At 44.1% G+C, this 143,624-nt stretch overlaps 6 protein-coding genes across 10 annotated transcripts in view; 5 read left to right on the top strand and 1 right to left on the bottom strand.

Moving 5' to 3' along the window:
- The window catches only part of ankfn1b (ankyrin repeat and fibronectin type III domain containing 1b), a 115,700-nt gene extending 85,125 nt beyond the window's left edge, over positions 1–30,575 (bottom strand). For both annotated transcript variants that reach the window (XM_069155750.1, XM_069155748.1), the window contains exons 1-3: positions 30,110–30,575; positions 21,394–21,575; positions 16,132–16,361 (exon numbers count right to left, since the gene is read on the bottom strand). In XM_069155750.1, coding sequence (XP_069011851.1) covers positions 16,132–16,361; positions 21,394–21,575; positions 30,110–30,228 — 531 coding nt within the window. In that variant the 5' untranslated portion in view covers positions 30,229–30,575. The remainder of the gene's footprint in view (positions 1–16,131; positions 16,362–21,393; positions 21,576–30,109) is intronic.
- A 17,236-nt stretch (positions 30,576–47,811) lies between these two features.
- On the top strand, positions 47,812–95,729 carry capn15 (calpain 15). Of its 3 annotated transcripts, none has more exons than XM_069155753.1 (12): positions 47,812–47,915; positions 71,033–72,695; positions 78,469–78,677; positions 80,792–80,975; positions 82,134–82,357; positions 82,842–82,967; positions 84,327–84,479; positions 87,233–87,394; positions 87,549–87,784; positions 87,964–88,133; positions 90,987–91,165; positions 92,379–95,729. In XM_069155753.1, the coding sequence occupies exons 1-12, from the start codon at positions 47,836–47,838 to the stop codon at positions 92,554–92,556; spliced, it is 3,564 nt and encodes a 1,187-aa protein (XP_069011854.1). In that variant the 5' UTR covers positions 47,812–47,835; the 3' UTR covers positions 92,557–95,729. The 3 variants fall into 3 exon arrangements, with proteins under 3 accessions (XP_069011854.1, XP_069011855.1, XP_069011853.1); XM_069155754.1 differs by lacking the exon at positions 47,812–47,915 and adding an exon at positions 52,781–53,022; XM_069155752.1 differs by lacking the exon at positions 47,812–47,915 and adding an exon at positions 57,254–58,100.
- Positions 95,730–96,248: 519 nt separating this feature from the next.
- On the top strand, positions 96,249–106,950 carry LOC138202055 (putative protein MSS51 homolog, mitochondrial). 2 transcript variants are annotated; one of them, XM_069155747.1, is made up of 7 exons: positions 96,249–96,425; positions 97,667–97,841; positions 98,090–98,239; positions 100,348–100,472; positions 100,737–101,300; positions 104,310–104,403; positions 105,439–106,950. In XM_069155747.1, exons 2-7 carry the CDS (start codon positions 97,684–97,686, stop codon positions 105,644–105,646), a joined length of 1,299 nt encoding a protein of 432 aa, XP_069011848.1. In that variant the 5' UTR covers positions 96,249–96,425; positions 97,667–97,683; the 3' UTR covers positions 105,647–106,950. The 2 variants fall into 2 exon arrangements, with proteins under 2 accessions (XP_069011848.1, XP_069011847.1); XM_069155746.1 differs by having other exon boundaries at positions 97,664–97,841.
- Positions 106,951–107,059: 109 nt separating this feature from the next.
- LOC138201824 (putative protein MSS51 homolog, mitochondrial) lies at positions 107,060–111,660 on the top strand. The gene is made up of 6 exons (XM_069155329.1): positions 107,060–107,348; positions 107,793–107,942; positions 108,060–108,184; positions 108,390–108,953; positions 109,120–109,213; positions 110,276–111,660. The coding sequence occupies exons 1-6, from the start codon at positions 107,332–107,334 to the stop codon at positions 110,478–110,480; spliced, it is 1,155 nt and encodes a 384-aa protein (XP_069011430.1). The 5' UTR covers positions 107,060–107,331; the 3' UTR covers positions 110,481–111,660.
- A 206-nt stretch (positions 111,661–111,866) lies between these two features.
- Positions 111,867–119,141, top strand: cog7 (component of oligomeric golgi complex 7). Its single transcript, XM_069155745.1, has 17 exons — positions 111,867–112,321; positions 113,211–113,359; positions 113,540–113,656; positions 113,963–114,131; positions 114,249–114,331; positions 114,439–114,561; positions 114,643–114,841; positions 114,933–115,060; positions 115,215–115,369; positions 116,370–116,486; positions 116,579–116,644; positions 116,790–116,976; positions 117,070–117,210; positions 117,363–117,446; positions 117,669–117,783; positions 118,099–118,242; positions 118,383–119,141. Exons 1-17 carry the CDS (start codon positions 112,156–112,158, stop codon positions 118,547–118,549), a joined length of 2,310 nt encoding a protein of 769 aa, XP_069011846.1. The 5' UTR covers positions 111,867–112,155; the 3' UTR covers positions 118,550–119,141.
- A 1,053-nt stretch (positions 119,142–120,194) lies between these two features.
- Positions 120,195–134,531, top strand: LOC138202053 (ubiquitin carboxyl-terminal hydrolase 31-like). Its single transcript, XM_069155744.1, has 16 exons — positions 120,195–121,747; positions 125,128–125,265; positions 125,516–125,604; positions 126,311–126,403; positions 126,669–126,804; positions 127,104–127,254; positions 127,477–127,657; positions 127,744–127,855; positions 127,954–128,048; positions 128,601–128,678; positions 128,831–128,960; positions 129,404–129,523; positions 129,612–129,837; positions 129,943–130,101; positions 130,207–130,359; positions 130,455–134,531. The coding sequence occupies exons 1-16, from the start codon at positions 121,196–121,198 to the stop codon at positions 131,996–131,998; spliced, it is 3,957 nt and encodes a 1,318-aa protein (XP_069011845.1). The 5' UTR covers positions 120,195–121,195; the 3' UTR covers positions 131,999–134,531.
- The last annotated feature ends 9,093 nt before the right edge of the window (positions 134,532–143,624 follow it).

Genomic DNA, 143,624 nt, shown 5'->3' with positions numbered 1-143,624 from the left:
ACTTCATAGACCCGGAGACTACGCCCATTTTTTTTTTTTATATACAGTCTTTTTGTCAAAGGCAAGAGATGTTTCAGGTTTATAAACCTTGTCACTGGAACCATCAGTACTTCTGCTGGCATGTGATAAAATCCACAGTCTCCACTTGTGCTGTCAACATAAATACTGTTCAAATACAGGCAAAAAAAACAAAACAAAACACCTGTGGTTTCTGTCCCTGACATATTTAAGAGAGAGATGGAGAGTAAAATTTGACGGGATAGGGAAAAGTCCTGAGGTTGAAACAGCCAACAACAAGGAGTTTTCCAACAAGTATGCCTCAGTGTATATGAGTGTGTGTGTGTGGGGGTAATGATGCGTGTGTCCCTGGTGACAGGCACTCATAGTGACTTACAGTATGCGTATGTGTGTGTGTTATGAGAGTGTATGGGAGATGGGAGGAGAAGGAGGGGTAGAGCCCTTCTAAATATGCATCTTAATGGCTGCTCTGTTCCCACCATTCACAGCGAGTGATGGAGAGAGTGAGGCAGAGAGAGGCAGGGGATGAGGAGAAGTGGTGCTGCATGTTTTCAAGTGGGCGGCCGAGACGGGGGACGCAGACAGAAAAGACAGAATGGTGTAAGCAAACGTCAACAAGAGACAAGCTATGCGAGGAGCCGCCATACCTGACTCCTTCAACCGTGGCCCCATTCCACAGTGACACACACACACACACACACACACACACACACACACACACACACACACACACATGCCTCAGCAGCAGTAGTATTGAGGAGCAGAGTGGAGGACTAGCCTCCTCAGGCAGTAGCTGTTTGTCGCTAAATGAAGGCCGGCATTCTTTGGTTTCCCAGGGAGCTGGGTGCCTGCCAGTCCCCCGGCCACTGAGTGCCATTTTATTAAGAACAAAATGGAGCCCCTATGAAAGGAGCCCAGCACTGAGCCTGCACAGGTCTCGCTGAGCTGAGCCTCGGCATAAACAAACACCACCTTAAAGAGACAGGCGTGCAGAAAATAAGAGACGGCAGGGCCCCTCAAGAGCCCCCGAAGAGATACAAACAACTCAGAGACCGGCAGAAGCTACTACTGATAATTGCTAATCACCTAACAGAGATATATTTTATCATTTTGTTAGGAGCACCTGTACACCTGCTTATTCATGCCAATCATATGGCAGTAGTGCAATGCAGATACAGGGCAGGAGCTTCAGTTCAGGCTCACGTCAACGTCAGAAAGGGCAAAAAAAAAAAAAAAAAAGTGACGCGATTGTTGGTGCAGGACGAGCTGGTTTGAGGATTTCTCCTCTCCCGGAATTTTTACACACATCAGACTCAAGAGTTTACTCAGAAAAACAAAAAAGTGAGCAGCAGTTCTGCAGACAGAAACAGATTGTAGATGAGAGAGGTCAGAGGAGAATGACCTCCAGAGCACAACGAGTGGTTGGAGCTGACAGAAAGGCAACAGTAACTGAGATAACCACGCTTTACAGCTGCGGTGAAGGGAAAATAATCTCCAAGAGCACTTTGAGGGCTTCAACAGCAGAAGACCATGTTGAGCTTTTACTCCTGTTAGCCACGGGACACATTTGTGGCTCACCAAAACTGGTGGGAGGGACAGAATTTCACGTGAACAGTATGAATCCATGGATCCAACCTATCCAACACGTATACTGTACATTCACTCCTATAGAGGTATACTGTATATCCATTACACCTGGACTGTTGACACGAGGCAGGTTAGCGCCACGGATTCATTCTGTTGATGCCAAAAAACAAAGATGCTGAAGAGGATGCTTTCAAAAAAAAAAATTGTATTTACTGTTTGTTTGTAGGATGGCCTGTCAGATGAAACACTTGGTCTTTTTTTTTTTTTTTTTTTTTTTTCAATCCCTCTTCTCTCCTCCTAACCTGCATCTTTTCATGATAGACATCATATTTCACTTATGGAGCATTTGCACTCTGGCATCTCATTAGAGGAGATATTTATTCGAGATTATTGCAGTTGTCAAGTTCGTCGTGTAACCAGGAGGGGTCAGTAACGCAAAGTTTCTGCAGAGGCTCAATGTCAGTGTGTGTGTGTGTGTGTGCGCGCGTATGTGTGTGTGTGTGTGTGTGTGTGTGTGTGTGTGTGTGTGTATGTGTGTGTTCTTAAGAGAGAGTGAGAGTGAGAGGGTGTTTCAGTGAGAGAAAGAGAAAACTTCTCTGGTTTGTGGATACAAGTACACAAGAGACTTTGGTTTTTCTAGAGTGAGTGTGTGTGTGTGTGTGTGTGTGTGTGTGTGTGTGTGTGTGTGAGAGAGAGAGTGCGTAAGTGCCTGACCGTCTGCATATAGGTGTGTCCGATACTCTGTCACTTCACTAGCTCTGCTCTTAACCCATACAATGATAAAAAATTAACATGACGGATAAACATTAAAATACTGAAAATAAATCAAATGTTTTGGCCACACAGAACCAAAGGTGAAGCTTTTTGTAACATTTTGTATTGCATTATGTGTTATTGTGCCTGTCAAAACTTGATTAAAATTATACTTTATGTTAAGCATAGCTCGAAGCACCTGATCAATGAACTGATCCTTTTAAGCTATTTGAAAAAAATGTATCTCAAGTGACGCTTAAAAAAGAAAGACACTTCAAAAACGACACTGTAATGATATATTGTCTTTACAAAATGAAAAAAAAAAAGACATCTATTTCCAAAAATCAACTGTTTCGATAACCATAACATTCTTTTTTATTTAATCAAAATATTTCAAGCTCTATTAAAAACAACTAGTTATCTCTATTTTCCACTCATTCTTTATGCTACAACTGAGAGACAATCTGCCCACATGTAACAATTTCCAAGGAACCATGTGTTCCCAGGGATCTGCATATCAGTGTTCGCCTTCTTTCTCTCAATCACAGACACACGATAAAAACACACACACACACAAAGTATGATGGGACCTGAGCCAACATCTGTCTTTGATATTATTTAACTAACCGCTTATTGTGGGAGCCCACCAGCACCACGGATGGCGTCTAGCGCTGTGTGTGTGTGTTAATCTACGAGTGCGCTCCGACGTCCGTTCAGACACTTTGGCAAGCCGCCGTTGTGTTGTTACATTGTTCAAGAGTTGAGCCGTATTGCGTGTGCGTGCGCGCGTGTGCGTGCGCGCGTGTGCGTGTGCGTTTGTTCAGTATGTGTGTCCGCATTTCTGAGAATGTGACTGCATACCAGTGCGCAATGTGTGTTTCCACAGACATGTGAGAACAGTGTGAGTGTGTGCGGTGGCTATCCCCCTCCACAGTGAAAGCCACAGCCTCAAACCACATCAGAGGTTGTGTGGGAGACAGAATGACAAGGCCAGGAACCAGCCAGCGTCTGCCTGCAGCCACACACAGACACACACACACACACACACACACACACACACACACACACACACACACATTCATACTTACACACGCATTTATCACGCTTACCCATCTACTTATTGACACATACTGTTCCTGACGCTCTCTCTCTCTCCCTCTGACACACACACTCACGTTTTAACACCACCCGTCATTACACCACAAGTCCTGTCCAGTGGTCACCATCTAGGCCAAGGATGCAGTGTGCAGTAGAGGCAGATGTTTGTGTTTGCATACTTTCTCACAGACAGACATTGACGGAGCAGAGAGCAAAATAGGCTTTTTCTGCTGTGGATTTGTTTTACCATTTTGACGTGGTGCAGCTGTCACTCATCGGTGTGTGGGATGAACCAAAATATTTGAATTATATCCACCTCACTGGGTACAGAAATAAAAGGCACACAAGCAATAAATAGGCTGACAAAAGCTCTGAAAACTGACACGTACGCAGGCCCAGATATCCGTATTCCTTCGTGCACGTATGCGTGTCGTACGCAGAACAAAATATGCGGCCGTACTTCTCAGAGAAAACTCAAACAAAGACGTTTCCGCAGATGAGCGATGCGGTATGATGAGTGCTCGCCTTCTTACGAACACAAACACGCTGCTATTGCCAGCCAGAGGCCATTCATGCAATTTCTCACGCTGACACAAGCGCACACACACAGACAAAGACACAGCGCAAGCGTAGGTCATCCATGGGTGAGTGAAAGCTAGAAGCGGTGTTTTTCCTTGCGGTGGACACACATCAATTTCAAGGAAATTGCTCGCCCCATTATTGGAAAGTGTTACCGGAATGTCAATTAAGGGGGAAGTTTTTAACCTCTCACCACACAAATAAACAGTGCACCCCGCTCCCCCCTTATTAAAGGCGGTGTCAGCGCAGACAGAGAGTCTGGACGGGGTAGAGGGGAGGGAAGGAGGGATGAAGGGAGGCAGGGATGGAGGAAGGGAGGCCCGGGGAAAGGGGGGGGGGGGAGAAGAGGAGACAAGAGATTTGGTGCTCTCAAAAGAAATGCTTTTGGCCCCGCTTTTGTGCCGGAGGGCCCTAGACCCTGAGAACCGTTTAAAACCTGGGTTCTGGCCCTGGCTCAGGCCCACTTAAGGTTAACCTCAACAGGCGGGGATCTGTTTGACAGCTGGTTGGATCCTGAAGGTGCAACTGCAGCAGACCGATTAAGGGCAGGTCAGAGGAGGGAGGAGTGAGGAGAGGGGGGGAGAGAGGGTGGTGGGGGGGAGGGGGCCACACAGCGATAGAGGTGGAAGGGAGAGCGGGAGGAGAGGAAGGATGGAAGGGTCGGTGGCGAAGAGAAGACGTGACGTAGAGTGGTGTGGGAGTACGTACGACGGGTGTAGCGGAGGGCGACGGAGGTGAGGAGTGTGATTTAAATTAGGGAGGTAGAACGTTTATCTGGGATGGAACATGCAACGCGGAGATGGAGACGGTGGGGAGCGGAGGTGAGGGGGTCGTTTGTTTTGTGCAGGATTACTTTGGAAATACAGTGGCTACAGTGCAAATAAACATTGTGGGGAAAGGAGGAAGACAAACAAACATGAACACAGAAAGAGCTGACCTTAAAAAAAAAAAACTTTCCAGCGAGTCAGATAATATGAAGACAGAAACAGGAATATCAGAGTATGAAGGTTACTTATAGTAACATGAGTTCTGTGAAAACAGACAAAGCTCTCTAATGAGCCGTTTGGCATCGACCATCCTCTTTTGAGGATCCTCTGTGAACAATTCAGTGTACAGCTGCGGAAGCACCGTGCATATATGTACTAGGTTCACAAGAACTTTGTGTTTTAGATCGTTAGAGGGACAAATAAGCGCGTAGCTTATTTACGTAACACAAACCCAGAATGGCTTTACGTCCCGTCCAGGTTACACTGCCACACCTGACCGTCAGGGAGCACCTAAACAGCCCCAAAAACAGCCCAGCGAAATATATCCTCAAGATCCACGGCGTGTGAATTGGGCACCGACCGAGATTTGAGAACGATCTAGAACTATTCAACGGATCAAAGGGCGAGGCAAAGACCCGAGGAACTTCAAACAGGTACAGTATCTATCCTCTGCTGATGCTTCACTGAACAGAGCCTCCAAAGCTGGGTGGAGTGTGCTCAGACGGCTCCAGGGGGTCTAAGTCTGCAAGCTCACAGGCATGTGAAATGCCTTCACATAGCCAGTGTGTGGGCCTCTGTTTGGAAAAGGGCTTGCCAAAGAGCCCCATCACCATAACAGACGAACAGCTGCTGAGAGGCTGCGTGTTCCATATAGCTCGCTGGAACACACGCTCGACACAAACGATGCGACTTCGCCTCTCGGTCCGGATAGAAAAGGCATTGAAGAAAAGGGCATTAGTGTAGCACCATTACAGCAATAAAACACATGGTAGCTTGTGTTCACTCCCTGTAGACACCGGCAGTGCTGGAATAAGGCTGCACGGTACGATGCTGTAATATGAGGACAACTTTCCCCAAAATTTTAAGAGGAACATTTCCAAATTCTGTCGCCTCACACTGAGCATGAAACACTTGAGGAAAGAACGATCTGACACCAGGAAGGTGAGATCGAGTGCTACTTTCCCTGCACCCACGTCTTTATCACCTGACAGCAACTGCAGAGTCAGCTGCCTGCCATAGAGGTAAAGCCTCAGGCGTAAAGTTGCGCATCATTGAGCGCGTCTCGGTCCCACTGCTCAGAGTAGACTGCAGGAAAAGCCCTGTAGTCATGGCAATTGGAGGATGAGGATCGAGGAAAGAAACAGGCACATCCAGGATGGCCAAGTGCGTACTTGCAAAATTCAGTGCCTGCCTCGGCAGCGGAGAGGGGTCAAGCCTGCACAGCCAGTAAAGGGGTGAAGCCAGGGTAAATAGAACAAGAGAATTCAGTAAGTACAGCGTGTAATTCTACTGCCCCAAATATGTCCTGTGGTGAAGACGTCTGATTTCTGAGGAGAAGCAGTCGACACGCAGAGTTTAAGTGGACACGTGGGACAAAGGAGGAGAAAACAGAAGAGGAAAGAGAAAGAAAAGAGAGGAGAAGAGATTATTATACATCATCATTAGTGAACTACTGAGTCCACATTAATCCTTTGCGAGAGCTCCCAAGCCCCGACTGCAAGGAGAGAAGACGTGAAGAGTAGAAGGAAGAGAGAGGGTGATGGAGAGAAGAGCAACAGTTAATGAAAACCATTTTCACTGGTTACCATCAGCAACCAAAGTGGCTGCAGGAAACATTCCCATGTCATTCTTAAGTCTGTTTTTGGTGTGTGTGTGTGTGTGTGTGTGTGTGTGTGTGTGCGCGCGTGCGCGCGCGTGTGTGTGTGTGTGTGTGTGTGTGTGCGCGCACGTGTGTCAAAGAGAGGCCTGACTAAACAAGCACATTCAAATGAGCGGCATTTCTGTTTTCTTCTGTTTAAATAACCCGATCGTGGTTTGGGCCAAACTCCTCCTATCCAGTAAAGTCTTCCAGAAACACAGAGACAGAAGAGGGAGCGAGTTGGAGAGTTGGATACGGTGGATAAATGATGATAAATGATGTGTGCTGATGGGTAGTCGAGCGAGTGCATGTGAGCGTGTACGAAAAAGCCAAATGTGACCAACCTAACCATAAATGCACCGTCTCTTGGAGTTTTACACTTCTCTGACTTTAAATCTGATCTCCAATCAGCATTCCCCACTGCCTTTGGTGTCTTAAATTAACTCGAGCCACGGATGCAGTTAATGAAAAATGATGTGTTGAAATCCGTTTACATCCAGAGACACTCCACAAAATCCCCTTTCAGCACGGTTGCCTTTGTTTGTTTACGCACATTCATCATTTTTACAGCATTATTAATCCATTTTACGTGTGCATTTACAGGGGAGGGTGACAGGAAAGATGGAGCTTGAGAGAGAGAGGCTGCCATGCAAACAAAAAGCTTCAGAGCCAAACGGTCACTTGAGCGCCGTGTGGGTCTCGGCCTGCTGAGCCACCAGCTCACAGCACTGACTGTCAAACCCGGGGTTCGGCGCAGGAATGCTGAGCAAACAAAAACACCACTGTTTTATTTTCACAAAGTCGCCGAGGGCCTGGCTACTGCCCGCTGCTTGTGCACTCTAATAAAAGTCTCCGCAGATAATGAACGTTCGTCGGCCGTCCGCTGCCAAACCTTGGCTCCGGTGGCAGTTATGACTGTCCGCTGTGGTGTCTGTGTGTTAGTCATCTCAGGATGAATGAGTCACGGCACAGAGAAACCTCAAGCACCACCCAGGTACCAGTTCAGTCTCACACACACACACACACACACACACACACACACACACCCACACGCACACACACGCACACAGGCACAGCGCAGCAGTGAGATGGGAGAGGTGAGGGGATTGAGAGGCAGGACTTGTATTGTGTGGCGTTATGCTGCCACCATGTGGTCAGTAGAGGAATGACAATAGATGGCGTAGAATAAACCAAACGGAGGAGAGGATCAAGGAGGTAGGTGTTAAATATGAATGAAACGTGTGGCAGAGTTGTATGGAGCCCACACAGAGCCACATGACAGATGATGGACTGCTTGATTAGTGAGCCTCTAGACTGATTATTTACGTACGCACATTCCCCTGGTGCACTCGTGCGGGTGCTTTCACATATTTCGACTGATTAGAGCTATTCCGTTGCCATGTGCGCCCTCCGATTTGTTTGTCTTGCGCCTGTTACAGCAGGACAACTCCTAGGTTTAGCATTTTTCTTCAAAAATGTATATTTCTACTTGGTGAAATAATATAGTTCCTAAGATAACGTCAAATCGAGCAGATGGTGTATCACCCCGAAAGATTATAAAACACCTCAGTAGGTTTTCGGTGACAGGCAGCTCTGTGCGTTCGTTGATACACAGTGAATAGGAGCACAGCAGGCAGCTGGAACGCAAATCTAATTCCCGGAATAATTCCTGGTCCTGAAAGATAAAATAGACTACACAAAGAGCACACAAGGGTGGAATATAAATGCAGGTGCTCACATAGAAGGTGAGGCTGCGTTTTCTGTCTGGCTCTTGCTTTTTCACCAAGCACTTCATCAGCGCTGACAAGAGCCCGTTGTTTTCAACCCTTCTTTCATTCCTGGTTGATTTTTCATCCAGAGATTATCTGTTGACCGGCGGGCCAGCTGAGTCTAGATTTGTGAACTAAATCAGCGCTCCACAATGTCAGAAATAAGAAAAGTACAGCTGCTGAATATGAGTAAAATTACTGTTTTGCGAGCAAACACGTGAATCTAATTTGTATACACAACAGGAGCTCAATCAATGGTGGAAATATGATAAATGTACTAATCAATAATTCAGATTCAAGCTTGTCAAATAGGATTGGTTGTAGCTACTATAGGTGACCAAGACGGCACAGTGGCAAGTCAACAGAGATACATATACTGTATACAGCGCTTTGTTAAGCACATTTAAGCACATTTACTGTGCAGTATGTTGAGTTCTTCAGCTAATTACAATTAATTAGCCAAGTGACCAAAGGACTATTTAATGCCAAAGCAGCTATTGTTCCATTTCCCATTATATTTATGGAGAATGAGAAAGATGCTGCAGTGACAGACCGACAGATGCAGGAGGTAAATAAAAACAATAGAGATGAGAGCACAATAAGAAAAGACAGCTTGGAGGAGCTCCCATCACCATTCCTTCCCCTGACCCCACACGGGCCAAGCTATCAAACTAATTACCTCAGTAATTACTGCGCTAATGCTGCGACGGCCTCGAGGCTGCACTCTTCCGTGCTGCTTCGACTGAGGCCACTGGAAGTCAGTCAGCCAGAGGGAATAGAGGAGCTCTCAGACTGCTGCCAGAGTGCTTTGCAACATCTGTCACCCCTGGCCTTTCAGCCGATGTGTCCAAGTGTGTGCTTGTTAATATGTTAGAGCTGTATACTGTACAAAAAAAATAAAAAATAGTGCTCAACTGGACCTCCAACCTGGAGGCTCTCAGCTGACATTATACAGGGTTGTCACTCTGAACAACCGATTCACCTTTTAATGATTGTAATCAGAGAATCAAGTCGCTGTGCACACCGAGGACCTCCGCTACAGCATCCAAAAGCATCCCTGAACCAACACAAGTACACACAACACCCCCCGCCCCCCTCTCTGCCCTGCTGGTTACGATCCTTCACTCATGAGCTGTGTCTCAAATCACATACTTCCTGCAGTACATTCACATATTAGTACTCTTACATGTTAGTACTCTTAATTGTGAAGAATGTGAATTTTTAACGTGTAGTGTTTCCTCAGATCGCACACTGCACACGCAGAGAATAACGGTAACAATAGAATGCATCACCCGTCAACATATCTGCCGGCTTTCAACATTTTACCTAGAAATGGATGTTTATTTCGTGCGGCCTGTTTAACACACAAAATAAACATACTTGATGGCTTCTGTCTAACAGCAGTATAGCGCTACTTAGTGAAAAATAAACACTTCTTTGTGGACGTGTACAACTTTCTTTGTATATTGATGTGTTCTGCAACTGCTGAAGTTTCCTCAGACGCCACAGTTCGACAATACTTCGGGTCCGTGGTCTCTTTCCTCTTCCGCCCTCTGGCCAGCGCAGCGGCAGTTTTTTGTGTTGCAACCAAATGATTTAGAGTTCTGTTATGTTGTTTCTGATGTTGGTTTAGGAATAGAGGGAAGACACCAGATCCTACGACACTTTGTGGCTTTCCTTCTTTTTGTTCATATTTCATTTTAAGTTTTTTGTTTGCTGTGGATGTTGGCGATGGGGCTTTGTTTTTCTTTAATTTCGTAAAAATTGAGAATGGTTTGCTGAAACTACTTGACTCTTTTGGTTATGCTTGACCTATTTGCTAGAGAGCCTTTTTGGGGTCCTAACACTCGTATACAAGCATGAAAGTGTCACAGTTCAGGACGTGGAAGGAACAAAATGCACAACCAAGGCTGATTGTGAAGTAACAGTGAACTTACAAAACAATTGGCGTAATTACAAAAAAAACGGGCAGGTTACCAGAATACCAGGGAGTCTAAAGTCCAAGCAGGATACAAGCTGACAAACTGCTTGATAATAACAAAATAATAACAAAGAAGTCCAGGGAAACGAAAGCTTAGCTCCGAGCTACTAAGAACTACAGTGAAGCCTTTATGATCCAGCAGACTAGTAGTGTCAGACTGGGAGTAGATATATTAAGGTAAGTGGGCGTGGAGAGAGATGAAGACTGGGGACCTCCGGTGGGTGGAGGGAGTGACACAGGGAATAACTGAGACAGAAAGAACAAAATAGTGACAAAAAAATTGTGTTCAAAGTGTTTCAGATCACAAACAATAATTTAGTAACTGAGTGCTTCAACGTCACTTATCACCTTTTGTTTGAGAGGCAGGCAGCCCTCCTGTTAAAGCCCCATTATCTAGTAGAATAAATGTTTTGATATTAATATTGAATGAAATGACCTCCTATAATCTGGAAATTGTTACTGAATAAATGAAAACCCCTGTCTGCAAGTTTGTCTGTGCTGGTCAGCTCCCATATAAAACTGTACACATCCATTTCCCCCCTGATAAGATCTTTAATGCTGTATATCTGTGCTGCATCCGAACAGAGCAAAACCAATTTAAATGGGTGGATGGTGAAGATAGTTCAATATCTAGCGGTTGCAGACACAGAACTGATTTTGCAGACCGGAATCAAAAGTAAATATTAAACCTACAGTCTGATTAAAAGCAGGGAAACGATTGCCAAACAGATGCCTAGTTTTACTGTGTCCGTTTTGCGTGAGTGAAGATTATATAAGGGTTGTTGCAATCCGTTTTGGCTTTTGTTGTTTCGTTTTTTTTGTCTAATTTCTGCCCCCTATTGGATGAAAGTCACATCTTAATTTTCTCTGTATTACACGTCATAGACTGTTTTAAAAAAAATCATATCATTTCCTTCACTTCAGGTTCGATCCCCAACTTCAATTTAGCACTAAAACGCACAAAATATTAATGTAATGCTTCATGCACCCTTTTTTTTAAACCTTATTTGTCTATCTACTTATGTTGTAGGTCATCTCAACACAGTTTGTTGCGTTAAAGCAAATCATCCAGTGTGATCCGCTTTGAGGTTTACATGCCAGCTGAGGATACGCATCAGATGGCGACTTAGCAAAGAAAACAAATGGAAAGCTTCACAATTCAGTGAAAAAAAAAAGCGCACTGCATCCAAAAAGAGGTTTTTGTCTGTAGCATACAAAACCGGTTGGAAGAGATGTGGAGTCAAACAACTTGACGGCTGTCAGGCACAAAGCCCTTTTCAAACTGTAAAGATGCTCCTCTTCTGCTTTCTAATTCTCAAAGATGACAAAGGACGGTCGTTCTTCACAAGCATACGATGTGTTCTGTACTCATAGATTTGAGACTCATTGGTATTTTGTGCGCTGATGGTCTGGCGCAGTAGATAGTAGCTGTTCACAGATGAGGCGGTAAGACGGACCTCAGAATTGACAGCGCTGTATCAATTCTAAGCTATTCATTAAAGCCTCGCCAGCGCCCTTTAAAAAAATCTGATATCCGTATTTATGCAAGATGTTCTCTGGCTATTTTTCATGTGTGGTTAGTGTGTGTTTATGAATGATTATGTGTGAGCACACTCTGTGCCTACGTAAATGGTTCCAAATGGAGACGGGGCCCAACCGCAGGGAACAGTGACATGTTTCTTAAACCAATCCAGACAACCCAGAGCATTTTGACCAAAGTAACACGCTGAATATAATTTGCCTTATTGAAAAATATAGGCACCACTGAGTTTCCTGCCAGTACTGCAGATGAGATCCTGGGCGTGTGTGAGTATATATCCACGTACATGATTTGTTTGAAATTTGTCTTGCTGTGTTTCCTGTCGGTTTCCCGCGAATCAAGAAATTGTGGAAAAACATGATTTGCATTCGCTGTTTGAAGAGCAAACTGACTCACCTTGTTTCATTTGATAACAAAACTATGAGTCATCAGAGGATGTGTCAAACTAAAGTGCTGCAAATGAGCACAAACAAAGCATGATGTAGTTACAGCCATTCAATCAACAGAAATGATACGGTCTGAACTTTGATGACTCAGCTTCGTAGCTGCTGCTGCTGCTGCTGCTGTCAGGCTTTGAGTGCATCAGACACATTTGTACAGAAATAAAACACACGCAGATGCACACGTACAAATTTCCATTGTATCTGCATCATGTTGACATTAAATTATATTTGATGAGTGTATTTTGACTGTTGAAGCAGACTGATAACGTCACCTAAAAGGCTCAGTTAGTGCATGGCTGCGGTCAAGACTTTTTCAAAACGGATTCTTCCTTCAAGTATAATTTGTCGTCATCCCACGATGCCTCCAGGAGCATCAAGGTGACTTCAGATCGGATGTCAACCCAATGCTGCAGACCAGTGTGAGGAATGAGATGCAACATGGATTTATGGCCAGAGATGTAATCGCGAGACCGTCTGAGGCGGTGTCTGCTGACAGCATTGTTTACAGTGTCACAACAGCAAACAGCACTGGCTAGATACGCCTAATATTACAGACATCCATCCATACCGCATACTGTATGTGCACACATGGCAGGTGCTGTAGACACAAAGACAAACACTATCCAGCAACTCTAACACAGCTGGGCAGACCACCGTCAGCTTGGAAAAGATTGAAGACAGCTTAATGAAGTAGTAGAATACAGGGCATTGATGCCATTTTAACCTAAGATGGAAGACTGAAACAACTTTATTGTGCAGCTGAAGTGGAGAGGTGTGACCTTGAAGGCAGGAGCCATGTGGCACTCGCAGAGTTTGTTAGTTAAAAGGGAAAATCGCTGCCGACGCGCTGATACTGTTTCAGTAGATAATTACCTTTCACCGTAATGCACCGTTTGGCAGCCGTACAGACACAGAGATAAGCTCTCCTCCTCCCGTCCTCTCCCTTTCTCTCTCTAGTTTAACACACACAGAATCCCCTTCACACTTTTTCACGAAATCTGCACTTTCTTTACTAAGATTATAATCTAAATAATACATAGTACTTGCCAACAAACAATGACATTTAAACTCATAAACTGGGACATATTTGCACTCTCTTTCAAACAGAACCTGGTCTCAGCAATGCAATATAATTCACTTTCAATCGTTGTGCTGGTTTGTGGTCAAAATAATCTGTATATCACACAGTCCTACAACTCAGAATGGGCTGCTCCAATCTGCTGCCCTGATATTAAGGCATTGTTGCTCCGCTGTATGTTGTTTGCGTGAGCCAGGAGGCTAAGCTGCATTTGTTTTTCCTCAATGTAATTTTAATGAAGCAAGCCGCATAAAAGATGTTGAGCAACAATGCATTCCTCTAAATGTATGCTCCTTACATTTTCTAGCAAACCGTGCCAACACTGCTGACTGGATTTTTGTACAGAGGAAAGAAAAGAGGTGGAAAAGGCCGAGAGCAAGAGACCCGGAGAAAACAGGCAGCATCATTTTGGAGGACATGAAAACCCCCCCTCCCCACCCCCCCCGCTGAGAAAAGAATACATTCCTTTTGACTTTCTCCCGAGACATTCTCTTATAGCTGGAGATAAATTGAGAGAAATACATAGGGTGCCGTTAAGGAGAAGAAAAGTGTTCAACACTGCTCCCTTACATAACATGTCTCTCTGATGGCCTGTTAATATGCTTTTTTTTTTTTCTGTCTGTTTTCCATCTCGCTGGCAGAATTGCAATCCCTGTGGAGCTGCACCAAAAAAATAAAAGCTTGAATAAAAGCATCCACCAAATGTATTATATTGCGTAAGCCAAACCATTGGATGGGATGCTATATTTTCACATTACAAGAGGCAGGATGCATAAATAAAAGTCTGCCTCTAATGTTTTGTGCCATTACAAGACAAGATTGAATGAGCTCTCACCCCAAAGCACATGCGGCAGGTCATCAGGTCCAGAGCTGTTGCCATTTCAACAGTGAAGTGAGGTAGAGTTTATATAATGAACTTCCGGCTGAGGTCTGACTTTAGTAAATGATTGTACCCACGAAACGCTCCAACTGCAACTATCAGGTCTGGTTCATGGGCCCGTGTTCAAGGGCATGATGAAGAAAAAGGTTAAAAAAAAATATATAAAAGTCCATTCTCTCCCTGACATATAAAGTCTTTCTCCTTTCTTCTCCAGAGGGTCAACTACTAGCATCTGTAGACTAGATTTAAAAAAAATATCAACAAAAAAAGTCACTCCCACTATTAGCAAGACAACTCATCAGTGTAGTATCTTCTTTCCAGCCACCTTTTGGACAGCAGCCGTCCACATCCAGCAGTATACGATAGAAAACACACACACACACACACACACACACACACACACACACACACACACACACACACAGCTTAAATTCTCCCACCGGTCTATCCCCTACCTGTACTAGTGTCCTGTTGCACCTGTGACTCTGAAGAGTCAATTACAAAGCTGGGGCTGGTAATGAGGTCTCCGATTACCTCATCGAATGACCAATGGACATTATGGAGGTCTTCAATCTTTAATGCGCTTTCAACAAACCTGCTGTCCACGTGTGGAAGCCCAACAAATCCAATGTAACAAACAGTTTGCCCACTGAAACAAACTACAGTTAGAAGATAGTTTTAATCGGCAAGTAAGATAATTATATTTTCCCAGTTAGATCAAATGAAAGAGTTCAGGACCCAACAGTTTTAGAAACTGGAAACTAGCCAGCAGCTTTGGATTTCCAAAGTTGACAGCTTGATTGATGGTATTTTGCCTCAACTATAAAACTGGAGTGAGAACAGTCCTGTATACTCTGTGTTTCAGTGAAATTAATTTAAGCATTTTTGTATGTACAGTTGCACAAATATCTTTATTTCTCTCTTTCTCTCTTGCACATGTACTCCCACACATAGCCCAAACTAAATTTTAAAGTCGCTAAGCTTAAGAAATTGGGCAAAATAACCTTCAAACAAAAACGATAACTCGACCAACTTTAACATACTAAATTTAAGCTCATAGGCTACATGAAATATATGGAGGAAAATATAGTAAAATGGGTAGAATGAAGGATCAAATATGAATCTGGATGACGAACTGTGGGCCAAAAATAAATATTTATGTTTAGTGAAATTACATTTACTTAACAGCACTATGCTCTACATTGCTGTATATAACTCACATAATGTACTTTCTAGCTGCAGATAATTTAAGGTTCGTAGTCATTACTGTTACGAATTTACAGAACTTAAGAATACGAAGAATAAGCACGTTGTGGGCCAAAACAAAGAAGGTTCCCCAAAATCGGGCAGCTCTGGTTTAAACGTTTCTTGAGTGCTGTATTTTAGTTTTAAATCCTGCTGTTCTTCCATGTGAATAGTCACCTTTTTAATTTCTCTCCATCCCTATTCCCCCGAGGAGGAGAGGGAGGATTTATCTGGTAATGTCGAAGGGTCATCGAGCGGCCACAGAGCTGCAAGTAGGGCAGACAAAGGCCAGTGCAAATTGCTTAAATGAATTAAAGATAAGAGGGAAAGAGAGTGTGAGTGAAGCTGTCTTCATTGAAGAGCTGCTGCGAATATTCGCGTGATGGCACAGTCACAGAAAGGGAGGGAACCTAATCCACGCGCTACCGGACAACCACATGTAGTGTAGCAGCCTCTTCAAAATCAATCCTCCAAAGAACACGGATTTTTCTTTCAGACAAAGTCGAACAAACAAGAAGTAAGCGGTCAAACTTACAAACTTCCTCTTCAGCTTTCCCTTGCTGCCTCGACCCGGCTTGCCCTCGGCGGCGGTCCCCGAGCCGTAGTCGGAGCCCATGTCCAGGTGGTCGTCGGCTGACACGCTCTTGCGGAGGTAGGCAGCTCGCGCCTGGAAGTGGGAGAAGGGCGACTGGGAGCGAAGGCGGGCCTCGGTGCAGCCGGTGTCACCGTCACCCTCCATGTCATCCTCCAAACGCCACAGCTCCCCTAAAAGAAGGAGAGATCGAGGGGGAGGGGGAGGGGGAGGGGAGGGGAGGGGACATCAAAGACAAATAATGACATCAGGGTGCCGTCAATAAGGAAACGAGAAGAAGAAATAAAAAGGGAAATAAACGGGAGTAGATATATGCGAGCAAGACAGATTGGACAGTGCAATTATTGGAAACTCACTCCACAAATTGTGGTCTGTCATCCGGTGATTGTTTCCGTGAAATATTTCCAGAATGTAATTAGGCTTCCTTTAAAGGTGAAATGCTTTACAACCACAACATTAATCTCAGCCTGCCTCCTTCACAACTTCATTATGATTTCGTCCGAAGGACAGAAACGGTCGGCCCCTGTAAAATGAAGAGGAAAGAGCCGATTTCCAGCGAGGGTGGTGTTTTTCTTCCGCTCCGACACGTTGCCCGAGCTTTCGCGTTCACACAGCAGAGATGAATGACAGCTGTCAAGAGTGTGGCTCAGCTGCGCTAATCGCAGTCGACTCCCACCGCTCTACATTTGATGTTCGTAAAGACGTCTTGTCAGTGTCCAACGCCTGACTAACAGCACTCACAAAACACTCACTGGCCTTTCAGGCACTTCCAGAACCGTCCGTCTGCTCGCTGAGCTACATCAATTATGTCCATCCAGACATTAACACACACAAAAAAAACAACCCAAGTTAAAGGCTCAATCAGTACTTTATTAGGCGTAAAAGATCGAAGCACGTTCACTCGGCGTTTCTCCTGATACTTCATCGTTAAAACCTGTAGTGCCTGACTTTTACATATGAGTGAATGTTCGTTACATTTAAGCCTTTACCGAATGAGTCGGACATGATGCATTTCACACTATTCAGAGTTTTAAAATCTGGTGTCTGGTGAGACATTGCAGCGATGGCCGGATGAATGCAAACTGAGCATGCTGTATGGGCAGATTGTACGCACCAGGGACTTGCGTCAGCAGAGCCAGCTGACTTCTTGTTTTGTCCTATGTTAACAAAGACTGAATGGGGATAAAAAATAATTCGACCATGCGGCTCTTCAAGACTTTCCAAACGTCACTGGACCAAATAGATGAAATTCTGACAGTAAAACGAGTCATTTCACTGGAATTGTGACGTTCCAAAGACTTTATCCACCGTTTTATAGCCACAACGGTAGTGGCCGAGACGGCCACAGCACAGCCTGTCACGTAAGCACGTGCCAACAGTGGTTTTGTAATTACTCTCACTGACAGAAAGGGGGAGACAAAAGTTCCTCAATGCAGATCGAAGTAGGTTTCTGGATGGCTTAGGTGCTGTGGGGGTGGCAGCAGTTGTTTGACTAAAAACTATTCATTTTTGTATAGTTTTGGACTATTTTCATTACAACATCATTTCAAAATGCATCGTGTGCCAGGAAAATAATAATCGCCAAACACTGGTAAAACAAAGCTTATGGTAAAGCTATAGTGCTGTTAACCCTTGTGTTATAATGGTAGGGAAAACCTCGACACTGACTTCAGAAAATATACTGTATGTACTTCGTTTACATTTAGCTTTCAGATTTGTATTTGCATTCAGCTTTTGATATCTTACATTGAGCAATTTCTTTAAAAAAAAAAAAAAAAATGCGAATGCTCTTTTAGGTTTACATTTCATCAAACCTCGTTTGACAGCCTCCCACAACCTTTGAGGCTGGACTGCAACAGCGGGGCCAACACTATAAAACGTCTGTCACTGACTGAATGATAGAGTTACACCGTTGCTTGGCCGCATGAAGCGGCTTCCTGTATCCATTTCAGATTAAAAGCTCTCTAGCGTTTATTACACGGTCCAGAGATACACCTGGCTTTGAACACAGTCTACGATGCTAAACTGTGCTATCACTACAAAGTATTAAAGACACATAGAGGCATAATAAACATAATAAAGAGTACGATATTATGGATTTAGACTTTGTTGTTGTGTAATGTGAGTACTTGTATTCCAAGACAATTATTTTGAGACTGACAACAGGCTATTTATTTATTTGCAGTTGGATTATATAACGGAGTAATCGTAGAGTAACAACTAAAAAGGATTGCTCATTTTAGACAAGCTGTCGAGCCAGCAAAACATTTTCTTGGCTTGACCGACAGGTTTCTGAAATTACTGTCCAGCATTGAAACAAATTCCTATTAAGCGTGACAATTACCGAACATTAACAGTCACGATTAAAAGATTTCAACAGCAGGTCATTTACTAGTGAAAGCTTTCGTGTGAGCTCATGAAGGATCTTCAGAGTGTGAAATATTGCATTATCAGTTCCACAGCAGACAAAACACAGCTGGCTTCGAAAGATGAGCCAAATTACACCGCAACAAAATGACGAGGGAGTTCCTCGCAAAGTGAGCTCTGAGGTTCGCTTGTCTGTAATACGGGATGTTGCTTAAAATCCGTGAATGAAGTGTCGCTGGTCGTCTCACCACCACTGGAGATAGAGAGAGAGAGAGAGAGAGGCCGAGGGAGTGAGGCACCATCATGGTCGATGACAGTGGTTGCTAGGCAACAAGGAGACACGTGAGACCGAGCTGTCTCTCAATTTGTTATTTGCAACAGATCAGCAGCCGGGTGAGGGAAAACAGGCGGAGAGACAGACATGCCATCAGACTCAGATAGTTAGTCACGATGTAAAAGGACATAAAATGAAATGGAAGCACTTGAGCTAAATCAAACAGACAATACCGTTAAGTCCAGGATCATTAGACGTACAGTAACGGGAGAGATTTATTGGATTCGAGCAGTGATGGCTGGGGCTGACTCGATGCTCCTCTGCCAAAGTGGCTATATTGATAAAATAACATTCCTATAGTTCAAACAAGAGGCATAATGGGACAGAAAGGTAGAGGGAGTCGGTGAGAGGAAAGGAGAAAGGAAGCTTTATTATTCTTTCGTGTTTCCTTTTTTTCCCACTTTAAATCATTAACTTTAGTCACTGAAAGCTGTTTTGGTGTTTGATGTTAATCAGGGAAGGGACCAAAGAAGTAGTACAAATTTAATCTAAACAGAAGGCAAATTTGCCCGAGTATTTTTGGCACATGGGCCTTAAGGCAAAACAATGCTGAAAACCGTCGGAGCTGTTTGCCCCTGAAGACAAACTAACTTCCACTTGCTCTCAGCTGTCTGGATGGTCGAGTTTTATCTGATTATATACAGTTTATTTATGGTTAAAATGTATTGTGGGGCTGCGTGTTTGCTCTTGGGTTTACACAAAAATTTAAGTTCCGAGCTTGCACCTGACCCGCGCGCCCCCCTTCTGTATTATACACATCTTATCTAACAAAAGGAAAAGCCAGGTTCGATTCAAATTTGTACCAGGACTGACAAAAAAACAGGACTCAGCAAAAAAAAAAGAGAAAAAAAAAAGAGAGGCTGCGGCCAGAGAGAGAAAGCCATCAAGAAACAGGGCAAAAATTAGCTCCTGCTACGTCAGCATCTTATCCCTATTTAGCCCTCTCGCCAACACTGTAAAAAATATGCAGCTCTGAAGTTGTCTGCACTATTGAATGAAAAAAGAACCCAAATATTTGAATATGACTTTTTTTTTTAGTCATTTTATTATATTGTGTTGAGTTTATTTCAAAGTTATTACCTCCTGCCCGTCTCTCTGTGAATCTAGCGGGACTTTTACCTCGTGAGGAAGACTTTTCTTTATTCCCGTGAGGTCTTTCTCTCTCTGATGTCGGCTCTCTCTGTGGATTCCACGCTGAGGACAGACTGCAGTCTCAGGAAGCGGGAGGGCTCCTGCGCACGTTTCTCTTGCATTAAACATCACGAATAGGGATGACGACGGCATTTTCTCCTCGTGCCGAGACTCGAATGGTACGAAATCGCATCTATTTGGTGGTGGATGGGGAGCTTTTGCGTTTGTCAATCGGTAGTGACAGACCGCCTCCCTGTTGACTGTGTGCGTCTGTCGGCGCCTGTGAACAAGGAGACGGGTGGAAGGATGTCTAACCTGAGGGCATGTCCTGCGCCGACGGGCTGTGAGCTCCGATGTGATGGCTTGTTGACGGTGGGAGGGAAGATTTCTTGACAAAATGACCCGCTGTGGAAAAGCGTCAGAGCTGCGAGAAGCCGAATCGACTGACGTTTAACTATCCACTTCGAAAATGATGAATGCTTGAGGAAATCGGTCCCTTTTGAAACTGTTTAAAGACGAGCGCGTGCAGAGGTTTCACGTCAGAAATATGCTTCAAATTTCAGTTTTGATCTTAATAAGTAGACATTAAATGTATGTGTTAAATTCCCTCATTCAGTTCAAGTTTACGTAAATTATTTCTCTTCAACCTTCTGTTTTGGATGTCTGGAGTCTCGAAAGAAGAGCTCCTTTTGATCAATATAAATCAAAGTCTCACTGCAGGGTTTCCTTTTACATGAAATCTCAGAAATGGTTTCATCCTTAAAAAGGCCTCATTTGTCCTTCAGATGAAAGTTACCTCTGACAGCGGGCTACAGCTTCAGGATTCTCCATGTCAGTTTTCCCAAAAAGAGAGAAGAAAGCGGGAGGATATATGATTCTTTAACATGCTGCTGTTGAGACAGCAGCTCGGTCAGATGACACTAATATCAAAGCAAATCAAAGCAGAAGTGGAAGTTTTAAAGGAACAAAAAACGGTTGACATATCTCAGAAGGGTTTTCTTTCAGCTCCTTTGCCCTTTACACTCTCTGTGTCACCGACACGAGACGCTTCCCTCATAACCGGCTGTTTGACTTGATAGTAAAGTTCAAGACGCCTGACACGATATGGGATTAGAGGTCAGTCGCTGCAATTTCAGGATAAAAGAGAATGTTTCTTTTAAGCCGCAACACTATCATTATATACTGAAGGGGATTTTGAAGGTTTTGAGAGATTTTTCACAAGCTCTGTCAGAACTGGATTTATGAACTGAATAAGCAAACGAAGGGGGTGAATGAATCACTCGGATACAATCAATTCTGCAAAGTCGCCTGATATTGTTTCCCCGTGCTGAGGAACGCTGCCGGTTTAAATGCAGCTTCGGTTTTGCCCCTACCTGCGGGTGGCAGAGTGCAGGCCTTGGACGGGCTGGTGGTAGTGGGAGGATTCTTCAGGCGTGGCGGACTCCCTCCAATCAGATCAGAGTGGTGGACCCTGGAGACCGTTGGAGACTGGGGGATGCTCGGGAGCGTACGGGACTTGGCCAGCAGGGGTCTCTGCAGCTTCCTTTCCAGTGACCTGGTTGGACAGCAGAAATAGTCGAGAACATGAAGCGTGATATTTTTGAACATCAGAATCCCCGTTTACGATTTTGTTATTCGGGTGAAGTGAGTCGTGGAGGGCAGTTGCATTTAAAGGTCCCAAATATTTACACTTTCCCCGTGTTTTATTAACAGTGACCATATCCACACAAAGATATTTTTGTGGTGATCAAAAACCATGTCGGTAAAGTTTTACATCTCCTCTCGTAAGCTTCACTGTGGAGCTGCTCTACCAACGACAGGCTGCAACGCTAGTTCTGAACATTAGACTTTAGTCTTTAGTTTTCATGCAATTTACTTTTGCGCAAACGTGCTTTAAAATGGAATTGTGTATGCACAGCCGAGGTGTACAAAATTGGCACCAGATGGCATTTTTCTGAACTAGAGAGTATTGAAGCAGTTCCATCGGCGCCACAAAAGCGTCACAAGTTTGGTACCCAGTCTTCGAATGACCGCTCTGTTTTTCATTCCACGTAAAATGTTGGATAGTGTGCCGCGCTAAAGGCGGCTATGTGACGCGAGCCTGAGTTTGCGACATCGCGCATTTTCAGAGAGTCTAAACGGCACAGTTGCTGATGCATGCTTTCCTGCATGGATTGAGCAATTTCACACTTTCAACGTAATCACGTAGCACAGACCTGCTTCATAATCAGAAAAGAAATGGAAAATGCGGGACATGTAAAAATGTCAGTGGGATTGAAAAAAAAAAAAAAAAAAAAATGTTTCTTACAAAACTGAACCCAGTGTTCATACAAATAGTTATGTTAGTGAGAAAACAATACCTGTTCAGCTACAATATCGCTGTCCGACGCAATGCCGGCACATATACACAAAAACGCACTTGGACACAAACTGATGCGCACATTCATCTTGCCGTTAATGAGAAACAAGAGCACCATTACTGATCGATAGCGAAATGACTTCCACCTCGGCATAATCAAGCTGAAGGTATTTTCGGAGCACTCGGGATTATAGATTAAGCAGCTGATACTGTACATTCTCCAGAGCGATGCGGATCGATAGCCTCAATCACAACATCAGCTGAACAATTGGTGACAAGCTCATCTCATCTCATGTTATTTGCAGAGATGATTGTTTTCGCATCATCTCAGACACACCGCTCCGTTATAGTGACGTATCCTGTCACTATGCCTTATTGTTTCTTTAAGCGAAAGAAAACGTACAACGCGAACCTTTTTAAACAAGTGACCGACACAACAGGCTTTTTCTCAATTCCTAGATTGCCAATATTACAGTACAACAGACTTGATTAATATTACATGACACCCGGCCTAAAATATTGTCTCGTGCATAATAGAGCAAAGATAAGACGTGGAAAAAAAAAAACACAAAACCCTGAAGTCGCTGCAGTAAATCTCTCCTGCTCGGATCAGCCTGACGCGATCGGATTCAACGAAGCGCTGCCAACGTTTCAGACATCAGACGTGCCCGGTAGAATCGGAAGCCGTCTGACCTGCCAGACTCTTGCGTGACAAGTTTTTGAGTGCAGGACCCGTGAACCCGCGGGTGCAAATCAGCTGAGGACATGCAAGCCGAGCTCCGCCGGGCCGATGCGTCGCCACATTTTCAAAGATTTAAATGGAGATTTATTCTAAGAGGTAAATGCAGAGGACCGATATAATGACATGTGATTTGTTGCCTGATTTGGGTTTTGGAAGGTGGAACAAAAACATCGCACGCAGATAAGGACGGTCTGGTCACAACAGAATTCATTTCATTTCATTTCATAGGAAGGACAGTATCATTACACGAGCGCATGAGCTCAACTGCGTGTGCGTGTCTGTGTGCTGTCTACGTTCATTTTCCAGTCTTCTCTCTCTTTGTGGGTTAATCAAGTTTTTATTTCGCACAACACGCGTTCCCCTCTCGCTCCTTCACGGTTCGTCACCCTGACGGCCACCTGCATTCTCTGAAACCTGGGATAGTTCGATATTTTAAAAAATCAAATACGCCGTATTAAGCTGGAGCCCGGGTTGGCTCCGTTTCAGCGTAAAGACTGGAAGCGGGGAGAACCTACGTAGCCCGTTTTTTTTTCTTAGAAGAATAACATATGCCTACTAACACCCGGGACGGGTCATGATTTTGAATAGTCATTTAAGAATTAAAAAAAAAAAAAAAAAAAAAAAAGTAATAGTTCATGCGACCATTGTCTTGACTTGTTTGCCTTATTTTTAACGGTGCCCGGTGGCGACGCATCGCTGCGGCAAGAAGATGGCGGTAAGGCGCCTGAAAGCTGTTTCGCCAACAGTTATGACAGTGAACAACACGAGGAGAGGAGGAGGAACGCGTCGCCGCCGGTCAATTGAGAGCGAAGCATTGACGGTTGATCCACAGCTCAACAATCAAAGGCTTTTTGGTCGTTGGATGAAATGTGTTTTTTGGGGGTTTTTTTGTTTGTTTTTAGATGTGATGGGCGAGTTTCCCATCAGCTTTGTCAAAGGCAAGCGTTTTTGGAAAGGAGTTCGATGGCATATGTTGAGTGAATGAGACTCTCTCTTTCTGTGTGCGTCTCCATGCGGCGGCGGCGTCGGAGTGCTTTCGGAAAGAATTCTAACAGTTCTTTGCGAATATCGAATAGTATTTTTGCTTAAGAAAGGAAAGAACCGCGTTTCCTTTCGATTTAACTTTTAGAATAAATGACGTCTGATTTGATCCTCAACTGCATTAGAAAGCCATGCTTGCCTCGCACATGCGTGTCATAAATGCCTTCTACGTGGCGCAAAAGTGGCCGGCGCACTGCTAACCGCGGCGATACAAACTCACGAATCAGCCAGTGAGAATATTTAATCAAACGTCTTCAATCGCCAGTCAATCACAGCCTTTCATCGATGCGCAGGATCATATATCTAATCCCTCAGGCGCTCGACTTTCCAGGAGAAGATTATTCATCATTAATTCATTCACGAGAAAATCCAAACGCTGCGGCATCATTCAGCTCTACATGCACTAAACAGTGAGGAAGCTTCTGAGTACCGGCGTGTTTTCACAAATTTTCTTTTTATCTTTGCATTTTGGGAGAGAAGTGCTCTTGAGTAAAAGTGTGCCGTGTTCGAGTGAAACACTTGAGCTCTCTTTTAACTCCCTTCGATGTCTGGCTCCGGATGTATTTGCAGGCCCGGGGCCATTTCACACCGGGGAGCGATCAGGTAATCCAACAGACGGGTCGAAGTCAGCACATCCGCAGGGCTGAGAAGTACAGCAAAGACATCTGCCCACTGTCAGCTGGTAAATTACGAGCTCGTAGAGAAGGTGGGGGAGGAGGGGGGGGGGAGAGAGAATTTGTGAATATCTGACCTAAGGTGAGAGGATCACTTAGAGTATGAATCAAAGCGGAGACGGAGACGACCGAGGATGGTCTGATGGTGAATAATGTTGACTACATAAGTGTAGGCGGAGCACACACACACACACACACACACACACACACACAGAAACACATACACAGAAACACACACACAGAAACACACAGAAACACACACACAGAAACACACACACAGAAACACACAGAAACACACACACAGAAACACACACACAGAAACACACACATAGAAACACACAGAAACACACTCTGATACTAATGGAATCTGGCAGGTCTCTCACTCTTCAGCAATCCACACTGACTTGCATGAAAAAGTATTATTTGCCTGAAGCGCGCACACACACACACACACACACACACACAGAAACTCTTTGCAGCCAACATACTGTAAGATGAAATAACTCAGGGTTTCCACCGGTAAACACAAGTGTACACATAAAACTACACAAACACAGTTGTTGGCCTCTCACCAGCACGTCATGATGATGGCACACCAACAGCCGGCCCAGGCCGCTCTGACAATTTGGGCAGCAGTCATCCAACAGACCCGTTGCTAAGCGACTCAAAATGAGGACAGGAGAGGAGAGGAGAGGAGAGGAGAGGAGAGGAGAGGAGAGGAGAGGAGAATAAGGATGCTTACAAAAACAATGTCTTGCCCTGAGTTGTTAGCACCGAGTGGACCGCGTGTTTTCTGTTTCCAAATGTGTTATCTGTTGTGCTGCAGTCAAGGGAAGCAGCCCACTGTCTTTGTCAGCGTGTTACTGACAGGCAGGAGGAAGACAAAGCAGACGGTTTGCAGGACGACGGTGCGACAGCCGTGTGTGGAAAAACGGCGTGTGAACACGAGATCACGTTTATTATTGAGATAGCCCGCATGCCAGCAAAAACCACAAACACTTTCTGCAGATGCTTTAAAACGTTGTTTTTTTTGTTGTTGTTTTTTTAAATGATTTATTTTTCTTTCTGTGTTTGACTGACATCGTAGAGAACTGTGAAGAGTTTGCCAAAGCTTCTGTTCTCTCGGTGTAGCTGCAGGCTAAAATACGCTTCGCTTCCGCAAGAACGCATTTTCGTGCAACACGTGCACGGCCACTTGTTGGTACAAGAGGTGGAAGATTGCACCCCTATGATTAAATCATATTAATGTTTAACAAAGGCTGAAACAATTCAGACTAGTAAGCTCTATATCTTTTTTTTTTTCTTTTCTGAATCAAATCTTAAAGGTTCTCCTACTGGTTCTGTGGCCAAACGAATGTCCCACTCATTAATGTAATTAACTAATAAATTCAGCTCCTCTGAAGCAGACGTGTCCAAAGTCCGGCCCCGTGGGCCAATCACGGCGCGGGATCAGATTTTATAAGGCCCGCAGCTTCCGTCTTAAAATGGATTATTTATGGCCCGCCAGCACTGTCAAACAAAAGATTACTTTCTGAGTGATCGTGTGTAAACGACCAGAGGAAGTTTCTCGTGTTTTGAACTTCAATGTTAACAGACATTTCATTACCCATAATAAGTCATGTCTGAAATGAACCTGAGGTAAAGATATTTATCAGCTTCATGGAAGTTTGAGATATTCCAGACAGCTTGTTTTTTTTTTATGTTATCTGACTCTCTAGATGTGAAAGAAAGGCAGAATTATTTTTGGGAGATTTGTCTCGCCTGGATGGTTTACATTTGGTTACATTTTCATTCGAAGAAATGACCATTACAAATAAAATTGTTACAGAACAGTGTATTTGTAGGCAACTTTTATGGTTCAAAAAGTGTCAGGAGGGGCCGTTGGCATTTTTCACATGATCAAATCTGGCCCTCTTTCAAAAACGTTTGGACACACCGGCTCTAAAGGCCGTTAAACAGCTCATGGTTATTCATTCATAAACCAAACTTGCTGCTACTGAGCCATTCATTCAAAATATTTTTCAGTAATAATGTGTTGTCGGTGTGTTTCAGTGCTTAGATGTGTGTTGTAGTTGTGAAGCGCTCCATCGCCATGCTTCTTTTTCTTGTTTTTACTGTTCTCCTCTCTCTCTCTCTCCCTTTCTCTCTCTTTCTCTCTCTCCGAGCTTCTATTCTCCAGATCATTTCAAATCCCTCCCTCACTATTCTCCCACTCTCTACCCTCTCTGAGACATCGCCTACTTCGCTCAGGGAATTACAAGAAATTGTAATCTCCAGATAAAACTGATATGTGATTGCAGCATTTCTGTATCTCAGTGCTGAGTATACAGGAGACTTTTCAGGGGGTGGGGAGGGGGTTGAGGGGGGGAGAGAAGTGGGATTGACTTTACCGGCCAATATGGATAGATTAATTTCTGCATTAACCTTTAAGTCATTCAGTATATTAGTCGAGGAGCCAATAAACTAAATAAATTGAGTGAAGCAGCTCTGAGCAGTTTAAGTAAAGGCCACTCGGTGCCGGCTTGCAGACTTCCCTTTGCATTAAAGCAGGGTGGATATTAACGTGTTCAATACTCACTGTTCCCCTACGTCACTCATCATTCATTCTGGACGGACCGTCCTGTCACCATTCATCACGGCTTTGTCCGATTAAGGTCAGAGCTAAAGACTGCTGGTAATTTGAAGGTGGTCTGCGTAAGCCAGGAATTTGAATGCCAAATTAGTACAAATAAAAGAAGAAATGCTGCTTTTAAACAGTGAAACAACCAAACCAGAGAGAATTGTGTTGTTTTATTGGAACCAATATAACGGGGAGCGTCACAGTAATATGGCCTCAAGTTAAAGGGATACATATCTACAGATCAGGTGGAGCTGTGGTGATTAGTTGATTGATCCATAAATATAAATATCTTCCGGCTCCTTTATTCCTCCCCTCACAGAAAAGTCACCTGAATTTCACAAGTGTAAAAGGTCATGTAATCACATGTGACCACACATCAGACAACAGTTTCCTATCTTTTCGCTGTAAAGGTCCATGATAATGGGGACAAATAAGACATGATTAGGCTGCACTTTGGGCTTCGGGAAACAGTGGTAAATATATTTCACCATTTTCTGACATTTTTAAAGACCAGACAGCGAATTGGTTAATCAATTAAAAAAAAAATGTAATGACCGATTAATTGATAATGAAAATAATCGTTATTCGTAAGCCCTAAAATCTGAAAAGGGGGGAGAGCTTTCGGGTAGTGGCGGTGGCGGGCATAACGCACAGGGTGAGCTGTAGATGATGCTGACATGTCGGACGCGGTTGGACATGAACTGACAACAGTCCTTACAGTCACTGTCTTTCCCCGCACCATCCACGCACACGCGCATCACGATAAAAAACAAAATCTGTAACACCGTAACTGGTGACTCTTTCTTTCCGCTCCTATTCAATAAAACAACGGAAGAGAACGGAGCTCGGCTCCGCCGGCCTCGCGTTAACAAACGTACGTGCAGCAACTCTGATAGCTTCAAACCCCTTCGGCTTCAGTCAGAGAACTGAACTGAGAGAACGGGGCATGAGAGAGGCGCGACGCCGAATGGAAACAGGAGGATGAAAGAAACCAATCAAGGGAGGCTGAAAGTTAGAGAGAGGAAAGTCGGAAGCGGAGGAGTGTGTGTGTGTGTGTGTGTGTGTGTGTGTGTGTGTGTGTGTGTGTGTGTGTGTGTGTGTGTGTGTGTGTGTGGTGGGCAGTGAGTGACTGGCGAGGACGAGACAGATGATGGATTTGTAATCGCGGGGAACCAGAGTATTTTTTTTTTTAATATGCATACATACCAGATGTCCGCCCACGTTAACACTTCTCCTGTGAGTAAACGATATGAGATTTGATGGGCACGATTTCAAAGTCTAGAGTAGTCGCAGCGGTGGGAGTTGTTGTTGTTTTTTTTCAGCAGCGATCTGATGTGCATTTTGATTTCCCGGTTACATAATTCGCCATCAACTCACCAGCAATTATTGGGAATCTTGTTAAGTCTGGGATTTTGAAGGTTCATTTTTTTTTTTTTTTTTTGAAGGACACTGAACTTAGCTTCAAAGTTGTTTTGTTTTGCTTTTCCTTGGGGTTTCACTTTCACCGCAAGCGAAGCAAATTACATTCTCTCTGAATTCAGGACGCTAATTGCCGTGCTGCGACGCAAAGCAAGAAGTTGTTAGATCTTGGGAAAGCCTTTCAAAGGAAGTTTGCAGGAGGGAGCGGAGCAGCTGAGCGGCACAAAAATGAACCGGGTAAAAACAGCGTGACAGAGCGGAAGGAAAATTTGGAAAATCCATCAGAGAATCCTTGCACAGTCCTGTTTGAGAGCGATTTAGAAATGTGGATTCAGGACGGCAGGAGATAGTACATTAAATATGTTGCTGCACATACTTTAAAACAAAAACAAACAAAAAAAAAACAGAGTAGGCCGTGGACTTGCGACTTTCAGGCGGCTTCTTCAAATTCTAACAACGTCTGGGGACATGTTTACAGTCATTTTGCCCTTGGGAAATGCACTTACACAAATCCCTACATCCCCTCCCGGAGCCACCGAGTAATAAACAGCAGAAAGTTGTGGTCGCTAACGGGAAGCTCCCGGTGTGAGTGTGTGGATCAGCGTGATGCATGTGAGGCAGGACGTTCAGCGGAGGAGAGAATGTGCATTAGGTAGACTTCTCGGCATCTCCTTCCCATGCAGCATATAGACTTACATGTCTCTATCTATAGATAAGCCTCCTTTTCAACTGCGCGTCAGTGGGAAGAATCTAAACAGCATGGCAGCAGACCTCCACGCTTATGTAACACAACGCTTGCTGACACATGTAGACACACACACACGCACACGCACACACGCACACATGCAAACAACCTGTAGGCTCGAACTCCCCGTCCGTGTGCAGACACGCGTCGCAATTTCAAATATTATCTGATATATGTCATATTCGCAACTCTATATATTTAGTGAATGATAATACTAAAGCAGGAAATTCTGACACACACACACAACACACACACACACACACACACACACACACAAGTGTGTGACAAGTGGTGTCTTCTCAGGATACACAATGTCCACAATGTCCACATGTTCATTCTGTTGCACTGATAAACACAGACTATAGAGAAGTGGCATTTTTTTTTTACAGAAATAAATTAAGTGTATAGTTACATAAAGTGTGTATTATGCTCGTGTAGCCAGGCGCCCACACACACACACACACACACACACACACACACACAAGTTACCTGGCCTCTGCCACAGTGCAGCAGTAGCTGCCACTGCGCCGCGAGCTTCTTCCCACCCGCAGCTCCTCTCGAGACTTACGCCGATTAAAGTAGTCTGTGAGTTTCCCAAAACTCGCCATCTTCCCTCTGTCCGCTCACCTCCACCTCCCTTCTCGTCTTGTGGTTTTTTTTGTTGTTGTTGGTGGTTTTTTTTTTGTGTGTGTGTGTGTGCCTCGTTTCCCTTTGATCCGTGAAAGCTGACGATTCTGGTTCTGTTCCGCAAAAGCTCCTCGTGCCGCGCGACCCTCCCTGACTTCAGGTGTCTGCCTCGCGCTGCTTCCACCCGGATTCAGCGGCGCCGAACGGTTCGTGCATCAGCTGCAGGTCCGAGGAGTCTCCCTTGCGCTCCCTTCATCCCGCTTTGCACGGCACTGAATGTGCAGAAGACCGAACCCAGAGCTGCCTTTTCTCTGCCTCTCTTCCCTCCTTCCCGCTGCGCACAGAGCGCGCGCGCGCGCGCGCACGCACACGCACACACACACACACACACACACTCACACACACACTGACTGACTCTTTCAAAATAGTACCGTTTGTAACTGCCTACTGATCGACACAGTAGCAGCGGTGCCAACGTCCCCCCCCCCCCCCTCCGCCACCCTCCCTCCCACTGGAGAGCAGACGGGGAGGAGAGGGGAGAGAGGAGAAATAAGAGAGAGAGGGGGGGGTGGGGGGGGAGTCAGCGTCGGTCTTGTGTGCGGAGCTCGGTGGGAGAATATGATGCTTGTATCTAAGCCCACACCCCTCTTTCTCCAGCTCTCTTTTTTTTTTAGTGCATATTGTCTGTGTTGCCTCTCACACTCTCTCTCTCTCTCTCTCTCTCTCTCTCTCTCTCTCCACACACTCTCACACTCTCTCTCTCTCTCTCTCTCCTCTCTCTCTCTCTCTCACACACACACACACTCTCTCTCTCTCTCTCTCCTGCACGAATGCTTTCACACAACCATTTAACTCGGTGATCACACACAACAGCCTTCGATCAAAGCTGGGTAGCAGGTGGTAATGGTTGACCATTGTGTGTGTGTGTGTGTGTGTGTGTGTGTGTGTGTGTGTGTGTGTGTGTGTGTGTGTGTGTGTGTGTGTGCGCTTGCGCGCGTGTGTCACAGTGCATCTCTTTTCTTTCCCTCCCTCCCTCACACACACTCACATTCAACCTGAGGTGCACCTGCGGCCACAGTCCTAACTTTCCCCACTTGTTTCTCTATGTTGTTGTTGTTGTTGTTGTTTTTTGCACCTGTGTGTACGTACACACTCGCTTCTCACTGTAACGTCATCGGAAGCTAAACGTGATCGGTAAGGTGGTCGGGCACAATCCGCCCTGCTTGTTATATTATAAACAAAAATAGGACGGGGGACGGCAAGGGAAGGACAAAAGGGCAGGATACGAGGAAGGAGGGGCAAGGAGGTACGGAGGGGAGGGCTCCTCGTGAAGTGCTCATTAGCGTGTGAGTGTGTGTGTGTGTGTGTGTGTGTGTGTGTGTGTGCGTGTGTGTGCGTGCGGCTCAGCGCGCGTCTCCTTCCCTCACATTCAGACAGCTACACACTGCACAGGCAGGTCCCTGTCCAGTCTCTGTCTCATCCTCAAAATAGGTGACCGTGTTTTCTTCCACTTCGTCTCTCTTTACTTCCACCATCAGAACCTCTCAGTCACCATCCTCCATTCACTTCCACATCCCTTCTAGCTGTCTGCTCTCCCAATCCTTTCACCCGTCTGCCACAGACACGCCTGTCTTTTTATAAACCGCTCGTCCTCCCTTTCACCTCCTCTGTCTGTCTCTCTCTCACTCCTCTTCTTTTGTGTGCGTGTGTGTGTGTATTTAAACAGCCGGAGGGAAGTGCAGTATTCATTTTAAGACGGATCTGGAACACGGCTGGACTGATGATGGTTTCCGAGCCGTCGGTCAGCTCCTCCGCCGACCGGGCAGATCGAGATGAGCGAAGCCGGGTTTATTCAGACCAACAGAAATGAAGACGGTGACATCGTGAATACATACGCTGCGTGTCAGGGATGAGCGGGACACAGACACACGAGTCTGTGATCACAAGACTTAAACGTTTTTCTTGTTCAAATTTTGGGATTTATTATAAGTTTGTGAGCGGCGCCCTCTGGGGCTGCAACTAACTGGTAGTTTTTATTAGATTAATATGCAGATTATTTCCTCAGTTAATTGTTTGATCCGTGAGATACACAAAGGCAAAACCTGCGCACAACTATTACTTTAAATCAAGCGGCCGTCTTGCTTCGGGTGGTTCTGGAGCCAAGTGACCGGATTTGGACGAGCTGGGGGGGGGGGGGGGGGGGGGGGGTGAGCAGTGGGTGTGATCGGATCAAATTAGAAACCAGACGACGCCATGATTTTTGAGGGATATTACCGAATTATTAACAGGATTATTTTCAGGTGAACCGCCGGAAAACTAATAAGAAGGAGGGACGTTAGCTGACAACTCCATTAAAAACTAGAAGAAAAACAAAAAGAGAAGTTTAACGGCAGTTTATGGAGCCAGAGTTTTTATTTGGAACCAACATCTGGTGGCCCTCGGTGGTATTTAACTTTAAGGCATTTGCGCATCTGTTTCATTTTTTTCAGACCCAGAAGCTAAGTCCACTTTTATATAAAGTTCTGTGGTTGAAATGTTTTGTTGAGTAAAGTAAAACCACGCCAGAAATCTATTTTATAGCAGCTGCCGCTATCACATGTTTCGATATCATTACTCAAATATCAAAATACCTGTCGATTGACTTTCTTCCAATTGGGCTAATCAACCCGTAAACTAATTGTTGCAGCTCTAATCGCCGCTATCAGTTTCAGAAAGAACAAATTGAAAAGCTGAATGGCAAGAAGAAGTGAGAATAACAATGACAGATGGCTCCATTTGCACTTTCAACAGAGGGTGGGAAGCAGCAAACTTAGACTTTATTTTACTGGGGAAATACTGTATACCCCTCCGGGCCCTGCAGTTTGTCTCTGACACTGATAGATACAGGCTGCCAAGTGTGCAAGGCAGAACAATCTCTGTGAAAGGAAAATAAGAATTTTTTTTTTTTTTTTTTTTTTTTAAATCATCAAGAAAGTGCCCCAAAACCCATTTTATCAACGGACCAAACCGGTGGAGAAACAGGACAAACGTCTCTGACGTCTCTCCGGTGAGTTTATGTCTTATTTTTTTTTTATTTTTTTTTTTGGGGGGGGGGAAGCTGCCTCTTCAGCTACACCGCAGAACAGCTCGGTGGTGATCAGATGCAGTGCGGAGAGATAAAGTGCTGCATTATTAAAAACCGCCGCTACCAATCAGGATGTAACACTGCCGAGACGAAGCACAATCTACCTCCCGCACGAAGGCGCATTCAAATCGGGATAATCGCGCAACAGGATTTGAATCGGCGCGAGTAAAGGAATCTGTCTCCGCAGCACCGGTGAAGATTTGAGATTTTGGCAATTTGGCGATTTATGCGTCTGTGTGCCAGTGTGTGTGCGTGTGTGCGTGTGCGTGTGCGTGTTTGCTGCGCTGTGATCCCAGGCTGCAGTTACTGACGTGGTGTGAAAGGTGCGGGCTGTGCCTGCGTTTTGCAGGTTCCCCGTGCTGACGAGTTCAGTTCACTGACGGAGCCTCTCCCGTCTCCCTCCCTCCTCCATCGCACTTCCCCTTAACGCCCCGCTTCTCTGTCAATTCTCCGTACCTGATCCCGAAGGAGGCGGAGATAAGACGAATTAGGCGAACACAAGACTCTTATTATGCAATGTTAATGACCTCTTAAAGCTTCCGCGTCGCTCGTCTTTGCTGACCGCTCCTCATCAAAATCCACAGCGGTACACGCTCGCAACAAAAAAAAAAAAAAGAAGCATTTCGTAAATATTATCTAGGTACGTCCTGAGCTGTCGCGCTCGAATGTTCGGCACAAATTCCTGCACAACAACAGCAGCTGCAGAATGAATTCATTCAAGAACAATTCTGAAACTGTACCCTATCAACAGAGGAGCACATTGTCATTTGGGAATGTTTCTGTATTTTTTTTTTTATATATATATAATTATTTTGTCTGAAACACTACTTACCCAAAATTACAACTGAGCCAGTGATAAGTCGTATTACGCAGATAGAAAAATATGTGCACGCCACTAATCTGTCGGCCTCTTTTCATTTGTCATAATCTGCCGAGAGACGCGCGCACGGCGACCTCCGGCGTCTTCGTCGTGACCAGCCGCGTCTGAGAAGGACATGTGACAAAGTCCTGACGGGGACGAGGTCGGGGGCCGGTCGGGGCGGAACAAAACGCAGGACTTAGACCCGAGGGTCATGTGTTTTAAGTCCGTGAGAAAAGCAAAAGTTAACGTGAATTTCTTTTTAAGTTGTAAAGGAGTTAATCGTGTGCATATTTAACGGACAGTACGGCTGCGTAAAATGACTTATTTGAACCCGAACTGTGATCTTTTCCTCAACCGAACCACGCGGGTTTTTGGTGCCCCCACCTCGACGTCACCCGCCGGTTTGGTTGGATCCGATTCGACCCGATTGGAAACCCGTCCCGCCCGCCGAGCAACCTGACTTGCGCCACAGGCCCGTCCATCGAAGAAGCACACCCCCCCCCCCCCCTTTTAGACTTTAGCTGACAGCACTTTAACAACTTGCAGAAACAATGTAGTGACTTTGTGATTCATAAGACAAGTTGAAAGGGAGTTTATGGAGCCGGAGGCTTGTTGGAGCCGACCCGCAGCGCAGTGGCCCTCGGTGGTATCGCAGCTTGAGGCGCCTCCGCGTCGGCCTCGTTTTTCAGGGCCCAGAAGCTCCGTCCACTTCACGGTACGTGGTGTCTCTCTGAGACGTCAGCGAGCCGCTGACAACGCGTCAGTATTTGATCTGCAGAGATCTCAGTGAACATGTCAAAAATATTCTGCAGTGCCCGTGGTTCGTCAACATGGACCGAATGTGTCTATGTTTATGCGTAATACTGAGATAAACTAGTACTTCAATATCGTTACGAATCTAATTCCAAGACTTTTTTTTTTTTTTTATTTTATTTTTTTTATAAATGTTGTAGTACTTTGTGCAAAACGTGTTTCACACCTTTTTAGGCAAAAGAAAATCTTCTGTGATAAAAGAGGATGCTTGCTTGAAATAGCTGTAGAGAGAAGAGGGAAGAGAAAGAGTTGAGTCGGGGAGACGGTGGGAGCAGGAGTTCAGAGGATCGAGGGAGACGCAGTGAAAGAAAGGGAATCTTGACAAAACAAAACAAAAAAAAAAAACGGATTCGGCAGCGATGGAGCGAACACCAAGTCTCTGAGGGGAATTTACCACCACAGCGAGGGAGAGCTGAGTTCAAAATATTGATGGCTTTAGTCTGCATTTGGCTCTAAAATGTTTTTGGGCCGATGAATAAATCATACGCTGCTCTTTTATTTTTTAGGGCTATTTCCACTCAAACCCAGAAACATGCTCACTTTGGAAACATCCATTTGAGAACACAATATTTGGCTCACAAAAAGTTGTTTCCACTGAACTATAATGGAGATGAGATCTTCTCGAAGTTTAATGCATAAAAATATTATTCATGACTTATTCATGAAACTAGCCATCAGTCCACAGTGTGATGTTTGACCAGCTGCACATTGACAGAGCAATTCGATTTTTATGGACAAACACAAAGTTCTCAGGTGAAAAACTAAACGAGTTGTTACGAAACTTTTACAATTATTTATTGTTTATTTCGCATTTGCACAAGAAATCATGACACAAGTCGTGAATCCCAAGCTTTGCCAGCTTTTGACACACAGACAGCGCCGAGGCGAGGATGCTGACCCCTGAAGTGGGTCCCTCCAGTGGTGTGCAATTTATGCCGAGCTTGCTGTAACTTGGTGAGGTTTTTTTTATTTTATTTTTTTTTTTTTTAAGAATAACATTCATAGTATCTTTATCATGGTTTGCGTTATACATGTGTCATGCCATACGCGCATAAAATACACTTTTTTTTTTAAAAAACCTTTTGAATCAAAACCCCCGTATTGCTTGGGCTGTAAAAAAAAACAACAACAACAAAAAAAAACGATATTAATGTACGACACACTGAAGAGTGACAATAAATATTTCGCGTTCGGAGTTAACGCGTCGCTCCACTCAGCTGATTTGACAAGAGACAAAACAGCCGTGGACGAAGTGAGAGAGCGTTAAAGAAAGCTTCTTGCTGCAGCCCCCCCCCGCTGGGAGCAGACCGGACCGTTCACACAGACAAGCTGAGTTATTCGCAGCGAAATGAACCCCATCGATTTCAGAGCGCACCAGAAGGATCTTTGATATCCCCATGGAATGATAAGCACCCTGTACAGAAAGACACACTCTCTCTCTCTCTCTCTCTCTCACACACACACACACACACACACACACACACACACACAACGCTGAGGATCAACACTGCCACCATGTTTATGAGTCACCGGTGAAGGGCCCTTGGAAGCAGCCCCAGGGTAACGTCAGCCTCTGTGCGTGCGAACGCGGTCCAGTTGTGACGTCGCCGCCTCTCCACTTTGATTTTGAAAAAGTCCTCCCCTCTTGTTATTTCTCCTTTCTTCGGGTCATTCCTCCCTATGAGATCTCTGCCGCCCCTCCTCCTCCTCCTCCTCCTCCTCCTCCTCCTCTCCACCGTTTCATCTGTTGCCTGTTCTGTCACGTCTTCTTTTTGATCAAAATCCCCTAAAAACCTGGAATCGCGTCCAGTTTGTACCGCGATTCAGAAAAGCTAAATGAATGCAACACAAGAGTCTTCATTTACCAGCTCATTCCCAACAACGCCTGCTGCTCTGGCAGCTCAACCCACGGGTCACACCTGTTCGGTGATATTCACGCCATGAAGAAGCGTGGTTTCCAAGCTTGAACACTGTGAAAAGAAAGCGTTAGAGAAACAAGACTGTATCCCAAAAAAAAAACAGTACGTGGCTGAAACGTGCGCGAATCACCGAATGGCTTTTACAGTTTTTCTACAATATGGAAGTCATATTTCATGGGAACCTCCCGTCCTTTTCTCAGAACTGGAAGCAGAAAACCCAATTTTCAAACTACGTTCGCAAAACTTGTGACGCTTCTTGCAAAACTGAACATTCGCCTCAAAACCAAACCATGTTGTCAGATCGTCAAGCTGCACTATCTGGATGTCGGGTTAGTTTTGAAACTACCGGAGTAGCCTTTAGCCAACTAACGTTGACCAACAGATGAGCCGAAACTTTACCGCTGCTGTATTTATATTTAGAGAAAAAAAAAAAAAAAAACACTTGAATTCAACGTAATCACACTTAACTGGTCACTGATTGGTCCTAAATTCAGGATGGCTGAGAAAAACCCTGACGTGAACTACATGTATATGTATAATCGCAACAAAGAAAGCCGGAGCTGCGAGCAACAGTCTGGTATTACCGGGCGTTGGATTGCTCGTATCAAGCCGAAATGTTTAGAATGCATCTGAAATGCATTTCTTCTCGCTTCTGTCTCTTTCCGCGAACTCTAAATTCGACCAAACGGTTCTGCCTGTTTTTGGGATGACGCTCAGCCACATCTCTCCTTTCTGAGAAAATGCCCTCAGGCGGATACAGTTTTGGTTCTAATGTGACGAGCTGCGAAGGCCATTCCCTGAAGCTATTCGCCACTTCAGTCGTAAATACCTGGCACGTCCCAACTACAGTTTTAACATTATTTATGTATTTCTGTAGATACTTTGTGGTTTTTTTTCCCCAAAAGTCTACTTATATTGAGAGTTGTGTGTTGTCCTGTCCTGTTGCGCTGCGATCTCACCAAAGCTAGTTCCTGCTATAAACTATGATAATGGCAAAGTTAACTTCACTCAGGTCCACATTTGCTAAAACGTGTAGTTTCGGTAGAAGCTGCTCTTTACAAAGGCTGAACAAGCTCCACAAATACATCCTCATACAGACGCAACCGCAAAGGGAAGCAGGGCCACATCCAATGTCATATTCCTCTAAATCAGAGGTCTTCAACAACGGGTCCGCGACCCCTAGGGGGTCCACGGAGGTACTGCAGGGGGTGTGTGAAATTTTTGGTTGATTAGACAATTTTTCTTTATTCTTTTTTCTCTTTTTTTTTTCAAATTTTTTTTTCTCCACGAATGTAAATGTCTTTAAATCGACATTAACATGAATCCCACATATTGTAGCGGATGGATAAATGGAGGCAGAAGATGTTATCTTTCAGTCAGAAATGCACCCATTCAGCGACACACAGGAGCTCTCTCAAGCTGGGCACCGGTTCACTCACAGAGTGGAAAACACAATTTTATACAATATATATATTAGGGGGTCCCTGCTCCATCTCTCTATCAGTTTGGGGGGGGGGTCCTTGGCCTGGAAAACGTCGAAGACCCCTGGTCTAAATGAACCATGTTTGGAGGAGAGAAATGGAAATGCCCTGCCTGGATGACTTGAAAGTAGACACACTCGTTCTGTCTTTCTGTCTCTTCTTTCCCCGTCTGCATAACGCCAGTCAGACATTCTGTAATTTGGAGAGTTTCTGGTCCTGAGGGCTGGTCTGAATAAAAGATGAAGTCGTGTAAGTGTTGGCTGCTGACTTTGAACTTCTCTTTCTCTTGACCTGCAAAACTACTGATGAAACATCACTTCCAAGATGCCAGTAAAAAAAAGTGCTTCTTGATGTTAAAACCATATAATTAAAAGCCGTTCAGAGGAACGAGAGGGTAAGCGAGGTCTGTGGGGTGAAATTGTGCAGACGTATGAAAAGAATACATTTTGTTCCAATCTTCCTACTCCTCCTTTTGAAGGTTCCTGTTCTCAGTGGTGGTTTCTTTTACTTAATTCCCAGTGATTAGGGAGCTGATCAATTCTCCTCAGGGGGATTCAATGAGGTGTTAAAGATGCACCTAACACACACACACACACACACACACACACACACACACACACACACACACACACCGACGACTTTTCGGGTTCAAGCCATTGTGTCGGTGAGCGTTTGGTTCTCAGTCTCAGATTTTGACACTTTCCACGCTCACAAGTTTAGTCCACGTACGGTGAAGTCTGTGCAACTCTTAACGGTGAGACGTGCTGACTGTCACGACAACGCAGAGTCAGGACAGGCTGAGATATCCAATCTTTGTTTTGTTATTTTTGCAATGAGCATTTGATTGAAAGCTCAAACGGAAATAACAGACAGGAACCGATTCACATTGCTGGGGGCCTAACTTGCAAAATAGAGAAATAAAACTAAAAATTAAAACTTAAAAACAGACCGTTATTGTGACACTTCTTCCCAGAATAAATATAACACTCTATTTATCACACTGGTTTACTAATTTGACCTCCAAATTACAGACAGTCAATTGGTGAAAGGGCCCCACGATATAAGCAGCATCGTCTGGTACTCAAAATGAAAATATAATTTGCTCACTTTTTCTAAGACCAATAAAATAAACGAGAGTTTATTTGAATTGCGTTTATTATTTATGCATAATTTCACCTAGTGTAAGAAGTAATAGAAGTATAATTTTGAAGTCCCAGCTTAAAATTACAGACAAGACTTGTTGAGCTGCAGCTCTGACGTGCACCATGCTTTTCATCATAAATAAATCTCAATTTATTTTCCGAATTTGTACTCATTCCCCAAATACAGCGGCGCGCTCTGTTTTCCTTTTTTTTTTTTTTACTCTCCTTCTTGTTCAATCAAGTGACTCAGTAATTAAACATGTTCACTGCTGTCTTTGTTTTTATGTCACATTAGCATTTCATACTTCTTCACGCGTGCGCGCACGCACACACACACACACACACCCTTTTTGGATGTACGCTGACGGCTGTTTCCGTTTCTGCCGGTGCCTGATGCCCAGCTGTCCGTCCTCCGTGATTCATCATGCAGGGCGGGGGGGGTTCAGTGAGACCTGAACTGCGCTGAGTGTCGTTCCTCGTCGTCGTCATTGTCTGCAGGGTGATTAATGCGTGTGTGTACGTGGCAGCGGAGCGGTCGGTGCGAGACGAGCGCTCCTCCGGCGGCGGTCACAACAACGCAATCTCTCAGATGAGGGGGGACAGATGAGGGGGGACAGATGAGGGGGACTGTGTTTTTGTGACAAAAGCAGACACGCGAATCAGAAGACGCGATGACCAAAAAAAAAAAAAAAAGACGTAACAGAAAAACGGCCATGAGGGTGGATGGAGGGAGCGTTTAGTCTTTGTCAGCGCGCGCCTACGTGAGAGTTCGTCGGAGGGGCTTGACGGTGGGCTGAGATCACGTCTCTCCGAAGACGCGGGCAACGAGACCTCCCTGCTGCGCTTGTTCCGGCGCCGCCTCGGGGGAATCAGACGCAGGAGATGCGAGAGCGCCACAAAAACACGCAGCCGTTCCCCGCGAGGCGGCAGCGATCTGTCTCCTCCGCTACCGCAAGCAGACTTCCGCTCGGCACGAATGCGCGGCGATGAGCTCGACACAAACAGGCGCGCGACGCAGATCAAACGAGTGGACGCGGCCGGCTGCCGCAAACACGGGCTCAACTGACGTGACATCGGGCCGAACAGATCTGGAACCTGTAGCCCTGTCCATACGGCTCAAAGCACTCCCACGGGGCAGCAAGCCACGTTGTTCACCTCACCACGTGCCTTCCTCTCACAGAGTCTGTGTATTTTAGCAGTACCAGACTTGTGAGGTGGTGTGGAGAGCTGGAAGCTCCCATCAATTATATTTAAAAAAAATTTTAAAAAAAAAATGATCTAAAGGCCGCGAGTATCAATTCCAGCTTATTTGCTCACCTCAGCATTTTCTCTGCCTGACAGCTCGGGTCCCGAATGACCCAATTAAAGTCGGTGTAGTCGCCTTTATCACTGCGACAAACGGTGTGTCCTCAGCTCGTCAGGGCGGAGGATAAAGGAATGACCATCTTTAAGTCTCCTACTCAAGCGGTACACTTCTTATCTGCACGGCGCAAATGAAAGCAACACAACAGTGACAGGCATTATGGGACATTTCTTCTAACGTATCCCGCAGAAGTGCACAATCGACAGGCCGCAGTCATGCCGACATAAAGCGTCCCCTCCTCCTCTACGCGGCAGCATCTGCAATTGTTTGGGGGGGGGGGGGGGTTCAATTGTCCCCAGCCTGTATATCACTCTCGGGTTTTGAAGACTCCCAAGCGACGGCCTTCTAACAGCAGCCTCTTCCTGTGGTTTCCATGAAATACTGATGATGTCCCCCCCCCCCGGTAGACTAATGGCATTACGTCTTCACCTTTTTCACTGATTGATTTTCACTGCTGCCGGCTCACTCCCAGAGGACTGAATTCAATCCCTATCGAAAGGAGATCGTCAATTTACTGTTGTCAGTTTGTTCCTGACATGGGCAGAGACAAAGAGGGAAATGAATGAGCTATTAAAAGATTGCAAACACTGCAGATAGAGATTTCAAATTCTTTATCGTTCAAGATAAAAAAAAAAAAAAAAAAAAAAAAAAAAGCCACATTTAAAGCATTAGGCTTTCTCAAAAACGGACTTTGCACCAGTTTCTTGACAATTAATTCGAACTAAACCAAATTCAGTGAAGAATGACCCCAACCGGGACCGAACAACAGCTCCACCATTCCCTGACAACATGACGATGATGACAGTTAACTATAGCCGGGTATCTTTATAAAATGGTTGACACCGGTAGCGATGCCTTGAGTTAAGAAACCGCTTCCTGAACGCTGTGCTTTTTTTTTTTTTTTTTTTGATCCATATAAAAAATTTTTAAAAAAAAGAAGGAAATTCTGCGAGCTATCTATCCTAATATAAGACTCAAGTCACCCAAGTTGAACCTGCGATTTGATCTGTGTGGGCGGGGCCGCCCAAGTCTGGGATACGTAAACACCGGTTCGCTGATGTGATTTATTCCTACGTAAGGGCAGCAAAAGCGTTTTAAAACAAAGATGTGGATGAAGTCTCGGTGTCGTCGTTTTGTACTGATTGATGAGGCATTTCTCAAGTCAATCAGTGTATCAAAGTGTCAAAGTTCGGTACACAGCCCAACAATTAAATATATCAGTTTTCATCCGTATTAGAATCCAGCTGCAAAATGCATGCCGCTTGAAAACGATAAAACTAATCGCAAACTCTTAGTTTATTACAGCTTTACTGAAGTCGCTTTACGTTGTAAACCTGCACAACCTACTCCTTTATTTGGCTTCAATATGTATTAATAACAGATATTCTAACCCGCGTGACGTAAATGCATTAATGTTGAGGATAATTCTGGCCCACTGTCATAAAACCTGAATTTAAGTGTGAAACCATGACAGGCTGTGTCACGGGACATTAAACATTTCAATCTAATATTGAACCCCACTTCCCTCAGGAACATCTAACTCATCTCGTACAGTTCCATCTGTTTTGTTAGATCAAATATCCACACATCAGCAAACGAGCCTCTCAGGAGTTTAAAGCTGCACGGAGACAGAGGAAATGTTATGAGGCATTAAAATCAAACTGCCATTATCTCCCACTCTCAAAGACTCCAGATATTTGAAATACGGAGCACTTGAGTTCATTTATGAACCGGCAACATCAACCAATCAAGTAACAAACATCCGTCCGGCTCAACATCAAATTCACACAAAGAAGCTCCTGATGTCATTCCCTCTGTTGACTCAAATCTTCATGATGAATACCAGTGTTTGTGTCGCCCTCTATTGGCTGAGTACCTCCATCTAATTGGCCGCAACTATGACGTGACTCATTATTATGCTCCGCCTCATCTTATCTCGGCTGAGTCAACAGAACATTAATTGGAATCCACCAAGTGTCAAACAATTACTCATTCTGCTTTTTGGACTTTATCTGAAAAAGACAAACTCTATTACAAGTGTAAAGATGATTATAAATAATGGTGTGTCTGTGTGTGTGTGTGTGTGTGTGTGTGTGTGTGTGTGTGTGTGTGTGTGTGTGTGTGTGTGTGTGTGCGTGTGCAAAAAGTTAAGAAAGTTGTGTGTGTATGTCTCCGCACACCCACAGACGTCATATGTCACACAAACACACACACACACACAACTTTCTTAACTTTTTGTACATGCGTGCATACAAGTGCAAGCGCGAGTGTGTGTGTGTGTGTGTGTGTGTGTGTGTGTGTGTGTGTGTGTGTGTGTGTGTGCGTGCGCGTGTGTGCGCGCACATGCATGCGGGTGCATTTATAGCCCCCTTTGCCTGCTGCAATGACTCACCATTGAGTCACAGGCCGGAGAGGGGAGCGCGTTGCGCAACTCAGGAGCCCCTTCTTCTGTCAGTCTAAGAGTTCGGCACGGTGCGGCGGCAGGTCAGTGACGTCACCTCGTCATTAAGGGAACGCCAGTCAACGCTGGCAGAGGAGCCCGAGGTGACGGCGAAGGAGCGCGGTGACTCAACCATCAAATGATGTGTCACGGTCCGCGTGAGGCACAGGGGAGGCCGGCGCTGATATACTGTAAATGAATGCTTTCACTTGACAGGTTGGGGTTCAGTGGGAGTAGGAGGGAGAGCATGTAGGCACGCGTCCCTTTTCTAGGCATAGCCACAGGTATGAATTATACACGCTGCATCGACGCTGGTGAAGGATAGATATAATGAAATGCCAAGGAGTTCGTCGTGAGTCACACGCGCACACACGCACACACACACACACACACACTTCAATGCACAGTCTACATGCACACACACAGACAGAAAGAAACCCGGCGCTTTACAGTAGGTGCACAAACCCCCAACCCCCCCCCCCCCCCAAAAAAAAACAAAAAAACAATGCCAGTCCTGTTTCAGCTATCTGCAGAATGTGCTGAGGAGGAGAGAAGCGGCAATAGAGCCAAGAAGATACAACTCCCATGGCTCTTATCACACTGTGGCCAGCTACAGCAGCACTGGAGGTATGTCGGGTTAGATAAATCAGCCGCCCCTCCCCCAACAACATCATGTTGCCTTCATACACACAGTCGGGTTACTGCTCCTCCGGGCCATCGGTCCCTTTTTGTTTTTGTTTTTTTGACTTTCTGCCGACTCGCTGCTTACAGACGAGACGTGGGTCGGAGATGACGATCGTGTGCGACACAGTTTTGGGTGTAATTGTTTGCCTCCGTGGGTGCAACCGCTCCCAAGCGTATTTATGATCACGCAGCGTGAGGGTTTCTTTGTCTTCCCTGCCCTCCCTGCTTCACCGGGCCTGGAGGATTGTGCATCGAACCGCGGCGTCCCCGAAACTCCATTCATCAAATCCAAGAGCAACCTTTGACATGATGATGGTGATGAGGGCTCCTGTTTGGCTAAAAAAATAGAGGATAACAAGGTTTCAAAATGCCCAGACATGTTGGGCTGTAAACCTTGAAGCACCTCATCAACCTGTCCTACTAAAACACGCAAGGAGAAACATAAAGGATCTGTTTAGATACCACCAGTTACGAAGCAAAGTGTGTGTAACTGGGTCCGTCGTCAGTTCGTTAAGCTGTTGTTAAGTGTCAATGCAAGCTGAGGTGCCGACACATAAAAGGAAGCATGAAGGTCCCACTGACCGTTTACTACAAATCGTTAAATCCCGGTCTTTTATGTGTGAAATGGCCTTTTGGAAACTCAGATATGCAGATATTGTTGAAACCACTGGGCAGACTAAAGTGCAGCATTTCCGCAAGTCCTATCTTACGGCCACCGAAAGACTCAGTGAGCTGAAATAATCTCCGGTCTCCTCAGAATATACAGATAAAATGCATCTCCAGCCCCGGTGTCATGTACGCAGCTGAAGCGTGGACAAACACCACTTCCAGGAAGCCCCAAAATAGAGACAGGATGTCCATTTAGTAAACACAGTATAACATGTTCACAAACTTGTGTAAAAGAAGCTGTCAAATAAGACAAATAAAGATGTAATCTCTCTTACTCTATGAGCTGCTCCATTCCAGCACCTTGGGGCTCCCCAGGTTCAGGTTGGTGGTCCTCCTGTTACACCGCTTCCCCACTTCTTCTTCTTCTTCTTTTTTTATACCTGTGAACATACACACATATGTGTTATCCTCACAGTGCAGTGCAATACATCTCAAACTATGTAAAAGAGAAGGAATTGATAAATAAGAACATGTGGTGTTCCATCTTTCATTCATCAAAATCATCATTCAGTTTCATTGATGTTTCAGGATGTGCGAGGAGGCGTGCAATCTTTCAGACAACAGACTTGTCTTCCTGTCTGTCCTCTCTCTGTCTCTTTAAGGGCCTCTCAGGTCTTGAGGTGTTGAGTTTCAAAGTTGTCCTCGTGCTGCGTGATTTACGATGGAAACAGAATGAGGCTTGGTTTCTCTGCTTTATGGATTCACAATTGCTATCCGGCGTCCTATCCCCTCTACTTAAACTTCTGAGGAACCTGAAGACGCACTGACACCAAATAAAAGTGGTCAGGATGGTTATCAAGTCTCGCCATCTTTATTAGTTTTTCCTAACAAAGAATCCTGTTCAAACACCATTGCTTTATGTCTGATTTTTACATAAAAAGATGGCAGTGACACTGACAAAAAATATTTAATGTGCTTCAAGGCACGCAGTAGATAGTAGGCGTGCGACTAACAGGTTATTTTCATTGTTAATTCATCTGACAAGGATTTTCTTAAACAATCTGTTATATTTTGGGCTATAAATTGTCAGAAAACAATGGAATTCCTATTGTAGTTCTGCATACAACAAAAAGGAGAGCTTCAGACCGTTTTGTTTTGGATATTCATTTAATTGTGGTGGTGTGTGGCAAAGGAAAGCGTCAATTCAGATCATCTGAAAACCTTAAACCGGTAAATGTTTTTGGCAGTTTGCTTAAAAAAAAAAAAAAAATCAGAAAAAAAATATTATTCCGTTATCGAAATAGTTGCAGATTCATTTTCTGTCAATCAACTGATTTTTTTTTTTCACTTGTAAAGCATCTTTGAGTATCATGAAAAGCGCTAAACAACGTATTAATATCTCTGTTATTATCTATTGAGCAATTGCTACACTTCTACAGAGGGACGTTGTCGTTCCTTTTTTTTTCTTTTCCCCTCCACACACAGCTCAACCTGATTCAATAGAGCTTTAACACAAGATTTCCTCAGCCACTGCTCACACACCCATAACACTGACTTGTTTCTCACTCGAGGGAAACGCACCATGAATCTAGTTAATATCATTCATATTAATGCGATGTAATTATGCAGAGCTGCGGCACCTGGATAAACTGTATATAGGCCCCTCTCTCGCCCCCAAGCCTGCATGTTAATGAAGCAGAACATCTGGCGAGAGGGAAAACACACTGTTGAGTTGAGCCGACGGGGTGCTCTCTTGATCCAAAGAGCTGAAATGTTTTGGAAAGGGAGAAGCTTCAGGTAAATTTGAGATGCGCGTGTCTCCCGGTGCCAAATTCAGCCCAGTCAGACTTGATGAGCAGCCAGTCCACGCTTTCACTGATCAGACAGAAAGATCCAGACAGCGCACGTTGACTGAGGAGCTGCATTGTGCTGCAAAACCAAGAAACGTATTTTACACGCTCGCATTTAGATTACATTCCATTTACGCTGGCTGCTGTCACAGGGGGAGCCATCTGGAGATAAAAACTGTTTTTGTTTTTTTTTAATTCATAAAAGAAAGATTCATCTTTCATCACTGATTACTGTTCTATTTAAATCTTCTTAATTTTTTTACCTTGGTTTTCTCAATTTCATATACACGAATGTCCCTCGGATTTTCTGACGATTTCCCTGGAAATGTAATGAAATGAAGGGCATTAAAGGTCGCATTATATGAATACATTAATCTATAAACTAAGAAAAATAATTCTGGCTAATTTGACTCGAAGAAGTGTCTGTGTCTCATGTGACTGAAACCAGAAACTCAGACTGATATGACCTGAATGGGACTTCTAAGCCTATAATATACACAAACAAATGGAGACACCCTTTGAGCATAAATGCCCTTTGGTTGGGCTTAATCCTTGTCTGGGAAACCAACTGATACAGTTTTTCCAACTGCGTCGCAGAATGGAAAAGTTTAGGCAACAGACAGACAACCAGACAAAGAGACTTATACCAGCTGCTCACAGCTAAAAGGGACAACAATGCATCAAACAGCATAAACAAAAGACAACTGCTCAACAGAGGAACTTATTATTAACTCGCCGGTGTCTCATCTTTATTATTATTCTTTGCCTCAATCCATTTAGTTGTAGCGGTGGCTACATTCAGGTCATGACTAGAGCCACAGAAACAAACTTTTCCATTGTGGACACCAGTTTTTTTTTGTTTGTTTTTTTTGGTGTGTGTGTTCTTCTCAAGCCAAATGTTGATCTTTCAAAAGACTCATGAAATACAAACGGTTTCTCATGTTTTCGTTTCTCTTTTTAAGTATCCCTACTGCGTCTACCTTTCTTTTTCCTCACCAGTCATCCACCTAGTCATGCATACTATTCTGTGCTGTAACTTGGAGCAGTGGCCAGCCGCTGCCTGCCTGTCCCATCAAACATGCATAAGAAACAGATGTATCTTTGATGTAGGCTTGTTCATGTTGCCCCATGTGCATGTGTGGGTGAGTGAGTGAGTGAGTGAGTGAGTGTCTGTGTGCGTGTGCGTGCATGTGTGTGTGTGTGTGTGTGTGTGCGTGTGCGTGCGTGCGTATGTTTATGTGTTTTTGTCAGTGTGCTCCCAGGCCCTGCGGGTACAAGCCAGACTGGGGAGAAGCGGCTGCATGCCCCGACACACGAGGAAGAGATGGACGGCTGCCATAGATCCGAGGAAGGACGGGATGATCAATGCCGCAATGTGCAGGTATATATTATCTTTCGATGCATAATTCATATGATTGGAAGCAATTTTGTAACTCTAAGCAATTGCAATTGTGGATGTTTAGATGTTTTTATTACATTTTAATTTGTCTTTTCCTCTGACGGGAAAGATTACTATCATAATGTTTTTACCAAGAATTGTTGTGCTCTCCAACATTTCAGTCTCACACAGCTTGAGATTCGCACACAAATGTGATACTGTAATTGCATTTTTAAGAAAAAAAAAAAAAAAAAAAAAAGGGGTGCTAAGATTGCACGTACTTCCTATTTTTTATGTATCGAGTTTACAGCAATTTTTGTGAAACAGATACTGCAGATTATTAATTACTGTATAAAATGATATTCCCATCATGCTCTGTTGTGTTTGCAAGATAAATAGTATATTGCCTACTATGAGCAACACATAATATATTCCCGTATGAATCGATGTCAAATGTGTTACCTTTGTTTTCACCCTAAAAAGCAAAGTACAGCTAAAATAGTTCGTCAATTAATCTACAACATTTTTGATCATCAATAGGTCATTTCTGAGCAAAAATGTCAAACAATTTCCACTCCTAGCTTCTTCTCTTTTGAATGTGTTTAGCTCTCTGAAGACATCATCGTGGGCTTTGGAAAATTGTAATGGATCTTTTTTTTTTTTCCCCACAATTTTCTGACACTAAGCAGACCGAACCAGTAATCAGTATTCGTTAAATTTGATACATTTATTCAATTAAATAATTAAATAAGAAGCTTCCCGGCAAACTACACTTAGTTTGGTCTCCCGAGTGTTTTGTCTATTTGTCAGTATTTGTCAAAAGTAGTTTGACATTTGTTTGGGGGGGTTCTTTCGAGCTCTGTGCCGTGTGGTAGATTTAGCCTTGGTTTTGTGTTTGCGTGAGTGACGGCAGTGGATACGGATGTTTGGATAAACTGCCGGCGTTGTACTCAATGACAAGTATGGCACTGGTCCACAAGACTGTCATTTTTTTTTTTTTAGCACCTGGAGTTGTGAAAAAACTTCCCCTTGCACAAGACTGTAAACAATGAGTCATCGGAGGGGAGCACTTATCCCGCTTGTCATTGGCTTCATTCACGCTCCCGATTTGCTCTGACTCTACGTGTCTACTGTACGTCCATAGTTGCACACGCGCACCCCCGCCCCTCTTTGTCCCCTCCTGTCCTCACACACAGTCCGTGACCCTATAAAGTGACCCTGACCCCACCTTCCTATGGTCTACGCACACGTGCACCACAGGCTCTATTAAACAATCAGTGACATGCATTCATTTATTTTTTTGTCCCTCTTTCAACTGCCACCCACACACACACACACACACACACACACACACGCGCGCGCACACACACGCACACACATCTTTTTCCTTTTCCCCTAAGACAATTGTGTTGCTCACTCTCTATTGTGGAAACCAGTCATTTCCACATGTGTGCTGGCCATAAAACAGCAAAGAGCCGACTAAAAGCATCCCTTTCCTGACTAGCAGGGTCACAATTTGTCTCCTATAAACACAGGACACACCTTAGTCCAACAGTTTGCACACATATCCTTCTGACCCCCTTTACCTCCCAAAGTGCACTTCTTTCCACTGACACAGACCTCCCAGCAAAAAAAAAAAAAAAAAAAAAAAAAGTGGATGTATTTCTATCCTACTCTCGTGCAGACGAGCAGGAGGGGATTAAACGCGGCACTCGTCGTGGGTTTTTTTGTTGTTGTTGTTTCGAGACTTTCTGTAAACTTTTAAGTCGTCTTCAGAGAGGGTCTTAAGGCAACGCTGGACACTTGAAAGCTCGCGGCGTCTTTTGTGTGTGTGTGTCTCTCGACGTGCCTCGCGCTCAGTTTCCCCCTAGCATTGTCATGACAACAGTGTGTACGCACCGACACCGGCCTTTGAAAACAATCCACCCACCAAAAGTTAACTAAAGCGGAGTCTCGCTAACAAGTGTCTGAAAGGGTTTGTCCAGGAAACACGGCGGAGAGGGGACATGCGTTCACTGAAAAGTAGTTGCTCGTTGCGAGGAACAAGTGCACACACACACACACACACACACACACACACAAAAAGAAGTGTACAAATGCAGTCCTTTTTACCTTCTTGACGAAGAAGTCTTCTCTTTCTTTTCTTTTTTTCCCCCTTTACGAGTATTCCCCAGTCGTCCTGAGGTTCGCTTCCGTTTATCCAGCTGGTTAATTCAACTCGCTCGGTTGGGTGAGAATAAGTGAGTTACGCCGGTATTTTACTCGTCGTTTGTTGAGCCCGAGCACCGCACGGCGTGTGAGAAGCGACGTCCAGCCGGTGACTTCCTCCGCCCAGACTCACTCCCCGGCCGCCGGGTCTGTTTCTATCAGAGGATGCTTCGCTCCGCCTTGCTCAAACCCTTGCCGACAGATTTCTAGGTTTGCGTCTCTTAACTAATGACAGCCTGTCTCTTCCCCTGTGATTTTCAAACATATCACAGACGGTTTCCCTGTATTTATTTTTTGTGAACTGCCATTTAGGTTAACAGAAGTGTAAAGCCGCTTGGAATAACACAAACACTGCTTTACCGAAGTGTTCAATCCACTTATCGCAGCCTTTACTTAAGTAAAAGTACCAACACAACAATGTAAACATACTACATTACAAGTAAAAGTCCTGCAGATACTACTTATGTAAGAGTAGGCCTACACAAACTTATTAGCAGCAAAATGTAGGTTATTCAAATTAGGCTATTTAAGTAAAAGTACTAACTTAATCCCTTTGATTGATGTATTATTATATGTCTTATCATTAGATTATTAATACTGGGGCATCACCGTGTACGCAGCATGTTAAAGCTGCTGGAAGTGGAGCTAGTTTTAACTACTTTATATATATTTTTATGTACATCAGGGACAGCAGATGAATCTGAGAATTTGTGAGAATTCAGAGAGGAAAGAAGACAAAACAAAGCTCAGATACACAAATTTGTTTTCATCTTTTGGACTTTTTGTCTAATCTTGATTTTTGGATGACACATTTGATCATTTGAACATTTGCCGAAATGAAGCCGAGTGAAAGGTTTAGGAAAAATCACAGTTTGGAGGAACTGTGAACAAATCATAGACGTCTAAAATGGGACGCTGAACACACACCGATTTTTTTGTAAGACGTCAGAAAACAAAAAGGTTGGAAACCACTGGTTTAATCTTTAACAATATTGTATTTTAAAAGCTTGTTATATTATTCATTGCGTCAAGTGGTCATCTTAGAAGTAGTGGAGTAGAAAGTATAATATTTACCTCTGACAACCTTTCTTTACTTCATTTTCTAAGTCTAATAAAACCTAGTCAAAGTCAGTTGTGGTGATTGATTTCAGAGAAAAAAATTATCTCAATGAGACTTTAATGTGTTTTAGCCTTCGCCCTGCTATTTCATTGCCCAGCCAGCTGATATTGGCCTAATCCTTTGAACTTCCCCAGTTCAAACAACCCGGGTGACACCGGCATTAACAGAGGTAATCCAGACTCACTGAATGTTTCACATGCTACTCTTTATCCAAGAGAAATTTAAATTTCACTCGTGTTTTAAAGGAACAGCGGGCGACTCAGCTCGGTAAACACAACAACAAAGTCTGAAATCCAATTGTTGGTATATAGAATTATGTTGGTTTCCATGTTGTGTGCAAATTCTGAATGCAAAATAAAGTTAAGATAAGGAAGGTCCTTTGTTGTAGTGTTTTACGAGGGAATGGGATATAAGCTTCGCCGTGGCTTGTAGATTACTGAAAAGTAAGGATTCAATTATTTAGGTTGAGCAGAGCGATATTGCATCATCAATACCAAAATATTTATCAGCTTTATACTGTGTAACACTGTACTGAGTACAAGCTGCAATAAACTTTAAAAAAAAAAAAAAAAGTCCCCTAGGATATGAGGCAATGTGATATGAGGCAATAGCCAGTGTTAAATAAGCATTTTATATAATAATATGTATTCACAATAATAATATTCACCTGAAGGTAATATACAGTAGGAGTATTGACAGTGGTAGTGTCCCATGATTAATCAATATGATATGATATGATATGATATGATATGATACGATATGATATGATATGATATGATATGATACGATATGATATGATATGATATATGTCGAGCTGTGAAATGTCACAAAGCGAGTTATATCCGTTCTATTTGCACAAAAACAGGCACGATCGTGAACATTTTACAAAGAATAAAGATCGTCCCCTTGTTGGAAGCTTTTAAACACAGTCGTTTTAGCGACATATTTAATCAAGCTTTTTAGCCTAGATGACACGAACATTTGATTATCAAATGTATTATTGCAGTTGCACCTTTCCACTGTTACTGCTGATACCAAAGGTTCAAATCAGTGCAAACTCTCGTTAACATTTAATGCCACTAGATGGCGCCGGAGGGCCACTCCCTGACCCCGGCCTCTCGTTACGGAGGAAAACCTACTCTGAGATTCGAAGGTTAAAATTTCTACGCAACCCCAACAAGAGATTATTTACAATATAAGATCAGAAAAAAGGGGGAAGACTAAATGAAACCAAACAGTTCAACATAAATATATTTTAGTCAGCCGTGATATATGAATATATATACTGTTATTTATGTTTGTCAAAGGGTGACGACAATCGTACCCGGATATCCGTGTTGAAATATCCGCGAACGCGGGAAATGTAGTTTTACATGCTGGAATTCTCGAAACGGTTTTACGTCGGTTTACTGGCGGTCGCGCGCGGCAATCAACTCCCCCCACCCCCCTCCCCGCGCAGTTAACGTACGTCCGGTCTCGGTTTGCTCCTTAGAGATCCCCCCCCCCTCCCCCTTCCCCTTCCTGGGCTGTTTGAGGTAAACGTACGCGGTCGCATCTGTATGGTTTAATACCTGACGGAGTGAAAAGAAAACCCCGTTCACGTCCGTGTGTTTTGACACAAATGTCTGAAGAATGCGGCGGCAGCGGAGGGCGCGAAAGCTGAAAGCCTTGGGAGGGCGACCGAAGTACAACCCGGGGACAACTTATCGTTTCCATGGCTGTGAAAAGTTAACGCGCAAGACGACTGAAAAACAGGAATAATTCCCCTTCGCCCGACTCGAGGTAAGAATAACCGACCTGCGAGCGGACCGAGTACATGGCTGCCGGTTCAGCGTCGATAATGTCGACCAAACGACTGAATCGAGAGTGTCTTTGTTTACAAGGTTCCCGGCGTCCTCGTCTTCAATGGGATTGTTGAGAGTTTTCATCCGGCTGCCTTTATAGCTCGTGTTTACATGCTGTTAGTGACAGCTCGCGGGCTTACAGTTTTGCCCCATGACTATATTGATTATGGGACGCATAATTAAACAGTGATTTCACACAGCGAAGTGGAGTTCATTTTTTGTTGTTGTTTTTTGTTGTTGTTTTTATTCCCGCTGCCTCACTTGCACGGAGCAGGATAGATAACCCAGGAACAACATGGGGGGGGGGGGACCTCCTACAACCTGCCTGCTTGGGGGAGTTTGAGAGGGGGGGAGAGGGGAGAGGGGGTCACAGGGCAAAGTGTCAGGGAGGTGAACCCGAATCCATCCAGACCAGGTGGAGACAGACTGAACTGCTCATGGACACTTGATCATGGGGACTGAACGTGATCTTGAGGCCTGAGATTGAGCTTATCCAGTGGACTATTTGACCGTAGAGCCGGTGTGTTTACATGATGTGATTGAGGATTAATTTGTGAAGGGCAGTCTAATCATTTACTTCTGAGCATGTCCACTGGGGGAGACAAAAAAAAAAAAAAAAAAAACAGTCAGGACGACGTTTTGGGTTCTGGAGAGATGACAACTTACAATGTACCGTGAAATCAGCTCACATCCTCCCTTTTTCCCTTCTTCCTCCAGTATGTCCCTGGAGAATAGAAATGAAATCCAACCCCTTTCTCTCTCTGGCACTGACTGTGTCAGCTGCTGCGTCTCCGGGTGCAGAGGGACAGGTGGTTCTTGGACAGGTGGTTCTTGGACTGGTGCACCCTTAACAAAGGGTTGCAGTCCCTTGACTTGTCCCCCGTCCCCCCCTCTTTCTCTCTCTCTCTCACATTAGTGGATATTTTGCTATCACAGGGCTATAATCTGTGCAAGCTGCTTCGGTAATTCAGTCATTTTCCGCTTTTCTACTAGTTGTGAATGAGCTTTCTGAGTAAATTGTACATGACTAGGCTGAATTGAAACCACCCAAATGTTATTTGTGCTGCCTGCACTGAATTAGGGGATGTACAATGATACGAGCATGCCGTCGATATCGGCTTTACAATGAAATGTTTGCCCCAAGTGAACCTTTTGTCGACACGACAACCCAATAAAATTAGGCCTTGATGCTCAATGTTTGACTTAACACTGAAGCACATAGCAAAGTTTCTATTTGAAATTATTGTCGGGGGGGGGAGGCATCATCCATTCAGTAGATGTACAGTTTTAATTTAAAGAAAATCTTTTCCTAAAAATATATATGGGATGTTTTACATAACCTAAATTGAAATAGTCTTTTTACTTTGACCAGGGATTGTGTACATTTTGACAAGCATTTGCAAATATAGTGTGAGGGTGGGCCATCGCAGGCAATTCCAGTACAGGACAGGCTTTGCGTTATCTACATTTAGGTGGAAAACAACAAAAAAAAAGATTTGGAAAATATTATGACAAAAATCAATATCATGTGTCTCTTCCTGAAATGGAAGTTTATGACTAATGGTAAACTGTTTGTGTGAAGCTTTCGGTGTGACGCGGATAGTCTTGATGGCTCCAGCTATGCACCGTGTGGTATTTGGGTTGGACTTAAGTCTCCATGAGCAACCGTGTTTCGTGCTTTAGGCTGCTGTTCGCGGTAAGAGGAACTTTACCAGACAAACCAGTCTTCCCACATTCAACGAAATGATTCTTGCAGCTGAAGCTCACACTTCACGGGAAAGCCACCACAGAAGATGCGTAGAAAAACGTGTATTTTTTTTACTTTTCATGTCGCTTGTCAATACACTAGTACGTGTATTACACTCTTGTTTTCCATGTTTCCCTGAACACTGAATTCGGAGATGGAATAAGAGCTCAGGAATGAGGTCAGGAAAGTTATATGAAGTGGAAGAGAGCAGGGGGGGGGGGGGGGGTTTAAAGGCTTATCTCAGTAATGTGCAGGGACAGTTGAACAATGATGAGTGTTGGGAGTCACCACCGTCTTCCACTTAACTCTTCACTACCTCCTCCGGCTGTGACCAATGAACACTGGGTTTAACCTTCTTTCTCGAGGATAGAAATAGAAAAACAGGAAAATGAAGGCTATTAGGCAGTTTATGCAGTGGTTTTATTGCCTACATATGCTTTCCTAGAATGAATGTGCCCCGTCGTGCAAAGGCTGTTTTCTGACTCTCATTACCAGTCATTACCCCGGGATCTTATTCACATTAATGAGCGAGACCTCTGCAGCTCGGACTCAATTGAGGTTTATTTAAATCTCTTGAATGCAGCCTTCCAGCTTTTCTCTGCTCGCCGGGCCAGTGCGCCTGCGCTCTGCTGGCGCTCCAGTAATCCGCTGGAGGAGATTGCATCCCAGTCCACTGCGCTCAGGCTGCATCAGTGAGGGGAGAATTCAAAGATGGGGAAATAGCTTATAAGGGAGAGAGAGACTGGGAGACTTAAGAGCGTATAATGGGACCGCAGCAGACCCCGGGTGGACAGGCGTTACGGGACTGGAGCAGCTGAGCAATCTCCCATCTGAGGCGACAACAACGGGACCGGAGCGAGGATCTGTCCTGATATTAAACGAGGCTCAGCGTCCACATCATCCCGAAACGCTGGGAACATGAGATGAGCGCAGGCAGGAATGGAGCCGGCGGAAGATGGTGAAATATGCGACTGAATGCTTCCTGGATGAACCCTGTCAGGCTTCTTCTTCTTCTTCTTTTTTTTTTCTAAGCCTGTATCTCGCCTTCTGCACTACACTCTCCCTGGCCTCTGTACCCGCTGCGTGGAGACGGACACAGATCACCTTTTTTTTTTTTTTTTTTTTTTTTCTCTCCTTTTCTTTTCTCCAAATGATTTGCGGCGCTGTTAAAAGGCTCCATTTGAGAAAAAAAAAAAAAAGCCCCCCACATGCCCGTGCGTTATCGGCGATTTATTATCACGACAAAGACCCGCTGAACCTCGACAGCCGAAGTACGGAATCAAGTCCGTGTGATCGACGCGCTGCTCCCACAATCAGCTCACATTAAGATGCACGCGAAAGCAAACCGGGAAACATCGCCGCGTCTTTAAAGACTTTTTTTTTTTGTTTGTTTTTTTGCATCGGGCTTCTCCAAAAACTGCCGCTGGAAAAATGCACGCAAATGTCGTCGTCCCCCCCTCCTCCTCCTCCTCCTCCTTGACAGCTTCCTCCAGCTGCTGCGGCTGCGGAGAGACTCGCTACGACAGGCTGGCAAGTTCACATACATCCGAGAGCGAGATGATGTGGTAGACCGACCGACCGACCGACCGGCGGGCCTCGGCGGTGGGATCAGACGAGAAATCAAGCTGCGTCTCACGGACAGCGACAAACCGGGATCATCTCCCGTCCTCCTCGCGTTGTCGGCCGCTGCAGCCTGAAACGAAACATGCCTCTCTCCCCCCCCCCCTCTCCCCCCCCCCCCCCCCTCTCTCCCCCTCTCTCTCGGATGTTTTTGCTGGATATTTACCCAGAACTTTAAGCCCGAGTTGTAAACATGTTCATGCAACTGCGGAAGTTTAAAAGAACCTTTTTGAAACTCTAAACACGTCTCTGCGTCCGGGGTTTGTGGGGTTTTTTTTCCCCCTCCTCTTCGCGGGAGTTGCTCGTTTTCACGCGGAAAGCCGCACATTTCGTGGAAGTGATCTAATCGGGCGACAGCTCTCCCCGAGAGTTTCTGACGTGACGTTTTATCCGGCGGGACGAATGCAGCTGCGCTGTTTTTTTTTTTTTACTGGTGAAACCTCCACAGCAGCTGTTCGTCAGGACTGGATGTCTGAAAGAGGAGCCCTTTGGATATTAGCATACTTGTAGTTTTGCCAGCACCCCTCCCACGAAACGCAACGCATTGATTTCTTCCAGCCCCCCCCCCCTCCCCCCCTCCGTTGTAAATAACTCCCGTGGATATATTTTGTGTGACTTTTTATTCCAGCAAAGCTCCGTGCCGCTGTTAACGGGCCGTCTGTCTCTGTGGACCCTGATGATATTTTGATGTTGTTTTTTTTCTTGAATGTCACATTTTCTTTTTGGTGGGGGGTGGGAGGAGGAGGAGGAAGAGGAGGAGGAGGAGGAGAAGGAGGAGGGGGGGGGGGGGGTTTGGCTGCTGTGATGTGGAAAGACAGTGAGCACATTTACAACTTTGTCCTGCGTTCGCTGGTCTCCTGAGCATGTGCAAAAGAAAGAGGAACCGGGCGTGAGAGCCTGCAGGCTGGGGAGATGTGTCAGAAGGAACGCGCGAGGAATTATGAGCGGCGCTATGGAGGACATGGTGCAGAGTGTTGCAAGCTTCGAGTCGACAAGGGAGGAGATTACGAGCCTCGGCTTTAGGAGCGTTGCGTTTCCTCCTCTTTGAGACCAACTGCTCCGCGAGAATCAGCCCTCCACGCCTCAAATTGCTGTTTGACTTGAGAACTTCCTCCACACAGCGTCGGGATATCAACCCCCATCTGCATACATAGGCCACCTGCGAGTTACACTCTTCTGAGTATCGCTGCTGTGTTTTTTTTTTGCGTTTATTATTATTATTTTTTTTTTTTTTACCCGAGCCCCTCTCCGAGTTCTTTTGCTGTTTTCTGCCGGGGCGATTTCAGCAAACGGGAACGCAGGGCGACGGTTGTTGGTCCAAACAGCCCCATTTCTCTCAGGCGGTCCGGCTCAGTGTGTCTGGAGTACGACACTGGAATCCCTTGTCGACATTTGCGCTTTTGGGGGAAGAACAAAACCCACAGATCCCCCCCCCTCCGTCAGAGAGACTCACCTCCTATCTCCGTGGCGATGGGGAGCTCGGCCTCGTCTCTGGCCGCAGAGACCGAGTCAGACCATGGCTTCCGCAGCGCCCCCTACCCGTCGTCGCCCCCCGTGGGATGGCTCAGGAACAGCCACAGCAGCCCGGTGTGGGGCACCACCTTCATCACACGGCAGCAGCAGAACCCCCTGCCTCATCGGGAGCGCAGGTAAGAGCCAAGCCGCGGGTCCGACCCGCCCGGGCGCCAACGCATCTTTCCAGCCGAGTGCGCTCGGACCAGGAGCGGCCTGGCCCCGGGCCAGTTGTTGGCGAAGTCACAGGAGGGGTTGCATTACACGGGCCCGCTGCCATTCAAAGCTGCGAGTGCAAACACACAAGCGGGCATCACCGAGAGGCTCTTGTTCTGGCGTTTTCTTCAGCGTTTGACCGACGTGCACGTTTCGTTTTAAAGCGACGTCGTTCGCCCGCGTCGTTAATTTTCGGAAACTTTTCTCTTGCTCTTTTAGAAATGAGGATTCGATAACCTCGCGGCTGCGGATCAAATCCGCCGTTTCATCAAAGCTTATCTAATCAAAGCCTGCATTTTGATGTTTTTCTATGATGCGCCCGAAATCTGGCTAAGCCGGATTTGTAAAACAAAATCCCACCTCCTCCTGGTTTAGCTGTACAGTATGTGCTACAATTTGGGCAGTGCTGAGTGGATTGCCTGCACAGAGAGACTGACCTGACATCTGCGAGCTCAGTGACAACCAGCCCAGGGGTAATTAGAATGGTTTTTTGGTTTTTTTTGCTGTCACGTTTTAGGACCATTTTCTGATTCGGACTGTCAGTAAAAGTCAGTAAATTCTTTAAAACGGAGTGGGTACGTTTTCTTACGTCTTGATGACGATGTCCACGTGCACCTACATACAAGTTTGTAAACCTTTTAGAATATATTATATTTCTGCCTGAATATGACCTAAAGCCTCCTCCGATTTTCACACGAGCACTGAAGGTAGATAAAGAGAGTCCGATTAAACAAATGACACAAAAATATCAGACTCGCTCATTTATTTATTAAGGAAAAAGGATCCAATATTACATCTAATAACAAAGTCATGTGAACCTCTAGGATTAGCTGTTAATTTGATGGCGATAACACAGTAATGTGTTTTCAGTCAATGGGAAAACAATTAGGTGTGAGTGGGAACTCTGTTTTATTTAAAGAACAGGGATCTACTAAAGTCTGAGCTTTATAATACACGCTTGTGGAAGTGTATCGTGGCACAAACAAAAACGATTTCTGAGGAGCTCAGAAAATGAGCCGTTAATGCTCATCAGGCTGGAAAAGTTTACAAAACCATGGATTGACTGGATGGACTCTGTTGGACGGATTGTGTAGAAATGGAGGCTTGTTAACCGTCCCATGAGCAGTTTGACAAGCTGTTGCTCTCCTAAAAGAACATTTCTGCCCGCCTGCAGTTGCCAAAGATCACGAGGATAAAGCCAGAAGGCTGTTGGAATTTTTTTTTTTTTTTTTTAAATTAGACCACAATAGAAGTTTTTGGTTTCAATGAGAGACATTATGTTCGTAAATTGAAAACACTGCCTTCCAGCATAGGAACCTTCTGTGAAACATGGCGGTGGTAGTATCAAAGTTTTGGGGGACTGTTGTGCTGCATCAGGTCAGCACAGTTTATCCTTATTGACAGAACGATGAACCGTGAATTACACCGGCGAATTCTAAGAGGGGGGGGGGGGGGAAGTCAGGACACCAGTCTGTGATCAAATGTTAAGAGAATGCGGATCACGAGGTCACACGTCAACCCTAAGTCGTTCTGCCAAACGACGTTCGAAGCAGAATAAAGTCCATGTTTGGGGATCGCCAAGTCACAGTCCTGATCCAATCCAATAGAGCCGTTTGTGTGAGGAAGTCATCCACCATCCCTGACTGGAAGCTTTTCTTCGCAGAGGAAGGGGCTCAAATCGCTCTAAGCCGATGTGCAGGACTGATTGACACCGAACGGAGATGTTTCGTTACGCTTATTTCTGCTTGAGGGTGTCGAACCGGATACTGAAGGCAAAACTTTTGCCACACACAGATGTGTCATATTTTCCACAGTAAATAAATAACCGAGAATAATATTTTGTCTCATTTGTTCAAATGGGTTTTCATGATCTGCTTGTAGGACTTGCGGGGGAATCTTGACGATGCTCAGCTCATATTTTTGCAGAAATAAATGGGTTCGCACGCTTTCAAGCACCACTGTACAAGCGCAGTGTAAATAACCCCCTCTGTCGTTAGAGGCTACTTGGTTTAATTTGGTTTAATACAACACTGATTTATGAAAAGTTTTTTTTTCCCGAGAGCAAACTTTTTTTTTATTGACCCAGTAGCAGCGATGTAATTGAGTGAGGTTTATGTCTACCGGAACAAACCAGCCCATTTGTGGATGAGGCTTCTGCGATTCGTATTGACTGTATGAAAAATATGTTTCCTGTTACCGTATCTACAGTGCTGCGATAATCCATTGTTCCAGTATTTGCTTTCTGAATCTCTATGAACACAGTTGAAGAGCAGTATTTCGTAAGAAGCTTTGAATGTGCAGCTCATCCAGCAGTTTTGATTGACTTTCTTCCAAAAGGTGATCTTCTCGAGCGCTCTCACGGAAACTGGTTCAGAAGTGTTGTTCTGTTTTCCTGCAGCTTTTTGGTTCACGTCTCCCGGAACGAGAACAGGCAGGCAGTTCATATCGACTGCCTGCAGTGTATTGAAGTTGTTGCTGAGTCACTCAGGGCACCACGGTCTGGTTGTTAGTTATTGATTTTCAGAGAGCCCGATCACATTTCCCCACAATAGATGTCATTATTTATTCAGCATCAGTCTCCAGTTGGGCTTTCATCTTTCTTGATTCCTGCCCACTGCTGTCAGTGCTTTCCTTGCACTTGCTCTACATTTTACAGTTGAGGTGGTCGTGGCTTCCGTCGCTGATTCTTCGAAGAGCTGTGAAATATAGAGAGGGTTGGTTTCATCGCATGCTTAAACAGAGTACCATCAACTACTGCTCAATTCATGAATGAAACTCAGTGCAGCTCACGGTGGGTGTAGCTTTGCATCACACTCTCAACTTGTTTTTATTTTTATTTAGTAGATTCTTCCGTGGCGTTTGGGCATCTCCGTAGTAACAAGCCTTTGCCTGCATCACACCAATCAGAGTTCAGTCAGTCAGCTCAGCACATAAACACATATATACATTATAGTCCTTTTCTGTCTACTGCTGGAAGGCGTGGGCACACACACGCACACACACACACACACACACGCACGCACGCACACACACACACACACACACGCGCACACACACACGCACGCACACACACACACACAGGCACATTCTGACAATAGCTGTGTTAGAAAGACTGTGCAGTAGCACTTGGAGCATGCCCTCTCATCAACCCCCACTCGTTCTGTCACACACACACTCACTCTCAGACTTATGCACATGCACACACTGCTGCCTGAGCCTAACAACGTTAGGCAAGCTTTGCTGAGCTGTGACAGAGCATGAAATATAGAAACAACAGAACACTATGAGCCCAGCTTTACTGCAGCCGCTCTCATGCACTTTATTCTTTCATATATTGTCCTACAAAATAATTTCTTTCCCCTGATCTTTTTTTATTTTTATTTTTTTTTACCTTGGAGACCGCATGAACAATCTTGCTCTCGGGTGCTTTCAATTTCTTTTCATGTAGCAGTAACTTTGGGAAATGTTTGTGTGCTCTAAGAAGAGTCTGTGTGCCCTGAATCGGTACCTTAACGGCGAAGGCTCAGCCACGATAACAACCCATTCATCAGACAAAGATGCGCGGCAGAAGTGCAGCGGTGCCAGCTGCAATGTTTGCTCGTTTTGGAATCTCAGTCCATGTCGCTATTTTTATGGATAGCAGCAACAATGCACTTCTCTCGCAACGCTAATTTTGCTCAGTCAACTGTGCGACCGTGCTCCATTGTATTTCAGCTGCGTGCTGCTGGTGTGTTATGCCGCACATGGCCTTGGGAGTCCAGAGGCCTTAAAGTCGGTGTCCCCGCCGTCGATCCCAGTGTCTCCACTGTCCCAGCGTGATGGATGATGGCGTTTATCGCGGCTCCATTCCACTGGCTCTCCTCCCTTTAATTGGATTAAAGCGGGTCCACTTGGGCTCAATAAGCGCGGTAACTGGCCGTGCTTATGCCCGAGTTATTTCAGCGCGTTCCCCCTTGCCTACTGCCCGTCTGATGAAGACAAGGCCGCGTCAGGACGCCCTCGCGCGGGCTTCGTCTCGCAGTGTGTCTTTCTGTGGAAAACGGAGCATTGATACGGCACAACAACAACAACAACAACAACAATGTCCTGTTGGCACTGCAACTGACATGATTCCAGATTTCCCCCACTCTTGTTGCCATGGAAATCTGCAGCATATGTTCAGTAACCTAATTCAGTCGGGCCCCAGATAAGACCACACATGGTAACCTGGCACTCGTCGCGCATAGAGAGAGAACTGCGCTGGCAAGTTCCGCCTCTGGAGCAATACCGCACCAGCTTCTGATGTCTCACGTCAGGTAGAAGCCAGTGAGCTCCAGCATCCCCACGTGAAGTTGTTTTTAATGGTCTGCCTACGAGGGTTAAATTTGTCTCGCGGCAACGGGAAGTAAAACTCCACTTTGTGCTGTCTTGTTTGTGAAGTTCCCCTCCGGCTGAAGGCGACGCTGAGTCGGCAGTGCTCCTGCCCTCCAGGTTTGGGTGCCCGCAGGAACTTCAGATTCGCGCGGCGGCGCCGTGCCCCTGCCATCTCTTCCCCTCCTTCCTCCCTGATTCTGGAGCTTCCTGCCGGCTTCCTGCTTGCTCTTCGCTTTGCTCCACGCTACTGATGTCGGCTGAAACCCAGTCAGACAGTTTCCTCTGTTTAAAGATTCAAATGTCTGAAGCTGTCTCCACCGCTGACAGATTCACCCGTCAAAAATGAGCGCCGGTCGTGAAATATTCACCGAGGGCACGGCCAGAGGTCAGGAGCTGCTGTTATTGTTTCCGTTTCTTTTTCCCCTTCTTGACCAGCATTTTGCTTTCTTTGTATTCCAGTCTCTTATTCAGGAGAAATAGTTGGTAGTTAAGAACTTGTTCTGATAATCACAAGACGTGTGATCATCAGACCTGCGTTAAAAACAACGACGACAAGAATGAACTGTCTTCAACTTTTTATGTGATCAAAAGCACCACCCGAGTCAGATACTCTCCTGTGAGCATTACTTTGACAATGTTGTGAACCTCCACGCCACACATAACCCCTGGTTGTACAGCATCACACCCTTCCTGTAATGTTCCATTTTCATAACGGGGGGGGGGGGTATTTGTTCAGGTTTCTTTAAGTTGCTCTTGAGTGTACAGCCTCAGCAATACTTATTGGAGGAATGTCTCGGGCCTAAGGGAACTTTTTCAAAGGAGCTTTTGTCTTGTAGGAGCCTTTGTAGCACACTGACAACTCTATAACCTTTAGTCGTAATATTCTGTCTCCCAAAAGCCTCTCATTACAAAGTGTCGTGCTCACTTGTCACTTTATCAAAACTTTTCCCAATTATCTTTGTGTTATCCCTCGTGACGAAGGCGGCGCGTCTGTCATCAACCCCTCGAAACACATCAAGTTTCAGTTTGTCGGTGTAGAAACTCTTTAACTGCTTCCAAAGTCTGAGCTCGGCGGTGTTTGTTGTAAACGAATGAATTTGGAGCCTGTCAGGGTTGATTAACGAGTCATATTCGTGCCACAACATATCACCTGGCAGGTAGAAAACATCTCTTAGAGTTACTCTCCATGTCTCTGATCCCGAGTCATCGGCTCCTCCGGTAGACGGAGGAATGCTCGGTAGGATGACATTGCATTTTAAGGAAAAAGTTTGCTCTCATTTTGTAAACAAGAAAAATCCCTCATTGGAGTGAAACGTTCTCGCCGGTAAGACTGATGGAGACGGCATTCATTACTGTAGGCAGAAAATGAATCATCAGTCGGTTTTCTCCGGTTTGGTAAAGATGGGGGTGGAAGTGCTGATCTAATCCCGGTCGCTGGAGTTTTCTGGGCGTGTTCAGACGCAGCAGAATGTTTTAACATTCATTATGCTTTTTTTTTTTTTTTTTTTTTTTAATACGGCTTGTCTGATCTTGGGACGTATTGGCCACTGATAAGTCGTCTTCTTTTAAATAAGAAGCTCCGCGCTGTTAAACAAAAATTACCATTCAGTTGGCGTCACCCTTCTGTCTGCCAGTGACATTTACACGGAAGAAGTGAAAAGTACGACGAGGACAAGTTGTAACGCTGCACTCTGAAAACTGTGGCTTAATGCCTGCTGCTGGATTGGATGAAAATCTCCCCCCCTCCCCCCCCTCCCGTCACTTCTAGAGTTGCAGCTACTAAACAGGTTCATCGTTAAGTGCACAATAACCAAGACGTGTTTCTAACACAAACATTTTATAAGCTTTAAATGTCTCCACTTGTCTCCCTGCGTTCACACAAACAGTGGGGATGGATTTGGGCGTGGGGGCGTCGGGGGCTTTCCGTCTTGCAGCGCGAGTTCAACACAGTCAGGATTAGTCATCCAGCCTCGCACGGCCTAGTTCTGTTTAATGTCTACATTTACCGCGATTTTACGTCAATTTCATTGTCGTATAACATGAAATTAAACTGCTTGTTGCCGTGGGGGAAATATTGTTCCTGCCGGCGCAGTGGTTAGCGTTGTCGCCTCGCGGTGAAAAGGTCCCGGGTTCGAGTCCTGGGCCGGGGCCTTTCTGTGTGGAGTTTGCATGTTCTCCCTGTGCCTGCGTGGGTTTCTCGCATGCACCTCAGGTTAATTGGCGGTTGTACAAATTGCCCTTAGGTGTGAATGAGAGCGCGAATGGTCTTTGTTTCCGTCTGTCTCTACGTGTTGGATCCCCCCCCCCCCCCCACACCCCCGACCCCGCTCAGGATAAAGCAGCTATAGATAATGGACGATATGAGATTAAACTGCTTGTTGCTGTGGCGAAGTTTGTTTTGTAATATAGGTCTTAATGGCGAGGGCTCTGCCGTATCACACTGTTCCCAATAATGGTATAATTTTTTTTTAAATTTGATTTCAAATTAAATGCGTGAATTCACATCATGATAGTGGCAATGTTCCGGCTTGTTCACATAACGGCATCATATTGTTACTCAGCGTAGCTCCTTTGTGAGTAACTCGCACACACCAACAACAACAACAACAACAACAACACAGTTCATGCCAAAAAAGGAGAGCAACTTCAGTGCTGTAGAAATGATTTGGTCACAAAAGATCAGATGTCCAACATTTGACAGTAATTAGTTCATTCATTATCACTATCACAGAAATACCATGCAGTGCTGTGATATTTATTCAGGGGCATATCGCCCACCCCTCCTCAGTACCGTATATGAACACTGATCTTGTAAAGCATCTGGGTGCATTGAAAAAAAAAAAAACACTAAGCTAGCTGAGATTACCGAATGATGCCGCTTCAGCATGAAAACAACATAGTGGATTTAATTATTTGCAGTATTATTGATAATTAATTAGGCTTAATTGAGCCCACGTGATTGTCTCAAAACCTCATCTGGCTGCAGCCCAACAAACCTCAAATATTCAATTGCTAATGTAAATCTTTTTGTCGAAGTTTGAGGAGGCGGTGCCTTTCATAAAAAAAAAAATTAAAAAAAAGAGATTAATCAATTTGGTTGTGGCAGTTTTGCTATTGGGCATGTTTACATCTGTTAGAAAACATATTTTCTCACAGTATTTCTCTGCAGCCGGCGGGCAGTGTGCAAAAAGCCTGAGCAGCAGCTAAAATTCTCCCGGTCAGAAAGACACGTAAGGTGTACTGACAGCCTCGACCCCGGCACGGGATGGATCGGCTGCATTATTAAGTAGGAGCACCCCCACCGAGGCGAGTTCGCTCCACCACATCCACATACTGAGAAATCTAGGCCGAGCGGAATTTAATAGGAAAATGTTTTAATTTCACATTTGTTCATCTTTTGCTGTGTCATTCAGCTTGTAGCGTTTTTTGTTTTTGTCTTGATGTGGCTTTCGGTACGAGCCACGCACTCCAAATGTAATGTGTTCGAGCACTAGTCTTTTTTTTTTTCCCCTTTTGTCTCCCAAGTATGTTTTCGTACCAGACTGTTGACTCACTACGTTGCTCTCAGATACACGTAGCCTTGAAATGTAACTGAACCGTTATCAGTCGAAAGAGACGATTAAAATATGCTTGAGATCAAAGTATTCCTTGTAGTCGCTCGTGTTTATTGTCGAGCCTTTGAGATACCTTGTGTTTTGCACAATTTTTAAAGCACAACTCGTCACGAGGTGAACTGTCGCAGGGAGTCTGGGTGACACTTGCTGTGCAGTGACTGACTGGCCATCTGTCACATAATATCTGCTGTCAGTTTAACGTCAGTCATTCATTAGACCGCAATGTAAACGTCTGAGTTGTTGAAGGATTACGTGTGGATTTTGTCATGTGTTGAGATTAGAATGAAACCAGATGGCCACAGCGTACACATCTGCTCCAGTGTCATCTGATGGTAATATAACAACTAATGTAATGATAACATTATTACAAATAAAGCTCAACAATGTTGAAGGAGTTTATCCTGATGCCGCCTGATCATGAAAGAAATAAGATTATCAACAATCAGCCACGGCTTCTCTCCTGATAGCATCCAGATTTGTGGTGATGCTTGTTTTGGTGTGGGACGAGTTAAGCACAACTCTGCCCCCAGTGACCAAGGAAGGGTACCGCACTTTCCCCACAGGCCCTGGGCTCAAGGCCAACCTTGGAAAGGCAGTACTAATGACTGTCGCACGACGGCCAAATGTCTCACAGTGAGGCAGGGAGAAACTGGCCAGATTCGGCTCACTTGATCCATTAGCCGAGTTTAATTTGGAGGAGGAATCCAAGTAGCCGGCCGTAGGTGGCCGACACACTGCGACCGGTGCATTTCTTAACGCCTTACTGAGCCGTCTTATGTCCCGGGGGTTTGTACATTCTGTACCTCCTGACTCCGTCTGCTTCTCGCAGGTCCACTTTTCTCCGAAGCCCGAGGGCTCCCTTGTAGACATTTCGGTTGCAGCGGTTCAACTACCTTTTGCCCACGATATCGCTCGTGTTCACTGAGCGCTTTGTAACAGCCCGCGTCCAGAAACGCTACGATTGTCCTGCGCCCGGCGGAGCGGTGAAAAATTGACCAGGGTTCAGTGATGCTCTTACTCGAGTCAATTTAGACCGGGAACAGATCTTTTAGGAGCAGCGGGCTGCACTGAGGACCTCATTGCAAAAAGATAGAGTTTCTAGAGGTGAGTTCTCTGTTTCCCCCCCCCTCCCCCCACCCCCCTTCTCTCTCTCTCTCTCTGGCTGTCTCTTCACTGTAAGCCATTGGCTACCCGCCCAGGTCTGCGACACTGAGGAGCTGAAGTGGGCACTTTTAGCGCAGCTCCACTGAGCACAGGGCCAAGGACAAAAGGTGCGTGCGTGCGTCTCCGTGTACATGTGTGTTTGTGCGCGCTCCCGTCAGTGAGTGGAGCCTGCACAAGGAAAGCCTCCTTTTTTTAAGTAGAGTCCAGGGATCACAGGCTGTCGTGGTTCATCCTGTACTTTACACACACACACACACACACACACACACACACACAGGTGTGTTTGCGTTAGCGACGCATTCAACAGGCAGCCCGTTAAATGAGCGGCACGGTCGCGTCCGTAGCTCTTCGTCACGTGTCATTTAAATTTGATAAGTGTGCTTCTCTTGCAACAAATAATGATAAGATAATTAAGCTAGATATCGCCTCGAAAATTCCCCGAGGTCGAGTCACTTCAATAAAAAGCAACGTCTGCCGAAGACCAAAAAAACAAAAACAAAACAAGAATGGATTTGCGATCCCTGCGCTCCGGCGAGAATCAAATCAATTGCTTTGACAAAGTCTCCATGTGGCTGACACCATGACTTTGCTCTCTTGCCGGAGATGAAAGAGGCCTGACAGTTATGAAAATGTCCACGGGGTAGAACCTGTCATCGAACACGAGGTGTGGACACTTGTTGTTGTCGTCGTTGCTGTTTGCGGCCCTCGGATAGGCGGACCTTTGGAGAGCCGAGCGCGGTGTGAACATGTGCCGTCAGAGCTGGCGTGGGGCTGCCACTTAATTCAATCCCATTTAACTCAATGTGTCGCAGTCTCAGCGCACAACACGGGTTGTTTGGGGGCAGATGAAATGAAATAATTTAAAGTAAACCGTTTTCATTTTTTTTTTTTTTTTTTTTTACTCGGTGACAGATGTTGCATTGACATGCCGTTTGTGCTTGTGTTTAAGACCATAAACCTTTAATATCGCAGTGCCACCAGGGGGACATTCCAGACAGTCCTGTGGGACGAAAGATTGGGGAAAGCGAAGCGCTAAGTACTGAATTTTCAGTGTTTGTATGTCTTTATCAAATTTTTGTTTTCCTAGTTTTGCTTATTGTTATCATTGGAAGGCTGAGTTTCCTCTGCGCTGAGGGGAGGGGGGGGGGGGGGGGGGGCTGGTTTATGTTGGAGTGCTTGACTGCAGCTCAGGAGAATGAATGCCGTGCTGATGGCTCCCGACAAAGCACCGAGACTTCTACACTTCTGTGGTCCTGGGGGCTGAGGACACGCGTAGACTGCACAAATGCAGATAGACAATGAAACAAGCAACAGGCTATATCTTCAGATAAATATAGCTACATGCCCGCATATACACAAGCGCACAACCCCGTGGCAAGGACCCACGCACTCAAAGACGCCCATTCAAATCCTTCCCTGCTGTCATTTCCCTCTTCACCTCGGGGAGGAGAGCTGACGAGAGGACGGGACAGTGCGCCGGGAGCGAGAGATTGTAAGAGGTTCCCCCTGGGTTCGGAGAATTCGCCCGAGTTGAAAGGGTTTAATGGAGGTGAACTGAGGGCAGTTAGCTGGCCCGGGCACATGGCTCTGCAGTGGGGAAAAGCAGGACCCATGCTATCCAACTTGCAGTCATCACATACTTCGGTGGCATTAAAATGTCACATGGAGCGTGATATTGTTTTTTTTTTTTTTCCTCCATGCCCTAATGTGAAAATAACAAAGGATTATCAGGATATGTTTTTCAGAAGACAGAAAGAGTCTGTTTCCAGGGGGAGGGGGGGGAGTATGTGTGTTTTACAAACGGCCACTAACCAGTGCATCCCCCGTAAGGGCCTTTGTCCAAGCAGCCTTCGATGTGGACAACGCTCTCCGACCATTAAAAAAGGATATATGTGACCACATCCACGAGCTCGGGTCATCTTGTGAGCAAAACACCTTTCCTTCTGCGGTCGATGCGACAAGAACTGCAGTATCCTCGCTCTTAGCACCTCATCCGCCACTCGCCTAAAATTCCCGCATTACCCCTCTCTGCGTTGGTGTACACACATGAGCAGCCTAAGTGACAGTGACATTTAAGGGCTTGTTCAGACAGCCACCATGTCCGTCCCTCGCGGCTGTCCGTGTCCAAACCCCTCCCCCATCCCCCCCCTCCCCCCAACCCCTCTCCCTCGTAGCACAGTTGGAACTATCCAACTGTGCTGCTTTCCCGAGAAAGGCCCTAATATAGCCAACTATCAATAAGTCTGATTGACTGAACTGCAGGCACAGAGTGAATTGTACATACAAGTCAGTCCACAGTAACAGACCGCTTTAGGTTTTAGTTTGCAGGGGGTGGAAATCACAACATTTCTCCCTGCCTTGTTTCCACTGTTGAGTCCAGTTAAATGTGTTGATGGTAGCCGGCTTTAAATCGCTTCGACGCTGGCAGCATCAATGATTTGTCATTAAAATATGCCAAAATCAGAAATGTCAGAATGAATACACCCACCCATTCAAAATTCACTTGGAAATTCATTTGGGCAGGGGATTGACATGACCTTAAGTTGCCCCTCATCCACCCTGCATTAACATTCACAGAGAGAAGGTCTAATATGAGGTGGAAGAGATCCCTTGTGTTTTTTTTTTTTTTTCCCCCATCCTAATAAGTGTCAGCCAGGGGACTGGAGCAACACTGGCCTAGTATTCTGAGGCGATAGCAGCCTCCTCTCTTTTCCTCTCCTCTCTGTGCTGTCTCTCTGGCTCTAATCAGGTGGCCATTGCGTATGGATTTATTGCCCCCCCCTCCCATTCCCCCAGGAGGGAGATTTGATTTTTTTTTTCCCCCTGCACTGGCAAATCCTTTGCTCTCACTCAATTTTTCTTTTCTAATACAGTCTCCTTTCTTCTTGCGGTCTCAGAGATATTTTTGCTGTCATCTCATCCGGTAAATAATCACCTTTTGTTTACTGAAAGCGTATATTCATTCACACGATTCTTCAGAATTTATTATAGCATTTTCACCACCAACACTGTTTCGAATGTTCCTTCTTTTACAAATTCACGTTTCCTTTTTCTTTCTTTTTATTTATTATAAAGCAGGTCTAGTTGCTGTATACATACTATTTAAGTGTCAAAACATTCAGTCCGCAGAGAATTGCTCACAGCCTGTGTTTAGCAACCGTGTCGTTTGGACTTCCATAAGTTTGTGATGTCACAAATATGTGCTTATGTTGTGTGGCCGCCTTCAGCACGGCCCACTGTCCAACCTTTCACGTGGAAGAAAGGACAGTGCAGTTATTCCGTCCTCAAGTTAGAAAGCTACAGGACCAAAGAAAGCCTGTGATTGTTCTGGCATTCAATGAAAGAGTCAGCCAATCAGAAGGGACGGTCCACTGTCGGACCTTGAAGACATAAACTCAAAACAGCCTGTTCTTGGTGGAGCTCCAGAGAGAAGCTTCAGAAACAAGATGTAAAATTATAGATATTTTTTTTTTGGTCTTTTTTTTTTTTTTTTGTCCTTAAAACCCCACAAATATCTTCTTATTGATATCCAGGTTGGCAAATAAAGCACTGGAAAGGTGTAAAATCGTGAACATTACTCTGAATATTAATAGCTCAAGTGATTGCACAGTGGTGTACTTAATATGCATCTATTTCTTTTTCAAGCACTTACAGCCACACAGCAAAAGCTATTATTGACTGATTGTTGAATTTGGTCTGACTCACTGTTTACTGTTTTCCAGCCACTCTCACTCTCCTGGCTCCATGGCAGCAGCGGTGCGAGGCAGCGAGTGGTCATGTGGACGCTGCACCTTCTTAAATGCCGGTGCAGCACCTCGCTGTTCCATCTGCGAGGCACCGCGCCAGAAGCCGGACCTGAACCAGATCCTGCGGCTGAGCAGCTCTGAGGAGCATCGCTGGTCCTGTCCCCGCTGTACGCTCAACAACCCCCAGGGATCGGGGGCCTGCTCGGTCTGCGGCTTTGGTCCATCCCCCGCCACTCACACGCCCCCCACCACCACTATAGCTGCCACTGCCAATGGCCTCCCGCCCGCGTTAGCCGAACCCCCAACACCTACCGTCACCCCCGCCGTTCTCCTTGAGCTGCACGGACAGCATCCGGCGAAGGAGGAAGTGCTGCGACGGTCTGAGAGCAATGGAGAGGTGGTTGGTCTGGAGGGGCAGCACTCGGGCTGGGCTTGCCCTCGGTGCACACTCCACAACACCCCCGTGGCCCTCTCCTGCTCAGCATGTGGTGGGCCCAGAAAACTGTCGTTGCCTAAAATCCCTCCGGAGGCCCTGGTGGTGCCTGAGGTGCGCACGCCCGTGCTGGGGTTCCCTGTTCACACTGCTGGGTCATCCCCGCTGCTCATTGACCTAACGGACGACTCCCCTCCAGCGCCTCCCTGTGATCCTCAAGAACCTCCCCATGTGTCCTCACAGTCCCTCCCCTCCCCTTTTACTCCTTTCTCTTCCCTCCAGAACAATCCCGTTCCCCGCAGCAGGAGAGAGGTGCCCCCTCCTGGGCGCACACCAAACCCAGGCACTAACACTCCCAGCCCCACTTCCCCATCAACGGCCAGTGTGCCACCCCAGCCCGGCCCACAGCGGCCAGCCAAGCCCAAACACGCCCAGCCCCAGGAACCTTCATACCCCAATAAGCGCCTAAGTATCTTGGAGGAAGAAGACCACCATCCTCTGACCCCTCACCTCCCTGTTGTTTCCTCAGCAGCCCCCACCTGGAAGTGCCCTAGCTGCTCCTTGCCCAACCCAGGTAGCTCATCTAAGTGCGAGGCCTGCCGATCGTCACGGGCTGGAGCTGACCTCATTGACCTGGTAGGCTGTGAAACGGTACGATTTACCCCGGCCAGCCCCTCGAGCCCGGACTTTAGCACGTGGGCCTGCTCCAAGTGCACCCTGCGCAACCCTACCGGCGCGCCCAAGTGCTCAGCTTGTGGTTCTTCCAAACTGCATGGCTTTCAGGAGCAGCCGGTGCCCTTGCCCCGCTGCTGTACACACTGTGGCCTCCCAGTGGGGCCCGGCACTGCGTCGTGCTCCTGCACACCTTCCTCTTTTTCGTCCTCCTCAGGTCATAAAACAAGGAAACAGGCCCGCTGCTTTCCTTCCTCCTCTTCTGCTATTGCTTCTTCTGGTCCTTCTTTGTCCTCCATCTCATCTAGCCTTCAGGAGAAGGTAGGACAGTGGAGCTGCCCGGCATGCACGCTGCTCAACGACATCAAGACCAAGAACTGTGCAGCGTGCCACACGCCACAGCAGTATCTCACCCTTCGCAAGGTGGTTAAACCTCTGAAAAGGAGGGAGAGCATGCATGTAGAGGCCCGCCGACGAAATGATGAGGGCGAGGCCAAGGAGCTTTGGGAGAACATCGTCAGCTTCTGCAGAGAGGTAAGGGAAACATAAGTTGTAGCTAAACACACTGAAGGCACATGCATTGTGTATGTTATTAGTAAATTGTAAGGGGCTGCTTTCGGTGAAATCTTCCGGGCCGTGTGCATTCAATTTGCGTAATCTTTAAAGGTCGAACAACAACAAGGTTGGACAAGTAAAGTCTTGTCCAAGTAGCAAGATTTCATCCGCAAACAAGGGTTTGCGGATCATTTGTGGTGAAGCCGCTATGACTTCATCATGTGTCACCATTTTGTTCTTCTTATCTTCGCATGCTGGTGAGTTTCTCTTGACGTCTGTGAGAAGTCATAGTCTGCTCATTTCAGTGTGTAATGGGTCACATTGCCTTTCAGAAAACATTTCCTCTCATTGTTATTCCTCTTTTTGTTACGGCTCTGGCATTGTTCCCACTCCCTCAATCCTCTCTCATTTCAGAGAAATGCTAATAGGTTTTGTTATTGCCTCTGTTTGCGTTTGCTCTGTTAGCTGAGTTTTAAACCACTTGGCCACCTAAACGAGCTGCAGACAGAGAGCAGCTAATTTTTTACATCCTGCCCTCAGTCGCAGTAAAGCCACTTCACAAAATTTGGAAATTCTTTTTTCAGGACTGCAACTCGTTGACTGCGAGGCTCAAATGATTCGTTTTATTGTTTGATCTGATTAGACTCAGACTGATCTGCTGTGTTGATTTCAAATACTGACAGCGAATCAGACTCCTGTCCTTCGTTGACACCGACCTCAGCTTTATATTTAGGAAGATATGACACTACTTAATGAAATGCATTTGAAAGATAAAAACTTTTTTCATCATTCTTAATGTAAATTTCCTCTCAAGCAAACCTCATTGCTTCAACTTTGACTTGTTTTTAATAGATAAAAACAGACAGAAAACATTCCTCTAATGTCCGTAAAAACACGACATGAATTAAGTTGTATAAATGTGACATGGTAAAAAGTTCATCATTAAGGTTTTTTTTTTTCCTTAACGAAGAAAAAAAATATATAATTATGTTTTTTATAATTGCAGCCATGTGTGTTGTCATAACAACCTAAGATAATGAGGCATTGCTACCGGCTCAGGCGCCTCTGAGTTTGCATTTACAGTTCAAAGATCAAGAGTACAAAGGGCTTTATTTTACACCAAGGACAATTCGAGTTATGTTTTTGTCCCAGACTGACACAGCTGTCCTTCTCCTGCCGAGCGCCCACTTCGTTGAAACAACAAATGTTCTTGAACGGGTATTTTACTGTTAATTTAAGGATGCATTGTTAGTATGGCAATATGCACCCTACACAATACGCATGTAGCAGAGCGTAAACATGTAAAACATTTACAGTAAAAACATGACGGTGTAGAATATTATTATAGTGGACATAAATCTGCGCGCAAGCAGATCTGCTTCCCGGCAATCTGCCAAGGCGCAAGTGCATCTGGCTCTTCCAGGGAATGGAAAACAACTCTCTCATTGGTTTATTTCATGAAATGCTCAAAACACATCTATGTTTAACCAGGGAACAAAGTACCGCTCCTTTCAACCATGCGGCATAATTTCCACCGAGATTGTCTCCCGTTAAACTGGCAAAAGTGGACAAGCCCTAAATGCACTGCAGAGTGGGACACCTTATTGGTGTGATCCAGCTGTTCGAAGATGCAGAAATGTTGTCCCCAGCAAGGTGGTTAAACCTCTGAAAAGGAGGGAGAGCATGCTCTGTGACAACCTTTATGTTTGAATCACCCCTCACAAGCTCCCTTTGCATCTTCAGTGCTGAACCTTTGATAAGCATGTAAGATGCTGTCATGGATATTTGACTGTGAACTCTCAGGAGGCTTCATTTGAGACTGTTTGATAAGTCTCCTAACGCTCGTGCTAATGAGACAAATCTGATTGGATTAATTCAATACCGGAAGAATGTAGTCACTGCAAACTGCAGAAGCTCATACCGAAATGTTTTTCATTCCATGAAAATCATGCACACTTGCCACACCAACATGGCACCTATCGTGCCATGTTTACAATAGAAGGAAGTGAGCTTTGGAATGCATTATTAATGCCTTCTTTGAAAGTCACAGGGCTCACCACGGTGAGCGTGGGAGGGAAGTCGGCTCAGAAGGAAGGACGGATATCAGAGATCCCTCATCCCCACCTTCGCCTCCTCTTTTCCTAATCTAAGAACGTCATTTACTCTTTCTTTTGTCATCTTTCCTTTTCCCGCTCAAATATTTTAGGTCGGCCTCTCTCTAGCTCTTCCCATCTGCGCTCTTCAAAGTACTTTCCCCCTCTTCATCTCCTTTTCATCCCGTCTTCTTCCATCACATCTATCCCCACAAGCTCGTCCTATTTTTTTTTCTCCTCCTCTCTGCTAATACCTCAAAATATACTTTCCCCTTGCTACCCACCTCACCTCACCCGTCCCATCCCACCCTCTCCACACGACTGCACTCAATTCTCCAGTGTAGCAGTCAGTGTGTGTGTGTGTGTGTGTGTGTGTGTGTGTGTGTGTGTGTGTGTGTGTGTGTGTGTGTGTGTACGTACGTGCGTGCACGCTAAGGTGAACACAGGGCTGGCCTATTTTTAGCAGCAGAGCTGGAGAGGAGAGGAGCAGAAATGATCTGCTTCCCTACAGTGAATGTAATCACTAACAGCATCAACTGCTGCATCTGGATTTTATGGGCCGAAGAGATGAAGGGTGGATGGAGGGGGGTGGGGTAAATTGGTGAGCAAGCAAGAGGTGCTAGTCCTTCTAATCCATCTTCGTCAAGGCACTAACACTTGGCAGGCACCAAAACACCCGTTGGTGAAAATGTAATAATGATAAAAGCTTTTGGTTTACGCTGCGGCAAGATGTGTGCGCAGTCTGACCACAAGAAATATAGCGGCGGGTTCAGACTGCATGCGTTTCTTTCTGGACTTGCTGGACTTAATAAGCACACGGTGTTGCCGTTGAATATATTTTTTTAAGTTATTGTCGGGGCTAGAGTTGCGATGCAGGAAATGTTATTGGCTCTTCACCTGAGTGCAGTTTGTCTCTCCCTGCTCCCTCTTCGCCCGTCGACTCTCCTTGATTGGTTTTGATGGCGAGAGAGGTGCGTGCTTGATGCCAATGCCCCAGAGCGTGTCCGTTTACTCACCGTGCCAAACAAGTAGTAAATGCTACTAACAGCCATCAGCTCGACTTGTAAACTGTGAAAACACAGCACGGCTTGAACTGGTTTCTCTGTTCCTTTTCCATGTTACCCTCTGGGGGAGCAACAGAAATATGCTACACGGCAACAGATTGACTCCGACTTGTTTTATTTTCCTTCTTGTTTTTCTACTTGTTGCTTACATTTTTGTCCCACTTGGATTTGATCAGCGATTTAGATTCGCGTGTGGGATTGTTAAGTTCTCTCTGCCCGCAGTGACGGCTTTTCACTGCATATGACAGCATTGGACGTGCCAGGCTGTTCTTGAGCGGTTTTGTTTTGGGTTTAATCAGTGTGGCACTGTGAAATGCAGCTCAATAGTTCCTTGTCAGTACATTTTAGAAGATCAATAGCTTGTCTGTAGCGTGTAGATATCTCGCTACAAGCTTATACCGTCCTTAAAACAAAAGGCCTTGTCTGGCTGCCAGTTCTGTGTAGTCTGGGAGATGACGGGAAGGCAGCAGGTTTTCCTTGCTCAGTGCTGAATTGGCTGATTGCAGTCTTGGGCTTGAATGCTGGCAAGTGCCCAGGGAGAGACTCGGGAGACAGCACGACCAAGTTCACTCGGCGAGGACAGTGAGCAAGCCTTCCACTGAAAGATGTGGCATCACCCAGAACCTAAACAACTTGGCAAATGTGGTAGCTCTTCTTCATAATCCCACGGAAATGTTACAGTTTATTTTTTTTTTTTTTACTAACGCTATGTCTTATTTCATGAAGGGAATAAATGTTCATTCAAGGTACATCCCATTTTATATACACTGTTTTACATTTTAAACAAATCACATGTCAATACGTGTTCTGTGTACGAGTGGTTCGGTTTGAATTATCGCCCCATATGATTGCAGTTACCTGTCCCAGTGTGTCATTTGAATGTACAGTATGTTGTCCAAAGCTCTCAGGAAAACAACAAAGAAAAGAAACCGATTGTTTTGTCTGGAACATCCTGTGCACTCCAGATGAGACTCGGCTCATAGCACAGTCTTTATCTTGTGAGCAGCCCGCAGCAGACCAATCTGCTCATCACCATGTCTTGTCAATGGCTCAGAACAAACCCCTCAAATATTCTCATGATAGAGCAGGTGAGTGCAGCCGGATACTCGTAACAGCAGTACCTTCTGTGAAGTGAAAGAACGGGTTACGAATGTGTTGGAGAACACGGTAGAATTTCTCAGCATCAGCTATGATGTACTAACATCACTCTTGGTTTATTCATTCGTTGTAGTTCCACTCTGACCTGCAGATGAGAGTGTGTAAGCCAGTGTGTAAGATAAGAGGCTACCCGCCAAAACATTAAAGTAACTCTTAAAATATTAACAGTATATTCTTCTTGAAATACAGACTGCAAAACTCTGCATATGTTTAGTATTCCATTAATACTATGTGCGGACAAAAATGGGTGCCTGTCTTGGCTTGAAATTGGAGCATAATCAGGCATAATTTATGATATGTTTATGATTTGGAGTTAAATTATGTCCATGATTCTTTGATAGTAACTATCACTGGCTGGAGTAATGACATAAAGAGGTTTATTCTTTAACCCTTGGTCACCAATCACAGTCCTGTCTTTCTCATTTCTCTTTAGTCTTGTTAATGTAAAGACTCTGTGAGTTGCATCAGTTACAATTTCAGTCTCCGTATGTATCCAGAGCCAAAGCTTTGCTCTCCACCTCTGTGCTAAATTCACCTCGACCCCTAAGCCCACACAATAAAAAGGCAGCACAAGGGTCATCCCTAAGCCAGTGAACTACAGAATCGCTAAGCCACGTGGAGACCTTGGATGGCCGGGGGTTCGAAAGGAAGCATTCAAGTGATTCCGTCTGGTCACTAATGCTGTATCAAGGCTGTAGAATTGGATTGTGGGGGACGGTTAGTAATCAATTCGCCTCACTGTGAGCTGCCAGTGGGGTGCCCTCAACACATCCCCTGCCTGCCTCGCAGCGCGACTGGCTGAGCCCACTTCTGACACCACCAATAGGAAACCGGATAGGGTTTGGCGTGTGTGGCTGTTTGCCCTCTCAGGTTTGTACAGGAGAGTTTTAGATGGGCAGATAGTGTGTCAGATTGGGTGTCTTGATCTGTTAATGTATCCATGTAGTCCAGGTCCTCGGTACAGTAGACAGGCAGCTACATTTCAGAGTGTTAAAATCAAGTGTGTCATTTAAAATGCTTTGTGCTCTGCAGGGAACGTGTCAGAAAGTCGGCAGCTTCAAATTCGATTTGCATATTTGTCAAGTATCCTGGCTAGTAGCGTACATGATACCCCATGTGGTTCTCATACGTGCGCACAGCACATGTATGATGCCATGCTGACAGTGGAAGTAATTCCCTCTGCCACATCAGTAAAGATGAATGGCAGGCATTTGCCCTTGTTCATCCCAGAATCCAGGCCTCATGTGGTGCTTTGTAGTGTCCTGTTTTAATCATCAATCACTTGTAAAAAAAAAAAAAAAAAAAAATAATCATGAAGAACTGCAGAATAGTTGATCCTCAATGTTTATCTGAACAGGTTTACCATTCTCACTCCTTTGTCCCTCTGTCGCTTTTCCTCTTCGACCTCCACTGTGTCTCTCCCTCGTCCTTGTCCAGAACGCTGTGAACTTTGTGGATGACAGTTTCCCCCCGGGACCGCGCTCCGTGGGCTTCCCCGAGGGTGACAGCGTCCAGCAGCGAATCAAAAAATGGCTGCGCCCCCATGAGATCAACTGCAGTAACTTCAAAGACCGAGGCGTCAAGTGGTCCGTCTTCCGCACGCCAAGGCCGTCCGACATCCTGCAAGGACTCCTCGGAAACTGCTGGTGAGCTGTCGCAACGAAAAACAAGGATACACAGGACACTCATCACGTTAGATAACCTTGAACAATCTAGAAACAGACCATTTATTTACAAAAAAAACTTTGAACAAACAGTGAAAGTTGCCCTGATTAATGCTTTGACCCAAAGCCAAAGATCTCCAAAAGTAAAAGGAAATATTTCATTCTGTTGAGTCTGCGAGAGGTCAGCTAAATAAAGCAGACAACAGATAACACTTCTGTCTGTATTGTTTTTGTCTGAGTCTGCTGCAGAAGAACACTGCAGCCTGGAGCTAGTTGACAGAGATGGAGGCAGTAACACAGAGGCAGTGAAACAGCAAGTGAAGAGAGCGAAGGCAAGAGAGCTGAAAAATTGGGAGGCTGAAAAAAAAAAAAAAAGAAAGAAATACGGGGAGCATTAAATGAAAGAGAGCGTGGTGGAGTTGGACAGATGTACAGATACACCTGACAGGGAGATTATTCACAGGAATGTGAGTCTGGACACATGCTTTATCTCCCTGCCCTTGTTCTGTGTGCCCTTTGGGTGTGTGTGTGTGTGTGTGTGTGTGTGTGTGTGTGTAGGAAGATGGTGGATGGCAACACACACACACACACACACACACACACACACACACACACACACACACACACACACGCGCGCAAACAACAAAGAACTCTCACTCACAAAGTTGTCCCAGTACAACTTTTCAATTCATCACCCGCACACACAGCTTATCAAAAATAACCCTCCCTGGAGCCAAATCCTCAAACTCGCAACAGGATGTAACCCAAATTCTTCCACATTGGCTTCATATCTTTTTCTCTTACACGCACAAACACACACACACACACACACACACACACACACACACACACACACACACACACACACACACACACACACACACTTGTCCTAAAAACCCAGCAAACATCTCAGCGCCTGCCAGCCAGCCAATGACATCAGAAGAAAGTCGTGCCAGTCACCTTTGTCCTTGAGTGCGGGCTGCGATACAAGCTGGCATCAGAGCCACATTATGACACGGCTAATTGGATTTTCATCGGATTCTTTTTGCCGATTGGTATTTCATCAGCGACTGAATGGCTGATCGGCCTCGCTCGCTCAGCTGCCACTTGAACAGATGGAATACAGCTTTTATGATACACTTTTCTCACCCCACACACAAGAGGTTCAGCCTTTAAACTGCGCCTGCACTAACACACATGAATGGTGGCACAGAAGGGGATATTCCTTCCTTTTATCTGTGGATATTGCGAAAGTACTGCCAGTGGCAAACCCCTCAGTTTGGTTATGTTTTAGCCGTGTTGTTAATAAGGGGATCAAAATACTGTTGGTGCAAAATCAGCAGTGAGTCAGCAGCATACAAAGACAAATATTTTTAGCTCATTGTCCCAAAACCTCAACTTTTTTGAGCCGTTTCATTAGTATTGTATGATCACTGCGCTACATTTGCAGATGAACTAATGTGCACTTTAAAATATATTCCTTTTAAGTCGGATTCTTGTGTCCCCAGCTGTATTTCTTTTGTGTAAAGAATGAGCATTTTCAGATGTATCCGGGATTTTTGATGAGCTAATTTCTCTTGCAAGCTAATTAGGGGAAGCAAGTCAGTTTGTCTTTGCTGCAGGGTGAATTAACCGTGATGTAAAAGTAACCAGAAGGCAAAGAAGCTTGACTCATCAAATGTGACTGATTTCCAATGAAGGCAAATTATGTAAAAGAAAGAACAAATCTTTCATAGCTGCTCGAGGTACCATGTTTAAAATAATGTTTTATTTCCTCATTCTCAGTTTAATTGCTGCCTGTCAGTCTTTTTTTTTTTTTTTTTTTTTTTTTTTTTTTTTTTTTTTTTTTTTTTTTTTTTATTCCATTCTTCTCTGATTGAATCAGTTGACATTCCCTGAGCATGTCAGTTTTCCTGACTTAAAGTGGACGTACTTTCGGCCGTCCACCAGGGCGTCCCAGTCAGCTGATCACTTGTGTATTTTCCTCTCCAGTCGTTTCACTGCCAAATTCACATCTTCTTTGTGCTTTGTTTCAGTCCCATCCTCTTGCTCTCCTATCTGTCCATCCTGATTCATCGACTGTTTTCTCTCTCTAGGTTCCTGAGTGCGCTGGCGGTATTGGCTGAGCGTCCCGAGCTGGTGGAGAGGGTGATGATCACCAGGACCATTTGCCCAGAGGGGGCCTACCAGGTTCGCTTATGTAAAGACGGGACGTGGACGACGGTGCTGGTGGACGACATGTTGCCCTGCGACGATTACGGCTACCTCCTCTTTTCTCAGGTCAGAAGCGTGAGGGGAATCCTGGAGAGAGAGATCAACGCCTGCATGGACACAACTAAAAAGAGAGGGAATCGAGATAGAAAGATATCTTTTCCTACAACATGTAAACACTGTACATTGCAGACAGATTTTGAACATGTTACACTTGCCTGATTTACAGAGTTGCAGCTTTACATCAAAGTTAAATGTCTCATAGTATTGATTTAAATTTGTATTCTCAGATTTGCTTTGTTCCAGACCTCTGAACTTATTCAGAATATGTGGGCCTTAAATTCATTTCTTATTTTTTTCAATTGGATAACCCATAAGTCATCTATCTGTTTCTGCTGCTCATCCAGGTCACGATAAAAGATATTATTATGAATTACTGTCATAGCTGCTGGGACGAATTGACAAAAGTCTGAAAGGATTGCTTATAATTTCACTGTAAAGAACTGTAAGCCTTATGATCTCTGCTGGTTTTCATTGATATATTGAATACTTTGGCTGGTTAGACTGTGAAACAGGTATCCAAGTACATTCTATACAGCATTAAACATGTATCATAACATCTTACATTTAACTCAGTTACCCCCTGCAGAAACCCTGAATAATAACATATTAATGAGTTCAAGTTATTTCGTTATGTAGCTTTTTATCACAAGCACGTCTCAAAGGACCCGACAGAGGAGGCATTTCTAATTAATCAACAGTCAACAATTACAGGACAAATGAAGTATGGAATTATGCAACAAATAGAGCAGCAGAAAATAAAAGGAGGCAAACAAACATGCTGAAGAGACGTAACTGTAAAAGCACCGTACCTTGTCGTCACCTTATCTAGAGATTACGTCACACTAACAGCCTTAAATAAGACAAAGGAAAGAGTAGCCAGGTTAAAGGGAATTCCTTCTCCAAGATAACTGAACATGTAAAAATCCTGGAACAGTAACATGTATGAATTGTAAGATAAGAAAGAATAGAAGAGACAGTCCACTTTTGTTGAGATCCTGGTGTTCAGAAAACGTTAAAGTCACAGACAACAAGTTGAGAGAACCTTAAAAAAAAACCACCAGAGCAAAGACAACAACACCCTGTTACAAATGTACTTCTCCCAGTGAGTCACACTCAGACTCATCATGACTAACTGTTTCCTCGTTCTCGTTACCGTCACTCCAGGCCCAGAGGAAGCAGCTGTGGGTGGCGCTGATTGAGAAGGCCCTGGCCAAACTCCATGGTTCCTACTTTGCCCTGCAGGCAGGGCGTGCCATCGAAGGCCTGGCCACGCTGACCGGGGCTCCCTGTGACTCCCTCATGCTCCAAGTCAGCTCCACCAACCCCCGAGAGGAACCCATCGATACTGACCTCATCTGGGCCAAGATGCTCAGCTCCAAGGAGGCTGGGTAAGAGAGGGAATGCAGGGGAATACAGGTGGAGCTACTCTACAAGGGGCACATCAAATAATATCTCATCTGAACTTCTCATTCGAAAAACATTTTGAATCAATACTCTCTCATCACAACTACAAACAGGAAGGTGCTACAAAGGGGCTGAATGCTAATTTTTGTGTCTGTAGTAAAAGAGGTCCGGTAAACAGTACTTTGATATTTGAGCTTTAAAAGCAACATGAGACAACAAGCAGAACTCCAAAGAGGCCAAATCATCTGTGGCCAAACTGCACGTCCACTTGCCAGAATTATTATTTAAAGTTTGTTTAATATATCAAAGAAGAGGGACGGCCTGGAAAACCAGAGACAAAGTTCATCACCAAAGAGCAGCAATCACAAATTGAAACACATCAGTGGAACATATCAGACACATACACAAATAATCAAATATTATCTGTTATTTAATCTTTGTTTCCTAATGATTTGGTTTGTCTCCTAGGTTTCTGATGGGAGCATCTTGTGGAGGAGGCAACATGAAGGTAGACGATGTTGTTTATGAGTCGTTGGGTCTGAGGCCTCGACACGCGTATTCCATCTTGGACGTACGAGATGTCCAGGGCTACAGGTACGGCTGGTAGCATTCATCTTTTTTATTCTTTGAGTGTTTGTGTCTTTGGCTTTTGTTTTGTCCCAATGTTTCTAGCAGACAATACAGTAGACCTTGAAGGAAAACAACATGAAATGACCAGATAACGTTCTAAAATGATCCAATTCATTCACTAAAACAAAACATCGGGGTACCATTTCAGTACAGAGCTCCAAAATGGGAGCAGCTACTTCAGGCGTCCCTGTCTCTGAAGCAAAACTTCAATTCAGTTTTGCTCCTGGTCGAATCATCGGGGCAAAAGATTAATAACTCAAATTTCAATTTAACAGTCAACGGGTACAAGTCTGTATTCTCCAGAATGAGAGAAGTTAAAGGAAACGCCTAGTTAATATCTGGTGGAAATATAATATGATTCTATTGGGAAAACTGTCAGTACAGTCTGCAGCATAAACCCGTTCACTTTTTAATTCTTGGACAGTTTTTGATTAGTTCACCAAATGTGTCACCATTTTTTTTTTTTTTTTTTTTCACAGCTGCGACAACAAAGTGTTTGAATTTTCTCCATCTCTGATTCCAGGTTATTGTTCCTCATGCCATTGTACTATGTACAACACAAATTGTTTAAAAAATAAAAACGGGGGGACATGACATAAACCCTATGACGTTGGCCTGTGTTTCTGGGAAGCAAAATGCATACAAACAATTCCTTCTTTTCCTGCATCTGCATCTTCCTGACTGTTAAAGATTTCATACACATAACACATTAATCATACAGTGTGTTTCACTTTTATGGGCTTGAAAGTCTTTTTCATGCAAAGCATACTCTCATGAGCAAGTGTTGCACCATTTTGAAACGTTGTTTTCTGTACATGTAGCATTGCGAGTCCTCACAAAGGAGGCCTCTTCTGTCTTACCTGAGAGAGGAAGTTGAGAGTAGCCAAAAACCCCAGATGTAATTTGCTCAAGAGCCACACACACACGGCCACTTTAATTTACTGCCATAAAGCAATTGGAGTGGAGGATTGGGCCACAATGCTTGATCTTAAAATGAGTCCTCCTGCTGGGAGCCCGAGGAGATAAAAAGCTGGTTGGAAATGGTGATCCACTCGCACTTCTTTCTTTTCTTTTTTTTTTTGGAAAATAGGGAATCTCCAATATGGTTTTCCATTATGCCTCCTACGTTTTCCACTGTAGGAGAAGGCAATAAAATGAAATGGGCTGTTAAAAAGCAGGCAATCATCCATAAAAGGGGCAATATGAGTCTGCAGAGATGAGCATGCCGCGTTGACTGAGAGCTGTTGTCACTTTAACCGGTTCCTGTATTTGTCTCTCCCTGTCTGCTCATTATCCTCTTCCCTACCTGTCACTCTGCTCCAGGTTGCTGCGGCTGCGTAACCCGTGGGGTCGCTTCTCGTGGAACGGCAGCTGGTCAGACGAGTGGGCGGACTGGCCGCAGCACCTCCGTCATGAGCTGATGGCTCATGGCAGCAGTGAGGGGGTCTTCTGGATGGAGTACACTGACTTCATAAAGTAATAATCACATTTATGCACTGGGATTTAGCAAGAAGAAAAACACTGGCTGTCTCTCAATTTTTGTACTCCCGATAGACCACTTACATGTTGGTACAATTACTTTGTGTAGTGTGGCAATTTCAACAGGTGATTGTTGTGTGAAATTGCACACGGCTGTTCTGCACTTACTGGAAGTGACAGTGACGTATCCAAACATTTGGATACGTCACGTGCCTACAAATCGGCGAGCTTTGTTTGTTTATTGAAAAGTTCTAACGCCATTTCATTCCTCCTTTTTCACTCGCATAGTAAACCTACTGATGGCTACTTTCTGATGACAGTACACTGGTAATAATTTGTAAAAAAAAAAATAACCACTACAATGTGGACATTTGTGTATAGTCCGATGTTCGCAGACACAGATGCTGCCCCATCGGGCCACCGATTTCAGCAGTTTGAAAATAGGTTGGTGGCTCCTCCCCTCCTGCTACATAGCAAAGATAGCGACCGTTGTGGGTGAGAAGTGTCCATCATTTCTCACTTCATTTTTTGCCCGTTTTAAGTACACCATCACGATACTCATGTTGCCATACTTATCAGTGTGAACGCACTTATATACTTAATATAGCAAATGTAGTACACAAATTGAGACGGCCATTGTCTATCTGTCTTAAACCATTTTTGCTTTGTTTACAGGAAACTGTGGGCGTGTGTTCAGTAGGCCAGATGCATTAATGAGGGCATCAGAATATTAGCCTCATGAAATAACTCACCCTCTCACACTCAATCATTCCCAGTTAGCCTTTCTGCCCCCTAGTGGCCCTCATCAGTCACCGTCCACAGTTGAAGCTGAACATAAGTTATCATTGCTGTCATGTTTTTGCAGAGATGATTTCTCAGTTAAGAACTGTGTCTGTTGGTGTGATTTTTTTTTTTTAAACATTTTTTTCCAGCTTATTAAAACAGAGACTGTGTGGCTGCGACTGCTAAAGCTACACTTAACTCATGTTTTATTTCCAAACACCCTCCTGCTATAAATATAAAAGGCATACCTCCCTGTGAGGACGTGTCCCATCAAAGATGAACACACCACCAGCTGTTTAGAAGGACGAGTCTTTGTTATCTGGGCGCAGGTGGAATAACTCAAAATGCTCTTTTTTTTTTATTGTGCCATGATGGACACACGTAATGTGATGGATGGTTTAATAATCTCATGCCTCAGTAGATCTCACTGACCATCTGGTATTGACACCACATTGAGTGACAGTGTTTTTGTTGTCGTGCTTGCCGACAAGCGCGTCATACACCGGTTTCCGCTCTGTGGTTTTATCATGGAATTGTTTTTTGTTTTGTTTTGTTTTCCAGGGATTCGGCAGACAGAAGCTTAGACTTGTCATGGCTCTCCGTGTTTTGTCATATTAGACTAATCCTGTCAGTCAGTCACACACAGCATTAAGTATTGACCAGTGTTTCTCTAGCTGTTCCCTCGTGTTTTTTTTATGCATATCTTTCCCTTTCATGGCATGATCGTATCATTAGAAGCTGACCTTATAGAGGTCTGTTAACTCTGTTGCCTGTCGCAGTTTGATTGAAAACAAGATGGAAAGTAATCTGAAACAATAGAAAACTGTTGTTGTTCATGACTTGTCTGAAAACTTAACTGAAGCGACAATATTTTTTACAAATGGTTACTGGAACTGAAATACAGCCTTAAAATCAATGAAAAGCAAAAAAAAATGATTTATAAACTTTGATTATAAGTCATGCCGTTTGCGAAACCATTTCGCGTACGTGTAGAGCGAGAGTTTATATATTGTGTAAATAACCTAATGTAAAGTGACTTCACAAACAGAACCGCTCTTGCGTGGAAAAGGTTTTCCTTACTGATCAATGGAGCTTTTGACAAAGTCCACCGAGCCAGTGGCTTCATAAAACTAAATTATGTGCGTACAGCACATGTGTCTGCCTGTTATTAAATGAGAGTCCGAGGTGGCTGTCCTCCTGAACAACTCAGACGTGAAAAATGTGTTCAGCCTGGATGAGAATCCCATCTGTCCTCTGGCTGTTTATTGTTTTCTCTGACAGACAAATAATCTCTCAGCTTTGTGCTATATGACAAACAGCTTGTGTCTCCCTGGACTTGTTTTAGTGGGGGAAAAGAAAAAGTGGTCAGCCTGCCAGCCAAATAACGAGGCCCTTAAATCAACTGCCATGAAGCAAGTGGACAAATAAGGCTGATGTTGATGACATTTCAGAAAGACGACACTAAACAAAAGGACGGATAGAGCACAAACGCAAGGAAACGGGAGGTTTCTTAAGCAGACGTATTTGTCGGTAGTGATCAAAGCCAACTGTAAAACTTGAGATTTCCTTCCTTTTCTTCCTCTATCTTCTTCCCCATTGTCAGGAAGACAAAAGTAAAGATGTGAGACAGTTGTCAGAGTGAGGTTAGGAAGTGATGAAACAATGATAACGGACTGAAAGCGGAGAAGAGGTTGTCTCTCGGGGGCTTTGTCTTTGAAGGAAGAGGTCTGATATGTTAGCAAAGTAAATTGTGTTTGTACAGCAGCACCCTCAGAGGCTAATGTTAATGCTTGTGATGCATACAAATAGACTGAACTCATGACAGAGGGGAGAGTGGATCAGCCTGAAACACTGCTCGTGTCTCAGAAGAACAGGTTACTCAGCAGGTCTGGAAACATGTGAATAAAGAATTTACAGTGTCATATATAGACTAAAGAAGGCTCTCTGCTTTCTTTTTCCTCCCTCAGGTACTTTGACTCGGTGGACATCTGTAAGATCCACTCGGACTGGCAGGAGGTGAGGCTCCAAGGCTGCTTCCCCAGCAAAGCCAACGGGCCGGTGACGGTCACAGCCCTCACTGTGCTGGAGAGGACTGCACTGGAGTTTGCTCTCTTCCAGGAGGGAAGCAGGTGAGTCGAAAAGCAATCAGCATTTTCAAACCTCCCACATCCCTTCTTTTATCGCCTCTTCTCCCCGTGGTGTGTATTTTTTCTTCTTTCTTTTTTTTTTATTTTTTATGTCCCCTTCCCTCCTGATTACTTACTCCCTTCATCCCGCCTCCAGGCGCTCAGACACGGCCGACAGCCACCTGCTGGACCTGTGCATCATGGTGTTCCGCGCCTCCTTCGGTAGCGGCAACAAGCTCACCCTGGGCCGTCTTTTGGCCCACAGCAAGCGAGCGGTGAAGAAGTTTGTTGGCTGCGATGTCATGCTGGAGCCGGGAGAGTATGCGGTCGTCTGCTGCGCCTTCAACCACTGGCAGATGAACGTCAGCGGGACGGGAGGTCCACTCACGCCCGGTAGGTGTTCAGAGCTTTCAAGGCAACAGTAAACGTACCTTCCAGTCCTTTTAAAAATGCACCTCGACATCAAGCTGCGCTTTTGTGGTTTTGCTCATGAATATTTCCTCGGTAATAACAGTTGAGCTTAAATCTTTGGGTTTGAGTTATTCTGAAGCACGCTGCTGTCTTCCTCCCAGTCTCCAGCCCCACCAGCGGAGCAGCGCGGCGGCCAAGCCAGGACTTCCCTGGCTACATCCTGGCCATCTACAGCTCCCGACAGGTGATGGTGGAGCAGGTGGAAGCGACTGCCACCACGCTGGCCGACGCCATCATTCTGCTCACGGAAAACAAAGGCGAAAGACACGAGGTGAGACGCACTCATTTCGGAACAAGAGAACAAAGGAAACTTGCAATAAAACAAACACCCGCAGTTCTGTTAAATATCTACATCTGTTTACATTGTTAAATTTGACTTCCTCTGTCCCATCTCCCTACACACACACACACACACACACACACACTCACTCTCTCTCCATTTCATTGTCTTTGAATATGATATTGCAGTCCAGAGTCCAGGTTTTTAAACAGTTACACATGTTCTGTGCTTCAGGCTCTGTGCTTCAGCCTTTTCAGTTTGAAGTGAGATAATGGGTATTTCATTGTGTCAAGTCTCTGCTTTGGTTTAAATGGGTTTAAATCAATATAGAAAAAAAATGGTGCGGTCAATACTGCAGCTTTTAACACACAGTGTTCGGGGCTTCCAAAGTAACGGATCTGACACATTAAGTCAAACAAAATCATCATTATTCAGGATGTTGAAAATCCTTTCCAATGTGTGCCAGAAGTCTGAGACATGAGGAGACACTTTGCATGTTTCTTTTGCGATGCTCTCCCAGTTCTTCACCGCAGCATTTAGCTTGTGCTCGTCATGGGGACTCAGTCAGTCAAGGATGTTTTACCATATGTTTTCAATTGTTGGATGCTGGATAATGATAATGTCCATCCATTATCTATACCCACTTTATCCTGAACGTGGCCACAGGGGGGACTGGAGCCTATCCCACCAGGCAGTGTTCACCCTGGACAGGTCGCCAGTCCATCACAGTGCCAACACATGGAGACAGACGGAAACATTCACACTCTCATTCACACCTAAGGGCAATTTGTAGAACCACCAATTAACCCGTGATGCATGTTTTTGGATGGACCCAGAGAGAACCCACACAGGCACAGGGACAACATGCAAACTCCACAAAGAAATACCCAGGCCCGGATTCAAACCCGGAACCTTTGTGGTGGGAGGCACCAATGCTAACCACTGCACCGCCTGTAATGATAATGTCTTTGGCTGAATTTGAGCAAACTCCTTTATACTTCTGTTTGAATCCTATTGACTCCGTCAGAACTGAAATGTATTCCAGCGTGACAGTTCCAACGGCATCAATGCGATAGCCGAGCCTTTAACAGAAGCACCATCACACTTGACAGATGAGACGGTATGCTTTGGGTCAGGAGTTGTTCCTTTTTCTCTCCACACTCTCCTCTTTCCATCATTTCGATAGAGGTGGATTTTTGTTCCATCATCCATAAAACTTTGTCTCACAATTCTCCTGATTTGAAAACAAGTTTGCCCTCATCCAGGAGGAAAGTCTTGACTGGCTGCACAGTTATAGAAGCATTTTTTTTCTTCACGCATATGATTGGCTGCTTATCCACAACACTTCTATCAAATTGTCTGACATTTTCTTGAGTTTGATAAATCAACTGTCTTAAATACACTTGGGGGTATTTTAAGCCTCTTTAATATTACTTTCACCAGCATGGTCACCTCTTTGCACGTCATATTGATGAACAACTCCACCTGACTCTAAATGGCAACTTTTGTGCCTGAACTGGCGCTGAAAAGACCCGATAAACATTTAGTAGGAAAGTGTCCAATTACTCTGAACCCTTGCATTTTTTTTCAGAGTATGTTAAAAGGTGGGGCGGTGCAGTGGTTGGCACGGTCGCCTCACAGCAAGGAGGTTCTGGGTTCGAACCTCGGCCGGGGCCTTTCTGTGTGGAGTTTGCATGTTCTCTGTGTGTCTGCACGGGTTTTCTCCGCGTACTCTGGCTTCCTCCCACCATCCATAGACATGCAAGTCAGGTTAACTGGTGATTCTGAAAAATTGCCCTTAGGTGTGAATGAGAGCGTGGAAGGTCTTTGTTTCTCTCTAGACAACACTATGTGTTGGCCCTGCGGGTATAGATAATGGATGGATGGATGTTACAGTTCTTTCTATATAGATGTAAAGCTGAGACTTGACTCCATTATTAGATTTCAAAACTAATGTGCTGAACCGGAGTGGAAGAAGAAAATCCTGTTCTGACTTTACATATGCAAGTACGTGCACATCATCTCTTTCACAACAAATGAGTCTGGCTGTCCTGAACAACTCGTACCGAAAAGTGCTGTCACATTGGCTCGTACTTTACTTTAGTGGATGACCGCTTTTTAAACACTGGAGATCATCTTTGTTAAATCATTCAGCTCTTCAACTCCAGGAATTCTCTGGCACTCGGAAACAGCCACGGCACAAACAGTACTGTTTTAAAAAAATATGGTTAAATACAGATGTTTAGTTATTATTAAACAATTTTAGTTGTCCTGAGTCATGAAAAAAGAGCTTTGTATTATGAGAACGTACATGTGTTGTTGTCCAGGGCAGTTGGATGTGAAATGACGGCAGTTTAGCCGCTCTTGTATTTGTTTTATTACAATCACAGCCCATTAAAGAAAGATTAGCAGCCAATGAATAAGAGATGGAAGTCATCTTATCTTGAGAGACAGTTGTTATTCTTAATGTGGATTGTTGTTTGTAGAAACATTGTAATGCTATTAAAATAAATTTAAAAAAAAAACAACATTTTCATTGCAGCTACATAGCAGTTAACACATTATTTCAGTTGTCAATCTCTGGTGTTTGTCCATCAGATGTTTCCTTTGCTGTTTCTGTAAAAGCAATAGTCATACTGGTAGAAACCCACCAGTCTTTCTGCATATAGTCGTGTCAATACACCAGAAAAATCCAATACATGTTGGTGTAGGGACAGACTTTGAAGACATATCACTCTGTCGGCTTTGGACACACGGTGGGCATTTCGAGGTTTGAAAATAGAATAGCAACCTCTCTGTAAATTTCGCGCTTACGCTTCTTTGTGTTTCCATGTGCGCTCTCAGGGCCGCGAGGGGATGACATGCTACTACCTGACCCACGGCTGGGCAGGGCTCATCGTGGTGGTGGAAAACCGCCACCCCAAGTACTACCTCCACGTCTCCTGTGACTGCACTGACAGCTTCAATGTGGTGTCCACGCGCGGCAGCCTCAAGACCATCGACAGCGTACCGCCTCTACACAGGTACACAACTCTGAAAGGGTCTTTTCTTAATTTAACAAGCTTAATTTCACCTTGGTAGGAAGCTGAAAAGAGAACAAGTTAAGAGATGAAATGCTCTGGGAACATTTGATACAGGTGCAGAAAGCATCTACCACGCATGCAGACTTATATAAACTCTGCGTTCCCACAGGATTAGTGTTCTATATTTCTTAATAATCTACCCCGGGCTGGTCTCAGAACAGGTAATGGCTGCCTTTGTTTTCCGCTGGTCCCCGTTGTGCTCTTCACACTACTGGAGGCAGATGCACACTTGCGGAATCCGGCATCGTGTAGCTGTTCACACATCATTAGACTTCCCTGAATTTAGCTTATTTGAATGTTTCACTTGCACAGACACGTAACGGCTCACATTAATGTGAATTTAGGACCCTCACCCTAAAGTTATGGTCCACATAATAGGAAACTGTAAAAAGTCACCAGGCATGACCGTGAGCACATCTTTTATTGTCATTTTCTCCATCGAACAAGAACATTATGCCCCTTTGCTTGATAAAAACTTTCAGCACAGCAATATCACACTCTTATTTTCTAAAACGTTGCTCACTTGCTATTATACAGTCAGTTCATAGGTGAAAGCATAAAGCACGGATGTCATCATTTTCAGGAGAACATTACATCTTAACCGTATTCATAGAGTATTCACAGTCGAAGGCGGGAAGCCTTTATTTTTCACCAGGTATCGCCGTATTTCATTTTGTCTTCAAACTATAATGCTGATATATCAGCTTTCACTTCTCTGGGTGGTTCCCAGAGGGGAAAAAAAAAAAAAAAAATAGTTACATTTATTAAAAACTAATTCATATTCTTTTTAATGATTTGGCATCTGGAGGGAAAGACTGAGGTGCTCTCGCCCATCAGCAGCCATGGACCTTTCAGCCATAGACCACTTATTAGATAATTGTTGTTGCCATTTATTTCTATCTGAAATTAGAATATATGAATTAATATTAATAATGCTTAAGCGAGTTTAGTTTGTTACAAAATAAGATATCGAATTCAGCCCTATACTCACTCAGGTCATTTCCATACAGTCTATTATTTCACTGCTCCATACACAATACACAAGTGAAGCATTCCTTATTTGTATTCAGAGCGCAACATGTGCCTGATCCATCTTGACAGACGCTGGAAAGCTGCTCCATGTTTTCTTAATGCTCTGTGCCTCCCCCTGCAGGCAGGTGCTGGTGGTGCTTTCTCAGCTGGAGGGAAATGCCGGCTTCTCCATCACCCACCGCCTGGCTCACCGCAAGGCGGCCCAGGCCTCCCTGGGAGACTGGACCCCCACTAAGGCCACCCACAGCCCCCAGCTCACCCCGGACATCGACGGCCTGCACCGGCCCAGGCCGCTATGACCACCGCCCACTTTATCTCACACACACACAGACTGGAATCCAATGAACTGTCAGACCACTGGAAAATCAGGCGAGGGTAGGCAAGTGGTGTGTGGAGCCCTTAGGCATAGAGAAAGATGCTTTGTGTGTCTCTTTGGAATCTACACTTGAATGTAAAGCATGAACGGAGCAGCATTTATTTGCTCCCCTCGTAATGCTTTTTCATCCAGCCCGCACACACACTCTTGAACCTCGCCAAGTGGATGTGCCATGTCAGGATGAAATGAGGGAAGTGGGCCACGTGAAGGGACCAGGACAAACTCACAAAACAATACATCGCCCCGGCACCTACGATGATCCAGTTGAAACCACTTTGTATTCTGGATGTTTACGGTAGCTGGTAGTGAGCTGTATGCGAAACAGATGTCAGCCCTCAGTTTCTTATGCTTACAGACAACCCTGCTTTCATGAGCTTCAAAAAGAGCCAGGGTGGAGTGCTGAAACTACTGAGCCATCTGCCGGCACGCATCCCTATGAGCCAGTCACACCTCCCTGCCCTCCGTGTCGCCCACAAAGACAGCTAACAAAGCGGGACACTCGTGGGGGTGTTTACCGCCCCCATCCTTAGTACGGTACTTTATGAGCCAAACCCAACTAATTATACTCATAGTGATACATGTTTGTTTTTTTAATTGAGGAAATACACTCGTCAGTATGAGTCTTACTCGTTTTATACATAACACTTGTTGCCGGCTTGTCCATATTTGTGTGTTTGAGGTTGTAGAAAAAAAAGCCATCTTTCATACAGTCCTGTCCGTCTCCGCTGTCCGTCATCACCGCAGTGCTGTCGAGCACGCTCTCTAGCTCAGGACCAAACCCATAGTTTGTACAGTAAGTTAGTTAAACCTCAAGCTGATGTTGTGGCAGGTGTTATGGAGCCCAGGTAGCTGGAATAGCATCTTTCTGTGTTGTCTTTGTTCCGAGGTGCAAGAGGTGCCACGTCTGCCGGCCCTGTAGAGAGTAGCTTTGTGAAATACTGAGACATAATGGAATTCCCACTTTAGTGCTGCTTTCATAGACTAACATACAATTTTGGCTTTTTCCCTCCAGAGAAACAACCAAATACCTCCTTCCTCAATACTTGCTTTGATTCATTGTCACTCAGCCTCTGTTTGGGGTCTCAGCGCTGGAGGCGAGTCATTACACGACCAGCTTTATAGTTGACCCCTCAGGCACAGTTGTGTTTTCATCCACTTCAGAAATCAGTTTACGTATGAATTAACCCTCGGGGAGCAACTCCTCCTCTCGAGATGTTACATCTTACTGCATCTTGCACTCTAGGTTTGTAACAACCAGCAATTTGTGTTGGATCTTTTTGTGGTACTGAAGGTCGGTTAATATCCATTTATCACGCTCACACAGTTTACCAGTGTGTGTCGATTTACACTTTGGTGTACTTGGGGAGTATTCGAGGAACCAGTGGCTGTTTGAACAATCAGTTTGCCATAGGGGAGCTCTTAAGAAGAGCTGCCCGAGTTTACTTGGGGAGGTCAGGGACCACTTCTGTTTGCTTGGGTGCAGCACGAGCGTCTGGGCCGTCCTCCCATGAGAATACACTGACAGCACGTCAGCAACAACGCGGAGCCTTTGTGAAATAACAAATTAGCGTTTTGTCAGACTCGGTGCACGCACAACAAGAGAGGGAAGCGATGCTCCCCCCTCCCCCCGAGACCTGTCGTGACACAGAAAATAGTTTAGTTCTCCCAGTCTCATCTGGGTTGTTTCAAAGGATGGGTTGCTTCCAGCTGTTTTTTTTTTTTTTTTAATGTAGGTCCCTGTTTAGGGCCCCGCCCACTTGTTCTTTCCAGTTTCTCTAGTGTCAAAGCCATCGGTCCTGATTCACTACAGAGCTTTCAGTCCTCACCATGGTAACGTAGATGTTTCATCAGAGAGAGGGGGAAGCTTAATGGGGTGCTATAGTAACAATATGGAGTGGGAGACTTTTTCAAGTAAAAGTTAATGTCTTACTAATGAAATGAGGAAAAAACTTGAAAGCTGACAAGGAAAAACATTTATTTCATACAATTAATAATTGTTTAGGAGGGGGGAAAAACAAAATCATGTTTTTTTTGTCTCTAAACAATACAGTTTCCTCCATTGGAAGATTCCCTTCAGATGACCTTGAGTCAAACATTTGAGTCCCCTTTGATGGTGTTGTCAGCATTAATGGTAAAATGGCAGCACTGTGTCACCATGTCGCCCAGCGACGGTAGGCTGTACTTCATGACATCTTCAGGACAATTCAGCAGTGTAATGTTTCTGTAATGAAACCTTGACACTGACGTAACTGTAAATATGCTTTCCAAAGAAACATCCTGTCTAATGACCACTTTCAGATGTGTGTGTGAGAGAGTGTGTGAGTGCATGCTCACAGCCGAGTAGCTGTGAATGTCCGTGTCTAATTTATTTGTACAAGTGATTTGCAGGCCTGTTTTGTAATGGATCCTGTCTGAATACTGAGCTGATGAATGACAGATAAAGGAATGTGATAATTTGTGGCTTTAGTTTGAGCCCGGAGGGATTAGCTTGACAAGAACTGAACCTGCACTGAAACACCTGCAAAGACGAGGCACCTCGAAGCTGAGTGTCACTGCTGCATCACTTTACATTTACATGAGATTCATTTTTTGATTTATCGTATGGTTTTTTTTTTGGTCATATTTCTGGCTCTTGCTGGTGTCCTATGAACCCGCTCCTCTTCTGCTAAGTTGTGTTGGTGGCTCTTCTGTGCTTTAGGGGCGCCCCCTGCTGCTGAACAGCCAGAGAAGAGCTGGTCACTGACAGACTGGCCGACGCGACGCCTTTACTCTCTTCTCCTTTGTCCAGTTCCATCCTTGTAAATTGTACAGACCGCAAACTTAAGTCACACAAAAGTTGAAAAAACAAAAAAACAACAAAAATCAGCTGACCCTTTTAAACTTGTAAAAAAAAAAAAAAATTAAAAAAATTAAAGTATGATAATAGGAACAAAAAAGTAACCTAATGCTGAAAAAAAATTCAAACTCTCAAGAATGTGAGATATATTTTATTGATCTTTTTTGGGGGGTGGGGGGTATGAGTATATGTGTACAAAATATGTATGTTTAATTTTCAATCTCAGGTTCCATTGGACCAAATAAATTTTTTTAATTAAAGTTTGGTTTTGGAGTATTATTTCCATGTTCAGTAACAAAGAGGCTTTTTTTTTTTACTCCTAGAATGATAATAATAAACCAACAGAGAAGAAATTGTTTTCTGTTCAGGGTGTTGCAGTTTAAATCTCTTGACTTCCTCTTATTTTTCCAGCTGCAGATATATGGTAAAAACTTGGTACAAACAGATGCAAATTATGTGTATTTACATATCTAACATGTTTTTCACTCATACTTACACGAGTTTACTGCACTTTTAGATGTACTTTCTGATGTGTTTGTCATCACTGATTCCTCTTTGCTCTTCATTTCCTGGTCTGTGCTTCTTCTCATCTCAGGACTTCTTCCTCCCAGCTGAATTCACCATATTTTCCAGAACATGGTGTTTACAATTCTCTGTTATAGAAGACTCCCACCCTCGAGATCCTGATTTGAGCAAACCTCTCGCCACTTCTCCCTTAACCCCACCCCTCTCTGTACTTGTGCGTGCCCCCCGCCCCTAAACCTCATATGACAAGAGCACTCAATAGTCACCCCACCCCTCTCCATCTTTAGGGCTAAGTTTCACAGACCACAGCAGACGCACCAGGAAGGCACTGTGGGGTGGTGACATCCAGCCTAAGCAGCTGTCACTCACTTCCTTTTATCCTGAACCAACAAGAAAGACCTAGAAGTCACTCTACTCATCTGGAACCAAAGGTACGACCACTAAAATACCTCTCTCTCTCTGTTTTGGTGTTGGGACACATCCCGAGGCATCTTCCTCTTAGTCACTTGTGCATGTGTGCGTCGGGGTGAAAATGTGATAATGCTGCGACTAACTAGTCAGTGGAAGCACTCGGCATCCTGAAACGCCAACAGTGGTCGCGGTCGCGGTCAGATATGTGAGGAGAGAAAAGTGAAAACCTCTCCTGGGAAATCTGTTCATTTCCAACCCTGTGCTTCCCTGCTGCTCTGTAGATATGAAAGAACTAATTAGATATAAGCCTTTCAATTTTTGTCTGCAGACATGATAAGACTAGATCACTCCCCAGAAACACTTGGTATGAAATTGAAAAGATACAGAGTTCCTCAAAGTAAAGGAAAACTTTTTTTTTAAATTTTTTTTATGTAAAACTGGAACGAGGAGCGTTGTGAGTACAGAGTGCCTCAGTGTGATAAAGTGAAGCATTTTGCCTGCACTTTGCCGTTCTTAAGAGGAGAGTCTTAAAGAATAAAATTTGTAATGTTTTCAAGGCCAAGTTAAGTACTGCTCCACTTTAGAAACAGCTAGATGTTGAAAAATATACCAATAAATAAGAATTTAAAGGCACATACATGATTTTTAGCAACTTAGTCTTTATGGTTTGCTTCCAATAAAATAAAGAAGGAGATGTGTGTGTGTGTGTGTGTGTGTGTGTGTGTGTGTGTGTATGTGTGTGCGTGTGTGTGTGTGTGTGTGCGTGTGCTTGCGCGCGCCACCATCACATGATCACATTTCTCTCCCCTCTTATTTACCCTCATGTCAGGCCAAGGAAATAAATCTTGTGACATGCGAGTAAGAAGGGTGGCATTAGGTTTTGGCGACGGAGGATTTCTGTCAAGGGCAGAAAAACAATGACTCACCTCGAAGGACACATCAGAGCCTTTGCGTGTCTGAGATTTGCGTGATCCCTCGGCCATCCGGGCGAGAGAGTGTGTATTTTAAAACATGGTCTTGAGGCTACGTGTCTACTTCACACCATTATAGATATGTTGAGAAAAGGTGTTTGCCTTTAGATTAACACAGTGTATAATGGAAATGAATCCGGACAGTTAATGTGTAGCGGGTTTCACTGTTGCTTGGTGAAACTCTCACATCCTCAAGTGTGATCATCTGTTCTGCAATGACCTGGGAGTCAAGAGTAGAATTTCAGAAGTAAGGTTACCAAATATTGAATGCTTTATTTCTCTCCCAGTAGAAAGCTAAGGACACAGCATGGCATCCCAGATCCCAGCGCTCCCACAGTCCTTCTCTCCGGGGACAGACAGCGTATTTTCTGACCAATCTGGCTTTTATTCTCTGGACTCCCATGTTCCTGGAATCTCTAAGATGATTCTCAACAAGCTCAACATGAAGGACTACGGAGAATACAGGTACAAAAAAAACCTGTTGATGTTTTACCTGTTTCCTGTTACTTTCATTTTTCTAACTCCCACACTTCAATTAATTGATATGGCATATATATTTTGTTTGGCTAGAGTCTCACAGAGTTGCACTTTATAAATTCGTATGTCCTCTGCTTATAAAAAAAAAAATCCTCTTAATTTTACTTTAATGTCTCTAACCTACCAAGAACATGTGTCTTGCTCGGTCAGTGATTATCCTCATTTCTGTTAATAAGGGCTGCTATTGAGGGAAAGTCTACAGGAATCTCATTCAGAAACTACAAGGAGATGTTCCAAAAGATGGAGGAAACCTTCAAGTTCTGCACCGGCTGCAACAAACTCCCTGAACACCTCACCGAGGGACAGACCCTGAAACGCTGTGTGAAGTGAGTGCAAAGCCACGAGTGAAGAGCGATGCTTGAGGAGGACTGCAGAGATCACCCGTGTGTTCACTTGAGGAGGCGGTCCGTTGTGCTTGATGTACAGTACTCTAGCATTAACGCTGATTAACATTAATCATTGCAGACAATCTGAGTATTTTAGGGAACTGAAACAAACACCGTGCGGCGGTCAGCTCTGTCATCACGCCGGCAGGATATTGTTTTGTTGTTGTTGTTGTCCGATAGCGTTCACGTGTTAAGTGTTACCAGTTGCTGCTCTATAACACTGGAATGATAAGCCATCAAAGTCTGCACAGTGGACATGGACAATGACCAATTACAAATATAGCTAAGTCCCCTGACTGGGATTTATCACTCTGTAGTTTATTAGTAGCGGCTTAATGCAGTTCATAATATTGATTCAGTTCAATTCTGATTTATTTATAGTGTAAAATCACTATGGAACATGCAAACAAACACAAAGAACAGAGAAAAGTGACCAGCAAAGGGACTTCGTTAAAAATGTACATAATAATAAAATGCCGGTATTAGACAAAAATTTTAAACAACATGTGACCAATGTCTGGAGGGCAGGAGAGTACTAGGCATATCAAGGAGGTGGTTCTGGTCAATTTAGCTTCCCATAATTGTAAGCTTTGCTAAAACAGGAAAGTTTTTAAGTAGAGAGTCATCACAGGCTGCATTTCAAGGAGTGAGAACAAGGAGTGGAATACAGTGGGCCTCGGCTGCATTGTCATGATTGCCTCATTGTTTTTGTGCCTCATTTTTCTTCTGGCTCTCTGCTTCTCTTTCAGTCTCTTTCTGTTTTGTATTCACTCCTTTTCGTACACACTGTCTCTCGCTTGTGCATTCCCCTGAAATTGTCAGCTGCCACCACCTCTCTCAGTAAACTTACCAGGAGCAGCAGGCATTTAGGAAGACAAAAAGTAGAAATGCTGACAAATAAAAACCCCCAGACCTTTGACATCAGGTGTACCACCAACACTTCAACAGTGCCAGCGCTGCTGCTTTTCCAACACTTTCCTAATTCTCATTCTGTTTCACATTGCTCTATTTATTAAAGTGGACAACAGTGTTTAACTTTCAAGGGCACCCCTCTTTTCTCACCTTGTTTTGGCTCACTTTGTCCACTAAGCCTCTTTTGGAGGATTAGTACGCACAAAGTGTGCCATGACGGAACATGCATGGCTGACAAATGATTTTATGTAAATCTGAGTGCCTCCACGGCCGCAAATCATTGCAAGGTAAAATAACATAGTTTCCCAATGCACCAACTGCTGCTGGCTGACGGACCTCTAATCCAACACATTACCTCACCACCACATCCATTCACAGAGGTCATATAATCTGTACAAATTCCAGACTCTACCTACTGTGGTTATTTTTGCTGTTTGCGATCGTCTGAAACAGGACAATTTATCTTCGGTGTCTCGGGTTGGTCCCTGAATGAGAAGGTCATAAGACTGTTTTGATGAATGATGAAACTATTTACAATATGTCCTGGCACAAACAGGTGGGCTAATAATACAGATCTACATGCACCCCTAAAATATTTACTTTAGGCCACTGGCCTGAGCTCTTGAGGTAATTTAATAGCAGTGCTTTATTTAGCATCAAATACCTGAAGAAAGAAGTATTTAAATACACTACAATACTGCATACTTCCCCAATAATCTCAGCAGACATTTTGTCACTCCATTAGCGTAAAACAATATTCGGAGTCTACAGTAGTGCAAGCAGCTCTGTGAGGTTTTGCTTGGCTTAGCTCAATGCTCAAGATAGCGTTCTCACTGAAGTAATTTAGCCTATTGGGACCTTGACAAATTTCATTAATGGCTTTTAACAAAATTTCAGTCTTGAACAAAGTGGTTGACCCAACAGACAAGCCATCAGAGGGAAATTGCAACTTCAAAACTACAAAGCCATGCTGAGCATATGGTTATAAATTCAAATGTAAATCAGTGGTAGCTTGGGGGGTGTAAAGTGGAGAATAAAGAGCTTTAACAAATCATTGTTTTCATTTACATGCCTTCATACAAACGTTGTCCCATTTTTTTTTCATCGTTACTTTTCCCCCTGTTGTTTTCCGACAGGTGCTTGAATGTGTACTACTGCACGAAGGACTGTCAGAAAAAGGACTGGCCTCAGCATAAAAAGGTCTGCAAGACGTTGCGAATGGTGGCCATTGACAGACTGGTGGAGTGGCTGATGTTCACTGGTGAGAGCCGAATTTTAAATCTGCCTAAAGGCTTTTTTAGTTAAAAAAAAAAAAAAAAAAAAAAAAAAGAGAGAGAAATCACAGTAATAAAGTGGCATATTTTAAAGCTTTGCTGCAGAAATGAATTGCCCGAGACATATACGCTCAAGCTTTAATTAAATCTTCAGTCTAAAAACACTGTATACTTGGCAGGTAGAACCAAAACTACTCTGTTTCTTAGCTTTTGGTCACAAATCCATCATAAATGCTCTATTACACATACAGGAGATCTCCCATTCCCCACTGAGAAGTGGTCCAAGTCAGCTGCTGAGGTTAAGAACTGGGACGACTGGCTTCCCATGCAGGGGGACCTCACGTCACGTCTGGACACCATCTTGTCTGGTGCCAACATGACGACCCTTTGGAAAAACGCCAGCAGGCCACGCCCAGAAGACGATGATCTGCGACAGTCCTTGTGGCGAATTCAGAGCGAGTTCCTCTCTCGGGTTCTCACAGTTGGGATGGCCGTGCATCACTTTGGTCTGGACCCATACGCAAAACCGCTCACCATTCACCTAGTGGGGGCATCCCACAGTGAGACCATGGGAGCCAGACTGACTGACTATGATGAGCTGAACCGCATGTTCCCCGGACACCAGGGCATAGAGCTAGTGATGGTGGGACCAGAGTTGGTGGAAGGCCCCATCATGAGACCCCCTCTCACGGCGTTTGGCCCCAAGCAGAAGGTCTACATCAGTGCCTACAAGGCCCTTTACCACCAGTTCTGGGAGGATGTGGTGGAGAAAGAGGAAGCAGCCAAGCCAGACCTGGTGATTGGATTTCATCCTGGTATGTACTCAAAACTACCTGCCAAACATGAACACGCAAAAAGTGAGGGTGATCGTAACAGCACAAAAATCTTACAAGAGGCTTAAAATGCTTCAAAATCAAGCAGCAAAGACCGTAATGATGATCACTGCAGCTATGAATAGAAACAGCTTAAGTGGTCAGCTGTCTCTGACAGTCACCAGTGGCTTGTATTCCTTTACGTTCGTCTGACAATTACCTCCTTCAGAGGACAGAGAGAGTAGGAGACGTGTAGCTCACTAGAGCTGGCATATTCATTAGCGCCAGGACTTTATTGGGGATTTGGGTGATTAATGGGAGCAGCTTGGAAGAAGCTTGGCTCACGATTGCTGGACTCAGCATAATGTCAGTAAGCTGCCCTTTTAACGGGGTAGCCTGTGCCCAACACCATCCACCCCCAGTCGTGTGCAAAATCACTGATTTGAAGCAGTCTGAGGACGAACAATGTTCTGATCTGGTCAAATATTTTGTCTCTGAATATGAATTTAGTTAATACAAACACAGAGGGCAACTGCAGATAGCGTGTTAGCCTAGAGGTCCTGACACCGACCTGGCACATTATCCACTTTCACGGACAGCCACCTCATTAAAGTGGCACTGTAACCACACGTCTCCCTAAGCTCTTGCACCGAATCTCTTATTTGACCCTTTAACCTGCAAATCAGCAGTAAAGCCCCGACCCAAATGTACCCGTAACCCCTGACTCAGTTATCACCGCAGGCTCCACTGGAGCTAAATATACAGGGATCAGTCATCCTGCAAGTAAACTGCCTGAAAGCCTGGCTGCATTTCTTGCAGCAAAGCTGGCAGACCACTGCATTATGACACTGTTTAGGTGATAGGGAACCAGGCAGCATGACGGAGGGAATAAAGAAGAAGGTGTCTGCGTGTGAGAGTCAGAGAAGGGAAAGCTACTAGACAAAAAAAATATAGAAGGGAAACAGAAGCATTGACCTCTGAGAGTAAGAGTGATGTCAGCTGTCAGCTTTCACAAAGGAGATTGATGTGGGCTACGTAATGTCATCCTACAGAGATAAAACAGGTGCCTTATAAACATAAACACAACATCCAGATTGCTTTTTGTGCACCATGAAGTCAGCTGGATTTTCAGAGCTCTGAAGCATCATTTTTTTTTTTTTTTTTTTTACAAACCAAGAAACATTAACAGCACCTTCATCCACCATATGGCCCAAATTCACACTGGTGCTAGGCAATTATTACAGCATTACCAGTCAGACTATAGCCTCTCTTTGTCACCTTATCTCCTGAAGGTCTACAACTCTAAACACTTACTCCCTGTTAAATGTTTTATCATGATGAGAAGTGTAACCTCTGGGATGTTCGTATCGTGGCATACATTATTCAAATGAAAATCCCCTCTCTCTGCAGTTTGAGTTCCCTGGAAAGATGTGGCAGGCGCTGGATAACATGATACCATCTGTGTCCCACTATCACAGGCCGTACAATTCTCTGCCTCTGTAGCAGGCTGTGACCCCCCCCCCCCCCCCCCCCGATGCACACGTAACTTGCACGTACACCACAAAGTGCAGTAGTACAGTTCAGCTGAAGGTTTAATACACATATATTGTGCATTCACATGCACATTTTTTTTTTACTAATTATCGAGTACAATGTAATATTTTATGACATCCCTCTCTTGGATGAAATATATTTATCATCATAGGGAAATTCTGGTTTGTTTCCTGCCTGGTTTTTGTCTCACTCAAGGACACTTCAGCTGGATGGATTTGCGGTATTTGCTGCCATGGTGGATTGAACCTCGGTAATCTGGTTGAAGGGCAAACTTTTCACCACACTACGCCCTGCTGCTCAAAACCCCTACTACTGATATAAAACCGGAGTCAGGGGAAAGTGACATCTGTCAGTTAATATGCTGCAGGATTATGTATACACCTAAACCATCTTAAATATAGCCGGACTGCTGCAGTTTATCATCTGTGTGACTGAGCGACGGTGTCATGAATTTTCAGCTGGCCTGGTGCGAGTTTGGAGTCGGAACAAGCTTCGCCAAGACCAGCTGAAAATCTTAAATGTGGTCTGCTCATCTGGAGCAAGACTACCTTCGTCATATTGACTGATAATTGGGTAAGGGCCGAAGGAATTATATTCTAGATAACAAGAGAACCACCCGGCCAGCTGAAGACTAATCTGTTTGATCTTCACCTCATTGGAGAAAAAAAACTCCTGAGTTTTTCCCTGTCAGTCTGTAGAGACTGGGATGGTGAGAAACAGGCAGCTGAAAAGCTTTTCGGTGTCAGTGTCATTCAGCTGTCTCATTTTCAGGGTGGAGCGTTCAGCAGTTAAAGATCCATATATTTACCCCGGGGAAGGAGGGTGAATATCGGCCTCATCAGCTGTCCAGAAACACGACTCAAATTACTCCACATGCTGCTCGTATCTGCTGGATGTGTAAATGAACAAGTGTTTGCTAACAAGTGGCAACGTAAAAAGGTGATGACATGACAGTGTTTGTGCTTTCACTGCTACAAGAAGCCAAACAACAATTCAGACCCTGAATAGTGCAAACACACCGTAAGCAAATCTGACACCGGTTATTTTGTAATTCAAATTTTAGCTGCAGATGTTCCTGAATTGAAAATGAATGGCCTGGTTGGTGTTTTCTTACCAGAAACAGGTTGACAGCCATTTTTAATTTTCACAGAAAAGGAATACTTTCTCAGCTCATGCCTATTTGCTAACAAGTAAGTTAGTGCCACCAACATGCAATTCGGTGTCAAGAGGTCGTAGTCATTTTATGTCAGGTCAAAGGTCATATGATGAAGAGACCCTAGATGGTCATTATTTATACAAATGGATCGCTTAACTTTAAAACGTAACTGTGGTCTTATAAGCTGCTTGCAAAAAAAAAAAAAAAATCATTGGCTTGTTTTTTTGGATGCCAAGCCTTTGATTGAGAGTTGATGTGTATTTTACTGGCATGAAACATGTTTTTTATTGATTTTATTCCAGGGTTTCACGCTAACAAGGGTCTGCTAGAAGGTTGGCTGCCCACCCTTCTGCTTCTTAGAGACTACAACATCCCTTCCTTCTTTAGCGTGTACAGGTAAAGCGTATTATCAAACACTTGTTTCACAGTTTGTACAGATGATAACTCTTGCTCTCTGAGCAATAGTGAACATTGGAAATTCCCATTAACTGATTTTGTATAACTCTTCCACAAAGTAATATCAGAAATGATTAACATAGAGCAAATGGCAAATGGTCTGCACTAATATAACGCTTTATTACCTTAGCAAAGGTGAGTCACCCACTCAAACACATTCACGCACCAGTGGTGACAGAGCTGCCATTCAAGGTGCTCGCCTGCCGTCAGGAGCAACTGGAGGTTCATTGTCTTAACCCTCCTGTTGTCCTCGGGTCAAAATGACCCGCAGCTGTGTTCAACCAAGTTCTATTTTATTTCTATATTTTTATATTTTTTGGGATCATTGGTCATCATTCTTTAAAGAAACCCTCACAGCCTCCTTGTCACCAATGATCCCAAAAAATATGAAAATAAAATAGAACTTTGTTGAACACAGCTGCGGGTCATTTTGACCCAAGGACAACAGGAGGGTTAAGGACACTTTGGCATGTGGACAGCAGTTTCTAACCGTCAACCTTATGATTATTGGCCAACCCACTCTACCATCTGAGGCCCCAACAACCTCCTGCACCTCCTTTATGGCAGCGTCTTGTTCACCCACATGCTTTATAGAATTTGGTCTCTCCACTCCTTACCTAGCTGACCTCTTCACTTCAGTCCTTTGTCTCAGCATTGTTATTTGTTGCCCAACACCCAGATCACACCCAGAGCTTCTTTCTTCCCTCTTCACTCTGGTGACAAACACCAGTTTCCCGTTTGTATGAAAGCCGAGCTGAATAAAGGGTTTGTTTCTTCTGCTGCCCCCTGCAGAGTGTAACTCACAGCAAAGTTACAAATGTTGTTGTTGTTCTCTTCCGTTGATGCTGTTCCTCTAGAAAAAAAAAAAAATTATTCTAGGTGTCTGTGAAGAGGTGTTAAGCCTCTCATGAGTGTCACAAGAGGATAAAACTTACTTAATTGATTGATTTCTTCACCCTCTCCTTGTCCCTGCAGCGAGATGGAGCTCAAATCCTCACTGTCGATCTTGCTGCAGCTGGAGATGCACATCAGATATAATGGACTCAATCCGTTCACTTCACAGAAGCCAGAGTACAGCCAGGCCTGTCCGAACAAACCCCCAGTCTACTGCAACTCTCATTACGTCTGTTTCCAGGGACTGCAGCTTCAAGAAGACTTTGAAGGGCCTGGTGCAGAAAGTTAAGAGCCCCTAGAGGAAAATCAGAGCTTGCTTGGACTTTAAAGGTGTGGTTTTGGACTTCCCAAGGTCTTTGGGGTCACTTCCTGTGACCTTTGAGAGATGAACAATACTCTGCTGTGCTGCCACCCAAATATGAAAACTGAAGCTTACTTCTGTCATTTGAAGCAAAGATTGTTTTTTCATCATGAAAAATGCAACTTCACTGCTTCAAAAGTGTACTAAGCACCATCCTTCTACTTCTGTTATTGTTAATTAATCAGGCAGATTACAGAAATCCCTCAAAGCGTATTTTGTAGGATGACAGCACCAGGGGGGCCCAAAGATTTGTTCTCTGTCGGTGCCCCGAGGTGACATGGTTGTTTCATATGAGGGGTCATTGTTCTACATATATAATGAGTCCTAAATTGGTTCAGTCATCATTTGATGGCTTCCTGTGATTTGTTCTGGGGTGGGAGTAATTCCATATTTCTTACAATAGCTGCATAAAACCAGATGGATTAAGCAACAGTAACACTTTACCATACAATGTTCTTATTACATTTCATTTAGCTGATGCTTTTATCCAAAGTGAGTTACAACACACTGATGGTACACCATCAGGAGCAATTTTAGGGTTCGGTGTCTTGCTTAAATGCACTTGGGCATGTGGACAGGAGGAGCTGGGATTGAGCCACCAACCTTCTGATTAGTGTGCAACCCACTCTACCGACTGAGCTACAGCCTCCCTTAAGAAAGGCCATGAATAAGCCCACATATTGAAAATTACATCGAGATAAGTCACTGCTTGTCTGACACAATCTGCACAAAACTGAATCGTGTTTCACTTATTACTGAAGGCCTATTATATTGGACAGTATTATATTTCAAGGCATGGACAAATTGCATAATTTTTCTCTGCAACAGCTTTAAAAATTCACTGTAATGTTGACAAGACGACTCATAGACTTTCTGCAAATGATTCAAGTAATTGTTCATGTGCTGTCTTTCTTTGTTGTTGCATCAATCAAAAGTAAATATTGCCTAATCTTTCTATAATTTACCAGTATCCGATTGAAAAAGCTTAATGATAAATAACCATTAATAAACATGTAAAATGACTTAATCAAGGATCCAGTCTTATCTAAATGATCTCCACATATATGTACATTAAAGATGCTTATAGGGGCCTGTATTGGAGAATCTGTCTTTAAAAACTGTGAAAAAAAAAAACAAGGATTAACTGTGATACTGATAACACTGTGTTAGATGTACTACTGTGTCTGTTAACAGTACGACACTCACCTCTTGTGGATTAAAGTGGTAAAATCACACAGAAAGTTCAGTAACACTTGTGGTTGGGGTGGGGAGTCTGAGGGGGTAAGCAGGTGGGGGTGGGTGGGGTTTAGGTCGAGGCATTGTCACTGTGTCCTCATTAGAATGAATTAATTCTGGGTCTAATTTGATTTTACAATAGTCTATAGGTTTATGCCATAAAACCTGTTGGCGTACGTATTTCTTTCAACAAATATTTCCACAAGAGGCTCTGGGGAAGTCTGGATCTGTCAGACCTTTTTAGAAGGCCAAGCACAGTGCTAAATCTGGCACAGCAGCCCCCCAACAGGCTGCTCACATATCACTAAAGCGGAGAAACAGCAGCAGAGGAAGCATTTGAAATCCGTCTGAGTCAGACTCAGTCACATAAACTTCAAATGACGGAAGCTGAGAGGTAAGTGGAATTTGTTTTCCTCATTTTGTTGGCAGCTCATTTAATTTAGGATTATGTTCACCTTAAAAATGACCAGTGTGTGTGAAGTCAGCCATGCGTACAGGAACACGTTGACAGAGGCAGCATGACTTGTGAGTGACTGTTTGGGATACTTTCATGCCACCATAGACTGTTTTATAGCTTTTGTTCGTGCTCCGTTCACTTTCTGTCCCTTGTCTGCAACATTCAGACTCAGCATCCATCTGCCCATGCATTCCCTCCACTCAAATTTCCCATACTAAGAATAGACGAGTCAGCCCTCCGTAGTCCACTGCTGAACATACAGTTTGAACACACTTTCTAACAACACGGATATTTGTATTGTTTATAACTGATCATTATTTAAGTTACTAATCAACAATTTGTCAGTTTTACGCCATTAATCTGTAATGGTTCCCTTTGAAGAGCTGTTGCGGAGACCGGGGGTAAACCTATGGCCTTTCGCTCACAAAAAGAGATGTTCGAGAAGATGGAGGAATCTTTTAAAGTCTGTGCTGGTTGTGAGAAACTCCCAAATCAACTTTCAAACCCACAGGACCTGAAGCGTTGTGGCAGGTAAAATAATTATATAAAAACAATTCAGATTTCGTCCATTTGACCTGTGCTGCCAAGACAGTCCAACATCAAAGTTACAAATTTAAAGTCAACTCCTTTCGTCTTCTCTTTTCCCAGATGTCTCAACGTCTACTACTGCTGTAAAGATTGTCAGAAGGACGACTGGCGCAAACACAAGAAGTTCTGCTCACAACTGCGTCTAGCTGCCATTGACAGAGTTGTTGAATGGCTTGTGTTCAAAGGTAACGTGTGAAAGACAGTCCACACAAACAGTAAAAGTCAATGTGAAAAAAAAAAAGTAGATTCCTCTTCTTCCAAGAAAGGAATATGGTATTTTCATTAAGTTAAAGTATAAGGTTGTACAAGACTGGGCAATTTACCAAAGCTAAGTCTCTACTTCTGTCAAAGTACTGAGCCAATAGTCGTTCTTTTCCCTTCTATCATCAGGAGATCTTCCATTCCGTACAGAAAAATGGTCCAAGCCCCAGTCAGAGGTTAAAGGTTGGGACGACTGGCTTGCCATGCAGGGAGATCTCACAGTGGGCCTCGATCCAATTCTAAAAGGAGCAAACATGGAAGGGTTGTGGACTAACGCTGGCAGGCCTCGGCCTGACGATGACGACCTGAAGCAGTCTCTGTGGAGGGTTTGCAGCGAGTTCTTCTCCAGGCCGCTGACGATCGCCTGGGGAATGAGGCTGTTTGGTCTCAACCCTTATTCCAAACCTCTCACCGTTCACCTGGTGGGAGCAGACCACAGTGAGACACTGGCAGCCCGGGTGACCGACTATGACGAGCTAAACAACATGTTCCCCGGACACCAGGGCATAGAGGTAGTGATGGTGGGACCAGAGGTGGTGGACGGCCCCATTGTGAGGCCTCCTCTTAAAGCGTTTGGCCCCAAGCAGAGGGTCTACATCAGTGCCTACAAGGGACTCTACCATCAGTTCTGGGAGGATGCGGTGGAGAAAGAGGAAGCAGCCAAGCCAGACCTGGTAGTCGGATTTCATCCAAGTGAGAACAGCCTTTTCCATGACACAAAAATATGGCACCAAATGCCACTTTTACACATGTTTGTGCTGTGTGCTAATAAACAGCAAGCTAGACGAGCTTCTGAGGAAGAGGCTCTTCTTCATACTGAACACTTTCTGATTTTTGCTCCACTTCTGTTTGTGTCAAGGGTTTGATGCCAGTCAAGGCCTCGAAGACGGTTGGCTTCCAACAATTCTGCTCCTCAGGGATTATGAGATTCCTTCTGTGTTCACCGCTATTAAGTGAGTGTTATGGAGTAGTCGCCACACATGGGTGGACTACCTGGAAGAAATACAGTGGTGCAAATAACCACGAACATTTGATCATGTACTGTGCTTTGGCACAATTTTAGCAATATTTACTCTTACATTTTTGTTTCATGACACGTTACTACGTATTAACGCTGTTTAAAGAGGGACAGTGTACGCCAGGTTGGTCTCTGTAGCTACAATTTACAGATGTCGCCCTAAACACCTCAATTGCATAACATCGGTAGACACCACGATGTACCAATGTTCCCTAAACGCCTCATATGCAGGCTATAGATAGATAGATAGATAGATAGTTACTTTAGTAATCCCACAAGGGTAATTTTTTATGCTACAGCAGCACTATAGGTACAATGTAGATGTTAGATAAGTAGCTTCGCACAGAGAAGCCTCGAGTCCCACTTAGTAACTGCAACGTAAAAAAAATACGTTAGTTTGAAAAGAGTGAATTACGAGAAGTGTTTTATTTACCTATACGTTGAAAGAGAGTGTTTTAATCTACCTGGGCTGGTTTTAATCTACTTGTCACCCATATATAGCCTATATGGGAGTTCCTGAGCTCTAATTTTGTGCAAATACGTTGCGTGTGCATTTTTGAAACGAGAAATCGAATCGATATCACCTCTAAACTAAAGTCAGTAACCAGCAATAAGGTACAACTGTCTTTCCCTTTAACACATGTTTAATTCATCACTCAGCCCTCGTGCACACCACCTAATTTCACTGTGAATAATTCACAAAGTCGTTCGGTGACACTGATGTCACTGAACTTTCATTAGTGTACGATACAGTATGTTTCTGAAGAAGTGTGTGGCAGTAAATAATTACAAATATATATATATATATATATATATATATATATAAATAAATAAAAAAAAAATTAAAAAAAGTTTGATACCGCCACAGTTAACCAAGCCCACGCTCTATCCTCTTGTGGCTCTGTTATCACTGAAAGTTTATGTATATTGTTTATATATATTGCTGCATATGTGTAATGGCTACTGACAATGTCCTCTTTGTCCTCTCTGTCTGCAGTGAGACAGAGATGACCTACTCTCTGCAAATCCTGCTGGAGTTGGAAATGGACATGAAGGGAAGCGGAGCCAACCCATTCTCGTCACTGAAGCCAGAGGTGTTGGGCTCGTGTCCCAACAAGCTTCCTGTCTACTGCAACTCCCACTACTTCTGTTTTCAGGGTTTGTTGGAGACTGTGGAGTTTGAGGAACAAGAAGAGGCCTGAAGGAGCTAAGTGTGACAGTGCACACACACACACACACACACACACACACACACACACACACACACACACACACACACACACACAAAACTGCTGACTTTCATGACTGGAATTTAGATTTTTTTTTTTTTTGGACTAAAAGGTTTTCTTTTTATAAAATGTTTTGAATTGTTTTTTTTGTTTTTTTTTTAAATTGACTTTAAAATACTTGTGTATCTTTATGGATCTAATCAACCCTAAATACAAGTAAAGGTTTAAAGTCACAGATACTAAGCAGTGTAAAAATGAGGTCCAGTGTGAAAAGAATTAATTTCACATGTGGTTGACAAATACAACTATAAACTGGGTGGCCAGATAACAGAGGAGCCTTGAACACAGTGTCTTTGACATCATCAATTATTCCCATCTCTTAAAGTGAGCTGAATAACAGGTACAATACCTTTTTAATGTCCTCCCAGGTAGCTGCTGAAAACTGACCGAGGTATGTTTGATGTGTTTTCCTTTGCTTTACTGTCATCCAGCTCCCACTTTCCATGTAGCCTTTTACTGCCTTTATGGTTAGGATCATTTTCATGGACCAGACTGTAAAGTGATGAATGTCTACTGCTGCAGATAGGAAATAAATGAGATGCTTTAATCTGAAAGCCTGAGTGTGTGAAGCTCATGCAAACACCATTAAAGTATTGTTGTCACTCTTTAATAATTTGTGTAATATGGTATGAATGTGGAAGTATCAAACAAGGATGAATGAAGTTAGAGCGACATCACATTTTCTATGCCTCTGTAATCAACAAACACGATGTGTACCCTTGTTATTCAATTTATTTTCTTAATACTCTTTGTTATTTTTGTAAAATCTTATTTCACAAACACCCCGATTCTAAACACTACTGTGTATTTGGGTGAGAATGCCAATCACCCAATAACACAATGCAAAATTGCATTTTCGGTATCAACAGTCAGACCTATGTGTTGTATATTCAGTAATGTGTCCACTAACATTAATGCTCAAATGAAACATTTGTAATCTGAAGTATTTGATGCGCAGAATATGTTTAAGGGCATTACTCAACCTGGAAGTGTGGACGACCCGAGAGTCATGTTCAGGGCAAACAAGTGCCAGATGTTTGTAGGGCGTTTCTGCACGGACATATTATGTGTGACACTGCTCCAAACTAATAAAACATACATTCAAACTAATTACGTGGTCCCTCTTTTTTCGAGTTCAGACTCGATGTAACTTAATTAAAAACAACACCAATGTTCACATTCTGTGGACAAAATGTCTATTTTTTTTTTTTATTTTATCCTTCGGGTAAGATTATATCGAGCTGGTCAGTTGCGTTAGCACTTGTTTTGGGGGAAGGTAAATAGAAAGCACAACCGGAAGTTGTTGTCAGTTGCACTAACAGCTCTAGACGTACAGAAATGTCTGCGCTTTTCTCCTTTTAAAGCTGTAGACCTTTAAAAAATAACTCTGGAGGAGGCCGTCGCGTTGTTGGAACTGTATTTGGTTGTAATGATAATCTCGTTTTCCTGGGCTATCTATTTTATATTCGTGTCGAAACCATTGTTTGGGAAGAATTAGCGACGCCGACGTCGGCCATGGGCCGGTGACACCGACCGGGGACAGTCGGACTGAACACCAGCCAGCTGCTTCCACTGAAGAAGGAGTGAGATGGATTTCTCTAAATTCCTGGACGATGATTTCGACGTGAAAGACTGGGTGAACGGCGCCTTCAGGGTGGTGCAGAAGGACGCGCCGGGGAAGGCGGACACGCACGCCGCCACGCTGGTGATGAAGCTGCAGCTCTTCATCCAGGAAGTCAACAATGCTATCGAAGGTCAATGCGTCTTCTTGCACGTTTAATGGCAGCAGTGGAAGATGTTGTCAGATCCTTTACCTGAATGTGAATAGCACACCGTGAAAATATACTCGACTTCGAGTAAATTCTTGCATTCAAAGCCTCGCTTAAGTATGTGAGTATGAGCAAGGAGATGCGCTTCGGTATCAAGAGTAAAAGTACACAATCTGAATTCAATTTTCAGTCAGTATTAGTATTATGAGCGTATTTTTGCAGCATCACTGTATCGGATGTCCATCATTAATCTCAGTCAATTCTTCATGAACTCAGAAAAACCTCCTGTTTTCAGCTTTGCGTTGTTGCATTTTCCAGCAAGTCCAAGTAGGTTTTTAAATAGTTTGTTTACTTTAAAAGTAGAATTATTTCTAGATTCAATCCTCCATTTTATGAGAAACGTTCAAAACAATGACATCTTGGTTTCCCTCGGTTCCTGGAGAGTTTAGGTGCTGAAGCAGCAGCCTAGTTACGTGAAAACTATGCATTTTCACATACTTTTGTACTATTATCATTACAATATTTATATAAAAATGAACTGTCTGCCATAGACATGATAATTGCCAAACACATGAGTCACCCAGCTTTGGCTTGAAACATGATGACTATGCAGAGTCGTGAATGAAGAGAGGAAAGTGCTTTTCATCCACCCACAACTGAATTTGACTTTCCTGAGAGTTTGATGCCTTTAAGCCAAGACAAATATAATGTGATGCATAATCAGAAAAAAATACTCCAGTGTGTAGAAGGTAAATGAGCAAACCCGTACCCAAGATAACCAAAGTGGCACCAACAACGAGATGAAAACTATCAGTGTATTGTTATAGATTTGAATGTCTGTATGTCTGACATGTGTGACTGCATCTTTGTGCAGAGAGCAGTAATCAGGCCCTTCAAAATATGCCGCGAGTGCTGCGAGATGTGGAGGCTTTGAAACAGGAGGCTTCCTTCCTGAAGGAGCAGATGGTCCTGGTCAAAGAGGACATCAAGAAGTTCGAGCAGGACACGGTGCAGTCCATGCAGGTGCGCGAACAGTTCCGTAACTGTACTTCAAATATGATCTGCAAGTGAAACAATGATTCAAATCCACAATGACACACCTGATAGGACAGTAATCATTGGAAGAGCCAAAGCCTGACAGTGTTGTGAAATGTGCCGTGCGCTCGGGGGATATTTGATTATCGTGTTGGTCATGTTCACCAGGTCCTGGTGGAGATCGATCAAGTGAAGAGTCGCATGCAGCTGGCAGCTGAGGCTCTGCAGGAGGCAGACAAATGGAGCACACTGAGTGCTGACATCGAGGAGACCTTCAAAACGCAGGTACACGTGAAAGAGGCTGACACAGGACTTCACTGGCTGTGTGTTTATGAGCCTTTGTTACTCATCCAGGCCTCGCATTCGTATACACGTTTATCAAAATGAGAATATTACAATAAGAGTTTAACCTGACTTTAATCCTGAAAAAAAAATGATATTATTGTAATGCATGAGGACGAGTTCAGATTCATCAAAATTTGCAAGGCAACCATCCTGTAAATTGGATGCAGGACAGGTTTTGCTAGAATATAAATATATTTTGTGTGCACATTAAAAAATACTGCTAATAATGTTCTCTTTATTTTCCAGGACTTTGCAGTGATTTCCTCCAAGCTGACCAGCATGCAGAACAGCCTGGCCATGCTGGTGGACACACCCGACTACTCAGAAAAGTGTGTCCACCTGGAGGCTCTAAAGAACCGACTGGAGGCCATGGCCAGCCCGCAAATAGTAGCAACTTTTAATTCCATGTCTATAGGTACGAACCCTGGAGACAAGCCTTGTGTTGCTCAGATTCATTCCTTCTGCCATGTCTTTGTTTGTTGTAGTTCGCTCTCAGTGTACACATACTTGTATGTTTATTTCCTCTCTGCAGACCAAGCCAAGCTGTTTGTTAAAGTCTTCACAGAGATAGATAGGATGCCACAGCTTCTCGCGTACTACTACAAGTGTCACAAGGTAGCTGCTGCTGCTGGCCTCTCACTGATCTCAATGATTATTAAATAAGTAAGCCAATCGTAAAATCATATTTGCATGTGAATGACTGTTTGTTTTGGCGTCTGTAGGGCCAGTTGGTGAGCATGTGGCAGGATATCGCTCAGAGCGAGCTCAGCCTGCACCAGCAGCTGTCTGAGTTCTACGACACTTTGCTCTCCACGTGGCACACTCAGCTGCAGTGGACCAGTCAGGTAGGACACACTGAAACATCAACACTTGATTGGTTCAGTGAAAAGCTCCAACTCTAACCCAACTGTTTGCAACCACTGCAGGTGTTCAAGAACCCGTATGAGGTGGTGACGGTGTTGCTGATCCAGACTCTGGGGGCCACGGTGCCGTCCATCCCCGTGTGCCTGAGCACGGCCATGGAGCGGGCGGCCCAAGAGCAGCGGCTGGACACTCTGCTGGAGCTCCATCACACCACGTCCAATTTTGGACACAGCCTGGAGGCCGCCATGCTGCCACACCACGGTCCGTGAGGAGATGTGTCATGACTGTAGACCCTGAAGATGTGACGGAGTTACTGTGGGTCCTTATGTTCTGTACGCGTTTCTCTCCCCAGGTGAGAACAACCTGCTGAAGGTGAACGAGCTGGTCTGTGCGCTGTATGATTCCTACAAATCTTATCAACTGCAGTATGGAGAGCTGGAGGAAGCCCACCTGCTCATCCAGATCAGCGCTGTACCTTTGGTTAGACACCACATACAAAAACACAGACCCACAAGATGAGACATTTTTATTAAAACCTGTTATGTTTGTCTGATTCACATGTCATTTTCAGTTTTATTTCCTTTGTTTACGGCACTTCTTGTTTCAAACACTCGATATTCTTCCCTGTTTTCAGGAACACGGGGAGGTCATTGATTGTGTAGAAGAGTTGAGCCACTCTGTAGGCAAGTTGTTCAGCCTGGCCAGTGCTGCTGTGGACCGCTGTGTCAAACTGACTGACGGACTGGCAGTGTGTGGCCTCCTCAAAGCCCTCAAAGCCCTCTTCACCAAGTAAACATCCTTTACTCACGATCACTGTCATAAGCCAAACACTAGGAGGGTGGATCAATCTGTTTAGAGACCACACTCCTGTTGCGCGGGAACGGAGTGCAGCACTGTGACGTGCACGGAGCAGGAAGAAGGTACAACCCTAATGAGTAAGTGGTACGAATTTCCTTGCCTGATCATCATCGCTTCTCGAGTTACACACCTTTCTGTGAGCACTAGTCCGCGCGCCCCGCGATCACACCGTGGACACGACCACAGGATGCACGTCAAATTTCGTGTCAAACTCTTGAACTTCAAACGCTTCAGGAAGCCTTAGGCAATGAACCAATGAGCCCCCAGAGGTGTTTTGAGTGACGTTCACGTTTCCCTTTGGCAGACCTGCCCAAAACCAGAAAAGGCGCATCAGGTCGAGCAACCGGGTGGGTTTTCTCTGACGTGAATTCGTCTCCCGCTGATAAACTGCTCTGCTGTGATGTTCTGAGGCGCCTGAGGAAAAATATTCAATGCAATCGATCGGAACTGTGGTGCGATGGCACTTGGGTTCTACAACATGACAATGAGCCCATTTTGAAAGCACTTAAGTTTCTCGCCTACAACAACACAATTGTCGCTCCCCGCTGCTCCGACTCGCTAGTATCTGGCTTCCTGCTGCCTGCTTCTTTGATGTCTTTGTCACAAACAAGTTTCTGGACATAAAACATCACCAACGCGTCCGGACCACTGCTCACAAAAGCATGTGCAATTGTGATGCTGATTTAAATCAGAAATTTGTTCCACTCATTGGGTTACGCCTTCCTCGCGCTCCGCGCACGTCACGGTGCTGCTTATCGTTTGTGTTAAACAGAAGCAGTCTGGGAACTTATTGATGCACCCTCGTATTACATTCATCATATCAGCCATAATTAACCTTTTTACTTTATTCATACAAATAATTTGCCTGATTTTAATGTATGCGGACTTTATTTGATTTATGTTGCCAGCTTTAATTTTGTGCTCCTTCTAGATATGTATCAGACTTCTCCACAACACTCCAGTCAATCAGGAAGAAGTGTAAACTTGAGGATACTCCAAGTTCCTCCGTCTTCCAGGAGGACTGGACAGCCTTCCAGAACTCAGTCAGGTTAATGTTGTTTTTTTATTGGAAATAATTTGATTAGATTGCATACTTTTATTCTAAAAGTCCTCTTTTCATTTACCATTTTCACGTTGCAGGATCATCGCCACGTGTGGGGAGTTACTTCGACAATGCGGGGCCTTTGAGCAACAGCTGTCAAACAAGTGAGAGAAGTGTTTTTTTTTTACTGGATGTTCGAGTTGTTCCATTTTACGTGAAACCTTTCATCTCAGCGGACAGTGAACCGCACCGTTAGGTCTCTGATTTGAAGGAAACGCTCGCATTCTCTGTGATCGATCCTTCCCACAGGATCTTGGGCACGGCGGGAAAGTACTTGTCCGAGTCGTACAGCCCACGCAGCCTGGCTGGCATCCAGGAGGCCAGCTCCACAGAGAGGAGGAGCGCCACCAAGAACCCCTGGCAGGAGTACAACTACCTTCAGAGGGGAAACGTGGCTGAATACAACAACCTGATGGAAGTCCTGTACTCGTTAAAGGTATCATTTAAGTCTGTGTTCCGAAGGGAACTGTTGGTTTATTAAAGGCCCTCTGCAGCTCTTCTCATGCGTCTCTTGCTGCTCGTCTTGCAGGAGAAGGGCACCGGTAACTCCAGCTTGTTAGCTGAGCCCAGAACTGCTCTGACCAGACTCAATCAGCAGGCCCACCAGCTGGCCTTCGACTCCGTCTTCCTGCAGATCAAACACCAGCTCTGCCTCGTCTCCAAGATGGAGGTGATTACGTGTCAAGTTTCTGGGTTATTTGATTTCACATAATAATAGATGTGATTTGAGTGCTGAGAGCTTTCGGATTGACGTCGTGCCTTTGAGTGCTGGATGTATTCTGACCTCCTGCTGTTGGATTTGTGCTCCCTGTTTGTGTTAAGAGTCAAGAGGCGCCTGGTTTTGGAGACAGCTTCACAGAGGACCTGCCTACGTTCAGCCTGTCACCTCAAGAATACATTACAAATGTTAGTCATGTTCCACTTTATTCGAGGTCATGATGTTCTGTTAATGATAATAATAGATCTGATTAAATTGTGCAGCACAAATCAGGATTTATGTGATTAGATTGAGTGAAACTAGTGCTTTTTGTATATATTTAGAGCAAATGCAGGCACAGTGTATTTGATACTGTAGCTGTCAGAAACCAGCTGTATCAAACTACAGGAGTTTGTTCCCCCCCCACGTAGATAGGGCAGTACCTGATGTCTCTGCCCCTCCACTTGGAGCCTTTCGTGACGCAGGAAGACCCGGCACTGGAGATGGCCTTACACGCCGGGAAGCTGCCTTTCCCTCCAGAGCAAGGTGACCGACCATCAGCCCTGATTCCCTTCTCCATCTGTCTCTGAGATTTGTTCTCTTTTTTTTTTTTTTACTCCCGTGTCCTTTCTTTCTCTTACTTTTCTGGTTTATTTCCACCAACTGTTCCTCTACAAATCAACAATTTCCTGCCTTTTTTTTTGTTTTTATTCTTCATTTTTACTCAAAATTTAAAGAGAAAACGACTTGACACGTCTTCTATAAAGATGCCTCCTTATCAGTGTCCCGTTTCTATTCATTCTCGTTCCCTGGACACCCTGTGAACTGATGGTCTTCTGAAACACCTCCCCTCTGTCTCAGGCGATGACCTTCCCGAGCTGGACAACACGGCAGACTACTGGTTGGGCTCCATTGCTCGGGCAACCATGCAGACGTACTGCGATGCAATTTTGCTCATCCCCCAACTGAGCAGCCATTCCACTAAACAGCTGGCCACAGATATCGGTACAGTCACCAAAATGTTGGACGGCCAGATAGCGACATAAAATCATGTTGTCATTTAATAGTCACCGGTATCAGTTGAAAAGCTCGGTGGCCACCGGTTGAGTTAATGTGTGTCGAATCATCTCGTTTTCTCCCCACAGACTATCTGAGCAACGTGATGGACGCTCTGGGCCTGCAGCCTTCACGCGCCCTGCAGCACATCGTCACCTTGCTGAGGGCGAAACCAGAGGACTACAGACAGACGGCCAAACTGCTGCCTCGTCGGCTGGCCTCCACCATCGCTGCTCTCCGGTGCATCGACTACTAACAGAAAAGGAGAAGGACACTGTAGGTACAGTGTCTCCCGGAGCGGCACTGGGGACTCTCCTGGGTTGTAAACAAGATGAAGAATGTGATATTTGTGGTGGCTGGTTTACAGAGTCGCACTTTGAGTTGCAGCATTTTAGGACATTTCTGTCCAGATAGGTTTGAGATTCAAGGGACTGTGAGGAGACTGAAATCAGATGTTTGTCACTAATTCATGTTCGGTTTGACTTCAAACGAGGTCTCTCCTGTGATGATGCCTTCAAGTCAAGCCAAAAGCTGAATTTGCCTTGACTTCTCATTTGTAGTTTCTGCATTTATAACGTGGGAAGGGACTGAGTCAGAGCATTTAAAATCTATATGATCATTATAAATCACACATAATAATAGTATAATAAATCTGGGCCATCAAATTATATTGAGGTAATGTTTCTGATATGAGCTGTATTGATTTCTGTTAGCTGAGCTTCTCATTTAGTAGTTAACTTTAGAAGTAAAGGAGGAGGTGATGGAGTGGATTCTCCAAGTGGGCAATATTTAGTATTTTTAATGCAGAATTGCCAAAATCTGTACATAAAACATGAACATCAACACTATTATGTAGTCTGTTGTGTTATTTTTATTAGGCTATTTTTTTTTTTTATTTAGCAGTTGGAATGGTCCAAGTTTAATAAATGTACAACCTCTTTTGCTTCATAATCCCACCGTGGTGAACTGTCCGTATCAAAAACAGTGTTGTTTTACCATTTCATGTTGTTAACTGTGATGACTGTATTTCTTTAAGCTATGAACATTGTCATCTCTGTCACAAAGTGAAGACGGAGAAGAAAGACACAAGCGGTCTTTACAAGTTTGGAAAAGGAGGCTTAAAATGTTCAATTTTAAGTATTGAATTGGAAAAAAGTAGTATTTGCTGGAGAAGCAAATTATAGAATGATATAATGTTAGACTCTGGGGAATGGATAGGCATTTTTCACTATATTTTTGACTAATATATTAATTGAATTATCACTGAAATGATCAGTTGATTAATCATTTTAGTCATTTGTCCAACAAAAATGCCAAACATGAAGTAATTTCAGCTCTTCAGGAGTTAAAGATTTGCTGTTTGACTTTGTCTCAAGTCAAAATAAATTGAATATCTTTGGATTTTAGATTACTGCAGTCAGTCTAAAACAAATTGAAGAGTTGGCTGTGGGCTTTTTGGTTTTAGTGATGGACATTTTTCATCATTTCCTGACATGTCACAGACCTTTAACGAATAATCCTCCCATCTATAAAATAAGCAGCACATTAACTGATTGAAAATAATCCTTAGCTGCAGCCCTGAATACATTAAATGTAAAAATAATCAAGTGACCTGAATGTGGTGCAGCTTGTAGGCCTATTTGAAGTTTGTCACATGTTTTGCATAAATTACCAGGAACAAAGCAATTTACAATGACTGGCAAGACATCTACAGTGAAATAACTCGTATTATCAAGCGCTAAAAAATTGATTGGAGGTCAGGATCTTTCACTTCTCCAGATTCCCTCGTGACCCCCCCCCCTCCCCCTCCCCCTCCCCCACCCTAAAAATATATCCGAGAATTACTAGTTATATTTTCTGTAAATGATGTGATACAGTAATGTACCGCTGCTCCCCGATTGGCTGTTCCCAGTGTCCATGCTGTCCAGAGACGGGGATGGAGCATCATCCAGCATCACATGCCGCTGTACCTGCTCTCCTCCAACATGGACCAGTGTTTGGCACTGACGTCAGCCGTTACCGCCCTGCCTGCAGTGTCGGTGCCTACAGATGATGATGGAGACGGGAGCAGCGGCCTCGCCGTGAAACCCATCCGGAGGCGGCATTAGAAGGCGGCGCGAAGACCCGAGACAAGTATTGGCACAAACTTTCGGATGGGGACACGGATACCTTTCACATCTGGCACGGGAACAGAGATGCCCCACGGCGGCCAAGCGCGAGGGAGCGGCGGGCTGTGTCGCTCCGGTTGGGGGGTTCCTCAGTTTGGCAGAGCCCCTGCGAGCGCGCCCACCGCGGAGGCGATTTAGGGAAGACGTCCGCTGGGTGCATGTCTCCGCTCCGACCCGTCCGTTCGCACCACCACCCTGGATTTGATGACAGCAGAGGTGAAGAAATACCTTTGAAAGGGTGGAGCTGCGGTTTCTTGAATAAATAATGAGGAAATCCGCTCGTCACTCTCAGCCTAATTCTGAGAGGTGGATTTGATGTTTATGTCTCAGCGCCTTGTTTTCGTTTCGGAACAATGACACCGGTGATGTTATGTCACCGGACCGACTGCTAGAGATGATGATGGCTGCTGGCTGGCGCGGGACGACCCCAGGCATTCATGTAAAGCGCACTGATAGTGGCTCTCCACGGAGGCTGTTTATGCAATCCGACGCAGTGATGCAAGTGGGCTGATTTTGATGCTTCTCTGCTGTCTCCACATGATATGATCCCCAGAACTGCCAGGCCTTTATGTTTCTGTGAAATATGCCCAGGCCTCGTGTGAAACACCATAAAGTGAGGGAACTGCCAGCGCACGGATGAGACGATGCTCTAAAAAAAAAAGGGGCCCCCCTTTCTGGAATTAAGGCGTAAAAAAAATAAAAATAAAAATAAAAAAAAAGCAGGGAAAGCCATCATGTCGAAAGTTGTCAGTAACAAGGAGAAGAAATCCTTCAGCAAAAAGCTGTTCCGGAGGAGCTCGGTGCGCTCCGTGGGGAGCTTTATGAACAGAGTTCTCCGGACTCTGTCGACTCTCTCTCATTTCAGCACCGACGAGCAGGCCGCCGAGGACGAGAAGGACGACGCAACTTCGATCCCCAACACCACAGGAGGGTCAGTCCCGTCCGACGACAGCGACTGCGGGGGGTTTCCCTTCGGGGACAAGGTGCCGGGTGTCGCCGGACTTAAGAACCACGGAAACACCTGCTTCATGAACGCGATCCTGCAGTGCCTCAGCAACACGGAGCTCTTCGCCGAGTACCTGGCTCTGGAGCAGTTCAAAGGAGCAGAGACCGGGACCGGGACAGGGACCGGGAACAACGACAAGACCAAGTCCAACGGGATGCTGGTGCAGAAGAAGGGGAGCAGTCAGCAGCAGGACTCCGGGGAGGTGACCGAGCAGCTGTCCGGTCTGGTTCGGGCGCTGTGGACCTTCGAGTACACACCTCAGCACAGCAGAGACTTCAAGGTAGGCTGTGCATCATGTAGGGGCCTCGTGGGGCCGTCAGAAGTTTGAAAAAAAAAAGAAAAAAAGAAAGACAAACATACCACAAAATACAGTGAATATTGACATGGATGTAGGTGAACGTAGACAGAAATGAGGTTACAGTTTCTTTTCAAGTTTAGTTGCTGTCGCCCATCCAGGTTTTAGCAGTGATTTCATGTGAACTTTTAAACACACGTCAGAGGAGGTGTTCATTTCAACAGAACAGTAAACACTAATGGACCTAAGGGATAAACAGTTGCACTTTCAGCCCCAGTTTGCAGCTCCATGTGTACCTACAGGAGGGGAGTGTGAACTCGTGCACAATCCTGCTTTTTAAACTATGTTGTTGACAAATAAAAGGACATCCGCTGACATCTAATTCATGGTTTCTTAATGGCTAAATTATGAGTGTGAGCTCATTTGTTATAATCACGAAACTTCTTCATTCCTTCAGAATAATAGCTTACTGGGTCAGATGCACTGTGGATGAGTCTGTTTGTCAACAAGCCTTTGAACTTTATCATTCTGTATGTGGTGCTCATATTTATTCCCTGCTTCTCTAGTGCAAAACATGTATTCTGTTTAATTTTCTGGGAATTAAACATAGATTCTGGTTCTGATCAAGGATTAGTTTTCTTTGAAGGACCAGCACAGCTCACAGTTTATGTAATACTTACAAACAGGCTTTTTTTTTTTTTTTTTTTTTATAGTGGAATAAATCCTAATGAAACAGGCAAAGTCAGTGTTCCTCGACTTACACTCCTCTCTTTAGAAGCCTGCCTGAGCTGATCGGCTGAATCTCGAGTGATAAAATGTCTATTTTTTTAAAAAAGAAATGTGGTTGCTTGATTGTCTGTCCCGCACTTTGTCCCAGCCTCGTCCGCTCTTTCATCGTCCCGCCTCTCAAACCTGCATTCAGGTGCTGAAAAAGTTTGCGTGTCGCAGTGACGGAGGTTTGTTCTTTCAAAACAGGGCCACTTTTTGCGGATCTTTTTTTTTTTCCTGCCTGATAACCTATTTTTCAAAAGTTCAAAATACAAAAGGGAGAGAAATGAAACTGAACAGGGCCATAAAGCACATTCTTTATTCTTGACGGTGTTACTATTTCTGTCCTTTTTTTTTTTTTTTTTTCTTGCCTGGTTGCCAGCCACAGTACAAGCAGTCTGATTGGATATATATTATTTTCATCACAGAATTACTAAATATGTTTAACTGGACAGGGAAATAAAGATAAAGAATATTTATAAGATTTAGTTTCTAATTTGTACTGGTGTCTTGCTGCTGTACATTATTTGGGCTAATGATATGTCAAACCTTTGCCTCATTTCTTATATGTTTCACACAGTTCAAATCTTTTTGACTTCTAATGTTTGAAAAAACAGAATATTTAGATGGACCTACAGTACTTCCATACTCAAACTGTCCCTTCAAAGGCTTTTGCTTACCAGCCGTACGTCAGCTGATTGAACTTTAGCAAAACAAAGCTACTGTATAATGGTGGTTAGCTCAGCATGCTCACGTGACGGTTCTGTGCCTCTTGTCTCAGACCACAAATTTGAGCCTAAACTGAGAGCACTTAAAGATCATTAGAGAGACATCGGTAGTAATAACACAGGGGAATTAACCGCTGCGTCTCAGAGTCCATTTTCTCTCAGAAGCGCTCGGTTTGAGGATGATGTCGTTGTGCACCGTCCAAACTGGCCAAGAGCACGATAGACACAAAACTTTCATAGATTATTCTAACCGACATTCACAGTTTGTGAAAAGGGACAGTGGTGAGTGATGGTGAAACAAATCTGTCATGTCATGTCGGCCCGTCTGTTTTGTCAAAATGTTTAATGATCAACTTCAGGAAATATTCATTTTTTTAATTCTATACTGCTTTATGATAATGTCACCCGGATTAAGCGAAAATGTGGTTATAGTGGCAGAATGGGTGAAGCCGGGGCCTTGTGGTACCCATGTCAAACAAGTTAGAGTACGTGGTTACATAGGAAGGAATAATCACCTTCAAAATTCATGCCACACAAATCTAAATATATATATCTCTTGTTTCATTGGGATAGTTATGTCATACTTTACAGAAATTCGTCACATTTAACCGTTTAGGGCTCAACATGTGCCGTGTCTTCATTTTCATATCCTAACATTGCAAGTTCAGCCAAAATGCTTATAATTTGCGAGCGTACCTCAGGACCTGAAATGAGTGCTCCACCAATGTGACACGCAAATATCGGCCTGCTCGTCATGAAGAGTGCCACTCAGCCTGTCGGAGCAGTAGAGCGGTTGTATAATATCTTCTGTGGCTCTTGGGGGATTTTTTTTTTGCAGTGTGTGAGAAAATAACCTCGGTGATGTCACTGGGGTTATCTCTGACGTTAAATTCAGAAAGCCTGCTTTACAGATGAGAGGTGTTGGCACAGTGGGCATTTATTTGGCGGGAAAAAACGAACACCTAAAGCTGCTAGTTGCATTATGCAATTTTGCATTAGACTCATCGGACGCGTCGACTGTCTTTCAATTCAAGGGAAGTGCAGTACAACATTTGCTGGACTACCCCATTTAATAATAACGTTGGCTGATGGCAACCTCTAAAACTAAATCACCCTCATTATTAAGGTACTTGCCACACTCCTGTTTTGTGTGTGTCCATTTGGCATATTTGATCCACCTGAAAATCACTCATCAGGAAAAAAAATTCCATATCACAGACGTTTTCTTCACTTCACCAGAAATACACACAGCTTAACAGTACAAAGGACACACTATTTTTGTCAGAGTGCGCTGTTCAAAGAGATATTTTGAAAAATGTGTAATTAATATCCGCTCAGGCCTACTTTCACCAACAGACCTTTCCTTAAAGACAATCTCTGTGGTGGAGACACTTGAGGACGGCTCACTGTTTTATTTTGGTGCACATTTTGTACAGAACACTGAGGCTGCCTTTGTAATACCTCCAAAATGAGGAGGTTTGTCCCCCGGGAGAGGCTGAGAGTGCTGCGTCCACTCATGGTTGACCTTGTGTGACATTTGATAGCGGGTGAACAGAGGTGACCTCACAGTTGTCAGCTTGGGTGGCTCTGTAGAGTACACACTGTTGTCGTCTCTGATAGCTCACGGTTTAAGGTGAAGCTTCGGTGTGTGTGTGTCCTTGCTTTTAAAAGCGTCTTTCGTGCTGTGGCTCCGCTGACCTTTAGGATTGTGCTGATCATCGTCCCGGTCAAACGCGCTGAATATTTTATGATCAGGCGATGTTGAAAACAGAAGTGGCACTCACTGCGCTACAGATCCACCGCTTGCTTCTGGAGCGATCCACGTAAAACCCAGTTTGTTGGTTCTGTTGTTGTTGTTGTTGACTGCAGAACGTGGTGTCGAAGAGCGCCCTTCAGTTCAGAGGTAACTCGCAGCACGATGCCCAGGAGTTCCTCCTCTGGCTGCTGGATAGAGTTCATGAAGACCTCAACCAAATTGTCCACCCTGACATCAGGCCGCCCACGAAGGTAAACCGCCATTCGTTCTCACAGTTAGATGTTACAACTGCATCATAGATGAAACTGTATTCAGTTATAAAACTACATGATCAAATATTCTGAACATTTTTATGTTTGAAATGAATGGTGCTTCTTTTGTGTGGATCAATATTGTAATCACAAATATTATAAACTTCCCCTGTGGCGACTGCTGCTGCCATTTAACATCCATTTATTGTCCAAATTTGGTGTAATTTGGTTTCCATCTTGTTTTTTCCAGCCTCCAGTCGAAGAAGAAACCGTCCCTGAAGGATCTCCCCTACCAGCACCTGGCTCTTTTGTACAGGAACTGTTCCAGGCACAATACAGGTGAACATATCAACATATCTATTTAACATTGTGATGATATTATAACATTATCATTTATTGGTACTAAAAAAAAAAGCGACTGAACACATGTTGAACACACCACATACAACTTTGTATGACGTGATAATTAGACATGTACAAATGAAAACACTGATATACAATATAACAAGTTCATTTTGAGATTTGGAGGTGTTGGAAGGCACATTTTTTTTGTAGCCTTCCGACTTTGTCCATTTCCAGTGTGTATGGTTAGCTGAGCAGCAGCAGCTTCATAATGAGCGACACAAGAGTGATATCAGTTCTCACTCAAGCGATTGAGCTTGCTTTTCAAAACATAAAAATATTTCTTTAAAGTGACAGAATAAAAACATTTCAGCTGCGTTATATTGCAGCAGACTGGGTGACACGTGTTATAAATGTCAGTGTTCAGAACAGTAGTTTAGGTACAGAAAAAAACAGTCTATAGTATAAATTGCAGAGATTTATTTTGATTGGCAGAGAATTTGGGAGGGCGTTTTGTTGTTTTCCCTGCCGGCTGTAAAGTGGGGTGGGTCTGTAGTGAGAGAAGAAGACAAAGTAAAAGTGAGCAGTACTGTTGTGTTGTCCCACAGCAGCCTGTCTAATGTTCATCATTAAAGTTCCAGCTAACCGGATACAGTCTGGCAGCTTTCTAACGGGCGGTCCTTCTTCTCCCGTCTCTGTTCAGGTCCTCCCTGACTTGCCCTCACTGCCAGAAACAGAGCAACACCTTTGATCCTTTCCTCTGCATCTCACTGCCAATCCCTGTACCTCACACACGGTAAGGTGACTCTTCATTTAGTTTATTTGTAAGACAATAGCTATCGGACCAAAAAAAAAAAAAAAAAAATCGTCCTTGTATCTAAAAAAGCAATGAAACAAGATGCCGTCTGCATTAAAAAGAGTGTCAAACTCCGCCTCGACAAACACCATGAAAGATGTGACAGGAGAAATGCTAAAATTAGAAGATGCTGTCTATCTTTGATACATCAGTCCTGTTGTGGTTATGAAACAGCCATTTCATTTTCAGCCTCTCTGTTTTGCAGGCCCCTGTACGTGACAGTGGTGTACCAAGGAAAGTGCTCCCACTGCATGAGAGTCGGCGTGGCCGTGCCGCTCTCCGGCACCGTGTCCAGGTTGAGACAAGCTGTGGCCCAAGAGACCAAAATCCCTGCCGAACAGGTGCCGCCTCATTTCAAACTTCCCCTTTTTAAGGCCATTAAAGTATCAAAATTAAGAGGATTAAAGACAGGGTGTGCTACTTAAAGGAAGCTGGTTGATGAAGGAGTGTTGTATGTGAGTCAGCAGAGAATTTAGTGGTTTTAGTTGACATCTTGTGGTGTTCACTGGGTTTTCGACATATCTTTGATATTGACCGGCACCCTTCTAACTACCTCTCATACGTTGTACATCACTGATTTGTGATTAATGAGTTAGTTAATCAGTCCACACAATGTCTTTTGTTCCCCGTCTCGGCACAGATCGTCCTCACTGAAATGTACTATGACGGCTTCCATCGCTCCTTCTGTGACGATGAAGATGACCTCGAGCTCATTCAGGAGAGCGACTCCATCTTTGCCTTCGAGACGCCTGAGCTCTTCAGACCGGAGCAGATCCGCTCCAAGCGTGGCGGTACAACATCCTGTTCATTCCCTTAAAATTAGTTTAGCTCTTCTTTGTCTTGTTACGGCAGGATGAGCTGAGATTAGATTAGAAATGGACTGATATTGGGGAAATGTTTTTTTTTTTTTTATATCAGGAAGATGCTTCACACACTGACCAGCGTGTCGGATTGATTTTTTGATGTAGTTTGCATTACAGTGTGTGGTTTTCACTTCTGTCTGTGCATTTCAGGGAGCCCACATCCAAATCTCAACCAGAACAACTTGAAGTATGGCACAGATAATAACAGGATATCCACACAAATACAAGAGCCTACGACACCACCTCAGAGTCCCAATAAGAACAGTGATCAGGCTGAGAAGATTGTCCTGTTGGTGTGCAACAGAGCCTGCGCTGGACAGCAAGGACGCAGGTACTTTAATGCACAAAGATGTGTGCGAGTTTGCACCATGAATGCACAAATGTTCTAAAACCGTTCTGTTTTTATAATCTCTGCAGGTTTGGTAATCCATTTATTCTATACCTGGAGCGTACGGTGACATGGGACGTACTGCAGAAAGAGATCTTGGAGAAGATGAGGCATCTTTTGCGCCCTGGTGTTTTTGTGCAGGTACATCTTCTCAACATGCACGTCAGACGTCTCCACACAAACTGTGAATGGCGTTTATCTGTCAAGCTTTATGATGTCTTATCCTTGATGGTCTGTAGGTAGGGCCCTTCACGTTGCGTGTGGTAGGAGTGGTTGGAATCACATATCTCTTGCCTCAGGAGGAGCAGCCGCTCTGCCATCCCTCTGTGGAGAGGTAATGCCACTCATTCCCACTATGGGGCAGCGTTACCCTGCGTGAATTGTTATTATATAAATCCTGACCTGTGCTCAATACATGTGAAGGTGATTGCAGAGCTGCAGTACGTCTTCAGTGGTATTGATATCAAAATATCTCCTGAGATGTGTAATAGCTTGTCTGTTTTTTTAAAAATGATTTTCTTCTCAGAAGGTGTCGATTTCTGTGGTGGTTGAACGGATTTAAAAAAAAAAAAAAAAAAAAAAAAAAAAGAAAAAAGATATTTGTTCCATTACTACGACGTGAATAAACAAACAGAGAATTCCAGGCCCTCTTCTCGTCAAATTTTGACACAATACAGTGTTTTTCTAGTTTGCTGGAGCTCAGTTTAAATTTCTATTTATTATACAGTATGTTCGTAGATTTTATGGGTTGTAGTGGCAGTCTAAAATTGAAATTCCCTCCAGTGCAGCTTTGAATCACGCTGTGCTCTTGTAATTCTACATGTGAATGTCAACTAATATCGAAAATATAATTTGTGTTTTTGTATTTTTGTATTTTTGTTAACAGGGCATTCAAGTCCTGCGGTCCTGGAGGGCCACCTCACGTCAAAATTGTTGTCGAATGGGACAAGGAGACAAAAGACTAGTAAGTGCACACTTTCATTAAGCTCCGGGCAGATCTCTGACGCGTTATATGTCTCCTCTCAAAGCTATGTGTTTCATCACAAATGCACATCGTAGCGATCTTTTGAAATTCGGTGCGATCCCTCTGTGACTCGTGCCGTGTCACGCCCACAGTCTGTTCAAAAGGACGGAGGATGAATACATCCCAGATGCTGAAAGTGTGCGTCAAGTCAAGGAGCAGCATCTGCAGCCTCAAACCTGCTCACTCGCCCAGTGCTTTCAACTCTACACCAAAGAGGAGCAGGTAGGCAGCGGCCGGTTTCATGTACGACACAGAGGTGGTGAGAATATCACTGAGAGTCAACGACTATTTTGACATGAAGGTTATTGTGCGAGTGTTTTTATTCTTTGCTGCAGGCGAATATTTGTTTACAGTTTCAGCCTGAATCCCCAAAACAGACAGTTGAAAATGTTGGGGTTGAGTGAGGCAGCGAGGGGTAGATTGAGGAGAAGTATACCACTCTCTGTGGATGGGGTCACAAAGGAGCAGCCAAGTGAAAATGATAAGCAATGGCATTACAATGAATGTTTTAGCCTGTTATTCCTTTATACTGTTTCAAAAAAATACAGAGAAACAGCATCGAATGTAAATGTTTTATTGTACAAAAAAGTCTGAAATCTGAAAGTTGAGCCAGAGTTTAGTGTCTCTTTAATAATTCTTTTTTTTTTTTTTCACATGCATTTTAGCTTGCTCCTGACGATGCCTGGCGATGTCCACACTGTAAGCAGCTGCAACAGGGCAGCATCAAACTCAGTCTGTGGACCCTGCCAGACATCCTCATACTTCACCTAAAACGCTTCAGACAGGTACTCGCATCGATGAAATGAAATGATCAAAGAACTCGCTGTTAAGAAAAATCAAAAATGAAATACAAAAAATATACTGCAACTCCAGGACGGGGATCGACGAATGAAGATGCAGAACATGGTGAAGTTCCCGCTCACGGGCATGGACATGGCACCCCATATGGTCAAGAGGAGCCAGAGCAGCTGGAGTCTCCCTTCACACTGGTCACCGTGGAGACGGCCCTACGGGATGGGCCGTGATCCTGAGGACTACCTTTATGACCTGTACGCGGTGTGCAACCATCATGGGACCATGCAGGGAGGACATTACACAGGTAACGCTGCACCATACACGACCAGCGACAGATGTCTCTACGATGAATTAACTTTCTTTTTATAAAAGCTCTCGAAGATGCTTATAATGTTTTATTACCTTGTAGCTCACTGTAAGAACTCCATCGATGGGCAGTGGTATTGCTTTGACGACAGCGACGTTCATCCCATAGCTGAAGATGACGTCTGCAAGCAGACTGCTTACATCTTGTTTTATCAAAGACGAGCAACAATCCCGTCGTGGTCTGCCAACAGTTCTGTGGGAGGTAGTTTGTAATAATATTTGCTTGTGCAGTCTCTTATATAAGTCTTTAAATGTTCTGTGTGGAATATATTATACGTGTTCCACCACCATCGATTTGGTTCTTTAGGCTCTACCAGTTCTTCTCTGTGTGAGCACTGGATCAGTCGGCTGATAGGAAGCCGTCCGCCCAGCCAAGCCTCATCGGGTTCCTCCAGACGCACCTCACTGGCCTCCCTCTCCGAGTCCGCTGAGTTTGCTGGTGAACGGAGCGAGGACGATGGTGAAGAACGCTTTCTTTTCACTTCTTTGCCGTTTCTAAGGTGGCAAGCATGAACGTTTTCTTGACTGATCAGTGTGTTTGGTTCCGTCATGCAGGCTTTTCAACCCGACCAGCAGTGAGAGGCATGCAGAGGCAAACGTTCTCTTCGAGATCTTCCATCGCCAGCCCGCTAGTGCTGAGTGAAAATGGTACCAAACCATCCTGGACCCACTCTGCTAAGCTCCAACTCCGCTCCAACTCTCCCTCACGCTTCTCCCTGGAGTCCCACTCCTCCTCCCCGACTCTGGAGAGGATTGGAGAGGTGGTTGATAACACTCTGTCCACCTCGTGCTTCACTGGGTCACCTAAGGCGGACAGAGTGTCGGGGGGCAAATCGGCCCTCGAAGCTTTGGATAGTAATGTAGGCACCAAGAGGCTGGTCGAGCAGGTGCCCTCCAAGGCCGTGGCACAGGCGGAGCAGAAGAGCTCCATCCAGGCTGGGGATAACAAAAATGCAGTCACTGCTGCTGAACAGGTCAGTCCTCGACACGGCGGAGCCTCAAAGGAGACGAAACTGAGAAACGGAGCTTCTGATAGCGCTGCTATCAAAAGGACCTCAGCCAAGACCGGGTTAGAGAGTGAAAGGAGTCCCAAGAAGCGTCCCACTAACTCCTCGACGTCATCCAGCTCTCTCTCTCCTGCATCTCCAGCTGTTGACAAGTCACCGTCTCGAACACAGTCCAAGAGTGCGGCATCGGCCTCCAACCCCAAGGACAAAACCGATGGGCCGCCTAAAACTAGCAAGGGTGGTTCCTCCAGAACAGCAACCCCCTCCAAGAAAGGGTCATCCCAAACCCCGGAGGCGTTACATCCTGACTCTGCCCAGCAGAGGAAGAGTGGTTCTCCAGGGTCACAGAGTTCACGCCCTCAGAGGAGGACATCGCCCAGAGGGGGAGGCGAGAAAAGCTCCGCCTCAGGAAGGACTAGAGCAGCAGACAGGAGCGCTAGCCGCGACTCCTCACGGACCAACGCAGTGTCCGAGAGGAAAGTTAACCACGCAGGTCCTCCCTCCAGGTTGAGCGCTACGAGTAGAGCGGAGGGCAGGCCAGGCAGGGCTGTGGAGGACAGGCCACCAGGCCGGAGCTCCAGCAGTAGCTCCTCCATTACTAGTCTCCGATCCTCGAGCGTGGGCGTTTCCTCTTCGAGTGCAGCTCCACCGTCAAGGGGACCTCGAAGGAACAGTAAGACAGAGGACAAAGGTTTGTCCTTCTTTAAAACTGCCCTGAGGCCCAAAGAGGCCCGTAAACCGAGTGATAGTGGGAAAGCCGGGTCGGGAGAAGCTAAAGGAAGTCCAGAGGATGGTGGTGGGGATGCGGCTCGAGAAGGAACCCCACACGGAGCGAACAAAAAAGCCCAGAATGCAGCTTCAGAGGTCCAGGCTAACGCGACCACAGCCAAAGACAAGGAGTCCTCCAAAGCGTCGGCTGCAGCCAAACATTCACTGCTGCCCTCCACAAAATCAAAGCTCTCTGGGGCAGAAACAACCTCCCAGTCTCCTGCCAACGCAAAGGACCCTCCGAAGAAAGAGCCTGCTAAAAAGACCTTACAGTCCAGGAAGATCCCCATTAATTCTACACAAACTAGCCACAGATCCAAGTGACGTTACTCTGAGGGTCTGATAACAATCTCTGTAGTGCAGCTCTGAGGTGTTTTAACCATCAAACTCGACCAAGTGTCTGACCGACACCTTCAAAGCACCTGTAGCTTTTCAGTGGTCACTGAATACCAGCTGCCATATTGGACGCTTCCTGTCCACATTGTTAAATAGTTATTTAGGAATGGATTTTAAACGAAGCACTTTGTATGGATTGCAATGGTTTTGGGAAATATTATACTGTATTGTAAATAAGCATGGCCATGTACTGAAATTATTGCCTTGGTCTGTTTGTAGCATCGGTGGGAGCGGAACGTCTCAGTAGGAGGTGGAAATAAAAGTCACTTTGCACAAGATGGAAAGCAGATACAATGACGGAAAGAAACTTTCTACATACATCAAACATGGACTACTCAGTCACCAAAGGAAGTTTACTGGCAATTTTTAACATGCTGATGCAGTGAAATTATTTTCAAAAATCTTTATGTATTGCTCTCCTTCAATATTGGGAGCCATATGTCAACAACAAACATCAGTGCCTCAGATAATCATAGAGAAGTATTTAATCTAAATTGTGTAACTGCAGGTGTTGGTAAATTTGTAATTCAATTTTAATATTTATTAAGCACCGGAAATGTAATTTCAAGTACAACACAATTACGCCTATTTAACCTGAACTGCTGTTTACATATGCTCTTTGATGTAGTAATTCTGCAACAGCCTTTAAAGGGTATTTTTTTGTCAAGGCCAAAATCTGACTGCTGTCGAGAGGCTGAAGAGAAGCGCAATTAATGAAGCATGCGTCGTTGGTGTTAAACGTCTGGAGACCTTGGTGTTGCAATGGTTCTTAATGTTTTTGTTTTATTTACCACTAAACAACCCCCTCAGACAACCTCCCACCTGTCACCAACCTCTGCCCTCCAGCTGCTGATGCCAACACTTCCTCATGGGGGATCAGCCTCTTCAGACTGCCAGACATCTCCAAACATTCCTCTCAGATGAACACAGGGTCAATGTACAAAAAAAACAAAAACAAAAACAAACAAAAAAACGCCAGTACGCACACAACGCTGCAAGACAAACACATTCAGAGAAAGCTCGGATGCCTTCGTCGAACACCATACATAGAGCATTATGGTGCGCTTGAGTCAACCCATCCTCTGTCTTCACGCTTGTGCACATCGTTAGCTTGCATCACAGAGTAGATCAACACTGAACGCACAGAGATCACCATTCTTGAAGTATATGACAGTTGTTGCATGATAAATTGCTTATGCATGCACTTAACTATGCAAGCAGATTCTTGCTAATGCCCACACTGAGTATGTAGAAAAAGTGCTACTCTTGGATGTGTATTTATTTCTAACTGTATATTTTTCCAAATGCCAGCATCAGAGAGAGCATGTTAAAGGCATCCTTTATTAAAGCTTTGTTTGCACATTTCCTCAAAGTAATATACATTTTTGTATGAATGATAAGTATTGCTCATTCACCCCTCTCAAAGTAAATCAGCTCACTTGCAAATGAATGTTTTCTGTATTGTAGTCATTTGTCTCACTTTTTCCTCACAATCGCCACTCTTTTTTTTTTTTTTTTTTCTCGCAGTTTTCATGATGGCAACAAAACATTGCTGCAGTTTACAACTTCTGGTATAATTTTCATTCTGCACTTTTAATAGGGTTTCACCAGATCTTCTTTAAGAGCTGAGAAATGATTCCAAAGAGAGATGTGTACTATTGAAAGAGCCAATGAAAGGCTTGTTGTTGTCTTTTAAATATTTACATTTTGACAGGCTGCAGTCACTAAAGTCGTGATTCTGATTTCAGTCTGTGTAACTACGCTGTTGTCTGAAGATAAATAATAATAATAATAATAACAAGCAATATGTATATACTGATTTGATTTTTGTAAGATCAAACCTAAAACATGTCTCATAAAAAGAGAACAATGCTGACATCTAGATAAACTGTATCATGTTTCACTGTGAAATTGTACTGGAAGGCGTCATAAAGTAATTATACAACCAAGGACAAATTAAATCACTGCGAGATATGATAACAGAATTATACTGTGGATTTACTGATTGTCACGTTCAAGGAGGAGCGTAACACCACGAGCTCAAGCAGACGCACCACAAACTGCTTTATTTCTGGCACGTGCAGCGCAGAATAAATCAAACCATATTATCTTCAGTGCCTGGTGGCTTCAGCGTGTTGATGCTGTGGCTTCATACCCAACAGATGCAGTATCTAAACTGACTTATGTATGTCACAACAACTTTAAGTGAACCCTTGCAGTCTGGCTGAAGTGACTGACATGTACAAATACAGTTAATAAGTACTCTGAGGAATTATTTATTTACACAAATGCATGAGAAGGATTCAACTTTTTTTTTTTTTTAAATTTTCATTCATATTCTGTCATATAATTTTGGAAATGTACTCTGTTCATTTTCTTTGCGGGGTTAGCAGTAGATGTTGGCATTTGTATAGCAATGCAGTTCAAGTGACAAAATAAAACTCATTGGCATTGACTAACATTTTGTTGACATATGTTGCTTTTTTTTTTTTTTTTTTTTTTTTTTACATTTATAGTTTTTGTGCAAATAGGTTGTGGGACAACTCATTTTTGCATTTCTCATTACCTCCACTTGGTGGTGCTCAGAGTTTGCCTGCAAATCTCGGTAGACTCAGAAGTAATGAGTTAATGGAAAATAAAGCAACGCTCACCGTGAATTTGCTCCTGAATAATGCCCTTCGATTTGAACTTGTGGGCTTATGAAGATATATGAGTGCCAAATCTAATGCTGTCAGGTGGGGCAGATGATGTGTTATTAAACTATAGCACCATCATTTATTTAGAGCTGATTCAATTGTGGTTTTATTAGTTTGGCCCAAGGCTGGGCATACTAAGAGTTAATGCTGCCTCTTTGTCTTTCTATTCTGGTAATTTTGTATAACAGTCATCAGTTTGGGGAATTACATTTTCACCCTCTCACCTCCTGTACAGTCAGAAAAGTGATAACATTTAAAAAAAAAAAAAATTGCCTGTGGTGTGATGGGGCTGTAACATGCTACTCTTCACATGCAGCAGGAAGGCTCTGCGAGAAAAGAGCATTATGTCGACCGCTCTGAAGAAAAATGTGCAGTTCTCCGATTAATATGCCTGCATGAATGTAATTAGAAAATTCACAGACTGCAACCTGGCACAAGAGCATTCTGTAAAGGAGCCAGGCTCCTCTCGTGCTGAAATCAATAATCATTTGCCAATTGTATCAGTTCCAAGAGAACATCATTAGCAGGACCTCAGAATAACGTTCAGCAACTTTTTATCAGGATTTAACACACAAACTGTGACATTGCCCTTCTTGACTCCTGAGTGCATCTAACTTGCAGAATTAGTTTACATGTTTTGGTTTTGCTACATTAATGTGCTTGATGCGTTGTAGAAAGGCAATCTAATTGTATTGATCAATCCCATCTTGGTATCTCCCGGAGCCAAATTCAATCTGTAATGCTGCTGCAAAGTCTCCATTTTGAGACACTCTGTCCCTTGATAGAAACAGACGATGAGCAGGATCTCCATGATTAGCTTTCACTTTTTCACTACTTGCTGCTTGGATGGATCGATGCATTGACTGCTGTGCTGAAGGTGACATACGGAGGGTGGCCACACTTTCATAAACATCTCATGTTATATATATATATATATATATATATATATATATATCTCAATATGATCCAGTGCACCAGCCCTCCAACATTATGATATAATTATGTTTGTTTGGACTTTACATTTTAACTCTGGAGCATAGATTTCGAAGCTGATGCTGTTGGTGATGTTGTATGACATTGTTTTATTTTAAAATTCATAACATACTGCAGTGCGACAAATCTGGTTATTGCAGTATACAGTATACTATATACTTTGTATTTGATGTATCTCTCTGACTGTTTCAAACACCATGGGGATATTTTGTAGGATTTGTTAGGCTTGAATTGCATAAATGAAACTGTGTCCACTGTCTGGTATTTTTACATTCGTAATATTTCACTTTATTTGTCCATATGTGACCTAAAGAAATCTAGGGCATTTAGAAGCCTTCAGCATTTTAATTACATAATATTGTCCCACATTGACAGAAAACACAAGAAAGATGTTAGACTACTGCAGAAAACTTTCAAAAGCAAGTGGTAGCCGCTAAACTTAATATCAGCTGAAGTCAGACATGTTGGTTATTAACGGATCAGAAAGTGCTGAATGATATTTGCCCCTACAGCTTCAGTTATATTTAAACAATTATATATGTATATGTATATACTTTATATAGGTATAGTATGTCGTCCCAAATGTGAAACTATAGTGTGTCTTCCAAAATGGAATGAAAGTTTCATTCTATAGTATGTCGACCAAAAAGTCATAAAAATGTAATACCATACTTTGGTGTCCAAAATTGAATTCGTATGAACTTTCATGTGGTCCAAAATGTCATAAAAATGTCATTCAAATGCCATACTAAAGTATATCGTCCATAATGTCTTAAAAATCTCATACTAAAGTATATCGTTCAAAATGTCTAAAAATAGTCATGTCGTCCAAAATATTTTAAAAAAGTCATACTAAAGTATGTCGTCCAAATTTTGAAAAAAAAGTCATACTATAGCATATCGTCCAAAATATAAAAAAAAAAAGTCATAGTATAGCATGTCATATTCTGGACAAGTATGACTTTTTTGTCATTTCAGACGACGTGCATGATTTGGTATGACTTTTTTTTATCATTTCGAACAATATGCTATAGTATAACTTTTTGATCATATTTCGGACGACATGCTATATAGTATGACTTATTTTTCATATTTTAAACGACATGCTGAAGTTTGACTTTTTTATCATATTTTGGACGACATTAAAGAAGTATGACTTTTTTGTGCTATTTCTGATGACATGCTATAAGTATGACTTCCGTTCAAGTTATGGTAGGCAACACAATGGTGCAGTGGTCAGCATTGTCATCTCACAGTTTAGAGGTCCTCGCTTCGATACAAGCCTGGTACTTTCTGTGTGGAATTTGCATGTTCCTATAGTATGATATTTCGGACGACTTGCTATGGTATGACTTTTTTTCACATTTTGGATGATAAGTTCAACTGCTGTTTACATGAAACCCTTCTCCACTTCGGCCTTCAAAGTTCTCGTTTTAATATTTGCTACTGCCACCAAAATCTGCAGGGTTAGGGTTAGGGGTTAGGGTTAGGGTTAGGAACTGTTTTTCACATTTAGGACAACATGCTATAGTATGACTTTTATTTATCACATTTTGGAACGACACGCTATAGTTTGACTTTTTTATCATGTTTTGGACGACATGCTTTGGTATGACTTTTTTGTGCAATCCCTGATGACATGCTATAAGTATGACTTCCATTCAAGCTATGGAAGCCACCACAGTGGTGCAGCTGTCAGCATTGTCATCGCTTAGTCTGAAGGTCCAGGGTTCAATTCCTGCCTGGGTCTTTCTATGTGGAATCTGCAAGACTTTTAACCTGAAAGTAAAGTTTGTCTCCCATAATATGGATGATTAACTTATGCATGTAGTCCATTACATTCAAGCAAGAACATGCAATCCTCCACACTAAGTTCCAGGCCCCCTATCGAACCCAGAATCTACTGATTGTGTGATGACAACGCTGGCATGGAACTGCACCATTTTGCTGCCTTTACTGCATGCTTGTCTGACTTATATGACTTACATAACTTTTAAGCATATTATGGTAGAGATCAATGGTGCAGTGGTTGGCATTGTTGTCTCCCAGTTAGAAGGTTTAAGGTTCAAAACTCACCCAGGAAAGGATGACATGAACATCTCAGATGAAAAGCCACATCAAGGGCAAGAATTGAACCTGGAACCTTCTGACTGGGAGGTAAGAACACTAACCACTACACCACCATGCTGTCTTAATTAAAAAGTTTAAAAGTCATTTAAGTTATATAAGTCAGACAAACATGCAATAAAGGCACCACAACTTTGCAGTTGACATCTCACAATCAGGAAGTACTCGGTTCGATCAAGGGCTTGGAACTCTGTCTTTGGAGGATTGCATGTTCTTGCTTGGAGTGTGACTTTGTCACATTTACGACTACATGATGTTTGTTTTACATCATGGACTACATGCATAACTTAGTCGTACATATTTAGGATGACATGCTATAATTTTAGGTTATTTCTTATACAGGAACATCCAAATTCCACATAGAAAGTCCCAGGCAGGTATCGAACCCCTGACCTTTAGACTGTGAGACGACAACACTGACAACTGCACTATTGTGTTGCCTGCAACAATTTGAACAGAAGTCATACTTATAGCATGTCGTCAGAAATAGCACAAAAAAGTCTTACTTCTTTAATGTCGTCCGAAATGTGATAAAAAAAAGTCATACCATAGCATGTCGTCGAAAATGTGATAAAAAAAATCATATTATAGCATGTCGTCCGAAATATCATAAAAAAGGCATAAAATAGGAACATGCAAATTCCACATAGAAAGTAACAGGCTGGTATCGAAACCAGGACCTTTAAACTGTGAGACGACAACACTGACAACTGCACCATTGTGTTGCCTACCATAACGTGACATGTCGTCCGAAATATGATTAAAAAAAAGTCATACTATAGCATGTTGTCTGAAATATCTAAAAAAAAAGTCATACTGTTGTCTGCATGTCATCCAAATTGTGAACAAAAGTCACACTATAACATATCGTTTTAATATCAAAAAAGTCATACTTTAGTACGTCGTCCGAATTGTGAAAAAAATTTAATACCTATAGCATGTCGTCCCAAATATGAAAAAAAAGTCATGTTATCTAAAATATCTATAAAATTAAAACATCTATTAAAAAGTCACTATATCATTGATAACAGTATCAGTGTTCCCAGAATTCCGATAATCTCGTTTTATTTGCTACTCATATCTTATCAATTCATCACCATAATATGAATATTTACAACGTACAAGTCACCAAATACATTCTGAGCGTGCGAGTTTTTTTTTAAAAATTTTTATCTCCCTGCCATGTAAAAACAATTTAAAAGATTCACTTGTTTCGGGAGCGAGCACGTCAATTATTTCTCTTCTCCTGAGTCCAGTGATGGAGTACTTTAGTTCTCTTTTAATTGGCGATGAAAAATCCAGTAAGCCTTGAGTGCCATCAGATAGAGAGAGCTGCTTTTTAGGCAATGCAAAATACATGATGCGTCATGTGGGACATGCACAGCTGAATTACATAAACCCCGAGCACTGAGTGGTGTCTTGAAAACAGCTTTTACACCCAAGGAGACTGTGCTTTGTTTGCGGACCGGAGGCAGCGCCCGTAAACTCCTCACGGGTCATTTGTGATCCGAAAGCCTTTTTTTTTTTGTTTGTTTCTTTCCATTTTCTCCATCGTCTCTCCTCAGAGCACAGTTTCAACTTTGAGTTGGCTTTAATTTAACACATTTTATTTTCCTCAGACCACTTTCATGAATTAATTCGCTGACATTTAGGCAGCTTAAGTGCTCTTTAATCTTACGTTGGAAGAGGATATACTATCGAAAACCTCAACCTGTAAAACGTCTGAGACCCAGCAGCCCTATTCATCCCGCGGGCTGCGAATTCATTTCTCCTGTCATGCACAATAGCGGGTAGCTGGAATACCCAAGGCCTCGCCAATACAGCGGACTCATCAGGATGCTGGAGAGCAAGGTGTGAAGTGTCAAAGTTGGACAGATACAGCCAGCGCATGTCTGCCACGCTTCCTCTGACACCCATCCTACACCATTGGCTGTGCGGGAAGTGATTGACTGAGAGGTTGATTATGCTTCTTCCAGCCAGGTGGTTGGCAGGCAGAGAGGCGCATATCACCAGATTGCTGCATCAGCCAAAGTGTGAGGCCACAGTTTCTGGCAACAGAGTGTCTGGACAAACATCACAGGAATAATAAAAAGATGCAGGGATGTCAATCATCACCCAAAACGTGTCTGTTTGGTTGTTGATCCTTTTTTTTTTTCTCTCTCCTCCTGTTTAGTTGGCAGCAGTCTCTCCGTCTTGTATCTTGTATCATTAGAGGCTTTTGCCTTTTGAGCAATGCTGAGATGGAAGACAGGCGAGGCTGCACGGGTAAAAAACTCGAGGTTCTTTGGGTTCTTATGGGAGAAGGGGTGGGGGGGAGTCTTTGATGTTGTGGAGTTTCATGGAGGCAAATAACACACTTTGATATTTCGCAAGCCATCTCTGCTTATAAAAAAAAAAAAAAAAAAAAAAAAAAAAAAAAAAAAAAAAAATGCAGGCACAAACAGGCAGCACAAACACACACACATGAACATCTGCAAATATACTCTGTTAAAGATGAGGTTTGAATCGCCGCCCAGCTGAAAGGTTTGCAGTTATTTGCAGTTTCTGAAAGTTGCAATTTTTCAGAGGAACCGATGAGTGAATGTCTGTCTTGTTTGACTTTCTGAGGAAGATAAATTAGTGTTTGGATGAACATAAAAGGTAATGTATTCATAAAAGCCATGATGAGTGCAGCTGTCTCCAGCATCTGACATCCAATCTGAGACAAGCCACCCGGGGAGGTGGGACCATCCTCCACTGCGAGCGAGTGTGTGTTACTGTGTGATGGAGTACAATTTAATATTTTGTGAAGGAAAAGCACTGTATGATTATTTCAGAAAATACTAAAGATGATCTAATGTTGCCTTGGTGATAGCAAAAAGCCAATATCTGAATGAAGAAGAATTTTCATTAGGATTTTATTATGATTGCAGATCACGGTATCGATCAGAACGTAAATAGATAAATCAATGTAGACATCTATGTCTAGTGTTGCTCTAATTTAAGATGTTTGTGTGTAACAAAATTGGTGAATAATGCAATAATAATTGCATCTTTTTAAAAAAATATATTTTGTTGTTGTTGTTGTTTTTTACCAAATTTTAGTTGGAATTCACACAGAAGTTCCATTTAAATCTTGGTCTTTTTCCATGGTTGTCCTCTTATTCTATATGTTCAATATGTGGCAAGGCAACATGTTAGTGGACAAATATCCACTGATGTAATTTCCGATGCGCTCATGATTGGGGTTTGGAAATATGTTCATTACCTGAAAGCACTGTTAGGGCATTAAAAGCTGCATGCAGAGCCTCTCTACCTGGCTCCCCTCATTGTTGCTCCAGCTTTGGTCAAGTCTTCCAGCTTGGAGAGAGCTGCCACACGATGTAAACCCCCGTCAAAATCCTAATGTGCTGCATGTCGACTCAGGTGTGGTCTGAAGTCCAGGGGTTGCTGATACATCAGATGTGTTTTGGTTCGCTGTGGATGTGTGGGTCATTGGGAATCCGCCTTGGGATGAGGCTTGTTATTCTCCTCAGTGAGACACGAGGCACGCACTCTAATTAGAACACATCTCCTGGTGAGAGAGACGCCGGGGTCTGACTACCCCTCCAATCTAATCAGCTTTCTACCTCACTTTGGCTCCTCCACAGAAAACACACTCCCACTTGTCTGACAAACGGATACAACAACAAGGAGATGGCACTGAACAATTGTTTCTAATTTGAAGGACTATGCAGGATTTCACAGATTTAAATCTTGAAAGGGCACGGGCCTATTGAAATCTCACATCTTTGCGATCTTTGTCTCACTCTCTGCAGGAGACAAGTTAAAAGGGAGCGTGCAGGTGGCTGTTGATTTAAAAATAGATGCAAAGATCTGAATATGAAATTTAAAAAAATCTAGCCGGCTTTAGACCGGTCCTCAGTGATAAAATTATTATATAAAAATAAAAGAATAAAACCTACAACCCCATTTCCAAATATGTTGAGAAGCTGTGTAAAATGTAAATATAAATGCAACGATTTGCATGTTTAATTGAAAATAGTTTCAGAAAAGTTGGGACAGGGCCAGGTTTACCACTGTGTTGCGTCACTCCTTTTTTTTTAACAACACTCTGTAAACATTTGGGAACTGATGAAACCAGTTTCTGGAGTTTTGAAAGTAAACTCTTGTTCCATTGTTACATGATATAGGATTTCAACTGCTCAACAGTTTGGGGTCTCCTTTGTCATATTTTTCTTTTCATTGTGCACTAAATGTTTTTAATGGGTGACAGGTCTGGACTGCAGGCAGGCCAGAATAGCACATACAAAGCTGTGCTGCAGTAATACTAGCAGAATGCGGTTTGCCATTGTTTTGCTGAAATAAGCAAGGCCTCATGAAAGAGAAATGGTCTGGGTGGCAGCATATGTTGCTCCAAAATCTGAAAATATCATTCACCATTAATGGTGCCTTCCCAGATGTGCAAGCGACCCATGCCATGTGCCCTAATGCACCCCCGTTCTATCACTGATGTTGACTTTTTAATTGAGCGCTGATAACAAGCTGGATGGTCCCTCTCCTCTTTAGCCACGAGGATGCAGCGTCCATGATTTCCAAAAAGAATTACAAATTTGAATTTGTCAGACCACAGGACTGTTTTCCACTTCACCTCAGTCAATCTCAAATGTGCTCGGGCCCAGAGAAGGTGGTGTCGTTTCTTTATTATGTTTATATATGTTTTTTTCTTTGCATGGTAGAGTTTTAACCAGCATTTGTGGAATGCAGCAACAAACTGTGTTTGAAGACAATGGTTTTTAGAGGTGTTTCTGAGCCAAAGCACTGATTTCCACTACAGAATTGTGTCTGTTTCTAATGAAGTACCACTTGAGGGCCCGAAGATCAAGGCTATCCAATATTGGTTTTCGGCCTTGTCGCTTGCTTACAAAGATTTTTCCAGATTTTCTGATTCTTTTAATGATATTATGTACCATAGATGATTAAATCCCCAAATTCTTCACGTTGAGGAACATTTCACTTAAATTGTTACACTATTTGCCCACACAATCTTTTCAGAGAGTGAACCTCTCCCCATCTTCACTGCTGAGAGACTCTCCCTCTCCGGGATGCTCTTTTTATACCCAATAATTTCACTGACCTGTTGCCACTTAACCTAATTAGTTGAGAAGTTCCACCAGGTGTTTTTTTTTTTTTTTATTTATTTTTTTTTTTTTTATTTTTTTTTTTAGCATTACACAACTTTTCCAGTCTTTTCTTGCCTCTGTCACAAATTCTTTGAAACATGTTGCTGGCATGAAATTAAAAATGAGCATATGTTTTTCATAAATAAATCAAATATCTGTTTCAACATTTGATATGTTGTCTTTTATCTATTTTCAATCAAATCTAGGTTCATGTGATTCACAAATCATTGCATTCTGTTTTTATATATATTTCACACAGCGTCCCAACTTTTTTCAAAACAGGTTGAATATTTAAAATTAAATTTCACTTGAAACTTAATTTTCACTACACTTCAATTCTTCACTTTCCTTCATACGTTTATGGAGCACCTCATGTGCACACGCTTACTAAGCGTCATCCACACAGACTGCAGTTCTAACACTGGTCTACAAATAGTTGTAGAGCATGTATCATTACGTAGTTGAGACTGTGCCACAGTTGTCAGCACTTCATTTTAATTTGGCTCCTAAGCCACCAGTGATTTCGACCACTGGGACATCCTGTCGGCTGCAGAACTTAAACTATTCTGAAGCGTT

The sequence above is a fragment of the Embiotoca jacksoni genome, unplaced genomic scaffold, assembly GCF_022577435.1.
Source record: "Embiotoca jacksoni isolate LCO1_2020_lvr unplaced genomic scaffold, fEmbJac1.0.p SCAF_20, whole genome shotgun sequence".
Classification (NCBI taxonomy): Eukaryota; Metazoa; Chordata; class Actinopteri; family Embiotocidae; genus Embiotoca; species Embiotoca jacksoni.
This window is presented reverse-complemented; position numbering and strand designations above follow the sequence as displayed.

Coding starts and splice junctions, on each gene's coding strand:
- capn15 (XM_069155752.1), top strand. CDS start 57,922: ATGGGGAGCTCGGCCTCGTCTCTGGCCGCAGAGACCGAGTCAGACCAT. Junction 82,968..84,326: donor CGAGATGTCCAGGGCTACAG/GTACGGCTGGTA, acceptor ACTCTGCTCCAG/GTTGCTGCGGCTGCGTAACC. Junction 87,395..87,548: donor CTCTTCCAGGAGGGAAGCAG/GTGAGTCGAAAA, acceptor TCCCGCCTCCAG/GCGCTCAGACACGGCCGACA.
- LOC138202055 (XM_069155747.1), top strand. CDS start 97,684: ATGGCATCCCAGATCCCAGCGCTCCCACAGTCCTTCTCTCCGGGGACA. Junction 97,842..98,089: donor AAGGACTACGGAGAATACAG/GTACAAAAAAAA, acceptor TCTGTTAATAAG/GGCTGCTATTGAGGGAAAGT. Junction 101,301..104,309: donor GGTGATTGGATTTCATCCTG/GTATGTACTCAA, acceptor ATTTTATTCCAG/GGTTTCACGCTAACAAGGGT.
- LOC138201824 (XM_069155329.1), top strand. Junction 108,954..109,119: donor GGTAGTCGGATTTCATCCAA/GTGAGAACAGCC, acceptor GTTTGTGTCAAG/GGTTTGATGCCAGTCAAGGC. Junction 109,214..110,275: donor TCTGTGTTCACCGCTATTAA/GTGAGTGTTATG, acceptor CTCTGTCTGCAG/TGAGACAGAGATGACCTACT.
- cog7 (XM_069155745.1), top strand. CDS start 112,156: ATGGATTTCTCTAAATTCCTGGACGATGATTTCGACGTGAAAGACTGG. Junction 116,977..117,069: donor AAGTCCTGTACTCGTTAAAG/GTATCATTTAAG, acceptor CTCGTCTTGCAG/GAGAAGGGCACCGGTAACTC. Junction 118,243..118,382: donor ACAGCTGGCCACAGATATCG/GTACAGTCACCA, acceptor TTCTCCCCACAG/ACTATCTGAGCAACGTGATG.
- LOC138202053 (XM_069155744.1), top strand. CDS start 121,196: ATGTCGAAAGTTGTCAGTAACAAGGAGAAGAAATCCTTCAGCAAAAAG. Junction 121,748..125,127: donor AGCACAGCAGAGACTTCAAG/GTAGGCTGTGCA, acceptor TGTTGACTGCAG/AACGTGGTGTCGAAGAGCGC. Junction 128,679..128,830: donor GACAAGGAGACAAAAGACTA/GTAAGTGCACAC, acceptor TCACGCCCACAG/TCTGTTCAAAAGGACGGAGG.